This window comes from Pyrgilauda ruficollis, unplaced genomic scaffold (assembly GCF_017590135.1).
Source record: "Pyrgilauda ruficollis isolate IOZ18807 unplaced genomic scaffold, ASM1759013v1 scaffold10, whole genome shotgun sequence".
NCBI lineage: Eukaryota > Metazoa > Chordata > Aves > Passeriformes > Passeridae > Pyrgilauda > Pyrgilauda ruficollis.
The window spans coordinates 10684425-10815829 of NW_024508101.1; the positions used below are offsets into that span (position 1 = coordinate 10684425).

The 131405-nt window shown below is 53.2% G+C and overlaps 1 protein-coding gene across 3 annotated transcripts; it reads right to left on the minus strand.

The window, feature by feature from the left end:
* Nucleotides 1-3890: 3890 nt before the first annotated feature.
* PLXNA1 (plexin A1) lies at nucleotides 3891-119156 on the minus strand. 3 transcript variants are annotated; one of them, XM_041460555.1, is made up of 32 exons: nucleotides 119023-119156; nucleotides 103931-105277; nucleotides 97597-97779; nucleotides 69450-69590; nucleotides 67319-67419; nucleotides 66769-66892; nucleotides 64673-64826; nucleotides 63902-64001; nucleotides 54960-55074; nucleotides 50224-50424; nucleotides 42034-42130; nucleotides 41557-41747; nucleotides 37842-37993; nucleotides 37407-37527; nucleotides 36926-37062; nucleotides 36214-36381; nucleotides 35245-35338; nucleotides 34526-34765; nucleotides 34226-34369; nucleotides 33298-33532; nucleotides 31798-31940; nucleotides 29057-29313; nucleotides 25141-25207; nucleotides 20416-20562; nucleotides 19456-19615; nucleotides 18797-18900; nucleotides 18278-18374; nucleotides 17422-17612; nucleotides 16577-16746; nucleotides 14686-14898; nucleotides 11558-11708; nucleotides 3891-8268 (listed from the first exon to the last, which is right to left on the minus strand). In XM_041460555.1, the coding sequence occupies exons 2-32, from the start codon at nucleotides 105131-105133 to the stop codon at nucleotides 8173-8175; spliced, it is 5697 nt and encodes a 1898-aa protein (XP_041316489.1). In that variant the 5' UTR covers nucleotides 105134-105277; nucleotides 119023-119156; the 3' UTR covers nucleotides 3891-8172. The 3 variants fall into 3 exon arrangements, with proteins under 3 accessions (XP_041316489.1, XP_041316497.1, XP_041316481.1); XM_041460563.1 differs by having other exon boundaries at nucleotides 29057-29307; nucleotides 118970-119138; XM_041460547.1 differs by having other exon boundaries at nucleotides 118970-119137.
* Nucleotides 119157-131405: the final 12249 nt, after the last annotated feature.

The following is a 131405-nucleotide window of genomic DNA, read 5'->3' on the forward strand; positions in this document are numbered from 1 at the left end:
TAGCATCACCCCAGGGTTTTCCAGCCCAGAGTGACCTTACATGCCACCTGTGCCAGAAATGGGGTGGTGAACCACCAAACCATTGAGGAGCAGAGAAAGAGGCAAGATGCCTGCAGCAATGTTTCTCAGCTGACTTCACTGTATGGAAAAATTGTCCCTGACAGTCATGGCCAAGATTCCCAGTGGTCATGGTCTCCAGACTGGTCACTGCACCCCACTGCTGCCCCCTCTAAAGGGGGACCCTTTGGAAAGGGGCAGCTGGCAGTGCCCAGAGTCATGTCACCTGCCCTCTGCCCCATGGCTCTGCAGGGGAGCAGATTGCTGAGCCTGAGCTGTCAATCTGGTGCAATAAAACTTGAGACAAATCAATTCTCCCCCTTCCCCCTGTTCTAATTTCACCAGGGGAGACAGTCTTTTTCCTGAAGCAATAATTTGCCTCAGTTAAAAAAAGCCCACACAGTGGTGCACTGCTCATAGCACATTAATGTGTATCAGCCATCGCCTGCCACCTCCTAATGATCCCACCTCCAATCCGTGCCCAAAACTGTGGGCTTTTTACCACTACATTTAAAGCAAAGAACAAACATAAACCAGTTGCCTCCCAGCATGGCTGTGATTTTCATTAGTCCAGGCAGGGAGAGAAAGGGGTTGCTGCTCTGCTCAGCCCTTACTGTCTTCAAAATATATGGATTTTCTTTTTTTTTTTTTTTTCCCTTTTCCTAGCAGCTCAGAAGAAACTTAATCATCACCTCTGAGGGGGAAGAAACCCCCCATCGTATCCTTCATCTCACAGGGTCACATGATGCTGCTCTGGCCTTTCCTATGCAATATCTGAAGACAGCACATGACCTGGCACTTGCAGCCCATGCTAATGCTCTAGCTGGGTTTTCATTTCTATTCTATTCTATTAATATACATCGCTATCAATTTTATATATACATTTAGATTACAGACTATGGATTTTATGTATATATATATATATATAGAGAGAGAGAGAGAGAGAGATCTCATGTGTGAGAAATAAAGCTTCTCTTCCTTGGAAAGTGGCTGCTTGAGGATCTGCCCATACTCCCCTGAAGATGTGGCAGATCCCTTTCTTGCAGGATTACAGAGCTCAGGGGGCAATGAGGGACAGCCCAATTAGCCCAGCTAATTGCTCTCTTCATTTGTGGGTCTCTGGGCCATGGGGCAGCAGCATAAGGACCAGGACTGCCCGGGGTGATGGTGCAGGAGAGGAAGGGGAGGTGAAGGTGGCCACTGCTGGAATTTGGGGATGGTGGGCAAGGGAGCTGTTCCTGCTGAGCTTTAGGCTAAACCTGAAGAAGAGGATGAATCTATCATCATTTTTCATGACTCTGGGTTTCTGAGCACAGCAGTGGTGACACCAGAAGCAAACACACACTGGGGGACATCAGTGACAGGTAAAAGAGGTGTTGAACCCCCAAGCCAAGCACTCATTTCTTTCAGGAGCAAAGCTCATGAGGAGCTTTCACTGCCAGTGTCAGTGACGACTGACACTGGCACCACCAGAATGTGGCTGTCCATGACTGTGCCTAGGGAGATGAGTGTGTCCCTGTGCTGCAGGCTGTGGGTCCCCATGTCCCACACCCACCACAGCCCAAGGTGACACGTGGCACTGGGCACGCAGTTCTGCAGGAGCAGAGCTACCATCTGCATGTCCTGGCCCTCACTGCATGTGGAAGACAAGCAAAGGATTATACAGAGACCCAAAGGCAGGATAGCATCATCTCCCAGGGCAGGAGGACAAGGAGGTGCCCAGGGCAAGTACAAAACCACAGTGCTGGGGAGGGGATAGAGGTTTTTGTACAAAGAGCCCAAGATGAGACCTTCAGACCCCACACAGGTACCCTGGGATGTGCCACTCATCTGGAGCCCAAGTTTGGATGAGATGATGACAAGGGGGGTTTCCAAGAGCCCCAGGTCAGGCAGGGAGGCCACAAGGAGGGCTGCCTCCACCTCCAAAGCCCAGCCAGCTCCAGACACATGGAGGCTGCTGCAGATTTGCTGGATTAGCGCCGTCCCAGGCGGCAGCGGTGTATGTTATTGCTGGAAGGTTCACATTTTACCATTTAATCAAATAAAGTGCATTTGTGGACTACACAATCATTTGCAGGCCATGATAATCTTTTTCTGGTTAGCTCTGCACTAGCACTGAGGAGGCAAACAAAGACATTTGTAGCTGTCTTTGGAGGCCCTGGCTTCCTGCCAGAAGCTCTTACTCCTTGGGAAAACCAGTGCAATTTGTATTGAAGAACATCCTGGTGATGGTGAAATACTAGATATTTATTTATTTATTTACTTATTTATTAGGTCAGCCAGGAGGTTTTAAAGTTTTTGTTCCCTGGTAAAATAATAGAACAAATTTTAAAATAAAAATCCTGCTTGCAAAGGGCTCAGAGTAAAGCACCAAGGTGCAGCAAGGTCTCTTCAAGGAAACACCCTCATCTCTATGCCTTGAAAAATGCAGTGAAAGCCATTCTGTATGTTGGACTGACAACTTATGTAAATACAGTTTCTGTACCCACCACAGTGCTCACCTGTTTGACGCTCAGCAGCCACCTGCTCCCACATGGCCATGAGAATGGTGTTTGGTGCAGCACAAAATTGAGGAAGATGAGGGTCTTTTTCCCACTACCCTCAATTAAATCCTCCCAGAAACCTGACCAAAATTTGGTTCAAATGAGACTTTCTTAAGCATTTGAAAGGCTGGTAAAAGAAAACTATTTTTTTAAGACATGAAAACAGATCAAAACAATCTTTGTTTTATTGACGCTATGGCAAAAATAGGGGATGTTTAATACCTGCCGATGATGTTCTTGCTGGAGAGAAAGAAAACTGCAAGAGAAAACAAGAAAAACATCCAGTTTACACACATACTAAATGCAGAGAAAATATGTATTCAGCATCCACAGTACAATCAGCCCTGCCAGCCCAATCTTTCAGAAGACTGGCCCCAGGGCAGGAAGAGGATAAGGAAACAATAAAAAACAAAAAAGCAGCCTAATTTGTGTGACTTTGGTCTGTGTGCTGGGCTCCTGCTGACCCCACACCCCAGGGATTCACCCCCTCCTCTCCAGGAATGCCTCCCCACACCTGCCACAGCCACGACCTCGCTGAGGAAGCTCTCCCTGTGAGGAGGGTGCTGAGGTGACCAGCTGCTGCCCTGGGCTTCTCTCCTGGTGCTTCACTTTGGGACCCTGCACAGACTACAAATGCAGTTTGGAGGTACTCAGAGTTACCGGAGGACACAGCTTTAAAGACAAGGATCAGGAGCTAGAAAAGATCAGGAGCTGGAAAAGAAGATGTCCCTGCAGCGTGCAGAGCCTGCAGAGACACGACTGCAGCATCACCTCAGCACCGTGTACTTCCTCCCAAACACTTGTGCTGTCACCCTGTTATGTCCCATGGGAGGAAGGGCCAGGATGTCCGAGGGGTAGAAGTGAAGCTGTCCCAGCCCTGGTCAGTTCCTGTGGGTCCCAGGGAGTGGCAGAAGAGTCAGGCAGGTATCCACCTCTCTGTGCTTGCAGCGTGGCAGGTTCAGCTCCTCTGCGTCTGATCAGGAGCTCCGAGCAGTTTGAAAGGCAACGAGTAAAATCAAGCGGTTTAAAGCAATTTAACATGAGGCACCCAGGAAAGGGGCTGATGGGGAAGCCACCTAAATCCCCCTGTGAGCGTCTGGAGCTCCTTTGGTGAGTGTTAACAACCACACCTCAGGGCCCCCACACCCACACATGCACCGTATTGCTGGCACATCATGATGCTATTTTGCATCACATCCTCCTGGCACAGCCACGGATTTGCCCCCTGCTCCCAAAGCTGCCTGCTCCATGCACCCACATCACCCCCAAAAACACAGGCAAAACACCAGCTTTAGCAAAAATGTTTAATCTCTCCTTGATGCATGTGTTTATTTACAAGTACTAAATCTGAAGAACATTAAAATAGGAAATAGCAGGATATTTACACGATCAAAGGGCGCTTGACCAGCCACGCTGGCCTGTTGCTTCAAGTCTGAAACAATCACAGAAAGGGAATCAGGACTCCAGAGTGTGATTCTTTTTTTCCCCATTTAATTTTCTAAAACTATTAGAATTCTCTGCCTCCCGCCGGGTCCGCCTTGGGTTTCCCCCTGCTTCCTTAAAGGACAGCTTCTTGTGCGCTTTGGTCGGGAGCGGGTGAGCCTGCGGGGGTCCCCCCAGTGTCCCCCTGCTCCCCGTCCCCAGGCTGGGGCCAGCTCTGGGCGTGACACGGGGCTCCTGCTAGGGGGGACACTTCCAGGCTGGACTGCACGTTTTTTAACCCCAAACTGAAGCAAAAGGCAACGAGAGCAGGGAGGGACCCCCTTGTTTGCAGTGGTGGGGGATCAGCTTGCATGGTCCAGCTGCCTCTGGTGGGGGGCCAGAGCAGGAGTGCCCAGAAATGCAGGCTCACAACAAGGGATGCTTCTCCATCTCACCCCACTCTGGGGCATGGGCTGCACCAGCAGTAAGAGGAGGCTTGTGCATGCTTCCCAGCTTCTCCACACCTTTCCCTCTTCCGAGGCAGGATCTGACAGGGCCAGTTCTGACCCCACCAGGCTGGTCAAGGGAGGGTGGGCAGCTGCCTGGCACAATTAAGGACGCTGGGCATCATGCGAAAGGCAAAGGTAGCACCAAGAAGCGCCAGAGGCTGCGGGCAGCACTGCAGTGCCCACCTCGCTGACCAGCACCCTCCCTGTTAGGGGCAGCAAGGGGACCCCTGAGCAGTGGGGAGCCGCTGGGGTACCCTTCAGTGGAGCAAACCACAGACACCCCAAAACTCTCCAGGAGGAAGCCAATGGGAACTCATCCCAAGGATCACACTATGGGCAGTCAGCATCACCAGGGGGCTGGAAGAGCCAGGTCACAGCACAAGGGGAGCCCAGAAAGCAGAGCCACACCATGGCACTGCCAGCCTGCCCAGCATGACCTCCCCAGGAGCCTCTGTGCTGCCCAAATCCATCTCAGACCCACCACGGCCAAAAAACTCATCTGTCCCTCCAGGCTGGCTGAGGGAGCACCCACAGCATTGGTGCTGGGAAAGCTACAGGCTAATAGACCTCAGCAATTAACAGTGCTTCCAGCCCTCTGTGTCAAAAAGGAAATCTTCAGGGAGGTGTTCTTAGAAACACATCTCCATCCCCTCTCAACCATCACAAAACCCATGTGCTTGGCTGCCCCAACAGCAGCCAAAGCTCCCCAAGACACTCTTACCACTACAACAGGCAGAAGCCACTCCAGTCCTGGACAGAGACCCCAAAGCCATTGCTCCCCTTCCATCACACCCCGGTGATCACCGATGCATTGCCGCCATCCTCCGGGCGATTTCCAGCACCTCCACCAGCACCACGCAGCCAGCAATGCCACAAGGAAGAAGTTTTGCACCAAAGAGAGCTGCAGGCACCCACCACCCCATCACAGCAGCAGTGAATCCTACAAAAGGACCCCTGGAGGGTTCTGTCCCACCAGAGCACCCAGAGAGATGCTGGCAGCCAGCAGTGGCCCCAGCACAGGGCACACAGCTGTCCTTTAAGGCTCTCCAAGTACCACATTTGAGATGTGAACCTCTAAAGTCTTTCTTTTTGCTGTTTTTTTTTTTTTCTTTTGGACGAGAAAGTGGCAAATTAATTTCAAATTAAAAAAAAATTAGGTAACAGGTCTAAACAAACCTCTAATATTCAATACTCGAAGTTTCTTTGTTTTATGGGTTTTTTTCTTCTGTTTCTTAAAAAGATCAACTCAGACTAAAATCTAGCACAGTCATGCAACAGCCCACAGCTCTCAGAAATCCAGCGACAGCTCAGGGTTCATAGGTTTGGGAAACAATTATAAATTCTTTTTCAAACAGTTTTGCTGTTGTGGTTGGATTCTTTTGTCATCTTTTTTTTTTCTTTTCTTTTTTTTAATCAGCATCTTCTCTCCTTTCCCTCCTTATTAAAACAAAACAAAACCAAACAAAATTACAACATAATGAGAGATGTGCAGGCTTCAAACAGTTGTTCTGCATGGTGAGAAAGGCTTGGAAGTTCCTTCCACACCATTTGGTATCCTTTTTTAACTTTTTTTTTTTTTTTTTTGCAGTGGTTGTTTGTTTTGTTTTAACTGGCTGTGTAAATTCATCTCATTTTTATATTTGTTCAATTCTCCTTCAGTTAACTATACAGCACCCCACTGGGGCACGAGAATTAGATTGTAACCACATATATATATATACACACTTTTATTATTTTTTTTTAATTAAAAACTTCATTATTTCTCCCTCTCCCCCCCTTAACTTGCAATTTAAGGGAATGGACAGAAATCAGCTGGGCTTCTCTCCACTTGGATTTCGACAGCCATCCGCTCCTGGCAGAGTGTGGCCCCATGTGCTGTGGCCTGGGCAGTGACAGGAGCTCTCAGTACAGAAAAGGAAAGGGTTTTGCTCTTTTTCTTTTTTTTGGAAGTTTTTGGTCACCTGCTGCCATTCAGGGCAGCATTCAGCACCTTTTCATCTCTGGAAAGCACAAACCCACAAGGAACTGACATTTCCAAGGGGGAAGCTGAGGGAGAGACCTCAGGTCTCCAGCGAAGCCCTGTCAGGGCAGAGGCAGCGGAGGGGAGATGGGGCGACAGCGAGGAGAGAAAGGGGGAGAAAGAAGGAAAAGACAGAGAAAGAAAGGCCAGTCTTGGGTGGAAGGTCCTGCACATGTTTGGGCTCCCCAGGTGGAAGAGCAGGTGACAGCCCCACGGCAGCCAGAATCCCAGTCCCTGCATGGGCTGGGAACCCAGTGGGGTTTGCCAGGGGGATCCCAGTCAGGAGTGCAGAGGAGCTGCCTCCCCTTTCGCTGGGGATCTGGTCTCTTCCCCTGCATCAGCACAAAAAGATGATGGGGAAAAATAAACTTAAAGGGGCTTTGTTAAGGCGGCTCCAGTGCCAAAGAATCTGACACAAAAAGCCAGGCTGGCTCTGCATCAACCCTCCTGACAGCCCCCAAGGCCCCACAGCCATCCTCCACCCCACATCATCCCAGGACAGGCAGGAGCAGGCAGCACTGCCCAGACCACCCCACGGCCACCCAACCGGGAAAACAAGGACAAGCTCAACAAAACACCAACCATCCCTCAGCAATCACCCAGGAAAAGAAAAACCAGCCTTGGGATCTCCCTTCCTCTCTGATTTTGACCTCCAGAACCACTCAGCAGCATTAAAATAACAGCATCTATCCAGCTAACAAAACTCCCAACTTTTTTTTTTCTTCAATTTTTTTTTTTCTTCAATTTTTTTTTTTCGCACTAAACAACATTCAAATAAAACATGGCACAGGACGTATTTTAGAAATATCAAAGCTCCCTTTCCTGCCCACCCCTAAAGCCCCAACCCCAAATCTCCCCAGCATCAGTCCTTTAGCTTATCTCTTAAAATCGTTTTTGTTAGTTTGTTGCAAAAAATTCAGAATATTTTTTCCCCTCCCATTTTTTGTTATAATTTTTTCCCTTTAAATTAAAAATTTTGTTTGTCTCGTGTAAATTGTGCAAATATAGCAGTTAACACTAGTGGCAGAAGGCCAGAGAGAGAGAGAGAAGGGGGCAGAGACAGAAAAAGAGAGGAGGAGGAGGAGAGGGGGTGGACAGCTGGGGGGAAGGAAGGGAGAGCAAGTCAAGTACAGTAAAAATAGGAGCCCACCCACCCTCCCTTCACCAAAGTAACAACAACATCCAAACGCCTTCCTAGAAAGCCCCGCGGTCCCGACCCTCCTTCCGTGTGGGCTCAGGGGCTCTGCCCAGGCAAGGGCCGCCCAGCAGGTCCGTGGGGCAGGAGCCCCTTCTCCTCCGCCCGCATGGCCTCTCTGCCAGGCCCCTGCTGCATCCCGCTTGGACCGGGGGGTTTGTCTGTGGGTCAGGGAGTTCCATCGACGCTGCTGCCGTCGTCGGGGTTTGTGGTTTGTTCCGCTAAAGCGCGAGGTTTCTCCGCGTGTCCGTGGGAAGCGTGCGGAGGCGCGGCGGCTCCCGCGGGCCCGGCCGCTCCCAGCCCCAAAGTCTTGTGCCCGCGGCTGCCGCTGGCCGGTCCTTCCACCCTCCCTCCCTCTGTCCGTCCGTCCGTCTGTCCATCCATCCTGCCGCCCTGCTGCCGGACGCTGGCGCCGCCGCCGCCTTCTCAGCTGCTTAAGGCCATTGTGTCGATCGCCTGCTCCAGCTTACTCCGCAGCCGCTGCCTCCGGGCCTGCTCATCCTTCTCCAGCGCAGCTAAAATCTGGGGAGAGAGGGGAGGAGAGGCAGTGAGGAGGTGCCCTTCTACCCAAAGCGGCTCCTTGTGGCCCGCTGGCTCTTTGATGGCATCAGGACATGGGGATGTGGCCCCATGGGAAGTGTTCTTGTGCCCCAACAGGGCCAATGGAAGTTCAAGGTGAAAGACACCGCTGTGAGTGGTGCCATCCACAAACTGAGCTCACCAGGAGCCCCAAAGGGTCTGCAGTGACACCCAGGACCTGCCTGACTAACAAGGAGCCAAACTGCAATGGGAAAATGAAGAAAACACAAACAGAGGGTGAACCCCAAATCCAAGCCAACGACACCTTCCTGCCACATCTGTGACTCCAACAATCCTGTAACAACTGAGGGAAGTAGGGGTTGTGTTTCAGAAACCACAATCAAACCATGAACTGGTTCCACATGCACAAAAACACCAAATCCACAAGGCTTCAGCTGTCACTAGTATTAAAACCTGTCTCATTTCATCCCAACAGGGGTGCTGGAAGGGGACATCAGACAGACGCACCAGCAAAGCCTGGGAGCCCCCAGTCCTGTTCAAGGGGTGCACCCACAGACACCTGAGAATGACTTTCCTGCCTTGAAATCCTTTCTCTAAACAAGCTGCTGATAAGGATGACAGACTGCAGGCTGGAGGGACAGTCCCCTGCCCTGGGCTAGATGCGACCATGCCCCCAGGGCTGGGGAAGGACTAGCAGCAGCAGGAACGCAGAGCATGAGACTCAGAGTAGGGAAAAGGGAGTAACAGCGTAAAACAAAGGGGCAATTGCCCTCCCAGCAGCCAGGAGTCTCGTCTCAGTAACATCATGCCAGCAGAGTAGAAAAGCTGATTTAAAAAAACAAACCTGACAGAAATCTCATCTCCTCGGGTGAGCTAGTTGAGAGAGCAAATTTTTTGCAATTATATATCAAGGCATCCGTCAAAGGGGACTTGATTAACCATTTCATTGGCTGCATAATTGGAAACCAACTGTTGTATAATTAATAGACTTACTAGGAGGCAGGCAAAGTCCATCAGGAGCCCTACAGGTAACTTCTTAATGGGGAATCAGCTCCCTTTGATTAAGAGCTGCTGCAGTGCTGGCAAGTTGAGAGGAAGGCAGAGCATGCTGAGGAGCATCCACCACACTGCCACAACCAGCCTCTGGCCACCAAGAGACTGGGGCTCCCCCAGGCTGTTTTGGGGCAGGACCAGGCTGGCCCCTGTCTCTTGGGGCAGTAAGTGATGCCTGATGGAGTCTCCTCCCAAAACAGAAAGGAAAGCTACATCTGGGCACTGGTATCGGCTTCTGAGGAGGGGGAAAATCACCGGTATCAGCTGGACACATCTGATTTATCTCCCCTGGCAGCAACATCCCAGGGCAGCAGCTGGACTGGGAAGAACTCACAGATTCTGCCACAAACCTGCTACTGGGAGCACTCCCCCCCATCCATCTCCACAGATGCTCTCAGCCCTCATTATACACACAGAGTAAAATACCTGTAGTGACACACAGAAATCAAAACCCCACGTGCCTGAAAGGTGCCTGAGCTGGAAGCAAATGAGATTGGTCAGAGAAGTGAAGGGAAGCCTAGTCCCCCTACCTGCCTCCTCTGCCTCTCCCAACCAGACAGCAGTATATCCTGGAATGCTGAGGTGCCAAATGATTCCCAAACTGCCCTTGCCTTTATCTACTCCTCTCTTATCTCAGCTTTACGGAAACAATGCAGTCAAAGGAAACCTGTGCTGAGTGTAGAGACACCCAGGTTTGTCACCTGCTGTAAGGAGCCAGGACCACTGATTACCAAGATGCAAGTACCTAAATGAAAATTAATTATGATTTTCATTCACAGCCAATGACAGCATATTATTGCACTGAACAACAGGAAAAATTATTCTCTCCCATTTTGCATCAAAGAGGGTGCAATCGGGCTGCATATAATTGTGCTTAATGATGAAAACAAACAAAGGGAACAGCTGCGATTTATTAATCCCATTACAAATAATAAAAGAAGTTCCTGAGAGCTGTGAACACACTTGTGATGCTCAGAGAGCAGGCAACAGCAAGACACTCAACAGATGTCAGGCTGCTGTTGGCAGGCAAGAAGAGGACCTAAAGAGCAGCTCATTAGTGCCATGGGTTCATCTCACATGGTCACCTCCATGCTCTTGCCCAGGACTTGGAGGATTTATTTAAGGATTGTGGGACTTTTAGCCTGGAGGAAGTGAGCACTGGATGATGGCTCAGGGATGATAGCTGGACCACAGCAAATCTAGATCTTCCAGACTGCTCCACTTTCACTCTCATGGTAGTCACAGAACTGTGTGCAAACTGTAAAACCCCAGAACCCCTTCATGGCCAGCCCATGCATGGTGACCACCACATCATCTTCCCAAGAACCAGGAAAGCCAGGATCTCCTCTTCCCTCCTGTAAAGCACTGAGTTCCACAGGATATTGACCACCATGATCCCAGTGCTGACCTTAAACCCACAAGCCAGGTCTGCTACAACTTTCCCATGGACCCCTTAAATTCACATCTCAAAGAGGCACTGGGAGAAGTCTCTTTGGATTGCTGCATGGTACAACAGGCACCCCATTTCCTCTCCTGGCTCTGAGAGGGAAGATGTTCTGGCACTCTGTCACCTATATTAGCCACTGTTCAAATATAGTCATCAACCCCTTTATTGGGACAATAAAATCTGTATTATCATGCTATGTGAATAGACATATATTTTACTGTAGTTACATATTTTATTGCTTTAATAAGATGTAGGCTGTGGATTTGAGCAGAGTTTTGAGAAATTAATTTGTATCAACTACAACAGAGGAGTTCTTAACCATCCTTACTGACATTCACAAAACAAGCACTGGAGAGGCCACCACATCCTCTAAGATTCCTGGGGAGAGAAGCCAAACACCACCTGTACAGTTCCACAGCAATGGTACCACCATGGTGCAGGATTGATGACAGTGGATAGGGGAAGCACACTGAGATAATGCTGGGAACTCTGCAGCCTCATGGAGCTCATGTGCCAAATGCATAGAAAAATAGGTGTTTCTCACATTACTCAATGCAGAAAATATGAGGAATGAGCACTGCCCACTCCAGCTCCTGGCTTCATGCCTCCCAAACCTTTCCTTCTCCAGCAGCCCAAGCACAGACATGGAATATGTTACTATTCCACATTTCACAGTGTAGTTTTCTATAGGAAAAAGCAGGGGACTGCAGAAACAAGGACAAAAAGACTGAAGTGGCAGCTCAGGCCTGACTCTGCCTCACCACATCTTACCTCATCCTTGTACTTGGTGATGTAGGAGTAGATCTCGTGCAGGGCACTCATGCTGTTGAACTGGCTGAGGTGTAACCGTGACTGCTCCGCCAGGTACGCGCTCATGTCCTGGTCACTGATCGCTGGCATTTTAGCTATATCTGCATAATATCTGCCAGGGAGGAACAGAGGAGTGGGTCAGAAATAGGGACAGGCAGGAAGGGATGGGTCCCCGCCACGATGGTCACAGAGAACAGCCAAGGAAAGGCAAGTGAAGAGCATCTTTCCTCCAAGCAGTGACATACAATCACCCATTTTAGCACTGCTCACTAAGAGGTCTCTGAACACTCCACAGAGCAGTCAGCACTCTTAGGAATGTGGTCCTGATGGAACAGCACCCAGCTCAGTCCAATTCTGCTCACCATGCTGGGAAGCCAAGCAATCTTGCTCTAAGGCATTTTTCCATCCTCTCCTAAACTACACATTTTTTGTCCTTCCCATCCCATTGGCATCTTTTTCCACCAAACTACATGCACTAGGACCCTCCACACCTGCAGTAACACACAAGGTTTTGCTACTACTCTCCTAAGGTCACTATGCCCCTAAAGCCAACCATGTCCCTTTGCATTCAATTAAATACTTGAGTTGTGAACACATGACAAGGTGACATCCTGCCCCTGCAGCAATACACGTGCTGTGGTAGTGGAAAAACAGAATATCCAACAGGATGTTGATCACAACCCTGAGAGGACAAAGCTGCAGCATCTCATTACAGCAGGAGAGTTACACCAAGCAGACACACCAGTGGACTGACTGCTGAGGACTTTTTGGAAACGAGGGTTGTGTCCACAGGCCTCATTTTAAAAGCAACCCCACCCACAACAAACAAGCTCTGGCTGCTCCCAGGGAGCAGTATTACCAGCATTTCCACCTGGAAATACAGAGTGCCAGCCTCTCTCAGGTTTGCTCTGCTCCTCATTAGTCCCCACTTGGTAAAGTTTCTGGTACAGTGATTAGCATCACTTAGCTGAACGCTGAGATGTAACATTGCTGAAGCACTTGGGTAGGAGCAGATGGCAGCAAGACCACTTGAGAAGATGAATATGAGGATCCACTCCATCCCACTGCACTGAACTCAGCTAGTGATAAACTACTTGGGCAGTTTTTACAAAGAGGTTCATTCATACCCAGAAAATGATGCAAGAGAATTTCTGGATGCTGCCAGGAGAGCAGTGGTCTGAGGTGAGGACCTCTGACTAAACCAAGCATCTCCTACACCCCTAGAGATATCTCACACCCCAGAGTGACATCTCCTAAAGCAGCAGTTTCACGCTCCAGGTGTTATCATGACACATAGGATGGGAAGAAAACATCATTTTTTAATACAAGTGTGCATGGCTCGAATGGACCAAGATTCCAGTCACACCATCCATTTCCAGTGGACACCTCTGACCCCAGCAGTGGTCCCCTTGGGTTTCTCCAGGTTTCCCGCTTCCTAAGCCCTTCCTTGTGCTATTCCTGCCTCATATTGGCAGGATGCCCTTTTTTCAGCTGGTGCCTGAGCCACAGCAGCAGACAGACCTGCTGTTGGGACTGGCAGTCCCACTCAGCCACCCCCACACCACTCCCGTCCCTCCTCTGCAAAGCTTTGCGACTATAACTGTGCCAAAAGCCAGAAATGCTGATTATGCCACAAATCCCTGCAGCAGAGGAACAGTAGTAGACGTAGTCACCCCCTGCACAGGACATCTCTGCCCCCTGCTCATCTGCCTCTGGGACCATAGCAGAGGTAAGCAATGGCAGGAACATCTGTCACCACTGAGATCTCCCACCTCCTCCCCAGGGACGCAGAATGTCTAGACCAATGTTTAACTCTGAAATGGTTTTATACCTTTTTTTCTTCCAGGCACATACAGAGAGCTGAATATTTTTGTCATAGAGATGGCAAGGTCAGAGAAATTCACCTTATGAAGCTTGTGCTGTTCCTACGGGACCCCACTCCAAAGCCCCATCCAGTCCCCTGCAAAGAACTTCCTCCTATTACAATGCAGCTCATCTCTCATCTCAGGCATCATATTTCAGGGGCACCTTTCCTTCTGATCCAAGCCCTCCCTTCCTCGAGGGAAGACACTTGTCTTTGTACTTGCCTGCGAAACAGCATGCATTCCAATGGTGCAACAAAAATATCTGTGTCCAAGTGAGTACCCAAGGATGATTTAGGCTACACAGTTCCACCCTTACAAACAAGAGAATATGACATTTACTGTTGTCTGGACATCCTTCATTTAGCTCATTCTGTATTTGGCCAAGATGCTGAAAAAGGGCCCTCAGTTATGAAAAAAGAATAATCTTTAGCCCAGCACATCATCACCAAGGAAAAGTTGCAACAGCAACCTGAAATCTGCCATTTTTTAAGTTTCATGAAGTTCCACTTTACAAGATGGCAACATTTTAACCATAGCTCTGTTTAGAGGGCTTTGGAGGACATCTCCTAGGTTTCTCTCCCAAAAGGGTAAAGCTAAACACAGCATTATGCCTGAGTGCATCAATTTGCAATCAGTCTCATTCAAACCCTGAACCTTTAACACTACATTAATTCAGCAGGACAGAGGGACATCTCTCCTCACCTAACAGGGAAGGTGGAGGGTGTTGGAAGGTGTCAGGGCACCTGCTCCTCTCCCTCTCCTCAGCACAGAGACTGTAGCCTGAGCACTGGGAAATGATAATTTTCAAGCATTTCAGCAAAACCTGCATGTATTGTTGTGATACAAAAAAAGCACTTCTCTAGTCCAAGGCTGAGTTCTCACTGCTCTTCAAAAGCAATCAAGCGAGGTGTTAGTAATTCCCTAGTACAGACCAAGTTTTTACAACAGAAAACATCAGACAGCCTAATAGTGGAGGTTGCTTTTAGCACCCCTTAAGCAAGTCACAAACAGCTCTTTAAAACAGTCATTGCAAACTTATTCCAGGAGACAATAATGAGAAAGCATCATCCCCCAAACAAGAGGACCACTTTCTGCAAGCATTAGTACAGTCCTGCTTCAGTCAGCTACCAAGAGGAGCCCTCCAACAACCCACATCCCCACACCCATGAGCATCCACTGCATGTCCCCCAGGAGAAGCAAGGAGCTGTTGCCCAGTCTACTCACCTTTCTACCCAGCTCTTGTAGTTGGGGATGTCCTTGGCATACAGTAGTTTGTTGGAGGGAGAGTCCTTTCCTAGCTTGTGCTCAGAAGTTGAGCAGGAGTCCATGAATGTCTGAGCCACCACGGATAGGCAGGCATCAGTAATACTGTTCTTGTGAATGTCGAACACAAACTGGGGGTTCTTAATCACATTCACCCAAAAACGTAGAGGTAGACTGAGGGATGAAGGAAATAGGAGTCAGCACCTGAAGCACACCCTGCAGGGCAGCTGGAACATACATGCACATCCAGTTGTAGAGAAGGAGCTTCCCATGACCCAGAATTGGGCAGGTTGCTTTTCCCAGCATTCCAGGGATGCAAACAGCCTGGGTAAATGGCAATTCTCCCCTGCCCACCCCAAAAAAGGCTGCAGTTCTCCATGAAGAAATTCCTCAGCACTGCCAAGATCCCCAAAGGCAAACCAGGGCAGTGCAGATCTGTGGTTTCCCCAAGGATCCACTGTCACTGAAGAGACCTTGCTGAGCCCGTGGGTCAAACCAGACACGGTCCCTTTCTCTGACATTAATAATCTCTTTGAAGGTGCTGTGTGGCATTTCACACATCTCCCGTGGCAGAGGAGGGAGTTAGCTGGACTCCTCAAGGGACTCATTAGCACATTTAACACCAGAGAAAAATTTAGGTGGCCTCAGATGCTGGAAATAAAGCTCTCAGCTGTAGAGACAGCAGGTCTCCTGGCGAGCCATCGACTGGTTGTTTGCTGCATACTGACACACACGTGCCACCCTCCATGGCTCCACTTCCCAATCCTGCTGCCCCTCTCCTCTCCTAGGAGCACCTCAGAGCCTCCCCCATCAGAAATCCTCCTCACTCTGTCATCCCCCAGCACCTACTCTCAGTGAATGCTTTTATCTTAAAGAAAACACACTTTGTTCCCCAGGACTTTCCTAATGAGGGTACTGGGTGCATGTACATATTTCATTTGTGAAGGGAATGGCCTGGAGAAATTAGCTCCACATGTCGAATTAGCGCCCAGAGATAAGCACAGGCATTAGTATGCAAGAGCCTGCATGCCCAGCCCCTGAAGAGTGGGGGTTTTTTTCCTCCTTTGCCTTTCACTCCTTCTTTTAATATAGAAAGCTGAGTTATAAATCAGTTCCAAGCGCTTCCGTGCTCTCACAACTCCATTTAAAAATGTTTCTTTTCCTGCCCTGCTAATTGCAAACAGTTACTGAACTGCACAAAAGCGTTTTGGCTGCCATTTAACAAATGCCAGACACAGGGAACATACGTACCCGTCTCCAGTCACAGTAAAATCAGAGAGATGAAATCAGTGAGGCAGCAGAAATGAAAAATGCCAAAGGGGGCTAAGGAGCCAACACCTGCCGGAGCCCCAGCACGCACCCAGGAGGTGTCACAAGCTGCCCCGCCCCAGTGTTCAGCCAGCGATTAGCAGAGCAGGGGCTGGCTCTGCGGGCAGGGGCAGGGAGGATGTGCACACAGAGCTGTGCTGACTTCGTTTGGGCACGGCTGAGTGACAGCAAGGAGTGTGGAAACACCTTCAGGACAGCAGAGATGAGAATTGGGGCTGGCAGCCCTGGAGGAGCCCGGAGGATGGAGAGACCAAGGTGAGATGGGAACAGAGCCCTCAGCCACTGCAGCCATCAGGGGGAGCGTGGTGCTTGGGATCTGGGGAAGGGCTGAGGGAGCACTGCATTCCTGGGATTTTTTCTGCGAAGGAAGGCATGCAAGGGATTTACCCGCACCCGAAATACAGAGATATGGGCCTCTCTTGTCCTGGATCATTTCCAGGTTCATATTTCTGCTCCCTGTGGTAGGGCTTGGAAGCTGTGATGTTGTTAGCCCACCCCCCAGCCCACTGTCCTTCTCCATTACCAGTTACTCTTCCAGGTGTGCCTGACATCATAATCATTGATCTGATGCTTATCAGCTTGTTCATCCAGGAAATCAAACATGTATTTGATGGCGAGGGGCAGTGCACTCCCACGGTGAGCTGTGCTAAAGATGGTCTCAAACAGGTCATCCACAAATTTCTGCAGGGTGCCCTGGGGAGGAGAAACAGAAAAGGTCTGCTCAGCAACACCTTGGGCCAGCAGAGAGGTGGGTCTTTAACTAATGGTCAGCCTCTAACCAATTTCACTTCTTTTCTACACCTGAATGAGCAGCACGGTACAGTCTGTGTAACCCTGCTGGTTAGTTCTCAGTGGTTTATACTGGGAAACAGACACTGCAGTGATGAGGTATCTCCTTCACTGTATGGTCTGGCATGCTAAAAGTATACAAAGGAAAACACCATACAAAACAAAAAAGTGTTGTATGCGCTGAGGGAAGTGGAACTTGCTGCAGTGCCAAATGCCTGGCGTAATCAGCCTTCCCACATCACCAGTCCTGCAGTTTTGTCCCGAATACCAGAGGCACCTACCCCAGAGCATTTCTGCTTTGCAGACCAGCAGCTGCTCAAGGATACAGGGAACAGTAAAAACACCAAAAGGTGCAAAGAGCAAACAGGAAAATCCACTCAGGGGATATTCACTGATGGTTTCAACACACAAACCCTTCACCTCCAGCTCAGAAAAGAGACCAGATGAGGACCTCTTCCTGTGCTAGAGCAGGACGTTAACAAAAGAGCAGTGCTTACCACTTTTGGACAACCCAAATCACTACCCTTCCCCACCCAGATTTCCAAAGCCAGGCACCAGCTCTGGGTCTCTGGGCCATACCTTGGTGGCCAACAGACGGGTCAGGTAGATCTCGGAGACCATCTTGCTGCCCCGGTCGCCCTCCCGCTGGTCCATGTGGTCGTGGTTCTTCACCAGGTGCCAGAGCTTTGTGCCGCTCTCCAGGTCGGGGGTGATCATGGGCGCCCGCGAGCGCAGGCTGTCGGGGCTGCTGGCTGTCCTCAGCATGCTCTCTGCAAGCACAGGGCATGCTGCTACCCTGCCACCTCTGCCTCACCACCAGCCCCATCATCCCCCTTCCCTCCACAGGAGCTTTGGGATTCAGCCTCTGCAGCCACCAAGCACTGGGAGCTGTGCTGTGACCATCGTCACAGCCTGCTGGGCCACGTGCAAGCCTGGCTGACGTACAGGGGCGAGGACAAGCATGGAAGGAATTCTGCAGAGCCTGTCCTGCTCCCAGCACACAAGTGCCAGGATCACAGATGCTTCCTGTGCCACATTGAGCTGATCACACTATTCCCTTCCAAACCAAGGCTGAAGTACACCTGCCAGTACATTTGTGGGAGTCTTCAACTCTGCTCTTTTAAGTGCTAAGTGCCTCTGTGCTTATTTTAATTAGATTTCAGGGGAATAAAAGGGAAAGAATCCCTTAATAGCAGCCATCTAACATTTGCCTTTTTCCCTTGAGCCCAACACACTGCAAAGAAAGATGGCTCTGAGGGCACCTGCTCTCTCTCCAACACTAGAATAAGTAGCACCATGCAGGAGAGCTGGGAGTTTGGAGGATTTTGTTCACATGAGTTACAGTTATAGTCACTTGCCCTGTGACTTGATGCACATGCCCAGCCCAGTGCCACCTCCCCAGTCAGCCCAGAGGAGGATGCCCTTGTGCACTCACCATATCTGCTGAGGGACTTGGTGAAGGTGGAGGAGTTGGAGATGTTGTATGCTGAGTTCTGCTTGGGCACCAGGGCTACTGAGGAGCCATCTGTCACCTGTGGGCAGAAATGGACTGAGCAGGCTGCCACACCAGAGAGGCACAGGGGGAACAGCCCCAGCACAGGGAGAAACCAGCCCCAGAGGGATGCAGTGACACTGCCACCACCCCAGGGACATCATCTCCAGCAAAGGAGCCTGACATATCTCTGTGACAGCTGGGGGAAGGGGAAGAACAGGAACACACCAGAAAGCTCAGCATGAAAACGGCAGAGTAAGGTCAGAGTGGGAAACAGACTCCATGACCCTGGAAATACCCCATTTAAAAGGACCACAAACATGAGGCGTAGGCAGGAAAGTAACCGCAGATCTCCTGACCATGGCCCTCGAGAGCTGAGCCCAGGCCCTGACCAAGCTAAGGAGGAAGAAAAGATGCTGAAGCTCAAAGCAGCTCCTTGCTCTCCATCATGGACAGCCTTACCTGGTAGTGGGCCAGGGTGTTCAGCCTCTTCCAGTCATTGTCAATCTTTGTGGTGACATCTTCATCCTGCAGTATGATGCGGGCCATCCTGCCCTGCCGCCACTCTGTCCCCATGAGGGAGAAGGGCTCATGGTTAGTGGATAGTAGGAGCACAAAGCTAAGGCAAGGGTACAAGCACAGCTCCAAGGCACCAGCTTAAGAGGCCTCCCACCCCTCTCTGAGCCCTAGGGCTGATGGCTGTCAATGTGCTGGACAAATCCAAGTACTCAGGGAAAGACAGCACCAGTTTGACCCTGGTGACTGTTACCTTTGCTACTCTCCATTCCCCTGTTCCCCCTTAAGAACAGGACTATTAACACTGCTCTCAACTATTGCTGGCCTCCTTGGATCTCAAGACCTCAAGCCTGCAATTCAGACCCCGACCCCAGAAGACCCAAGGGGGCTCTCCTCCCCACCTCTTCCACTGGCAGGATCCACACTCCCATGTCAGGGCTCCCCACACACAGTCAGTGCCATCAGCATGGCAAAAGTGGACTGAACAAGCACAAATGTGCTTCTGTAGAATCTTTTGATTTTCCTGCCCTGCACAGATTTATCGGCACTTCTGCTCTTAGTCACATCCCTGTTCCCCACAGGGAAGTGCTTGGCCTCTCTCTTACCCAGGTCCATGTCTCCAGCTTTGGGTCTCTGGGAATAGGGCACACCCTTGTAGACAGCATCCAGCAGCTTCTCCTTCACCTGCGTGATGGTGTCGCAGTTCAGCACCTTGACAGGAATCTCTGGGGCATTCTCATTCTCAGGGTTCACACAGTTGAGGGTCTGCACAGGGTCAGAAAGGGTTGAGTGAGAGGCTGTGGCACACTGGCTGCAAAGGCAGGCCCAAGGACACAAGGCTACAGCTGTCTACAGGCTGTGTCTTCTCACCTCCTGAGCTGCTGTGGAGTTGTAGCCACATGGCACATTCCTGCTCCCCTTTCCCCACCTCTCCCTGCCACCCTCAAACCTCCAATTCTGAGAAAGAAGCACAGTGTCAGTGAAATAATCCTAGGCCAGCAAACCATGCCCAGTGCAGCAAAGCCTGTTGAGAACAAGCAATGCCCAGGCACACTCCACTCCTCATCCCTGTGGAGACTGAGCTACAGGTGAAGAACCAGCTGCAGGCTCAGCCAGGGGGAAGGGTTGGCTTATCATTTAGCTGGACAGAGGACATGGCTCAGAAGAAAGACGAGAAGTATATCTCCATCTCCTGCAGCAACCTCAAAGCTCTAACTTTGATCCCCACCAAACATGAGATCCATATAGCACAAGCTCAACAGCATCTCCCACCCAAACCTGCCATTGCCAGGGGTTTGCTTGGAAAGTTATGGAGCAGGATTCAGTTCATGTTTGGCTTCCTTGGGCCCATAGCAACAGCAGACCTTACCAAGGAAAGGCCCTGTTTCTGACCTTGTCTGAGATGGGCCCCACTCAGACAGGGTGAGAGGCACCCCAGGAATGCTGGAGAGAACAACAGACAAAACTGTCTCTAGAAGTATTTTGTGTGCCTCCAAGATCTTGTTAAATAGGACCTGGCAGTCCTGGCAAGCACCAGTACCACTGAAGCTTCTGCTTGCACTAACCAGCATTTTGTAGTCAATCTGCTGCCGGATGAGCTTGTCCTCACTGAGGGAGTAGCGAGCCTCTCCTGTGATGGCATCAATGGGTCCCTTCTCCATCTGCTGCTTGATGGCACAGTAGAGCATGAAGAGTGGTTCCCCAGCACATTCCTGTGGGACAGGGGGATGGAGGAGAGGAGAGAGAGGAGTTAGAAGGTGCCAGGCACTAGTTTTGCCTTTCAAGAACTACCACCATGTCAGAAGTCTCCTGTGATCCTGCAGCATCAATCCCCACACATGGCATTATAAAAAGTCTTCATCCCTTGCTCAAGACTGCAAGGCAGGAGGGGGGTCCATGGTAAAATTCATCCTGTGAAGGAACTCACTCTCTCCTTCCAAACCCACTGGAAGTTGTTTGTCTATCAACCTCAGATTCCCAGGGTTTCCAGACACTTCTGGGTGAATTCTGCTCATTCTGCAAGCCAAAGATGAGCTAAAAATGGTAAATTCAGGTCTACTGAAGAGCAGATTGAATCTGGGGACCTTATGTATGGGATACAGCCTCTCTTTTGAGCTGCTCCAGACAAGAGAAGCACCTGAGGACTGGAAAAGGCACACGGCAGTGGGACAGTCTGGGGGCTCTTGCCCAGATATCACATTGCAGTTCTGACATCTGCCAGGAGCCCAGTCTCACATGACAGAAGGTCAAAGGAGGTTTCTCCAAATGACAGCTGGGCACAGCCAGCCAGACCCACTGGAAAGGAAAAGCAAAGGAGCAACCCACAGACAACCCTACCCTGAGCCCCCAGCTGATGGAGGGGACCAGGCAATGAGGTTTCCTGCAGTTAAACCATTTGCCACCTACACATCTCCACTGCCAAAGCCTTGTAGTCAGAGCCAGTTTCAGCTACCAGACAGAGCCACATGAGCATCTATCTCATACATGTGAGGAAGGGAAAGGGAAACTGGACCAGACACTTCCCCCTGAAACGTGCTGGATGCTGGATTCAGAAACACTAAAGGACCTGCCAAGGTTGGAAGCACCAACCAGCTTGGGGCCAGGATTTGGCATAGCAGGACTGGGAGTGGACACCCGTTCATAACCCAGGGCCCAAACATGTCCCCTGAGCTGCATCCCAATGAGCCCTTCCAGACACGGGCACTAGCCCTAAGGGAGAAAAAAGGGAACAGAGAGGATGGAGAGAAGTCCCAGCAGATTTTACCCCACTAGCCCTCATCCCTCCCTCCCGGCCGCCTCACAAATAAATTGTACTTTGGTGCAAAGTGCGGCTGCTCTCCCTGTCACCATATGCTGTTAGCATCTCGTTAGCATCTGCGGTAATTAAAGAGACAGCTGCTAACGAGCAGGAACAGGCATACATCATCCCCAGACCTTCCGACAACATGCCTGTCTTTGAAATTATGTTTCATTTGCAAACTTGGCTTCATTAAGTCAGCTTGGAAAAGTGAGAGACCCAAGTGGGTGCTAGGCTGCATATCACTGGCTGCCTGCAAGGCGAGGTTGGCTGCAGAGTGGTGAGAGCCCCGGGGTCCCAGGGCACCCCAAGCCTACCCCTCTGGTTCTGGTGGAAGGACTTAAATTCCCTTTTTTGGTTGCTTGCAAAAACTCCTTGTGAAAATTCCAAGTCTGTGGAAGTGGTACGGATGGAGGATGGCTTGGAGCAGGACTCTTGCTTCCACCTGCCATGGTTGCTACACTCTCAGCCCACAGCTTTCACCTCTCCAGTAAGGCATGGCTGCTGCCCCCACATCTGCAGCTCTGCACCCACCTCTAAGGATTCATACCAAGAGAGGTGGGCTCTGTCTTTCCTACACTGGCTTCTCTGTTTGTTCCTAGTGTGGATCCTACCCTTAGAATGCAACACCTCGCTTCCAACCGCACCATCCCCACCGGCTCTTGAAGACCAGGGCCAAGATGCTGCTGTGGGTCACAGCTCACTGAGACAATGCAGATGAGGATGGTTTAGGGATCATCTTTGACAGAGACCAACAAAATGAACAGGGACCAAAGAAACCAGTGCTGGGCAGTTCAGCTGAGATGAACCCCATCAGGTGAAATACAGAAGAAGACCACTGAGATGTGGCCAGGTGGTCCCTCAGGTTGATGAAGGGCAGCCTGTTCCCCAGATGTGACTGTGCCCACCCTGCCAGCCCTTATGCAGTTTGCTCACTGCTGGGGACCTGACTGAGGGGAGCTCTGGGGGCTCTCCATGTGATCTGAGCTGGAGGAGGGCAGCTGCAGACACCCTGTGTATGCCCGTGTTGATATGTTGGAAGCAGGCTGAGACAAGCCAGCTAATTCCCAAACTGTCTTAGTGACTAGATCTAGCTCATCAGGCACCTAATATTGTGCATTTTTCAGCACTTGTCTCGATTTATCCATCTCCCTTTCCCTGAGGTGTCTCATTAAGAGTCTGATAAATGCTACTACAGGGTCCTCCTGAGAGCAGCAGCCCTTGCTGGCTCCCCACGCTGCTGGCCCTGGGCATGAGGGGCTGACCTGTGCCTGTCCCCATCCCTCACCCCAGTGTATCTTGCTCTGCTCAGGGCAGGTTTGCTGAAAGCTGGTCCAGAAGTTGGGCACGTTGCTGTCTGCCTCATTTACATGCACAATTACTGCAGTTTGGGGCTCTTTTCCTGCTGGCAAGCTGTCTGTCATGATACTCTCCATCTTCTCCACGGCCCTCTCCTTCTGTTGCTGCCACCTGTGATCCTCACTGTCCAGAGACAGGTGAGAACAGCCTCGTGGGTCTCCTCTGGTGGGACTGACACAGAAGAGGGCATGAGCACATCCTCAAGTCTCTTGCAGTTTAACTCAAGTGACTCAAGGAGTGGAGTTTCAACCACTTCCCAAAGAGATGAATCCCAGCGTAACAAATTTCACAGCCAGCAAGTCCACCCAGGCCCTTTGTGTATGTTTCTCTTGTAATGGTGCACCTAGATCAGACCTTTCTCTTGCTGCTACCACCCAGAGACTGGAGGTGTTTTCCCATGTCTAAGTCATGGTGTAACCAAGGAGTTTTTTATAAAGAGACATTGCCCTGGTTCCACCATCCCCACACCTCTCACCTGCTACTCCTTATCCTCAGACCTGCTGCACCACTGGTAATGTGCCCAGAAGCCTCTCTGAAGGGGGACAGGGACATTGGTGGTGCATGAGCTAATCCAAAGTAGCTTCTGAACATGGCCCAGTCCAGCCAAACACAGGTCAAGGATGTCAGGTCACATACACAATGTCCCCAAACCCTGCTGTGGGTGTTCATAGGCTGTGCACAGCACTTTGCTCAGCCAAAGCATAACCCTGCTCACTTCAAGGAGCCTTGGAGGAGTTTATCCACAAGGACAGCTACTCCTGCCTGTCCCACCAAGTTCACAGAGCCCAAAGAGCCTTCTGCCAGTGTTCTACTCAATCCCACTGGGCACTGCTGATGCAAAAGGACCCTACTGCACAACACCCTGGCACAAAGGGGCGGTGGGAGGTTTGACATCTCCCTGTGACCAGCACTGCTCTTCTCCTCTCCCACCCCTAGTAAGCAATCTCCAGCATGCTAGATAGATTTTTACAGACACAGGCTATTCCTCGACAGAGGCAAAAAGCCAAGTGCATGTAAGTGATATTATAAATCACCTCTCGTTGACGATCACTTGAGTTCTGCTGAGACTCCTGCTCGCTCTCATCTCTTGGCTGGAAATAGTTCAAACCCTCTTTATCTTAATGAGGGATGAAATCCCACAAAAACAGCAGTGTGCCACCCAGTCTCACTGCACCGACGCCAGGCAGGATCCCAAGAAACAGCCCTGCTGCCTGACAAACCAGCAGCAGGATTGCAGGCATCGTTCACCCATCGGAGTCAGCCCAAAGTTGCAGCAGGACTGAGCCTGGGGTACATGCATTGGAGCTGCTGCTGTGTAATCTGCATGGAAACTGGTGCAGCTGTAGCAGGTGGAAGCACTGGTGCTGATGGAATAAATGTTCTCAATATGGGTAGATGCACCAGTGGTAAAAACAGAGCTTACACTGTGGCGTCCTCTTCTCCTACCCCAATGAAATTGGAAACAAGTGAATAAAAGCTAAAAGGCTCTGCAGCCTCACGCAGGTGTGGTGGAGAGCTCTGTCCCTAGCTGTCAACAAGCCACTCGAGGCATCCATCCCCACCAGGGCACCTCTGTCAGGGGAAGCAGCAGCAGTAGTGGAGATGCCTGCAGGAAATAATTCCCCTACCACAGAACCTCAGTGCTGGAGAGATGAAGGAAAAGCAGCAGCATTACTCGAGGAGTGCAACTCATCAAACTACACTCAAAGAGGCAGAAACAGCCCTGATCACAGCCATGCCTACAGAAGGATCAGCTGTCAGGGTTTTTTCCTCCTGAGTTACACAAGCAAAGGCAAGAAGAGAGGAATGGGGACCACTCCAAGACTCAGCTGTGTTGCTTCAGATTTATCTTTCCTCAGGGCACCATTGTTAAAATCTCAGACCCACTATACATTAAGCAATCCCGATCTGGATTTCATTTCCAAATCTCAGCTATTTCCCAAAAAGGAAACCAGAATTTCATCTCAGAAAACCAGGATGGAAACAGAGATGTGGGAAGCAACCTCTGCTCTGGAAGGGAGCAGCAATGCTCAGGAGCATGTCAGCCTGGGCTTTGGGTAGCATGCTACCTGGCCCAGCGAGGCAGGAACCACCTCCCTCTCCACACAGGGTTGCCATCCCTTCCCAAACTCACCTTCAGAAACTTGTAGAGCAGAAAGGTGAACCAATTGGTCAGCATCTTCTCTGCCACTGACTCCGTTCTGTAGGGAAGGTAGAGAGCAAAGCCATCAGCAGAGAATATTAAAGGTCTCTGATCTCACCCATTGCCACCTCACCCTTAGACTGTAGCTAAATTATTTTTGGCTTTAAAAGGTTTCATCTGGAAAGGAGGCTCAAAGCAAGGTGCACAAGCTCTGCTGGAAAACCTGCCCATCAGCAGCATCCCAGGAGAGAAAAGTAAATTGGTCTCCAGTGTATTTGGAGAACTGCAACAAGTCAAGCTCAACCTTGTCCCACTGGGAGTCTCACCAGGGGATGAGAAGCTTTCTGCTTCTCCCTCATACCTTCTACTTCAATGAACTTTTTTTCTCCTATGATGTCCCATCGAAAGCAGGCAGCTCTCTTCACAGAAGGATTGTATGAGACACCTACACCAAGTACAATATCCCCAAACATACTTCAAGCTCCCCAGACAAAGTACAACCTAAAAGAAGGGCTGAGGATGCAAGGCAAAGACAGATCTAGCTGGAAGCTCCTTTCCCCACCTGGGAGCTGCTGTTGCTTTCTGGTCCTGCAGTGCACTCAGTACTGTCATTGCCCTGATGCAGGCCACCACTACTGGTGACATGGAACTGCCCTGCAACCCCTGAAGCAGCCCGTGATCTCTAAAGCATCAAAATCCAGGGCCCAGTAGAGCAAGAGGACATTGACCACCACCAGTCCACTGGCACATGGCCTTGGTTAAAGCCACAACCAGATTTAGGTCTGGAAACTTTGACCCAAATACATTTTTGATCAAACTTATCCTCACTACTAATTCAGCTGAAAACAAGAGGATTAAAGAAGGAGGGAGTAAGAGCAGTGGTTGGAAACTTAACCTTTTTTCCATGTACTTTTGGAACACAGACACTGTGCCAGGCTTGGAATTTAACCCTTCCATGCCTGCATGGTGAAGTTTAGGGTTGCTGTGTGTCTCCTTGGAGTGCGGTGGTGATGTAGGAGTTTGCAAGTGTACACTGCTGCACCCCCTTGCTCCAAAAGAAATTTAAAAATTGAGCTGTACCTCTCAGCTTTTGGATATGCAGTTAAAGGAAGCAGTCAAAGCTGCCTTGAGAAAACCTGTGTATTACCCCTAGTTTCCTAAAGCACACTTCAAATTCAGATGCTTCAAAGCAGCATAGCAGGGAAGGTCTCCTGGGACCTTCCCTTCTCCAGGGAGTTGCCTGTTTCTGCTGGGGACCATGCACAAAAGGGAAAGCAGGATCCTCCAGGATGGCTGTGAAATGTGTGAATAGAATAAGGGACCTTGTGGTGCTGGTACTGCAGCCAGGATGTGCCACACCAGCAGAGAGAGGGACATGGAGGGAGCTGAGGGTGGCACCAGACCCTGGTGAACCCTGCAGCCCGACAGGTGCAGCTTAACATGCCAGCCTCTGCACCACACCTTATCTCTCTGCCATAAGATTAAAACTCCCCTTAACATGCCCATTATTTTTAACATGGCCTTCACTCCTTCTAAAATCTTCAGCTTATCTACCCATTAATTATCAGATCAGCCACTTGCAAAGGCAGATGGTCCTGAAAGCACAGGCAATACTAATAACCTCAGGGACATGGCTGCATTCCTCTTGCACCAGGGAAACAAATACAAATGGTTGACTCAAGGAACAAAACCCAGAAAGAACCAAAATGTTAGAGCCACCAGAAGGAGTCCCACTGCCCAGTTCCATGCACTGCCCAACTGCAATGCCATGCCCAGCAGATGGGCCAGGAGCAGTTCCCAAAGACCAGATGGCTAAGGCAGAAAATCCACTTTCCCTGAGTTTATTCAAGCTGACTCAGTGTCATATGGTCCCTTCCAAGGTTTTCTCTTGTGCTAATGGGGTTTAGCCCTTTTTGCCCTCCCTGGAATAGCACAGCCCTCCTTAAATCATTTGAGGACAGCATTACTTGAGCCTTCAGGGAAGGGAAGGCTTTCATGCCCCCACCAGAAAAGAATAATCCACCATAGTGAACAAAAAAAGGGAGAAGGGACATGGAGAGAAAGCCAAGAAGTGGACTGCAGCTATTCAGCAGACATCCTCCCTGGCCCTAGAAAGGACCTGACAAGCCCATAATGCTTATCTGAAGTGCCACCACTCAGGCTCTGGAGGATGTTTGTCTTTATCCATGATAGAGCCAGATGCCACAGCAATGGGGGGATTATCCAACAACCAAATAAATAAGTAACAGCTCTCCCCAGTTAGATCAATGCTAATCCAGTTGCCCTGGGCAGTAAGCACACTCTCACACCCAACAGCAAGGCTAATCAAACAGATAGAGAAGCACAGCTCTCTGCACTGTGGCTTCAAGAACAGTGTCTCTTTGTTAAATATCACTCAGGAAAGCACAAGCAAGGTGCTCGCCAGGGGACTTAGCCCTGTCCTAACTGCAATGGCCCTCGAGTGCTGTGGCTGGAGACTGGCAGTCTTTGGGCACTGGTGCAGGCTGGGCTCTGCCCCCGTGCTGCTGCCATGGCTCAGTCACTGCTGCTGCCAGCCTCCTCATGATGCCTTTTATTTATATTTTATTGATTTACTTCAGGAGCTGGAAATGCATTCTAAATATTTCAGTGAAACCTGGTGTTATGGAGGAACGACTGGAAGAGAAGAGCCTAAGAATGCAGTCAGGGGACAGGGATGGGGAACAGTGACTGGCACCTCCAAGACACACCCTACTCCCAGACAGCCATCAACTGCACAACACACCCCCTCTGACACACTGCTAATGAGATGCTTTGAGACATTAAGGGTACCCTTGTAATGTGATAAATGAAGCAGAGACTGAGAAAGCAACATGTCTAATGAGATGGGCAACATGGATGTAACTGGGACCAGTCACATCTGGGTCTTCTCCAGGTGTTTCCCCACGGCCAAGCGTACAAAACCCAACAGGTTTTGTCCAGTCTGGCCATGCTATGAACATCAGTTTATCTTTGAAAGATGCCCTGGCTTTCTTGAGCCTTTCTGGTGACATGCCAGCCCCATGCCTCTCAGCCATCCTTGCATCTCTGCAAAAGGCTGGTGGCACCAGGCTGCTGGACGTGGGGATGGGGAGGCACCACATGGTGTGCAAAGGGAGGAGAATGTGCAAAGGGCCTCGAGCTGAACCAGTGGAGCTTATTAATAGTTTTTGTTCAGGACTTGGTGTATCTTTCAATATTCATCAGCCTGTGATGAAGGAGAGCTCAGAGCTATGGTTAAATATTGATGGGGCAGGCAGACTCACGGCAGGGCTTGGCAGGCTGCCTCCTGCTTGCACTTCCCCTGGCCCAGAGAGACTCCCAGCTTGCAGAGATCTGAGTGACTTTCCCAGGAAAACCCCCATGTGACTGCCAAGGCAGGTAAGCCCTGAGGAGACAGCAGGGAAGGGAGGACTCCTGCCTGCTGCCAGCCCACGGAGGCACCCACGCACCCACGAGGCAAGGCAAGAGCTGCCCTGCATGCCAAGTGATGTGGGGGACCACCTGGACACCTTCCCTTCTCCAGGTGACCTACAGCAACACACCACAGTGCCTGACACCAGCATGTACCCTACCTGCACCAGCCTAAACAGCTGGCAAGCACCTTGCTGTCTCCTTCCCAGACAGCAGGAGCCCACACAGGCCAAACTGGAGTGAGAACATCCCACAGGTGCTCCTGAGCTGCCTGGAGCCAGGTGGTCCCACATCCCTCTCATACTTGCACACAGACAAGCAAGGAAATGCTTGACCACAGACTGAGTGCTCTCACTGCCACAGCCAACACCAAGACATCACTGGTGGCATCCCCAAAGGACACCAGCTCATGTCACCATGCTCAGAAGTGCCTGGGCATTGTCCCACAGCTCCAGCCTCTCAGGGGGACACTCACCTCCGCAAAAGCAGCTTGGGGTGGTTCTTGCTCTCCAAGTTCTTCTCAATAAGGTCGGAGAGGAGCTGTTTCAGCACCCCTGTGGCATACTCCATCTCACCCTGCAGTGCTGTCATGATGAGCGAGGCCACGTTGCCGCGGTCCCGCATGGAGAAGCTCCGCTGGGCCTCCAGAGTACGGATGAAGGTCAGCAAGAAGTGCTTCTTGTTCAGGAGCTGACCAAAGAGGGTCAAGGACTTCTCCACATTAGCCTGGACCTGCAAGGATAGAGCAAAGCTGAGAGACAGGAATGATGGGGAGGGTGATGAGAAGGTGGCTGGACTGAACCGCACCCTGAATTCACTCTCAATCCCACAAAACAAAATTATGAAAAAGGGTCAAAAAGCAGCTGGACTAGGTCTGTCCCTGCTACCAAGCTTCCCCTTTGGTGATCAGTGTCAGTTCCTCCACAAGAGTTATCTAGTTTGTAAAATCCCAGCATCAGGTTAACACAGTCTCAGGGCATCAATGTAGATATATGTCTGTATAGACACACCCTTCCACACAAAGACTCTCTCCCACTTGTGTGAAGACATATAAACACACTGCCCACCCATAAACAAACACTCCTTCTCTCCCAAGCACACACAAAAATTATCATTTTCAATTTCAGCTAACAAGCAGCTCAATTCCCACCTAAGTCACTGCAACATGCACTTTGGGTATTACATAGAAAGCAAATAAAGCCAAAACCTCGAGCTCCACCAGCAGCAAACCTGCCTGGTTTGGGGGGATGGATTTCAGATAGGGAAATAATAGCAGAAATCTGTCTCTGTCCCACTGCAGACACACCCTAAAAAAAGCCCCTGTAGTCATGAGACATTTGAAGTTGTATTTCTGGCCGTATTTGGCCACATAGGACCCAGCAGGGATTGGGCTTGAATGCTTTCACACCTGCATTGCCATCAGCAGCCCAGCTCTGGCCAGCCCTGATCACATTTGTTATCAGAAACGAATATTTTTACAATACTCCATTTTCCCATTAGAAAAGATGGTTTCCTCTGAATAAAAATCTTCCTGTGATAAAACACCAGTTTTTTTCTTTAATTCCCCCCCCTCATCTTCCTGATTGGGAGAATAAGCATTAAATTTCGCTTCATGTCGGTATTTGGAGACAAAACAACACTTTTCATTTCAAAACACCAACTCAAAATGAAGAACAGAGTTTTGACACATCAAATCATTTCACTTCAATCAAAACTTTGGATTGGTGCTCTTCAGTTCAGTGAAATTCCTCGCAGTTATAACTTCACTCTCCAAAATACTATTTCCCGCTGGACAAAATCTCTGCTTCCCACCAAGTCCTTGTCAATTCAAAGCCCCCATGTTCAACTTGCTGATCATTAGCAGAAATAAATGAACAATACTGAGTTAAATATTTAATCAGGCTTAAATTCTCATAAAGCAGCCAGCCTGCCCCTAAACCCTGCAGAGGAAGGGAGCTGGTACCGGTGCTCACTGTGGATTAGCATGAGCGTGAGCAAGCTTCCTTCCGTCACTTGCAATAGCTAATGTTACACTCTGAGTAAAGAGACAAATAAAAGCAAACCTGATTAAATTATATGAAGCTTACACAACTCTAGTTGCTTTATTTAATCTCTTTTGGGGATTTTTTTTTCCCCTTCGCAAATTTAACCCCTTGCTTCCCAGGCCAGGCTGAGCTGGTGTGCTCTCTCAGGCAGGATGTTTTGAGTTAGGAGCTGGAAATGGACAAAGTCCACCCAGCCTGCCACAGCCAATGCAAAATTCCTCCTCTGATACCCTGATGGATACCCTTTCCACTTTCCCTCTTTAGGAAAAATCTTTAAGAGCAAGAGCAGAGGTGAGAGGAGAGCCAGGCATCTGCACAGACAGGAAGGGCTGTGCCCCAGGGAGACCTACACGCCTGCTTTGGCTCTGAGCATCCGGAAACCTGAGCTGGAAGGGGAAATCCATGGAAACAGGGTCCCCACCACCCTCCAGAGCTGGGATTAGGGGCTGGGGAAACAGAGCAGGCAGAAGGCCAGGGCCCACGTCGTAGCCATGCTGGCGTACAACACCGGCACGTGCACTTGCAGTTGGTAAGAGCTTGTTGTGTTGTAATTAGTGACCATGCATCTTGCACCAGGGCCAATTACTTCTCCTAAATACATTGTGAAGCCCACGTCGACATTAATTACTGTGCTGGGTCAGCAGTGAGGGGAAGCGAAGGTCACCCCCCTCCTTCCTCTTGTAATCAAGAGTGGCCTCAGCAGCCCAGCACACGAGAGGCAATTGCTATGCAATTGCATGCGCTAAATTATACAGAGGTGGGGAGGACAGGAGAAGAGAAGGAGCTGGTTTGGGGAGCAGAGGAAGGATGCCAAGGATGGGTTCTGCATGGGGAAACGGAGCCAAGCAAGCAGGCGATGTCAGACAACCCTGCTAAAAACAAGCGACCAGTCAGGCATCAAACAAACCCAATTGAATAAAGCAAGTGCTGTAGAAAATGACAGCAGCAATGATATTAATATAAATATTGATATTAATGTCAGAGAACGCAGTAACCATTTGGCAGCCAGTCCACATCCGCGCCGGCTGCCACGTGGAGAGATGCACCACGCCGGGCCAGCATCCAACCAAAGCATCTCTCCAGCCCAGGGGCACAGGGGCTCGTGCAAGGGACTGTGCAGGGGCACATCCCCAATGTGAAACACTACAGAGACAGACAGACAGACCCACACCTCCATCTCTTTCAGCACAGGGTGGTCTTCTATCCCCGGGAAGAGAACCCGCATGGCGTAGGTGCGGTAATCCAGAAAGGGGATGCCAGCCCCATCCAGGTCGTTGGTCAGCTCGTTGATGTCTGTCTGCAGCTCAGCAAAGGCTAGGGAGGGAAAATCAGAATTCAACAACACATCCTGGAGTCTCAGCACACAGCGTTGGCACTCAGCCCCTCATCACACCCCCAGCATCCCATGGGTGGACCCTCCCCAAGGCATGAATATTCTCAGCATTCCTGTTCTTGGCAAGCTGTGATTGCTGTCCCCATCTCACAGATGGAGAAATTGAGCTGCAGAGTGTGGGGATGACATCCCCGGAATAAATGAAGTGGCAGATTTGGGAACAGAACTGCCAGGTCCCAGGGGGGTCAAATTCCCCCTGCCCAGCACTTGCAGCCTCCCAGAGATGCTGGGGGCAGGGAGGAACAGCAAGGTTTGAACAAAAACAGAGCTTCTTGGGGAAAATGTTAGCCTAAATCACAAGATTGCCCTCATTTCTTTTTGACCTAAATACTACTTGAGAGAAGAGCTTGAACACACCCACCCCGGAACCTCCTGATCCCAGCAGAGGCAGCTGTGACTCCCAGGGGAACATGATCCGGGGGGGGGGGTCCTGAACCTTTAATTGCACCTACAGAGAAAAGCTGATGGGAGAAGAGTCCTGGAAATGCACCAGGGAAGGGGGTTGGGGTGGGGGAGAAAACCCTCAGAAAAATCAAATTAACAGCACTTTAAAGGGAGCTGAAAGCCAGGCAGAGGACTGCAGGCTCGTCAGCCTGATGAGAAAAAACAAACCGTCAGCTTGAAAGGCGTGCTATCTTATCTGTAACTAGTGGGACTAGAAAAGAGAAAAGGCAGGGAAGAGATTGTGCCTTTTAATTAAAAGCAGATCCTTTTATCTGCCAGCTGTGGAAGACAAGACACCATCCCCTCCACCAGCTCCCTCCCCTCTCCCTGTCACCAGTGCCATCCACAGGCATGTGGAGGCATGGGGACTTGGGGGAGCAAAGGTTTGTCTTTCTTTCCCCTTTTTATTATCTTGTTTTCAGTGCCTGCTTCATTCGCGGTGTCCGGGCTGCTTGTGGCTGTGGCTGGCAGGGTCGGGGCCTCTGGAGCCAGCTCAGGGGATAATGGGCAATTAGGTTTTATCAGCAGTATCATACAAGGAATTCTGTCCAATTTCACAGCTTCTGTCTGTCACATAATGAGAGATCCACTGCCCACTCACAGGAAGCTTTCGCTACCTTGCTTGCTCTCTTTTCTCCCACTTGGAGAAAAACTTCTTAACTGGAAAAATCCCCAAATCCCACCTAAAATGAGTTCACTTCCACTGACAAAGCAGCTCTGCCCATTCCCATTCCCTCTCTGAAAGGCAGTAAGGAAAGGGTAGGAGCACACTGAGCCTTGAAGCAGTAAGAAACACCCAAAGACCCCCATGCTGACAGCAAAGGAATCCCTCACCCTCTTTGCACTCCAGGGCTACCCGGGACTCCAGGTTGTCCATCTGCAGCTGGAGACGTTTCAGGGTCCGGTCAGCATCCCGGGACTTGCGCTTGTAGGCGATGAGGACGATGATGATGATGAGGAGGAGCAGGCCGCCGCCGCCGCCGATGCCGATGATGGCGGGCAGGGTGAGCAGGCTGTCTGAGTAGATCTGCAGCGTCCCCGGAGAGAACTCAAACCCTCCAGCCTTGATCTGCACCACAGCAGGGGAAAAAAATGGACCTGCTGTCAGGGACTATGTGCCACAGGTAGCCCTCCCTGTGTGCCCCTGGGAACTGGGGCGTGACTCCCAGCCCAGGGCATGAATGATGTGCGCAAATGCAGGAATGGCAGGGGCTGGTCTGGAGCAGTTCGAGGCACTTCAATGGCATGCAGCACACACACTGCCAGTGCACATGGAGCAGGCACAGAGTTTGATGTCTCATTCAAACATTACAGTAACAGATGGGATGTAAAGCAAGTTTCCCCATGGATGAGGAGCCTGGGGAGGACTGTGCTGGGTCCCTTTTAACATGGCAGAGTCCTGGAGCGTGAGCACTGCTGTACTACAATCCCACAAACAACGGACCCTGCCTCGTGGCATGTGCCAGCACTGAGGGGGAGAGGTGGGAATGCCCCCTGCCTTGCATCCAGCGACAGCCAGGGCACAGTAACACCAAGCTGAGTGTGGGGGAGGGTGACAAAGTGTATGGTCTTACCAAACATGTAATTAGGAAGAGGGATGCCTGGGGAGCAGGAAGAGGACTCTTGTGGAATGCTCTTGCACATACACCTATTATCCAGTCCTCATTCAAGGATGAGCATACAGCAGGGCTGGTGCTGGGATAAAGACTGACATTCTGAGACACGAGGCACAAGGAGCAAAGGCACCAGAGCCAGCACTTACTGTGACTTTGTGCTGGCCAGTGAGGTTGGGGGACTCGCAGAGGAGCTGTGTCTCAGAGACCGTGAGGGTGCAGGGAGTGTCTCCGATCAGCACCGTGTAGTTGAGGCGGGAGTTACCGGCAGCTGGTGGGAGCAGGTTCCTGCCCTTTGAGGGAACAAGAAATGAGACTGTCAGTTCTCATGCAGTGGGGAATGTTTAAAAAAACCCGACACACGGCAAAATCTTTGCTCCAGGAGAGACAAAATGCCACCTCCACAGAGGGACATGTCCCTACTCTGCCCCCAGGCACAGACTCTTTACCTTGAGGATGAGGGGAGAGCTGGGCTTCAGCTCCAGCATCCCTGTGGGGCTGAGTGGCTCAAAGACAGGGTCTGGGTAGTAGACAAAATTGGTGGTGTTGATGATCAGCAGGGCCTGGACGTTATCCATGACAAAGCCGATCTCATCTGGGCGGTCGCCGAGCTCCGGAGGGCTCCGCACGGGGTTGTCAATGGAGGGAGCGTAGCACACCATGGTGGTGTCATTGTAGACAGTGCAGTTCTGCAGGAGGCACAGAACGAGGTCAGATCCACTCCCAACAAGGTGGGCAGGATCAGACCCCACAAGGATCTCCTTAAAGCAGCAGCTTTGGACACAAAGTTTAGATTTGGAATCTCCTGCTCTGTTCTATCAACAGGTATCACATCCCACCCCAGGGCAGAGACAGACTCCTGTCTGCAATGGATGTGCAAGGGGTGACAAGCAAGCTGCAGATGGGCTCTTACTGTCAATATCCTATAGATGTCCAACAAACCTCCCACCAGTTTTGAATGCTGAGATCTCAACCCTCTCCTGAAAGCACCTGGCTGGAGGCTCTGCAGAGACATTGGTGCCTCTCTTTGGGGCAGGAGCCCCTGGACCTCAGCCTCTGCAGACCATGACACCTGAAGGGCAAAGGGTGCACTTTCTGCCCTGCATTGCACACAGACAACATCCCTCCTTTTTGTGCTCTGCCCCCAGCCCCAGCCAGCACCACTTACATTCTCCCTTTCAGAGCTGCAGTACTTGGCCCGGATCCTGGGCTCTTTGATGGTGGCCAGGTTGGTGCCAGTCACAGTCAGCAATGTCCCACCACTAGAGACATGGAGACAGTGGGTTAGGAAAGGCAGCTTGGCACTGGATCCCCAGTTCTAGGAAGGAAGCAGCCATCATCTCTAACCAGATGCCCATCTGTCCCAGCCTGGGTGAGGCACCATGCCCCAGGTATCTCTTATCCCACCCATATGTTTCATGATTGGCAGGACCTGGCATGCACCAATGTCAAATCATTTCAGCTGACCCAAGGGCCAACTAGAGATATAAAACCTGGTAATTAACACTGACATCCCACTCTGTGTGCAAGTTTAGGGTCTGAAGATGGCTCCCAAGCTAAAGTCAACTAAGCATTCACAACAGGAAAGCATCCCAAGAAGTACAAGCTCCTCTCTGCCACCCTTTCTCTACCACAGAGGCTGTGGGTGACAGGAGAGGCTGAATACTGCCAGGTTTTCTCCATGTCTTGGTGTTAAAAGCCCCATGGTCCTGGAGACCTTGGCCATGCCTCTGGGGAGCTTGCTCCTCATCAACAGCCTGGGGAAGGTTTCCCTTGGCACTAGCTCTTAATGGATTCCTTCGCCTCCTCTCCAGCCAATTCAAGCCTTTTAGAAAAATATGTAAACATTTCAAAAAATCCCCCGATGGGAAATATTTTAATTTTATTTGCCGCCACCAAATGTCAAGCTGAAATTAAGCAGATCCAAAGCACTCTCTGCTCTTGCCCCCTGCCAGGCTGAGCACTGTAGGCCAGGAGTTAGCAGGGCCCTGGTGCCAAGCCATTGCTCACACTCCTCTTGCCACATCTCTGGAGTGCAGCCTGGCTGTTATCACAGCACTGAGATGTGCCCATCAGGAGCGGGAAATCCGTATGGGAAAAAGCTCCCCATGCATCCTACAAGCTCCTTGCAATTCACCTGTTGATGCTCCACTCAGGATCAATCTTCTGGATGGTGGGGTCCTCTGTGTAGTTGTACTTCACCTCTGGGTTGCTCAGCTCTGCTCGGTTGATGTTGATGAGGATGGGGGAGCCGCCAGGAGTGTGCCCTGGGGGAGTCCTGCACCGAATCTCACGGGCGCTTCTCCTGGGGCAGAAACACACAACCTGTCAGTGCCTAGGCAGGAGGGAGGCCAGGGCAGCCAGGGAGCCCCCTGCCCCAGCCCCTCTCCCCTTCTGGAACAGCTGGGGAGTGAAGAGAGAAAAGAGGAAAAAAAGAAAAAACAAAAACCCAAGAAATTAAACAAAAGGCAGCCGGGAAAGACTGAGCAGCTCCTGAGCGTTCCCATCGTGCGGCGGCTGCAAACAGCAGCGATTAGGGCTGATAACCAGTAATTACCGCAGGAAAATATTTAAAGAGCCGCTCCATTATCATCCCTAATCTAAAAATTATCCACTTCATGCCTCAGGGCTTTGTGCTTTTAGAGAAAAATCTCTGTTCTTAGGGCTCTTCCTGCAGCCTCTGACATACAGAGATTTTAAGAGGAGACACCTTTGGCCACCCAGGGGGTTTGGCTCCCATGGTCTCTCCTGGCTTCCTGGCCCAGGCCTCTGGCTGCTGCTCTGTCTGGGGGTCCCACTGCCTTGAAGGTGCCTGTTGCCCACCCTCCACCACCCTCTGTGCCCCTCACCATGAAAAAGCACAGGGCCGTCCCCCGATGGTCACGGAGACGTTGCTGCCAGCATTGAGGTGGGTGCCTTCGATGGCGATCCAGGTGCCACCAGAGAGAGGGCCCCGGGCTGGGACAACACGGGAGAAAGTGGGCGTCTGTCAAAGGAAAAGGGCATCCCTGGAGTCAGAAAGGCTGGGAACTGAAACCCACATCCCCAAGCAGTTTCAGCCAGGTGACAGGGCCACAGAGGAGAGGGACCTGTGAGACAGCAGCTGACAAAGTACTAAAGCCTGGCAGTGCCAGCAGGACAGCGGGGAGGCAGAGCAGTGGCAGCCTTGGAGAAATTCAATCATCATGACTAAGTGCCTGGCCAGAGAACCCCCACCTCCCCCTCAGGAAAATGATGGCAAATTTTCCAAGTCAGCCAGAAAACCACTCAAAACCACCCAGCATCACCTCCCTTTCGAGGTGACAGACCTGTCCCCGGCCCAGGGCTTACCACAAAGGTGAAGGTCTTGGGGGATATGGCACGGTAGCTGGGCGTGCAGTCACGGATGCACACTTCTACCCGTGCCTCGTGCACCTTGCTTAGGCTGGCATCTCCGATTTCACACACAATCCTAAGAGATGAGAGTAAGAAACTCTCAGTGTCCTGGCACCAAGACACTCCCTGTGCAAAGCAAAGGTCTCAGGTGCTAGCAGATCCATGAGAAACCAAGGTGGTGGCAGTTGATGATGCCAGCCCTCAGAGAAGCTTCCCAAAAGCCTTTGAGCTCTTCCCAGAGTAACCATAACTATGAGGTACTTCCCTCCCAGTTCAGCCCAGTCAGATCTATGTCTTTTGCAGCCATGGGCAGCATTTGAACGCCATCACTGCTGTCCCTAATCCTCCTGAGGTGACTTGGAGCACACTCACCCCTCGCCAGGCACTTACTGCTCGGCGCTGATGTACTCGCTCTCGATGGGGATGCACATCACTTTGCCCACTCGGACACCCCAGCGAACATCTTCAAACTTCAGGCCCAGGTTCTCGCCAGTGATGGTCAGACGGGTCCCTCCTTGTCTGGGGCCAGTCTCAGGGAACAACTAGGAGAGAGCATGGTCTGTCACCAGGATGCAGAGCTGCAGGGACACCTCACTCAGGCAGCCTGCAGCCCAGGCAACTGCAGGATGTGTGTTACAAGCAGCAAGGAGCAGAGAGGTGATGAGAAATGCCAGAACATCTGTAAGCTGCCCACAGAGCAGGAAAGACCTGCCCAGTGACAGCTGTATCCACAAAATCTCCCCAGGAACAAGCCATGAGACATGAGATGTGTCCAAGCAGAGGGCTGGGATAGGGACACCCTCCTGCAGGCACAACCATCTCCTAGGTGACAAGAACACGAGTTGAAGGAGACAGGTAGCATCAGCCATGGCTCCAGATGAACCGGCAAGGAAGCCCCTGGATGTGCCTGGCTTTTGGCCAGGTCCCAAGTGCCCAGGGATGAGATTCCCATGTCCAAGATGTCCTCAAAGGAGAAAGCATCTCCAACAGGTCCCTGCAGAGGTGAAATGGCAGGCAGGGGGAAATGCATTTCTCTTCACCAGCAAACCCTTTGCTGAGGCCAGTAGGGAAGGGAGGGGACCTCAGCACAGCACCACGCCTCATTTACCAGGATGATGCCCAATAAAGCAGACAGGTGTGGCCTGACAGACAGTGGCAGAATGAGGGATGAACAGAGGTGTGGGCCCTGTTCCAAGGTATGTGGGGATGCTGCCTCTAACCAGGCAATTACGGGCAGTTTTACATCAGTGATTGCTGGCCCCGAGGTCAAGCGCCCACCTGCATTACTAACTGGGATGAATGGCAGAGCTGCATGCCCTGAGTGGGTCTGGGGACACAGCTGGGTCCCCAGTGACATGAAGACACAGCAGAGGAGAAGGCAGCTGCAGGCAGCAGGAGAGGGAGAGGGGAATGCAGGGTGGGTCAGTCCAGGAAGAAATCACACCCTGACCCAGGGGAAGGGATGGTCCTGTGGCAGGTGCTGGCCTCCTCTGCTCTCCTGGCTGAGAGCAGCCTCTCCTCCTCTCTAGCACAGGCAGGCACCTCTGCTTGCACTAAGCCCAGTGCAGGACAGGTTCAAGCCATGACTGAGCACGTGTAAGCTCTCTCCATTCTTGGCAAAACTGGGCAGCTGTAGCCCTGGGGCCTGAGCCAGATGGATCCTCCTCCTCCTCCTTGTGAAGGGCTCATTCCTGAACATCATCTCCACAGCAACAAAAAGCAGATGAGCTGAGGGTGGGAAACATGCAGCAGTGGACACTGTCCACATCATCAACCCTGATGGACTACATGGAGCCAGAGGCTGTTTCCACAACAGCCACTGCCTTTGGGTTAACTTCTGCCCTCTGGATTCACACTGGGCTGGTGACCTTCAGCAACACAAACTCAGACAGGAGCACCCAGTCCACTTCCACACAGGCATCCTGCAGGACATGTCCCAGGCCAGCATCAGAGCTGGGACTGGTGCCTGAACCCTGGGTCATGTCGAGGCAGTCACAGCTCCCTATTTACACAGCAACAAAACCCTCTGGGGCTGTGGGGAACCACTGTTTACCTAAACCTAGTTCAGCCCCTGCCCAAGCCTGGGATTGGAGCTTATTCTATCAGCTGCAGCCAGCAGCAGGTTGGGTCTTCCCCTTAAGGAAAGCCCTGGCAGGGCGGCTGGCGAGAAGCGGCTGTTTGTTTGGTGTTTCTAAACGAGTGTTAAAAGCTGCTCCGGCGTGTTCCAGTCCTCCTCCTCCGCAGCAAAGCTGACAAGGGCCACGTGTTCGGGGAGGAAGGAGCCCGGGAACGAAATGACATCGTGTGCCGCCCAGCACAGGGAGGTCACAGCTAAACAAGGTGTGTGGGAGGGGGGAGCTGCCAAGGAGAGCAATAGCTGCTCAACCCCCCCTTCCCCTCTCCACCTCCGGACCCCTGGCCCCAACTAACAATGCTGCGTTTCTCCTAATTGGTTTCATAGGGTCCTTTTACATCAACAAGCAAACAGCTCCAGCGGGTACAAGCTGGCTTGCTCTCAGCTCCTGTGGCCACAGCTCAGCCAGGAGGTGCAGAGGCCAAGGGGTACCCCCTTCCCAAGGGAAAGGATGTCACCCTGAGGGTCACAGTGAGCGCTAGGCAAGACACCACAGAGGTTTGGAAGGGGCTTGTCCCCACCACTGAACAATGGGGAAATGATTCAAGGGTGAAGAATCATGGTCATCTCCCAGCTCAGCCCCACTACCCATGAAGACACCTGCACTCTGGTGAGCTGGCCAGGAAGGAGGCTCCACCTCATGAAACCACTGTAGGAGACTCTTCTTCCTCATCAGCCTGCGCTGCCCTCTCTGCACTAGGCTTTTCTCTGGATCACTTGCAAGCATGTCCACAGCCCAGATGTGGGACTGGGGTAGTGGGAGGCAGCAGGCAGGCTACAGGAGCAGCATCACACCAACAGCTACTGCACATCCACACCGACTGCCTCCTCCCAGGGCACTGATGCAGAGCAGTGCCAAGGTCAAGCCCACCTGCTAACAGATCTGTTCCTGCTACACCTGCAATTACTGTAAAATCTCATAATGACTCAGGGTGGGAGAGGTGTTAACCATCAGCTCTGGACCAACTGCTGTGACCAATGCTGGGCACCATCAGCTGCTGGGAAGCTGCTGTGAGTGGTGTGTGTGTAAATGCCTGCAGCCCTGCTCACCTGAGCACAAGAGGACCAGGGCACAGCCTACAGCGAGGCCACCCTGGCCATGACCTGCCCCACAGCATTCTCCACTCCCATCATCCCTAGGGGTCCCGATTTGGGAAGCTCAGCCTGAGCACAGTGGGAAGCTGACAGGGAGCCCTGCAGCTCTGCACACAACAGCAAACTTCCATGTAGGGATGCAGGCTCTGAGGCTCAATCCCACTTTTTCAGGAATGGATCCCTTCTCCTGCCAGCACTCCACCAGCCCCAGGCAAGTACTCCTTGCAGGCAGGGATGTGCCCAGCAGGGCTGTTCCCCTCTCTCTCCACATGGCTGCCACCCAGCACACTGCAGGGCCCATCCGTGTGAGAGGCAGGCAACATGCACTGGGAAAAGCCAAGACTCTCATTTCCAGCCTCCATCAGATAAGGCACTGAAACCCAAACAGAGCAGATCCTGTGCTAAGACTCCAGTAATTAACACCTTCGAGGCCCAGCCAGCCGTGGGTTAGCAGAAGGTATCCAGCTGAAATACCCACCAGTCCCTCCTTGTGAACCTGGATCCCAGCCCAACAGGCATGTGAATATTAATATACACAATCTTAAAAGCAAAGGTCATAAAAGCTGTCAGGGAAATGGGATGATGATGATGAACTACTGGCCCCAGTACACATGGCAACACAAGAAACAACCTGGAGCTTCCCTGGATCCCTCAGTCGTGTAGGAAGGGTTGGAATTTTGGAAATGAGCCAGAAAGCCCAGCGCACAGGGGTGGTGGAGAGAGGATATTAACCTTGGAAATGAAAGTGGTGACAAAAAACACTCAATTACTAAACACTGAGTAGATCTGGCTGCTGTGAGCTGCCCGTGGAGAGCCCCATCCCCATCTCCATCCCCATCCCGCATCACGGTCGCTCGGCACACGTGTCCCACGTACCTTGGTGATCTTGGGGTCGGTGCAGCGGCTGTTGCCGCTGCTGGCGTGCATCCAGCTGTTCTCGTAGGCCAGGCAGTGCTGGCGCAGGGAGCAGCGCCGCTCCGACACGCACCAGCCGCACTCGAAGCGCGGGTCGGCCTTGAGGCACAGCCCGCAGCTCTCCCGCAGCGCCGAGCACTTGTACAGGTGGGCTGCGAGGGCAGGAGGAGGGCAGGGTCAGCACAGCCCTCCAACTCATGGGAAAAGGGTTTGGGGGAAAAAGGCATCTTCCCACCAACTCCCAGTGGGACAAATCCCCACAGTCAGGAGCCAGCAGCACCCTGGACTCAACACCAAAGTAGAGTGCTTCCCAAAGCTTCTTGGAAAAAGCCTCTTGTTTAGAAACCCACCAAAGTGTGGTGCAAACTATGGTCAGAGCCAGGGTGGGCTGTAGGCTGAGGGGGCACTGGGCCAGGTCCCATCCCATCCCTCACTCACCCTGGATGTTCTGGGGGTTGTCAATGACAAAGTTCCCATTCCAGACCACGGACAAGTTGACGGGCAGGTCACTGATGTCATTCCCTTCGTAGAAATACTGCAGGAGGAAACAGAAGGAGGCAGAGACTGTTAATTATTGAGACAAATGTCCTAGTGGTGAGGGGCAGAGAGAGACATACAATCCCATTACATGGATGTCTGCCATCAGCCCAGAGGAGAGGGATGGGGTCCTGGCTAGGACTTGCTGGCTAGGGACAAACAGGTCTGACAGTCACTCGTCAAAGCATCAGTCACAGCACATGAAACCAGTGGGCTGGACTGACAAAAAAAGATAAAGCAGCAAAACAGAAGGTTTGTAAATAGACCCAAAGCCATCAACTCAAAGGTCTGAAGTTGCTGCTCCTGGAAAAGGAAGAAACAGATGGTGCCTCTGCAGCACAGATGTACTTCTCCCCACAAGGCTCCCGAGCCCTTCCCCATGCCCTACCCACTCCAGGGATGCTCAGTTGGATATCTGGGATTATGGCCATCGCTAGTGAAGCTTGGGGAGGACAGGTTGGGCACATCACAGGAGTGGATTCAGTAGAGTCACCCTCGACAGCCAGTGGGAGGATGCCCTTCACAGTCCCCTCCAGCACCATCACCCACAACAAAATGACAAAGCTGTGGCTACATGGCTGTGGGTGGGACAGAGCTGAGGACCACTCCAGTGCCATATCAACCTTCAGAAAGATCTCAGGAGAGAGCACTCCTCCCCTCCACACCACACCCAGATGCCCCACTCCCTGCTCCACACTGCACTTGGACATCAGCTGCTCTCCATTTCAGGACTGGAACCACCACCCTGAGTTTCCATGTAGGAAGGTGACACCAGGGAATTCTACCCCCCCAGCTTCAGGGGACCCAAAACTCAGGCCCTTGGACCTGCTGCTGTCCAGACAAATCCACCTCAATTTCTCCTTCCAGCCTGGCCAGCGCTTTCTACCCACCCAGACCCCTCTCCCCTGCCTCAACATCTGAGTCCCAGCCCCAGCAGCACCATCAGTATTCCCTGCAAAGCCCCTGCATGCAGACAGAGAGGTTTAATCGATACGGAGGCAGGAAGGCATTTGGAACCATCCCTGACAGCTAATGACCTCCTTCGGCAAGAGATTCCCCGCTCCTCGCCTGAGAAAATGACAGGCGTGTCAGGAGAGATTAAATGAATGATTCATGGCTTGCTGGAGTTTGTTAGGGAGCGGTGGCTGCACTGGCAGTGGCTCACCCACAGCCCTGCCACCACCTCCAGCCAGTCCCAGTGTCACCTTTCACAGCCCCAGGCTGTACCAAGAGGAGGTGGCCTCAGCATCTCCTCCAGCACGGCCTCAGCTGCTGCCCCACACAGGACCCTCTGCAGTGGCTCTGTTCTACTCGACCCCTCCACAAGGGGTGGCCCATGAAGGAGGCCAGTTGGAAAACAACACTTCAGTCTTCTCACCTGACCATTGAAGCTGGTCCCTTCTGTGCTGAGTCTCTCCCAGACAGGGAGCATCACCAGCCCAGCATCAGACATGGCACCAAAATGGGGTTCATGCCCAGTGTGAGACCTGGCTACGGCAACACATCCCTCCCTCAGTGCTACAGGGTGCCAATGATAGTCATGCCTGGTCCTCCATTACCGCTTTTTCTTGGTGATCCCTTGTCCACGAGCCACCCCACCCAAATGCAAGGTGGAGGACCCCAAATGCAGCCCTCCCCAGGGCAACTGCACACAGCAGTTGTCAGACATAACACAGCCAGCTGCAAATCCAAGAGCTCCACCACCATCTCCTGTCTACAGGCAGAGCCCCATCACCCCCAACAGAACCCCCTGGACATGGCACCTCTTGTCGTGTTTGTTCAGACAACTTTCACCACACCGCCACCATGCACCATCCACCACCAGAGCCTCTCAGCAACGTTCCTGTTACCAGGCCTGGAAAGATGAAGGCAGAACTTGGCTAGGAGTCCAGATCTGTTCACCTTGCCCTATCCTACTCCCACCCAAGGACATCCTCAACAGAGCCACAACAAGGAGCTGGCCAGACCCACAGCAGTGGGCAGAGCCCATTCCCTGGCAGCAGGAGGGAGCACATGCTGGGGAGGGTGGTGGCAGCGCCGGAGCAGAATTTAGCTGTGACGAGCCACGTGGCAGCATAAGTGAAATTGGCATTTTCAATTTGTACTCTGACATGTCTCATTTGGGGCCCTGGCATCTCGGGAAGGCATCCAGCCTGCAGCTGTCCAAAACATTTATTTGCATCTCTCTGCCCCGGCTGCTTTTGGAAATTAGTTCTTCTGGGAGGTGGGTTGGAGGAAGAAGAATAGGGGGAGAGGGAGGGAGAACATTAACTCTTCATGCACCAGTCCTGAGAAAGCAAGAGGCAAACTGCATGAGAGACTGTCTCACTGTGGGAAAGGACAGTACTGAGGATGCTGACTTTGCTGTGGCAGGGAGCTGGAGCAGGGAGCAGCAGGAGCACAGGACTGTGTGAAGGGAAGTGGCAGACCAGGAGTCATTGCCTCAGCTGGTGTTCAAAGTGTGGGATCACTAAGGGAACATGAATATCAATGAAAAATGTGTCCTCTGCATCTTCATGACTGCCAGCAGCCTCTAACCTGCCCTGCAGAGACAGCAGTGGGTCTGTGGCTTGGATATTGTTCCTGGTCCCTGTGGAACACTGGAGCTGGAGTCAGGACTTGGCTGTGCAAAGGCAGGAGCTGCAGCTGAAGGGGCTCTGGGCTTGGCCTCCTGGGACTTGGAGATCCATCATACCTAATTTCCAAAGCATCTCATATTTTGAAAGGTGTTTCCAAAAGGCCTCTCCACAACAGCCCTTGCCATACTGTCAGCACAAAAGTGGCCTCTCCACCTACTGGCACAGCCACAGGCAGGGAGGCAGCAGCATCCAAGTAAAGCAGCAGCCACCTTCCAGCCCTGAAGGCCCCACAACTGATGGGAATCAGGCAGGGGGTGCTTACCAATCTGTCCATCCTATGGGAACCAAAAAAGAGCTCACAGACAGCCAACAGGTTCCATCACTACAGCTTCTCCCTGTTTGGAGCTAACACGGTGTTAAACAGCCATTAAACATTTAGCTGTTATTAACCTCCCAGTTAATCAATCCCAGTGGCTGGCAGCAGACTGGGGTGAGCAGCAGGAGAGCAGGGCAGGATGGGTGCGAGTGGGGGGATGCACCTACCCAGGCAGTGCTGCTGTCAGACCATCTTTCACTCTAAAAAGGTGCCCAGGACCCCCAGCTGTGCCAAAGGATGATTTGGCTTGGAAACTGCTGAGGACAAGCTATGGGAAAGGGATGTTTGCTCTGTGAGCAAAATGCAACAGGCACAGCCTGAGAGCAAACCAACAGTGCCCAAAAGTGATGTGTTCTGATGCAGCACAGCCCACAGAAGGGGATGGGAGAAAAGATGCCATCAAGTGAGTCAGCAACTGAGATGAGAACTGCCTGGCTCCTCACCTAACCCAGCCAGTCTCCCTGTCCCTCCCTGAAGAGCTTACAAGGCGAATGTGGAAGAGAGGACAGAGGATGTTTCAGCCCCACCCACCTGGATAGTGGTTTTCCCAGCAAGGTCTCCTTCTGCTGAGATGAAGTTAAGGCAAGAGAACTCCTCTCTAAGCCTTCCTCAAGGCTCTTTACCCAAAACTTATCCCAGACATCTTCCCAAATAACAACCACCGACCTCACATTCTTTTCACATCTGATTCTCTCATCCACCCTGCCCCCATGCAGGGAATGCCACCACCCCTGCACACAATAAGGGCTGTGGCTGTCACCTGCCATGGAAGCCCCACTTTTATTCTAGGAAGCCCACTACTCACTCACCCACCAGCTAGCAGCAACAGGCACTGAGAGCTACCCAGCTTCCCTTGGGATGAGAGATTCAGCACGCTGAGAAGGTGCCTCCAGGGAACCACACAGGAGACACAGCTGCAGCTAGCAGGAAACACCCCAAATCTGTGGGCAGATCGCACTGAGATGCACTTCAGGACACTCCTGCAAATGCCATGCCAACTGGACGAGGCACTAGCCCTTCCCATGCCAGAGGAGGCAGGGCAGCCTCACAGCCATCACACCCTTTCCACAGGGCATCCATCCCACTTCAGCCACAACCTGCCCAACCCATCCCTGGGCAAGGCAGCAGAGGGGCTGCTCCTCTGCAAGCAAACCCACGCATCCAAATTTCCTGTGCAGCCCCCCTCACTCCCACATGCACCATCCCCCTGGGCTGCATTTCTGGAGGAGCGCTTGGGCTGCAGCTGTGTCCTATTTTTCTGTAGTTGATGACCTCAACTCCTTCCCTGCACTACAGGGACGGCAGTAATGTACATCGCGTCTCGCCAGGGCTCAACTGCAATTCATCATTATTTTATCTGCTGGAATTTAATTGGATCCTATCAAACTCTCCTGATACTCCCTTTTCACTTTAAACACTGCTGCAGGAAAGATAAATGTAGGCACCGCTAGGATGGAGAGTGTGGCTTTGTTGGAGAACAGAGCTGGGGCTGTGGGCTCCAATCCTGCTTCCCTCTCCATGGCTGGTTAATTAGAGATACATATAGTGGAGGTGTGCAGTGCTCAGAACAGGGCATGTGTGTATGATTTATGTTCCTCTATAAATATACCCTGGGCCGAGTAAAACACCGTCATCTGCACAACAGCACAACTTGACAGAAACGCTCAGCCTCTGATTCTGCATCTCCTTTTTCTCTTTTCACATGGATCTCCTCCTTTTTTCCCCAATCACACACAAGCTTCTTCACCTGGATTCCTCTTGCTTCAAATCTAACACGGTATGACAACCCGAGACCCTGGGAATATGTCAGAGCAACACCCAGGTTCTACAGCAACAAAAAACACCCAGAAAACATAAATCTGAGAGGTCTTACTTCACTCCCCAGCATCCACACTTGGGGCTGGGCTTCAGCATCCATGCTGGGGTGCCACACATGTACCCACCCTGCCAGCCCAGCTTGCTCTGAACCCATTTTGTCCCAGCAATAATGCTCACTCCAGGGTGAACATCCCAACCCAAGTCGAGCCACAGGGCAGGAACTCCACAGCCACAGCAGAAACAGTGGGCAAGGTGGGCTCTCCATGCCAGGGGCACTGGTGAGAAAGGAACCAAAAGGGAGCCAGGGAGGTGGCACAGCTGCCTCTCACCACGTGGGGCTTTGGTTAAAAAGAAAGGGAAATAACTGAGGCATGATGCTTAATTTAAAGTGCTGAGACAACAAGCTCATGAAAAGAGATCAGGGGTTCTTCCTATTTATACATTTAAAGGGAAACAGCATCTATGGGGCTATTTCAGCCTTAAGAGGGACATTTTAGAGAGAAAAAGCCAAAGCCTTGACAGTGAGAAACACCTGTAGCCATTTTGCAAAGGCCAATACCAAATCAGATCAAGTCCAATGTTAGAGGCATTAGTGCAGATTCGGGACTGTGGCACTTTTCAACTGCAAAACTGTTTCATTTTTGCAGTAATCAGGACGAACTCTGTGGAGGGATGTCAGATGGGAAAGAATAGGCAAAGGCAAGGATATTTGAAGAATGAATCTCAGTGGCATCAACCTTATGCTTTAAGACAGGTGACCGTTTCTCCATCCTCTGCTGCAAAAAGCAAGGCTGGAAACGTCTGCCTCCGGAAGATTAAAAGCAATCAATTCGCAAAAATTAGTTTATTGGCAAAGATCTTCATTTTCTTAGTTAGGCTTGTCTTTCCTTTTTCCATCTTTACAATACATATGGAAAACCATTAGGGTTGCTTTCCTCTTGAAGAGCAGAAAAAGACCAAAGTGAGAAGGCAGAAAATGTTCTTTCGGCTTGGTTTATGGCCTGGGATGCTGGGGAATACCAGAGCTGGTCTCCCTTGAGTTTGCCAAAGATCTATTGGGTGTTTCAAACCATGTTTATAGTCAACACTCAGACCTTAGTGAATGGACTGCTGAATATTTAACCAAGATGTCCTTTCTTCAAAGTGTTAACAAGTCATTGGAGTTTGACAAGCACTAAAACAAAAGACAAAGAGTTTTAAGGGGTTTGACTTATTATGCCTTTCATTCACCAGTGATTCAGGAAAGCATTCCTTATTCCACAGAGTATTTAACCTCTTGTTTAGATCCCACTGAACTCCTGAAAACACTGCGTGCTTAAATGCCTTTTGGCATCCATCCTTCACTTGTTGGCTGGGAAGATGTCATCCTTTTCCTATTTCTCCACTTGCCAGTGTTCTCCACACCAAAATCCTAACCCGAAGGATGAAGTGCAATGGAAGAAGCCGTTGGGCCATGGCTGGGAGAGCCTGAAGCACTATCAAGCAGCCAGATGGACTGCAAAAAGGCATGAAGGAGACAAACACCACACAAGTGTGAATCTGAATCCCCCACACCATAATGCAGCCTGGCTCATTGCCCTCAAACATTAAAGCAGGCGAGCAGACCCTGAAAGCAAAGCAGCTTCTTTCAAGTCAAAACTCTGTTTTTCTCTTTGTGAAGCCACTCTGCACCCAAAAGCCACATCTCCTGCCCCAGAGTGCAGCCCATGCAGCTGCTGCTACCTGTCCCCCATGCACTTCACAACACCACACACATGCCCTTCTGACAATTTGTGCTGTTTTCACAGCGTCACTGACAATTTCCAGGTCAAACATCCACCACTGTCAGCCCAGGAAAAGGTGCTGGTTACAGCTGTCCTATCCCTCTGGAGAAGAGCTGCAGAGGCCATGCAATCCTGGCAGCCACAGCATCCCTTGGGAAACACAGGGAATGCATTGTGCTTCAGACTCTCCCCCCTGCTTGACAAGTTGAAACATAGTGGGGAGAAATGAGTCCACATCATTCAGAGCCTCTCTGCAAGCTCCACCTCTGTTATGTAAAGGCTCCCCTCTGGCACAGGCACCTCTCCCCAACACCCCCAGGAGCCATCAGGCTGCTGCTGTCAGCACTGTGCAGCCACAGCACTTCCCTACAGGGAGCATCCTGCAGCACACGTGTCCCAGACTGCTTTGGAACAAACTCAGCCAAACGCCACACTACAGAGCTGGGCAGGAGACAGCTGCCAGCTCCAGGCAGAGCAGAGCTGGCAGGAGGCTGGACTGGCTGCACAGCATCCCCCCAGCACTGCTGCCCAGGGCAGCAGGCAATGGCTCAGGATGCTCCTCCTGTCCAAAGGCTCTGCAGCCCTGGGATCACTGGAGGAGGGAGGGAGCCAGTGCTCATCTTCAGTGGTTTCTAAATGTCACTTGTGCCACCAAAGAGAGCAGGGATCAGCACTGGTGTTAGGCTGCAAATGAGCTTTCACAGTAGGAGAGATGAAAAACAAATTTTAAAAGGATTAAATGGGAGAGCAAAGGGAGGGGCTGGCTGCATCTGGATGAGGGCAGGTTGGTGTAGAGCACAGCAGGCCGCTGAGGAGCTGAGCAATGGCAGCTCCCAGTGGGGCTATTAGCACCCAGAGTGGCTTTGTTCATGGGCCTAGTGCTCAGTGAGAGGCACACACACAGCTCACCCAGGGCTAGACCCGCTCCCACTTAGGGCATAAGGTGCCTGGAGAGGGCAGAGAAGGCATAAGATGCCTGTAGGAGAGAGCTGAAGTGACAGGGGGCAAAGACACAGAGGCAGGGAGTGATGCAGGGAGCATGGGATGGAGGCAGGCAGGCAGGGGAAGGAGGCAGCTGCTGGTCAGATCAGGGATGGAGTCAGGGATGGACAGAGGCTGCAGGGGAGGAGGGGAAGCGCTTGCAGGGCTGGCAGGCACAGCTGCATGTGGAGGGCTCCATGTGTGCAATGGGACACAGAGGTGTTACCTCCTTCCCGCCTGTAAAATGGGACAGCTTGGTGTCAGGGGGGCTCCAGCACATCCGGGCCCTGCTGGCTCCAGTCCAGGCAACTTTCTTCAGCTTTGCAAACCCAATTTCCTTGTAAGTGCTCCCTAAATCCTGGTGGCTTCAGCATTGATCCTATCTGGAACAACCCCAAGCAGCCTCCCAATGCACCTGGAGGTAGTGGCAGGGAGCCTGCCTCACACCCCACAAGCAACACAAACCCTGTTACCTGCCACGAGAAAACAAAACTGCCCATGCAGCGAGCTGGGGTGGTCCTGGGGCAGGCAGGAAGGAGCAGCCCACAGCCAGGAGAGCTCCTGGCACACTCACCGAGGTGTTCTGGCACTGGATGCTGGTGCTGTTGAAGCGCAGGGCGGTGACGCGGGTGGTGCTGCCGGGGATGTGGAAGATGCACTCGTAGTTGCGCTGCCCTGACTGCGGCTGGGGCAGGTTCTTGGCCGTCAGGGTGATGGGCTTCACCACACCCACGGGGATGTAGATCTGGGTGGAAGGCAGGATCTGAGGGCAGTCCTGCAAGGGGAGCAAGAAGCAGATGATGAGACAGGAACACTCCCCCAGCACCCCTGTGACCCCCTCCTGGCTGGCAGGCTTGGCAAACACCACCCTGAGCACATGCTTGAGAAAATTCTCATGTGCAGCAACCCCAAACCAGCATCCTACACCTGCTCTGCCCAAAGCCCTGAAGACAGGAAAGAAGAGCACAAAGGAACCTGGTGGCGGGGCAGGAGAGTGTTTTCTACAGCTCAGGTTGATTTAGATGGGAGGTGGGGAGAGGATCCATCTCTGGAATCTGTAACCTGCCACTGCAACAGCAACACGTGTTTGGGCCAACTGGTAACAATATGGACTTCAATACCATAATTTCAGCCAGAAGGTTTCAGAGTCAATGCCCACTGGATTGTGCATTGTCAAGCTACCTGCTCAGCCCTCCTGCTTCCCTTACAGCCTCCATCCCCCTTCCTTCATAAGCAGACAGAAAAGCCTTTTCCCTCTTTGATACAGCAATGCACCCTTACAGTATGGCAGAGAACCTGCTTTGCAGCAAATTTTGCTGCTGGTGCTTCTATCTGCACCAGGTTGAAGCAGTGTCACTCCACCCAGCCCGGCTGCAGGCTGCCCTGCACTCAGTGACTCCAGCCAGGGGATGCTGCTGAGTCTGAGCTGGAGAGGAAAGCACCTCCCTGCCAGCCCCTGGGGAAGGAGACATTGGGAGGGCAAAGCACTCCACTTTTAATAGCCACGGGCTCCCAGCTGCTCCAGGGGAGCTGGTGGCTCTTGTGTGCAAAGCACAGGGGAGCAGGAGGGAGCAAAAATAAATGAGCTCAGGCAGCAAAACAGCTCTGCAGCCCTGGCGGGTAACACTTCTGCAACAACAGCCTGATGCAATCCCACACCGACTTTGCCGAGCTGGGCAGAGGTCTCACACCTACAGCAGCTACTCCTGAGAGTGTTGGCTTGAAATAGCATCAATGCGAGCTGCTTTAGAAACAGAAATGCAGTGGATGCAGCCACTCCACTGCTCTCACAAAGCTTCCAATGGCCACAGTGCGGCTGCAGGGGCAGCTCTGTCCCCAAGGCCAGCAGCAGCCATGTGTGACCAAGGCTGCCCAGCTGCCTCCTGCCATCCTGCAGCAAGCCAGGCTGAACCTTGCAACGTGCCAGGCTTTATCTCTGCTGGTATGATTAATTAACTTTCAAACAATGCAGAGAAAAGAAAAAGAAATTGTTTCATTTAGCAAATCTTGACAGAAAAACCCAACTACTTTTACTCTTTGGGTTTTCTGTTCTTCACAAGTCTGTGTTCCCCAAAAGCACAGTTTTTAAGGGGAGAAACTACTTATCTCCAAAACACATTAAACAAAATAAAAGCTGAGAGGAACAGTAGTGTTAGCCCCAAACCAGAGATGGCAACAGGGCTGGGGCAGTCTGGGGATGCTGGGCACTGCTCTGTCACCTCCCTGCTCCATATCACAGCTGCCACTCTGCAAAGTGGGGCTTCAGTTTCCCCCCACTTCCAGAATCAGCTCAACTCACAGTGAGGAGACACCTCATTCCTGTTACCATTTCCATGGAGTGTCCCCATGACTGCATGGTGGTTTTCCCCACCAGTTCCCAGCTTGGAAGTGCTGTCAGAGGACGCAGCCCCTGCCTGCTTGATCTCCTCCACATTGCAGGGGGACCCATGGGTGGCACGAGCCTTCCCCAAGGGGCACACTCACACTTGGCAAGTATTAACTCCTGGCTCACTCTCCAACACTCCTATCTTCTCCTTTTTCAGTAATTATTGCTGCAGCCCAGCTGGGGTGGTGGGTAAGTCCATGCCCCCCAGGCTGGGCTCACCATGGCTGTTTGCAGGCATGCCCAGGGAGCACAGCAGGCACGGGTGTCCTTCTCCCCACACAGGCAGGGGGGCTCATTCTGCTCATTTTCTGTTTGAGCCGAATCCCCCCATGATGTCACACGCTCCACATCTGCCAGCAGAAGTGTCTCATCCAGCAAAAATGTCAGCCTGTGCCCAAACAGGAAGCACCTGGTGCTGGTGGGCGCCCAGGGTGCCCGGAGGGGTGGGGGTACAAGGACAACTCATTTCCCCTACGCGTAAGTCCAAGCGCTGACACAACTTGGTCTGGCATTGCCCAGCACTTCCATCCCTTGGGAGCCCTGCACAGCCCACAGAGCTCTGTGTCCTGCCAAAAATAGCCCCCCCCCAGCAGAGCCCCAGGCCCCAGGAGGAGGCAGCTATGAAGGCATGGGATAAGCAGAAAGGCAAAGCCCCAACTCACACAAATTCCCAAACATCACACAACTCAGATTTTCTCCATTGAAACCATTTTTCTATCTGGATGAGAACATGACGTGGATGTCCAGGTTTGTCTGGAGAGGTGAGAGCTTTAGAATCACACTGCAAATGCTGCCATTTGGGTTTCTCTGGCAGCTCCCAGCTCCAGCTGCAAGGCTGTGCATCAGCAGAGATAGGATGAAGGCAGTCTGGGACTGGGCCTGGCCCCAGCTTTGAGGTTCCTTCACAAAGGTCTCAGCCATTCCCATTGATGGGGAATGAAGAACAAACACAAGCTAAACTACCTAATCTGAGCCAACAGACTTGTTCCCCACAGTCCAGGAGCTTTTCACCCTCCACAGCAGCTCTGCATCAGCAGGGGCTGTCTCAGAAGAGCAGCAGGGACGGGATGCTCCAATGTCCATCACTGACCACCCTTTGGCCACCACTGCACACCATGAGTGGAAAAAAATGAACAGCAGCCTGTGCTGCTTCATCACCTCTTCCCCAGCCCTGCACCCCCCAGCCAAGCCACAGAGGAGGGCAATCTCCAGAGCCCAGGCTTTAAAGCTACCACAGCCAGAGGACAGGGACATCCTGACTGCTGTCACCCTTTCCAGGCACATTTATGTGAGTGGTGGCTCCTACCCTTGCCCATTCCAGCCCTGCCACCCCCAGAAATCCAGACAAGCATTCCTGGCATGCCCAGGACAGAGTGCCCTGGATCACTCTGTTTTCCTACAAAACAACCACTTTCCCACCCAGGAAATTGTGGTGAACTGCCTGTGGGAAGGAGCAGAGACAGTCACCCTCTGTCCCTGCATTTCCTGACCAGTGCCCACCACACTCCAGCCAACACAGACAGATCAAATCCTGCTTAAAATAACCTTCTGCAGAGAGGTTGGGGCTGGATGTCTACCATTAACTTGTCTGGTGGTGCCATGGGACTGGCACCGAGCCCCCCCACCCACCACACCACCCCAGGGATGGGGACAGGATGTCTCATCCCAGCCTGGTCACAGAGCCCACAGCTGCAGCTGCTCTGAGGGTGCCTCACCATCCCTGCTGGGAACTGCTGAGGCCACACCAATGTGCAAACAGGCTGAGCCAGGCGATCCAAACCTCAAACCAGGCACTGGTCCCAGCGTGGCCAAAAGGTCTGCTGGGGGACACCCTGTTCACACTGGGGAGTGACACAAGTTCCTGACAGCCAGTCCGTGGGACAGCTGCACCCATCCCAAGGGCACCACCACTGTGGGGTACAGCCAGATGCTTTGAGGTTCACCTGGAGGGAGGGGGGCAGATCCCATGGCCTCAGAGAGGGGAATGGGCAGATGAGAACTGCTGTGTTCCAGAGGTCTGGACACCACGTGTTGCATTTGCAGAAGCAATGCCAGGGCTGGCTGGAAGCATGACCTCAGGGGCAGGCTTCTGGGATGCCTGAGATAGGCAGATTGCTCACTGGATTTCTTCACAGCACAAGCAAGGAGAAAACAGCTTTTTCCAACTTTCTCAGGTCAGTAAATTCCCCTGGAGGCAGCAGGACCCTTCCCAATGGGGCCATGTACAGTCAGTGGGAAACCCAGACAAGTTAACTGGAGCCCCCTTCCAGAACAGGGACACAGTTTCCTTCCCATAACTCTCCCTTCAGGATCCAAATCAGCATTTACTGCAGAGCCAGCAGTGGCTTGCCAGACCTCCATACCCATGCCAAGCAGCCACCACAGGCTGGGGACAGCAGGATGTCCTGCAAACACCCTGCTGATGGCAGCTTTCCCAGTGGGTGGCACGGATGCTGCACAGGATGAACCCCCACAAAAGAACATGTTCCTTAGCAAAGCAGTTGAGATGAAGAAGGCATGAGGTGCAGCAAAACAGTTTGTTTTACAGATTTCAACCTTCCCCTCTCCAAAAACAAGTTGTTCTGAAACGACAGTTCGAGCTTGCTCCCTTCACAAACATCAAAGGAAAATGCTTTAGCATCTCTGCCTTTGTTTTTCCTTTCATTCAGCCTAAAGTGCTCCGGGCTTCAGCCGACTTCCCAAGCTGCCTCTCCTCAGCCACACAGCCTCTCCCCACCAGCAAGCACCCAGTTCCAGCAGCATTTCCCTTTCCTCCCTCACTGCTCCTCGGGTAGTCCCAGCACCCCAGGAGAGGCAGTGGGAATGGTTTCTGAAGAAGTTTGCCTTCCTCTAACCCCTTTCCCAGAGGGCAGGGGACCCTGACAGGACCAGAACAGCCAAGGAGAGCAGTTTCACAGCCTTACCTCAGAGAGCTTGACACGTCCCTCCAGGAAAGAGCAGTCAGCAGCGTTGTGGGTGCAGATGTGGCGGTACTTGCACCAGTGGCAGGGGAAGGAGCCGTTCACGCAGGACAGGCAGCTGCACAGGGAGAGAAGTGGGCAGTGTTAGGGCAGCATCAAGGCAGAGTCCACAGGGACATTTTCTGGGATGCTTCAGCAGGACAGTATGCCTAGGTGATGCTGTACCTCGGGGTGGAAAGGATCCCTTATCCATGGGGCACAGGCCATGCACTGGGAGGGAGATGCCTGCACGACCTGAGCCCTCAGGCTTTGCCCATGGCAGGGTGGGGGGATATGATCTTTCAGGCACTGCAGGATTTGTGTCCCAGCTGAAGAGGCCACGTTCCCTCTTCCTCTTGGCAGGTTGACCCTGACTGCCCCACTCCAGCAGGGGCTGAGCTCCAGACTTTGGGAGCTTTATTTGGGTTCACTGAAAGGCGATTTTAGCAAGAGGCAGCAGAACAAGGGCTCTGCACCACAGGGGAACAGGGGAGAAAGGGCCAGATTAATGCATACTCATTGAGAGGAAAATTATAACTGGCGAAAGGTTGGGTCAGATTAACATTTCAGGACTGTAGGGCCTTTCAGGCACTCACAATAGGTTGTGTGTGACCCCCTCCCTCAGCCCCCTCAGCTCCAGCCCTCCCCAGCCGCGCGTGCGTTGTGCCTGTGGTTTCCACCCCTCCTCAGCCCAGACACTTCCATCTCCCCCCACAGCCTCCTCTCAGGGCTCTTTGTGCACAGGAACCACTCCTGTTCCCCTCTCCCCATCTTTTCTGGGGGGGTGTTCAGGACCCAAGGATGCTAGGAGCCCCATACTCTGCTTTCCAATCCTCTTAGCAATGAAACCAGCCCCAGGGATCTGATGGCTCTCCCCAAAGCAGGAGGGGACACACAGAGTCCCACAGCCATTCACAGGAGTGGCACCTCGACAACCTGGTTAGCTTCCCTTGCTAACCCTCTCCCAGGCATCCCTTTTGCATCCCACAGCTGGAGGGAGGCTTTTGGGGGTTTCACCCCTGTGAGGAGGGAAGGGGCTGAGCCCTCCCTGCCATGCTGTCTGGGGGGACAGAGCAGACAGGTCCCACATTTAGTACACAAGCCTTCACAGGGTGGGTCTGCACCAGCCATGTCTGTGCAGCCCAAGCTGTTCTCCCAAGGAGGAGATGGGAGAGCTGCTGAGGCATAGGCTAAAAGGCAGTACAAATAATCAGCCTGGCTTAAAAAAAAAAAAAAAAAAAGGAAAAAAGAAGAAGAAAATAAAAAAGCAGCAGCACTAGTTTTCACCCTAGAAGGCTCATACCTGCTCCTCACTGATCTGAGCATCAAAAAGATCAGGCCCAAAGCAATTATATTTAAACAAAGACTGGCTTTTTCCCTGAACACAGCTCTGGCAGGAGGCAGGCAGCCCTGCCCAGCCCAATCCTCCTCCTAATCACAGCTACCTCTCTGCCTCTACCCCTGGGAAACGACAGGAAAGCACAGCATCACCCTGTGAGGCAGCAGAAAGACAATCTTCTGGAGAAGATATCCTTGGTGGCAGAGCCTGGCATGCCAAATCCCTCACCCTCCAGCAGAATTGTCACTCTGGAGGTGTGGGGACCTGAGGGGGCCACAGGGTGAGGGCAGCCCAGGGTGCAAAGACACACCCAAGGCCTTGCAGGAGCAGGTCTCCCTGGCTGCCCTGGGGTTTCACACACCATTACATATACAGCAAGAGCTTCCCAAATCCATGCGCACACACTAAGGAAATATTTAATTAAGCTGCTTGCAAAGGGGGCTGGAAGTCATTTCCATGTTTCGCTCACATTTTCACTTCCAAATGAACAGCCCTTTTAGCTTTACCCACAAATATGCTAATTGAGATGCTCCTTATGCAAATATATGCAATTTTATTTCAGCTGCAGAGATTCAACTTAAAAGCAGAGCCCCAGCCTCCTATCTCTGGTTGCTTTGATGGAGGGAGGTGCAGAGGGTGGGGGAAATAGGGAACACAAACAAAGGCAAAGGACAGGCCTGCCGTCCTGCTAAGGGTTCAAGCAGGACCAGTGGACAGATAAATCCAGGATATGGAGGGACAGGACAGAGAAAATACAGATTAATCCTCATGGGAGTAGCTCAGCCCCAGAGAGGTCACATAAGAGAGAAGCACAAGCAGCCACAAGCCAACTATCAAGCTGCAGCACAGCCTCCCATGAATCGCCCCCACCATCCTCCAAAGAAGAAATTTTCCAGTCACCAGGTCCTTCAGGGTCTGCAAAAAGACTCCCCAGTCCTTTCCACCACCACACAAGGCATCTCAAAGCAGCTAGGTGAAGTTCCTGATGCAGCCCTGCCCCGGGCACCCCAGCCCCAACAGCTGCAGCTCCACTTGCAATTCTTCAGGGTCAAAGCCAAATCTTGGCTATTTCAACACCCTCCTCATCTGAGGGTCTCCTTTGCCATTTAATTATTGCAGGTCCCAGCTAGTCTCCACTTGTCAAAGGATCTCGGGTTATCCTCCACCTACACACTGAGGTGCATGGTTTCCACTTCCTAATCTGGCCCTCCCAGTTGCTTCTAACCTAACTGAGCCATTCCTAAAGCCCCATCCTCAGTGATGGTTTCCACACTCTCCCTTCTACCAAGGTTCTCCTTCTGCCATAAGAACATCAAATGCCACTGTGAGAGCACTCCCCACACACACCTTGCTCTGCAGCATTTCTGCTGCACTTAGAGCCAGTCCAGGTCAAAGTGTGAGTAAGTCAGCACCTGGGTGCCAGTAACGTGGTGAAACACTGTTCACAGCCTGCCTCGGTCCTGCTGGCCTCAGCACGGCTGTTTGACCACCACAGCTGCCCAAAGGCCAGGACAGGAGCTGAGGCAGGGATCCCTGGCTGCTGGTCAGGCTGGGCAGCACGGCTGGGGCTGTGTCCCAGTGTGTCCATGCCACTGCTGTCTGCTCCTGGCACGGGAGCAGGCTGCTCGGCAGCACGATGCCATCTGTGCCGTCTCTCTCCTTCCCACGGTCAGGCACTCTTCCCTCATCACTTCTTGCCTAAGAGGCTTTCATCACTCCTGGTAATTAGAGGGAGGCTCTCCTTCATGTGTTGAAGTGTTCCGCCTCCCCAAAGCGTGCCAGGAGAGCAAGAAGCCCAGTGAGGCAGGGAGCAGAGGGTGGGGGTGCACACTGATATGGACCCACAGCTTGTTCCCCATCTGCCTCCTCCCCAGCCCTGCCAGGGGCCGGTGGAGATGAAGCCCAGGCAAGGCAGGAAAAGGGGGCCAGACCCATTGGCAGTGCCCTCCTTGCCTCCTGATGACCTCGTGACAGAGGCATGGCACCACCCTCAGAACAGCATTTCAGGGTCACTCTGTGCCAATTGCCCCATCCCAGAACAAATCCAGGCTCACTGCTGGCCTGAAACCTCCCCCAGCCAGGGCAGGCATCCTTGCAGGCAACAAAGCAGCTCTGCTCAACTTTGAGTGCCCCAGGGTCAAAGCCAGAGCCTCTCCACGCTTGCCCACATCTCACCCCACAGCTGGGCCAAAAGCTCCCCTCCACTTCCATAAATGATCCCAAACTTGGTAATGTCATGCTAGGGAAAGGGCTGCAGAGAAGCAGAGCTGCAGACAGGGCAGAAGGACAGCAAAGAGCAGGGTGGGTACAGAGCCAAAAGCATCACTGCAGGATGAGCCCAGACCCAGGGGTAGCTTCAGGTACTGACTCCTCCCTGAGTGTGCAGGCACCTTCAGTGACCACAGAGAGGTTCCAGCTGTCTCCATGCATGACCCAAAGCAAAGCTGTAGCTGATGGGAAGTGCGGAGAGCCAACAGTGCTGGATCTAGACTCCTCACTCACTCTCCTTCCTGCACTGCCAGCCCCAGGCATGCCACGGTGCCACGTGCCCAAAGGAGCCCAGAGCTCTTCATCACACTGAACAGCGGGGGCAGAAAACAAAACCAGCATCCACAGGAGTGAGATAAGCCTGAGCAGCAAACACGACGGGACAGGAGGTGTGAGCACTGCAGGCACACACACAGACACCGAGGCTATTTCTATGGCACAGCATGTCCCTGAAGGAAGGAAGGACATGGAGTGAAGGGCAGGGAGGAGGAACAGGGGGAAGTTGAATGGCACCAAGAGCAGAGCAGGGGAGGTCCATTAAGAAGGGAAATTATAAACACAGTGTTGATGAAAACAGCATCTGTACAGGCACAGCACAGCCGCCTGCGAGCCCCCTGACTGTTCCTCAGATCTCCTCTTGGCAGGAGGATGCATCCTCAGTGAATACTCAGCTCCAGCACAGCCTGCATCTGGAGCAGCAGCTGTCAGGGCTGAGGGGCTGAACTGCAGTGCTTTGGGCTTCACATCCATCTCTCTACCCTAGGGAGAAGGGGAAATCCTGAAGAGCAGTGGAACCAGAGGCTCAGTGTCCCCCCAGCCCTACACAGACCAACAGGCAGCTTCCTCACTGGTGCCCAGGAAAGGCATGGGGTGGGAGTCAGCTCTGGCCTCCCTCCAGCCCTGCCCATCTCAATCCATTGCTGCCCTTCCTTTCACACCAACCCAATTCTTTTCCATCCCTGCCAGCTTTTGCCAAGGTCCTTACTCACAGGGTGGTCCAGAGCATCCACCATCACACCAGAGGATGCAGAATCATGCCCTGGGTTTTAAGATAATTCTCTTGAAAGACACTCAGCTGCCTCCCCTTACTGACCAGGCTGTACCAGCCCTCCTCATTCACAACACACATGATGTAAACCAGGTTATCCTGAGCTGTCTCTGGGGCCATCCTACAGGATTTTCCACCTGCCCCAGCTCAGGAACACACAGGGATCTGTTACCACCACACCACTCAGCCACAAAAACTCAGATACACTCACTCAACTGCTTGCAGCCGTCTGTCCATGCCTTTGAAAAGAAAGCATCTGTAAGCAACTGGGAGCAAGCAGCAGTGGGCCAACAGAGAAGCAGCCACTCCATGTGTGGGCAGAAAGAAAGGCTGCAGAGAGGAGCCCAGTGGCACAAGGGTGCCTTGGCCACCAGAACAGCCCAGCCCTGCCTCACCAGCACAACCCTGCTGCTCCCAGCCCTTGGGACATGCATTAAAATCCCATTTACTTAATGGAGGCTTACAGGGAAAGCCTGACCTGTGGGATAGAGACACAGCAGAGTCACATCTCTCCAGCCTGGAGGAGTTAGAGCCATTTGGCATGTCTGTCCTTGCCCTAGCATCAGAGAAATTCAGCACCCTGCAGCTGATGGGACATGGGTGTCACTGCTGTCACTACACTGAGGCACAACCACAAGGCTGGTAGTATCATGGCCACCTCTTGGACTGGAGACAGTTTCCAGCATGCTTGCATTCCCTCTTGGAATCAGACGTGCTGATATGATTTTCCCCCTTTCCCTGTGCCACACCTGGATTTTTGCTTCCACATTGCAGTGGCAGGACGTGCTGGTGATGAGCTGAGCACGTTGGTGCTTGAAAAACCAGCAGCTCTGCAAAACCTGCCCACAGAACTGAAGGAAGTACCAAAGACTCTCATCTTCTTCCCCATCCCACTCCACTTGCCAGCTCCCTTCCCATAGCCACACATTCCAAAAAGCCAAACCACAACAGGATTTATGAAACAGAGTTTCCAGAGGAGAAATCCAGCAAGGAAACATGGAAACAGCGGGAAGAAATAAATACATCTTACTATTCCCTGGAATTGCTCACTAGCTTTCTGTGAGGATTCCCTACTCCCCCACCTCGCCGGCAAGCTCTGCCAGAGGCAGGCAGGGAGCCTGGTGTTACATCTTTATCTTAAAAGGGGACTCATTTCCCCACAAATGCTTTGAAGAAGGCGTTTAGCTCTGACAAAGAGGACCTCAACATCTGCCTGTGCACGCGCCGGACTCGGCTGATTCATTACACGATCAAAGGCGCCGAGCGCCTTTAAATGCCTGCACTTGATCGGGGTCCCATCAGAAACCCCAGGGGAACCCAGCCCGTCCCTGCCATGGGTGTTTTCATCTCATTCCCCACTGCAGGAACCAGAGCCTGTCCCCAGGAGCTGCAGACCAGGCTGTGGGCAGCCCTGCTCCCCTGCTGCGGGCTGGCAGGGACCCTCAGCCACCCACATCCCCCTCTGCAAGAGCCCCAGTTCCCTGCATCAAGCCCTTGGTTTCCACTCCCCTGTTAAATCCACATTCCACAGCTCAGCCAGAAGCATCCCCTGCCCAATGCCCAAGCCTTTAGGAGCAGGGTGCCCAAAAGACACCACTGCCTGAAAACATACGACAGAGCCCCTCAGGAGCCCTAAGTACATAAAGCTGGAACTTCCAGAAGCTTCCCAGGTAACTCCTGCAAAGGAATGAAGCCCCAGAGAGGATGCAAATTCCAGACCAGGGCTCCCAGGGACCCTGGACAAAGTATCCCAGGAGCCACTGATGCTGGTCTGTGATAGGAACAGTTCCATCACACAGGCATAAAGCCCTGCATTAACAGATGGGACAGCTTTGGAGCTCTACCTGGAAGGCACCCCCTCTGCTCAGAGCATCACAGCCAAACACACAGGCAGCCAACCCCCTCTGTACCCTCCTCTCCTGTAGAAGTGATCAGATGCATCTTCCCTTCTGCAACCCCTCCCTTGACCAGGCAGGTTCCAGCAGCCCTTGAAAATGCACGGGAAGAAGACCTGCCAAGGTGGTGGGAAATAAGAGAGCCAGGATGCTCACACAGCAGCAGGACCAGCCCCACAGCCCACATTTTGCTGATGCCTTTCCAGATGTCTGCTGAAAATAAGAAGGGTCAGACTCTCCCTGGTGCACATGGTGGTGCTGCACTGGCTTCCCTTGGAGCTACCCCAGCTGACATCAGCAAAGAGCTGCCTCACTAGCCTCCCATCTCTTCACAACCATCTGAAAAATCTCACTCAAACACTTTGTCCTCAGCTGAGAAATTATTTGACATGCATAACTCTGCCTTCCAACCTAAACAAAGCCATCCAAACATAAAAAGAAAACATAACGCACAATGATCAGAGATCTCCACAGGAAAAACATTAGCCTCGTGGAAAAGCACATTGTTCCTAATACAGAATTTATCAGGCTGACGTATAGATTTTCCTCCACAAAATATGAAACCTGGATCTGAAAGGCTATTAACTCCAGAGAGATCCATTAAAGACGCCTGTCTGCAAATGGTATTTAAAAGTATTGCATCATCCCAGGAGGTATTGTCATGCTCTTTGGCTACAATTCGACTGCAGGTCACATAGTTAAAACTACCTCCAAACCCTAAAACTCTTGACGTCAAAAAAAATAATAATGTTCACCAGCTCAGAACATGGACTTTTCTATCAGCTTCAACTGGAGCCATAAATATTAATGCATCCATAATTAGCCTTTTTAAATAATGCATCCAAAATTAAACATCAACGCAGTAATAAATCAGTCAGGCTCTTTGTTGTAGGTTTGTTTCAGGGGGGGTAGGGGTTTTTTCCCCTCCTGTGTCAGGCACATAAAATAAAATGTCAATTCCCTCATCACCTCTTCCCACCAGACCACTGATTGGACCAAATCTGATGCCATTTGTACTTAAAAGTCATCTTTCTTTCATTTACTAAAATAAAAGTCATATCTGCTTTTTGATTTGCAAAATTCTGACATGCAGCCAGCCCGAGCCAAAGCTGAGCTAATGTTATTGAAACCACAGGATGTGAAGGGAGACAAAGCTCATCTCAGAGTCAAGGTGAGGGAGAAAGTCAAGTTTGCAAAGTCTCTCTTCCCTCACCAGCACAGTGCTCCCAGGAGGAGCCCTGTTCCCTGTGCAAAGAGCAGGAGGGAAGGAATCCCTGTGATGCAGAAACTCTGCAGGGGCTCTCCTCTGACACATCCCTCCTGGAGCTCACTCTGGGTGGGTTCCCAGCCAGGGCACCTGCATCTCACCTGCTCTTCCCTGATCAAAGTGGAAACTCTGAACAGGCTTTGGAGGAGTGAACTCCAGCAGAGCCCCCAAGCCAGGCTCAACACTTTGCAAAAAGATATCCAAAAGAGATCACTTGGCATTTGTTTGTCTATAATTACTGATCAGCCAGAGCTCCACCATCCATGGCAGATTTCTGGCAGAGAAATTAAATCTCTTGCATTCTTGAGCTCCAAATTCTTTGCCCAAACACACCTCAGCATGAGCTCTGACGGTCCTAGAGCACAGCCATCCCCCGCTGTTCAAGAACACTGTCTGCAGCTCCTCAGCAGGAGCTGTGGTTTGAGACTTTAGACACCTTGCTTAGACAGCACATCAATAATCCACACCTCCTCTATTTTATCAAACGCATATCTCAAGCTGTCTAAAAACCCTTACAGGAGTAGATTTCACAGCAGCCTGACAAGAAAGCAAATTCACAATTACTTCCAGTTAGGAAATTCTTGGGTAAACGCCCCAGGACATGTGGCATGTTCCATCCCATGTTGCTGTAACTTTCCAGCTCCCTCTCCAGCAAGCCTGGAAAGCAGGTACCGTGGCAGGAAAGTACAGGCTTCTCCTCTTGCATTGCCAAGCCACTCCTATTAACTGTTTCCAGGAATAACAAGACACTTGGCGTTCCCAGTCACATGGATTGATTTCTACAGTCTGCAGTGCAGTAAACTCGTTTTTTCTTCCAAAGTTTTGCCAAACCCAAAGCTCTGTTCTTACATGAGGTTCTCTCCTGACACTACATGTTCCCACACACCCAAACCAACTGTGGGTGCTCTGGTCACTGTCCCAGCCTACACAGGCAAAAGAAGGAGGTTTCTCACTGTAAATACCACTGTACTCAACTGCCCTTTCCTTTTGCAACATCAGCACCCACAAAGCTGAGAACTCTCTCTCCCAGTCTCACACCATCCCACCAATCTGTTCCTGGAGCCCTCCCACAAAGTCCAGGCCACTTACGACTGATGGACGCTGCAGTTGTAGAAAACAAAATCCACGGAGGCAAATTTCTTCCCCGTCTCCTTGGATTTCAGGTAGAGCTTCACCACTCGCTTGTCCCCTGCAAGAGACCCAGGCAAAAAAAGACATCAGAAAGGACACAGTGCATGGCCCAGTATTCAGTGCAAGGCTTGTGATGAGCTGGAGGGAGCTGGGCATCACCACTCAGTCCAGTTAATTAACAAAATCCTCCAAGCGTGGCAATAAAATGAGTGTTCATCCACCCCCATTCAGACACCTAAGGGGCCAGCAGAGCCCAAGTGCAGCTCTGAGCCCCTACAGCTAAACACAACCTGCTGGCATGGTGACTGGGGCCTTAGGTTATACTGGGTGTGCTGAAAGAGTGTTTAATCGTTTTGGGGTCAGAAGAATGTCCTAGACCCCATGGCCACATCTACCCAGGAATGGTTCACAGATGGAAATAGGGCCAGGGTGACCAGGAGTGGTCAGCAAGTAAAATCACAAAGTGGTTTGGGTTGGAAGGGACCTTAAGTTCCAAGCTCATTGCCTCAGGCTGCATCCAAGTGTGCCCATGGCTTGGAGGAGACTAAAGAACCAGCCTCCCATGAGCAGCAAGTCCTTCTCCTCCTACATCCCGAGAACCCAAGTGGGGTTCAGATCCCGAGACTGGGATCACTGTCACGGGAGGACTGTCCTCCTCCACCTCTGCCTGTGGGGTAATACATGGGACATTTGTCTCGGGCTTTCTTCCACTCTGGGGCACAAGCTCACCGCGGCCCCTGGTGATGGGGATGACATCCTTGGCAGAGGGAGAGCTGCAGTAGATCTTCCCATCCTCTATGCGGCTCTCTGACTCGGTGAAGTCTTCAAAGGAGCAGTTGACTCCTGCTGAGAGGTCTGGGACATTCCAGGCCTGCAGGACCAGCTAGGGAGGAGAGGCAAGAGCATCAGCACAGAGAACTAGGAAAATAGGCTCCTCTGTGTCTGCTGTGTGTAAGTCTAGGCAACAGAGAAGACCACGGGGTGCAATCCCTCCTCTGCCACCCACACATGGCGAGGAGACCTGCTCTGGGCTTTTGCAAGGGAGCCCCATCCATGCACCTCCCTGTTCAAGCAAGGAGCTCAGGTTTAAATGGATTGAGAGCTGGAATGACTCACAGCCTCTGTCCTCTGCCCTTGACACACCACAAGCCATTATGCCTCAGCTCTCTACAGAGAACAAGAACAGCATCGGGGCTGAAGTATGTTGCACAGAAAGGCAGAAAGGCACCCACTCCAGCAGAGGCAAGGAGGGGAAGATTCCACCTCTTCCTTCACAAAGTCATCCCCAGGGTCAGCAGTTCTCACTTTACAAAACGCTTGCCTTATTTCTAATTTGAATTTTTCACAGCTTCCAGCCATTAGTTCTTGTTATGCTTTTCCTTGATAGATTAAAAAGCCCTTTAGTCCCTGATATTTGCTCCTTGTAAAGGCACTTATACTCTGTAATCAAGTCACCTCTTAATCTTCTTTTTGATAAGCTAAGCAGATTGAGCTCTGGAAGTCTCTCACTGCAAGGCATTTTCTCCAGCCTTCATCTCATTTACATGATGTTTACGGGAGTTTTTCAGTCCCTCCCTTTGAAAGCTGCACTCCAGCCCAAGCAGAGCATCCCTGTGCCATCCACCCCAGATCTCTGTGCAGCATCCTGCCATCAGTATGGAGATAATTACCCCAGGAGTGAAAACACTGCCCAGCTCCTGGCTCCACCCCAGGAGCATCAAGAGTCCACAGGTCCCATCTGCAGCCATATCACATTTATCTCCACATTACCAAAGAGCATTTACCCCTGCAGAAGTGCTTTCCAAACTGTTTCCATCCAGTGACAATTCCCCTCTGATGAGAACTTTTTGAGATCTGTCACGGAGCCAGTTCTTAATCCACTTAACACGTGCTTTATCAATATTGTATAATGCTAATTTTTAATCAGAATGTTGTGTTGTACCAAGTCAAAAGCCTTGTAGGAGACTAAAGACATCACATCCCCACAGTCCCTCTTCTAATTCAAGTCATAAATTCATCAAAGACCAAAATGGGGTTTGTCAGACACAAACCCACGTTGACTGGCATAAATTATATTCCCATCCCTAAATCATTATCAGGTGTATTTTGAACCTGTTCTTTTTCCTTTCTTCTTCTAATTCTGAAGTAAAACAAAGCAGTCTTTGGCTATTTGGTCCTTTATGTATCTCAGAAAAAAAATGAGCACCTTTTCTGTTTCTGGGGCTTTTCTCAACATTCAGTTATTTATTACAAAGGCATATTATTACATACATCCCCAGGCCACAGAACTCCTTGGCCAACTTCTTTAGGATTCCTGAGTGCCAGATATCTAGACCTTGCAGTTTATTACTAGTATATGCTGTTTCTTATTCTCTTCATGGTGCTAATGGCCTGAAAAATACTTCAGGGAAGTGCCTCATCCTTTCTGCCTGCACAGAGAGAGAGCAGCAAGTTGAGCATCAAAGTCTCATCCCAAAATATCTACTGCAGGCTGGAGTAAGAGACAGGCTATTGAACTAGAGCTCGATTGCTGGCCTATGAATGGCATTTCTGATGGTCATGCTTCATTATGGAGAAATATTTATTGCTCAGTTATGTCATTTCTGAATAATCATCACCTGGTTTGCTATCTCCATCAATATGGAGCCAACGGCCTGCCCTCATCCACGCCTTGCACTTTGCTCTGCTTTGTCTCAGATCTCTCTTCCCCTTTTTCTCTATTCACCATACAGTCATCAGTTATTTTTAATTGCCTCCTCCGCAGCCTTTGCCTCCAGAGGGTCAGGAGGCGGCAGGGAGGAGCCTGAGGGAGCAGAGGTGCTTACCGGGACCTCGGACATGGTGACGGAGATGTTGCTGGGCTGCACGGTCAGCTGGACGCACTGCCGCAGCTCCGAGGCGAAGCGCTGCGGCTCGTCCGCCCGCTCGCACCGGTCCTTGCGGGAGCAGCTGCGGGGGGAGGAAAGAACCACGGTGAGGAGGAGAATCCCCTGGGCTCCTGCAGGGCTTTGGGCTGGCACCATGGCAAACAGACCCTTTGGCACGGAAATGATGGCCAGGTAGGGACCGAGGCCCATGCCGGAGCTCTGCTCTCCCCTGAGACTTCAGGAGTATTTTATATTCAGTTTTTATTATTGGCACGAGAATGCTACACCCAGGAGCCCATGGCAGCAGCTTCACCATGCATGGAGGCTCCTAAGCACAGCCTGGGCATCACAGGAGGGGATGACTGACACCTTGGACCATTCCATCTCACAGCATTTTGGAGCCAAAGTCCAGGAGGGATGTCCCCAAGGATACCAGCAGTGGGGATGGACACATTTTGTCAGCTGTAGGTCACTGGCACAGCTGCAGGGACAATCCTGCTGTACTCACATGTTGTGGAGGACACACCAGCCGCAGTGGGGGTCCCGGGAGCCCAGGCACAGCTCACAGCTCTCGTACTGCTCACAGCTCTCCACCGGCACACGCGTCACCTGCAGGAGCAGGCACGGAGTGAAGGGGGTCAGGCTGCTCTGCCCACACCTTGAGGTGGCAGAGACAGACCCAGCACAGGCTCACCCTGAGCTGGTAGTGGGGAGGCAGGAGAGGCTGAGCCCCTCGCCATTGCCCACTCCTCTCTCAGGCCCAGGCAGCACATTTGCAGGCAACACTCCCACCCCAGAGAACTTTTACTCCAAAAAAGTTCCTTTAATTGTTGCACCTTAGCAGTAGTTTAGAGGGGGCTGGGCAAACTCAGCTCCACATGGGCTCCCAGTGCCAGCCAGGCACCCCATGGCTGCTGCAGCCCTGCTCTGAAAGGGTTACCAGTCCTTTATTAATTGCTCCTCCAGATTTGATTAAAATCCCCTCATTCTCCAAGCCCTTCGAGCTCTGTTACAACTGTTCATTTAATTACTTTCCACCAGCACTCTGATAACACCGAGCGTACTAGGGAAGAGAGTGGGCTTTATTAAGGAGAGGGGAGGAGAAGAAGGAGGACAGGGAGGGGGTGCAAAGAGGGGGTTCTTGCTTGCCTGCCACAAGGAATCTGCAGCACCAAGCAGCTGCCCATTCCTGCCATGCTTGTGCCTCAGTTTCCCCACTGCTCCCATGGGGCAGCATTCACTCATTAATTAAAATTTGCAAACTTCTCTACTGAAGGCTAAACCTGGGGTGTTCTCCCTCCAAACAGCACAGCAAAGCACAGGCTCAGCATGATGTCTACAGGGCTGGGATTTGCTGGCCAACCAGTCCCCCGAGGGTGGTGAGGACACCTGTAATGTTCCCATTTGTTTGTCCCTGACATCGCTTTAGGCAGGTGGTGGCAGAGGGTACCCCCCTGGCAGACCCTGCACAGACAAGTGTCAGGTCCCAGAAACTGTGGTGGTCCCTGGAGGAGATCCCCTGTCCAGGACAATGCAACTGCCCCCTTGGCATCCACTTCTCCAACATCTGCCCTGCAGAGGGGAAGCTCAGCTGAGCAAGCCCTGGGACAGAAACAGCCAGGGAGGGAAACACAGCCCAGGACAGCTGCATGGAAGAGCCCAAAATCAGGTTCTGCCCCACCTGGAAAGCTGCATGTTTCCTGCAGCGGAGCAGAAACCAGAAACAGCCACTGGGAGGAGGGAGAAAAGAACTGTGCTGTCCCCTCAGGACTGTCTAGACAAACCTACATTCCTGCTCACTCGTCCTTTCCCCTCCCAAGCCCTCGGGCTGGTGGCCAGCAGACTGTGAGGCTCCCAGCTCTGCTTGCAGTCCCAGTCACACACACACACACCCCTGGCCGGGCAGAGGAGCAGAAGTGCTGGGAGACACAGGCACAGCACACCCCAGCACGGCCACCCTGTGTCACACAGGCATGGTGTGCTGACACCAGGTGCACAGAGTGTCACCACCATGACAGGAACCCGCTTCACTCCTTCCAGTTCAGCCCATGGGTGGATGAACTCACACCAGCAGCCCTCCCACAGGTCCTGGGGACACTAAGACAACCAAAACTTCCTACAATGTGCCCAGACCATGCTGCCAGGATGACAGCACCAGATCCAGATTCGGTCTGTACCTCCAGTTAGCTCAGCAGAAGCACAAGGGGTGCACACCAGCAGTCTGGGGGTGCACCAGCCTTATGTCCCCTCTGCTCTGTCATACAAAAGCAGCTGCTCCAGAGGACAAAAAGTTGTTTGGAACAAGGAGCTCCCGCTGACCTGCAAAACCCTTGCTCAGGAGGGGACGGCCAAAACAGGGAGGAGATTTATGGCCAGCCACTCACAGCAAGGAAGGGTCAGGAAGCCCTTGGTCCCCAGGGACCATGGGAATTTCAAGCAGCTGCTGCTAACAATTAAAGCCTCGGGACAGTGTTTCTGCAGGGAGGAGCTGCCCCAGGGTCCCTAGGCAGCTCCAGTCCCAGGAAGCAAAGGGCAGCCCCCCCAAGAGAGCTGCCCAAAAGGCTCCCCAACACACAGCACTGTAGACTTGGGCTGCCAAGTCAGGAGAGCAGGGGACTGCTGCTGACTCCCCCCCTTACCTGTTTCTCCGTCATGGCATAGATGTGCTGACGGTCAGGGCTCAGCACCAGGTCTCGCAGGATGGAGCTGCCTTCGTGGGCCACAACATTCTCATATTGCAGAGCTTGGTGCTTCCTCTCAGCTGGCAAGTCCACGAGGATCTGTGGGGAGAGCAAGGGGGCATGAGCATGATCCCCCACACATCTCAGCCCACACCCAGGATGTGGGATACAGAATGTGCCCCGTTAGGGACACCACCCCTCCAACCCACACCAGTGTGGAGACTCCCCAGCCCCTGCAGCACAGCAAAGAATCAGCTGCTCTGCAAGCATCCCAACCTTTTCCAGAAGACCAAACTGCAATGCCTCCCTTGCTTTACCACATTTGACTGGTGCATTTGCACCACATTCATGCTGATGGCATTCATCTCTCTCCAGGGAGGGAGGACACATCCCTGGCTCTCACATTGCACACCACTATGTGCTGCTGCCCAGCCCCAAAACCCCTCCAAGTTGTAGCATGGAACAGATGAGTCCCCATCTTGCAGCAAAGCATCAAATCCCATCTTGGCCCAGGTGCTGAGAGCAGCTCAGCTCACACCCCGAGCCCGGCCAGGCAGGAACGCTGCGGCGCAGGCTCGGCTCCCGCCCACCCATCCATCAGAAGAAACACTTGGACTCGTGACCGGGGAAGTCAAGAGGGTCTCAAGGAAGTTGGAGGTCAACAGAGGTTCAGAGAGCGCCTTTGTTCCCTGAGCAGGAGCACGGTGAAGGCTTTAATCTCCTTGCAGCTCACAATTACCTTAAAGCTCTTCCTAAGCACGCTGGTTCCCGATGATCAGCACATCAGGAGGCACGGTGAGGCTGCAGGCACACACCACGCTGGGCTAAACTCAGCTCTGCCACTTGGCACACCCTGACTGGCACCTCCACCAGCCAGAAGTACTTTGTGCTCACCCCATTACTCGTGATACCCCCAAATTCAGGCTGACCATGGCATGGGGCAGCGTCAGAGAAATGCTCAGAGGGTGGGATGGGATGGGATGGGAGCCACACCAGCCATACATTCTGCAAAAATCCCAACAGCAGACAGCGAAGCATCATGCCCACCAAGATGGAGCAAACTCTGCCTGTGATTATCTCCACGCTGCTGCTGGCACACACAGAGACCTGGTCCAGCATCCCCATTTGCAGGACTCAGGATCCCCCCACAAGAGAGGGGCAAATTGGCTGCTCGGAAGCATCCCCCCTCAAATGCATCCCACAACCCTGCCCTGATTATCACACCCACTCCCACAGCCCAGCACATCCATGACCACCCCTTGTGTCCCACGGCGGCCACCTCAGCAGCCTGGCCACCTCGCCCGCTCCTGCAGTAAATTGCTGCCAGCATTTGCACAGTTCCCAATCAGGAGGATAGGGGCTGGGAAAGCAGGATCCCGGTGTGCAGCTGATTAGCATGGAAATGTATGCGGCTCACAAACAAACCGGGGCCCGTTTAATTAGAGCGGCGCCTTTGATTCACTGCCAGCCTCCTGCATGCACCAGCCCCGGATTATTTTTAGGCAGTTTTACAAAACAAATGTATTTAATTAAGAAAGAGACCCCTGAGCAACCAGAGAGAGATGAGTCCTGCATAGCAGTGAGCAAAGGGGCTGCCCCGTCCCCAGGGATGTGACAACTGGGCTTGCAGGGCCAGGCTAACTCTTGGGAGCTCACAGCACAGCCAAAAACCCCCTGTACCGCCTTCCACAGGACTGAAGAGCCTTCACCATAACCCAAAATTGTCCTGGTATTCCCCCCCACCTTCTCAGCATCCTTTGCTAGACCCCTGCACAGACTCTGCTCCCAATCAGCCTCACACTTGGTACCACTGTATGCTGGGAACCCCAGAGGTGCTAAAGCCTCTGCCTGCCTTTCTGGCAGGGGTATCTTTCTGCCCAGGTCCAGGACCACGTTTGCTCCTCCTCCAAACAGATCAGAGGAGGCCAAGCCCCAGACAGCCATAGTACAGGGCCATGTGGCACCCCTGCCCAGCAGTGTCCCTTGCTCAGTGGTACCCAGCATCACCCCCAAGCACAACCCTGCCCCCCCACATCTCCTCAGAGTTGCTCCCCTCCCAGCTCTCAGTTTCTCCCCTACAAAGTCCTTCCCAAGCCAGCTCTCTGGAGGAGTGTAACAGGGAGCACCTCTTCCACTGCCCAGCAAGGCACCATCTCCCCACCTCACTATGGCAAGGTGACAAACACACCTTTCCAACCCTTTTATGGGCCGCAGTTGCGGCACAGAATAATCGATACAGTTTTACCCTGGTTCTAAAATAGATCTATGGCTGCATGTCGCGCTGGCAGTAATTTTTAACTAGCGGGGTAATTTCCCCATTACATTATTGCACTGTGCAGTGCTGGGAAAGAGAAAGAGATGTATTAAAAAAACAACAGACATGAAGCACTTCCAGTTAATTTGAGGCTCCAGGAAGAACCTAAAAATACTCTCAGTAGTCAAACGGGGCTGGAACCCAGCCTGACACACGTCAGGATGTTCTGGTGGGGCCATGCACACACAAGAACCCTTCTCTCTAGCAGCTTTTCCCCTGCTGAGGATAACCTGTAGGTGTGTTTGGGAATCAGGAAAATGAAATTTGGAAGAGTTGGTAATCAAGATGTTTTCTGCTTGGCCAAAGTGTAGGGCAGAGAGAGAGACTATGACTTAGCTCATGGTAGGAAAATGCATCCTAACACTCCTCTCCAGCATGAGGAGATCAGAATCACAGAAAGGTTTGGGTGGAAGGAGCTTATAGTTCATCTAGTTCTAACACCTCTGTTCCAACTCCCTGGTTCCATTATACCATGTTGCTCAAAGCCCCATCCAACCTGGCTTGAACATTCCTGGGGATCCACATCTTCCACATCCACAACTTCCACGAGCAACCTGTGTGAGTAGATAGGTCCCCCATGCCAAGCAGGACCCAACTCCCCAAAGAACCCACTCCTGAGCAACCTGTGTGAGCAGATAGACCCCAGACTCCCCCATGCCAAGCAGGACCCAACTCCCCAAAGAACCCACTCCTGTGCAGACAGAGGTGGAAATCCAGCACCAGGGCCTTTCCAGCAGGGTTAGCCCAACATGAACCTACCCATCCTGGACAGAAGGATAAGGATGGGCTCTTTGGACTATAGCATGGTAGAGAAGCACAAGGAATGCACTAGGAATACACAAGGAATGCAAAAGGAGCCTCCCATCTCTTACAGACACTGGAAGGGGCTGCTTTCCTCCCCCTCCTTGCACCCAGGGTAGCTGGGAGCAGGGAAAGGGGGAGAGGATGCAGTTTAATCAGAACAGACCCCCTCAGAAACACTCTCCTTCCTGCCCACCCTGGCTGCCTTCCCACCCAGGGGAAAAGACATTTACCATAAATAAATAAATAAATAAACATATTAACCTTTCTCCTCATCCTGACGCTGATATAATTACCCAATACTAATAATTACTCACACTAATTTCTTGCTCAGGATTCCTGCCCTCACTCCTGGCTGCCTCGGGCTGGCTTCAGGCAGCAGCTCGGTGGTGATGCCTCCTCCCAGGAGCTGCAGGAGCCCCAAGGGGCAGCCAGCTCCTGGGGCTGTACTGAGGCACAGGAGCAGGAGTGAGGGTCTTGAAGGGCTGCTGCAGTTTTAAGCACATGGGGAGAGCCAGAGGCATGAAATTATAAACTCCCTTCTTGGGTGAATCATCCCAAAGCAAGCCCAGGGGCTGCTCTGCCAGAAACCCAGGTGCACACCCTCCCCACTCAAACAACGAGCCCACCCCCATGGGGCCAGCACCCAGCATAGCTTCACTCCAAGAGGGGTTTAAGACCTGCACCCCCAGAAGCTGAGAACCCTGTCAAAGGAAGGGTAAGGGAAAGGATGGGATGCAACACCCCAACCCCTGGCAACCCCGGTGTAATGAGTGACTGCACACTGCACACCCCAGCTGGGCAAATGCAAAGTCCTCTCCCAAGAGACCCAGAGACAGTTCCTGGGGATGGCTTTGTCTTGGCTGGAGAAAGGAGCTGCCATCCCGTACAAGGCCTTGCGGGAGGCAAGCATGTCACCTTGCTAAGAAACAGCTCCTTCCATGGCAGCACACTTCTCCTCCAGGCAAGGTGCCCTTCAGGCTTGTCCAGGTGAGGAGTCACTTCCCCACTGCCACAACCACTGCTGATCAGCCAGCCACCAGGAGAAACATCTCCCAACATCCTCCCAGCACCAGCAAGGGGCACGAGGCAGAGAGAAGCCAGTTTTAGGAAAGACAGGCAATGAGAGGAAGGCGGGGCAGCAGCCATGACCTGGCACCCACCCAGCGCTGGCAGCAGGTCCAGAGGAGGACAGGGCTTTACAGCTCGGTCTGGGCCAGGGACACCAGGTGGAGAGGGAGGAAGCACAGCTGGACAGGGAAGGCAGCTGCAGACATGCCAAGGCTGCTTTTGGATTTAACACATGCCAGCAGAGGTCTGTGCGGGGTCTGGGAGGTGTTTGGGTGGGCCACTGGCTCCTCACAGGACCAAACCCACATTTTTGGGGACCCATGGAGAAGGTCCCCAAGAGACCCGATCTCACAGGGGACACCCCTAAGCCCAGCACCAGGAAGAGGGGGCTCTGCCCTGCCCCACTGCCAGTCTTCCCATGCACCCTCCCACCCCAGCCTTACATCTCCCCACCTCCAGGCTCTCCAGGCTCCATCCCGGGTCCCCAGCGTCCCCCGCAGACCCCTCCTCCGGGCAGGAGAAGTGCTCAGTCAGGCTTTGTACTCTTATCTGCGCAGGGCTGTGATTAATTCGCAGCGGCTGGCAGCAGCTACAAGAGGAGGGCGCTTTTGCCCGCCTGCCACACTTCAAAGGCAGGGACTTATCTGCCTGAAACACACTCGGCAGCCTTTTCACGGGGACCCTTTCCAGTTCCACGGGGCTCGCACGGTACTGACAGGCAACGCAAAAGAAAGGCTTATTTATGGGAGTGCATTTCAAAGCCTCCCCGCTTCCCTCTCAACACACGCTGAGGGAAGCACAGAGTTCCCCAGCCCCAACGATCTCCACTGGGGACAGAGATTAAACAGGCAGGGACAAGACACGGCTGTGAGGAGAGGATGCTGGAAGGAGGACCCTGCCCTACCTGTGCCCATGTCCTGGTCCCCTCCTGCCCTGTCACCTTACCAGTGAGCGGCTCTGTAGCACATGGCTGAGCTGGGAGGAGGAAGATGCTTTGTCATGGGTGGAGGGCAGAGTGCAGCCCCAGCAGTGAAACCTTCCCCTCCCAAGGCCATTGGTGCTCACAGCTCAGGCACCATGGAAGCCCCAGGCCCCCACACCCAAATCAGCAGGTGCAAATGTCCCCTCCCTGAGAGCAGGGCCGTGAACACCCCCAGCATTCTGCTTTGATTTTGGCACCATCCACCCAAAAGGCACAGAATAAGCCAAATATAACCAGAAGAGTAGGTCATGGCAGAGCTGCCCCTGCAAGCCATGGGGCCACCTCCCAGAGGCAACAGAGGGCAAATGCAGCCTGGCCACACCGGGGCAGAAGTGACAGCTGCTGCATAGTGTCACACAACACCACGCTGACAAGCCTACAGCAGGAAAAGGCACAGCCCATGTCCGGCCAGGGGGGCTCGTGGGGAAAGGGATGGCCTTGGGGGGTCAGCCTGCAAAGCCCCTCTTAGCACATGGCCTGGGTTCACCCCAAGGCAGTAAGAATATGGGGACAGGGACACCAGCTGCCCCTCCACATGCCTTTCCCCAGGACAAGCAGCTGCCATGCACACACCCTTCTCCAGTTTCCTAAGGAAGGGAAAGGGTTTAAATTAAATTTCTGGATCAGCTGCTCCAAGGAGACGCACTCTCTTTTTCCCTTCACCCAGAAAGGTGCAGCAAAAGGCAGGGACAGGAGCAGCTGCAGGGCCATGGGATCATCTAATCCCATGGACACAGCCTTGGGAGCTGGGTACTGCTGGAGAGGGGGACACTGGCATGCTGGGGGTCAAGAGCAGGGAGGTCAAGGCAGTGGCTCCTGCTCCCTCCCACTGTATTTCAGGTTACCAAACTTTGGTGTCCAGGGTGGTGAGGATTTGCCTGTGGCTTTGCTCAGATAACCAGGAAATTGCCATTAGGAGTGCCCCAACCCCACTTTACCAGGGCTACCCCTACGGGTGCTCTGTGCCACGGGGCAGGAGCCAGACAGCAGTGGAAGGGTGCAGACAGCCAGCAGCAGGGCCACGGGCAGGGCTGTGGGGATGCATCTCGCAGGGGCTTGTCCCAGGGCTGATGACAGGATGGGCCCCACAGAAACATCCCAGCTATGCAGGGCAGGCTGGCAGCCGACACCCCGGCTCCCCCCAGCCCCCACTGCCCCCCCAGCCGGCTGCCAGCCCCTTCCCTGCCATCCCAGCAGCTGCCTGCACAGGAATGCACCCGGATCAGACACACGCCTCCCGCCAGACAGGCAGGCAGCTGCTCGGAGCTGGCAGAGCTGGGTTCTGTCCTCTCCACCTCCCCTGCAAGAGAAGGCGTCACTGATCGCTCACACAGTGCTGGGATGCTCCTGCCTCATCACTAACCTGCCGAGGAGCAAGGTAAGCTGCCTGATTGCGTTCAGTGAAACCCATTCACTTGATAAAGATGAGTACAAGCCAGGCTTTTGTCCTGTGTCCAGCACCACCCTGAGTTGGAGAATATTGGATTTGAATCATATTGGAGAATATGGGACTTTAATCATATCGGTACAATAAAGCAAAAAACAAGGAGATACTTAATCTAAATCAATGCTCAAATGCTCAGCAACAAATCCAGCACCTCACCAACACTGGCAGATGTGACACAGGTTCACCAGCTGGCTTCAAAGCCGATGTGTCACCCCAGGCAGGATCCTGAGTTCAGCCATGTGGGGTGGGGACAGACACGCTCACTGCACCTCTCTGGGAGGAGGGGTGGGACCTGAGTGAAGCACTGGGGCTTGCCATAGGAAAGAGAAGAGAGAAGGAAGCAGGGCAGCAACCCTGCCCAGCAGGCCCCCAAAGCACAGCAACACCTTCCCCAGAACTTCCCAACCGCCTTTTCCTTTCATTTAAACTCATTTCCATCTTTTCCTCTTGTTCAGCCACCCACACAAGTGGTGCTCCACCATGCTCAGTGGGCTCAGCAGAGCCAGTTACACCAGCACCGGCCCACGCGGCACAGCACAGGACTGACCAGCTCCGTGCTCACCGTCTGCAAACCCTCCCAAAATCTCTCCTGACCAGGTCTGCCAGCATTGCTCCATCAGCAGGATGGGAAGTACAGCCCAACACACTGCTCCAGCAATTCTGACAGAATTAAGACAATGTCAGAAAAATCCTTCCCATCTCTCTGTACCAAAACTGAACTGCTGGAAAGAGGGAGAAGTGCCAGGATAATGCACAGGGGAAGCACCTTTGGCAGAGTCAAACCCAGGTGCAGGAGGGACTGATGGATGGTGAAGTCACAATGAAGTGGCAGGAGGAATTACAGGCTCCCACTGGGAGCCACACAATGTGTGATGGGTTAAGGAAATTGCCCCACTTTCATCCCAAATAAAGCCCTAGGTCCCATCCCCATCCCCGCCAGCCCCACGGCAGCTCTGGCAGTCTTGAGCCATTGATTTCTCAGCTTTGCCCTTCAAAACCCTCTTGGCTCAGAGCCCAGTTCATATTGTCTAGTCACTCAGGAGCAAAATATCTCTATTATTATTGCAATTATTTCCTAATCAGCATCACTCAGGGCTGAGGCCATCACAGGGGGCCCCCAACAAGCAAATCAATGGGCAGGCACTGCCCTGGGGCTTCCAGGGACCAGGCAGGAGGCACTGGCAGCTGTTGAGTGGCACAAGGGAAGGGGGATGGGGGACCCCAGGGACCCCTCCATGTGATGCTATGACCTGGCAAGGTGGCACTCTTTGCTGACCCTGGGCCAAGCAACAGTGATGCAACTCAACCTCTGCACAGAGCATTCTGCAGCCACCAGCCCTGCTCTGCCCCTGAGGCTAAAGAGAACTGACAGGAATTCCAGGGTGTCCCTGGGGGCAGCATGGCAGCTGCCAGGGCATCAGTTCTCTGGGGAGGGAGTCTCAGAGGGTCTCAAAACTATGCCTCCAGCCACACAGTGCCTGTGCCCATTCCAGCAAAAATATCCTGTGAAACCCCAGCACCACATCTCACCAAAGAAATGTCCCTTGCAAGGGAGAGGAGCACAGGCAGGTAAGACAATCCTGCTTTTTCTCAAGCCTTGGGAAGAAAGGAGGGAGCTCTGGAGGTAGGAAAGCCCAGTAACAGATGGAGAAGGAATTTTAGCCTTGCAAAATGGAAGGTAAGGGCAGGAAGAGCACAAAGCAAAATGCAACAGATCTCTCTCTGCATCCCACTGTTCTTCTCCGTGTAAAAATAAAGCCGTGGGTGACAGCAGTGAAGGGCAGAGCACATCACAGAAATACTGGATTATTTTTTCTCCTGTTCATTAATTACTGAAGGCATCCCAAGAGTCCCAGCAGGCCCCAGGCATGAAAGGCATGAATGAAGCCATGGCAATGTGTCACCCTCCCAGCTCCCACAGGACTCAGACCAGCTGGGGGCAAGTTAATACCTAAACCTCCCAGAGAAGGCCCTGGGGAGAAAGTTCTCACCTGAAGGATACAAAACTGAGTCTTCAAGACAAAAGCCATGTCTTCCACTGCCAAGGCACTGGCTCCTCCAGAGATCACATGGGGACCAGCCCAAACCCTTGGCTCCTGGTTCCCCTTGACACACAGCCCATCACAGCAAGCAGAGCAGACCCAGAGCCACCAGCCCCAGCCTCTCCATAGCTTAGAATTTGCTATTTATTCTGTAAATCCAAATTATTTGCCTCTTAATGATGCTGCTCAGCTCAACAGGGCAGCATAAACCTTTTTTCCTGATCTTCCCTCAGCTTCTGCTCAGATATGCAACCAGACCAAGATAACCCAACACAAATGCCAAAGGCTTGTCCCACCATCCTCACCATCCTGCCCACTTGGGACATGGAGCAATGATCAGGAAACGTCTTTGCCTGTGGCCAGGGGCTCAAAGCCTTGCTGCCTGAGAACAGCAATGGGGACCACCCCATTTCCAGGGAAAAAAGGCAGGGAGGGGGTAACAGGCCTTCACCAGGGACATGTCAGGGAGGAAGTATCAGCTCCCAGGGCTGCAGCACAGCTGGAGATCAGCTGGATCCCTCCTCCCCTCTCGGCTCCAGGAAAATAGCCGTTTCCTTCCTGGTCCCTAAACAACACAGCAGCGAGAGAGGAGCTGCCTGAGGACTAGCAGGGGCTTTGGCCTTGCAAACAGAGGAGCCAGTGGCAGGAAAAGCCCACAGAGTGGAGGCTGTAGAGGGGCATACCCCAAGGGGGGCTCTGTTTCAGGTTCCTCCCCCTGCTCAGCTCCCCTCCCACCCTGACCCCTGTTTCAGTGGGGCTGCCTGCGCAGGCACAATGGCTCATGTCCGGATTTACCCACCCATCAGACTCCAGTACCTTCTGCACCCCCCTCTCAGCCTCCCACTCATTCAGCTCCAACCACATAAGTGCACCAGCCACTATTTCCATGGCATGAGAGCCAAAAGCCATTTCCTGCAGCAGGGGGACTATAATAGGAACAAAATCCACTGCACATTCACCTCCACACAGGGAGAAGGACAACACTGATGGCACAGCAGGCTCAGCTTCACCCATTTAACACTAGCTTTGATCCCTTCCTACCCATCAGTCCTCTTTTTACTGCAGCTCTGGGCTGTTCTGGTGTTTTATCTCCGTGGACAAATCACACCAGACTGCCCGGGAGGAGCTGATAAGCAATAAACAATCAGGGTCTAAATATCGCAGGGCACAGTGACATTAAATATTAAGAGCCAGCACAGGCAGTACAACTGGGCATGCAGAGTCTCTTACAGATTCAATGACAAAATCATACATTACCTGATGGACTCAATGGGAATGAAACCCATGTCATCAGGAGAAGACAGAAAGTTACAGCCACACCTTTTCTTAACCTTTTCTGATCAACAGCTCCACTATCAACATGCCACGATCAAACTCCAGGTCCTGCCTTTCCTCATAAAGCAGTCCCTGCTCCAAACACAAAACACTTTCAAGATTAGAGAAGAAATCCTCCAACATTCCATGGCCAGTGATCCTGGTGATAACAGCCAGCTAAGCCTGGCTTCACACTGAGCACACCAGAGTGCCTGCAAATATTTTGCTTGAAATAGATTTAGACCCTCTCACTCACTCCAGCTTGAGCTCTTGATGCTAAATTCTCTGATCTCCCTTTTTGTTCACATTTTAAAATTTCATTCCCATACTCTAAACTTCTGGCCCTCCTACACCATTTCTAATGCAGAGAACCACATCCCTGGCTATACATTTCCAAAAAGCCAAGGGAAAGCTATGGGGCCATGGCTCCTCACCATGCAGAACGCAGAGCAAAGAAAACCACTTGTCTGCAGTGGGCTCCCTGCTCAAAACCAGGATGGAAATCAGACCCTTCAGTCTGTGCATCAGAGCAATTTTGAAGGAGAGACTGAGAAGATTTAAATATAGAGATTGCTTTCCCTAAGGATGCTGCTCAAGATATTTAAGAGCTCAGGTTTTCCACAGCGTGGATTTCCTTTGAAACCAATGCAGAACTCCCTGCCCTGCTTCTGCAGGCAGCAATCCCTTCTGCAGGCTCCTGGGGAGCATAGGGTCCTGTTGGCCACCACAGAGCCCATCACTGACCACGGGGTGGTGCAGCCTTATTTTACCCAGGGCGATAAAATGGGGTGTAGAGGGCCTGGAGCCCACCCTGAGCTTTCCAGGTGTGATAGCACTCGGCCACAAATCATTGTGACCTCAGCTCCTGCAGGTCCATTCAATGGGAAATGAAGAGCCTGGCTGTCTCTTTAACAAGTTTCTCCTGGGAATGCAGGGCTGCTCTCTGAAAGCCCAGCTTCTGCTAAGACCAGACCAAACCACATGCCACATTCAAAACTAAGGTCTCAGAAGATCTTCAAGGAACACCTACCACCCTCTCCAGCATTCCCAGCGCTTACAGGGGATGTCAAGTGGAGCTCCCACCAGGACTTGCCAGCACCTTGGCCATGGAGCATTCCCACACAGGAATGCAGCTGACACTTGGCAGCCTGGAGAGAGCTGGGTGGGGTCAAGAACAGCTGGACCTTACCAGTCTGGTGCTGGAGGGAACAGAGGTGGGGACAGGCAGAAGCATAAACAGCTTTATCCCAAGATGCAACCCTGGCAGACACCCATCACATGCCTGAATATCTGTAAAGGGAGGCCAAGGGGTGGGAAATGATGTTAATTAAAGTTTTAATTACTGTAACCAAACGAGTAGTATAATTACTTTATTCTCACAGAGACTTCAAACTGATTAAGGACCACGTGCACAATCTTCGGGTTGATGCGGTTTTTAATTAAACGTGCCATTGAAGATGGTGAGGGGTGGGCAGGACGATGGCTCAGCCCTTCCTGGACCTCCAGGGACCTCACGTGAGGAGGGAGCCCAGGCTGGCAGAGACATGTGGCTCAGCAGCAGCCAGTGCCAAAGGCAGCTGCTCTGGGAAGACTGAAGCTGCGGGGTGCACACTGCTGTCTTGCAGGAATAGCTCCTCTCCTATACATCAGCTCTCAGCTTCACATTCCCCCAAAACATCTACCTTTACAAACATTTCCAAAACAGCCCCACATGGGCACTGAAAATATTAATAAACTGGTGCTGCCAACTGGAGGGAATGATTAAAAAACAATTTTGCAAAGGTATCCTTTTCAAATAATAATAATACTAAAAGACAAAGCAGTAGAAATTAAATTCCCAGTCCCCTACCTCAAATAAATAGTATCAGAATTTGAAATGAGACATAATTACCCCGGCAAGGTTAAAGCCGCTAATGCACACGGAATACAGAATCACCATCCATCATAATCATATCTCATATCGCAGCCATTATTTATAATTAGGAGGCACAGTTTAAAAAACACATAAAGACGCCCATGCAATGCAGTAATTCTTCTGTTATTGCTCCTGGAGGGCCAATCCTGCTCCGATTTGTGGAGTCCAGGATCAAGCAAAACTAATTCCCTAAAAGTCATTCCCAAAAATCTCCTCTCATGGAAGGGGAACCCACCTCAGCCCTTCCACAAGCTATGCTGGCAGCAGTAGGGCACATCCAGGCTGCACTGGGTTCCTCCCAGCCATTTCAAACCCAAGTGAGCTCACAAAGCACTCAGACATGAATTTACAATTTTTTTCCCCCAAATGTCAGTGCAGGAAGAGTGGAGCTGAGCAGACAGTAGAGCCACAGCCTGGCTCAGCAAGGCAGGGACAAGCATGCCTGGTGGGCTTTGCCTGGGCTTTCTCCTCAGCTGCGTGGTTGAGGGTTTTTACCTATTTTCAAAACCACAGAACGAGTTCTAGCAAGAGCTGGGAAAACCAAAAGCCAACCCCAGAGCTGCTGAAAGCTGCCCTCCTTTGAAGCGTGGGCTTTGCAGTCTGCCCCCGTGCCCCAGTGAAATATTAACAAGCTTCCGGTGAAGCAGGAGGAAATTACGCTTAATATATTCTGGGGAAGTCCGCAGACAGCAGTGCCTAAGCAGCAGAGCCTGGCTCTAGAGGGACCTGCCTCCAAATCCCCTCTCCTGCCAGCAAGGAGGAGCAGGCAGTCTGCAGCCCTGCAGGGACGTGCAGCAGCTCCTTCGCACACACAGGCGCTGAGCAAAGCCTTACACAGAAAAGCACAAAGCCCTGGCTCAGAAAAGCACAAACCCAGGGCCAGGGTGGGGTATGCAGCTGGTTCTGAGCCCCAGGAGAAGTGAATTTACACTGGGAGAAGTGGATTTATACCCTTTGATGACAAAATAGAAAGCAGCAGTGCTTGGAGATGGTGTCCTGGGGACATAGAGCCGTGATGGCAGAGGTGACAGCAAAAGCCCGGGTATAAGGCCACAAGAATGAAAGATGCATGAACATATATGTGTAAATCCAAGGTGCAGTGTGCTTGTGGATGGAAAAGCAAGCTGGGATAAGGACAGGGAAGAGCTGAGGTACAAGTCTCAGGCTCAAGCAGCCCCAAGAAGGAGCTCAACCCTCAGCAAGCCAAAGCCAGCTCGCCCCACCAGTCTCATGACTCTTACTCACAGCAGAGCTGCACTTTCTCAGAAGTTTCATTAAGCTGTAAAATAAGAAAAAAATAAAAAGGAAGGAAAAAAAAAAAAAAAGGCCAGCTTGCAGATGCACATACAAACACACACACACCCTCTCAGAACCCAGGAAACACTTTTCAAATTAAAGTTGCCATAAAGAGAGCAAAACCTCAGCAAAGTTTTCAGCCCAGGTCCCATTACTGGGGGTGCTGTGCTCCTGCAGCACAAGAGAATAACAGGCACAGGGAATAGTTGGAAGGAGGGCACCACCAGAAAGAGGGGTTCTGGGCAGAGCAGCACCACCCCACTGCCACCATGAAATGGGGGGAATAAGCCTTTTTGGGGTTCAGACACTGTGCCCACCTGGCCATCAGCTCTCTGGGGCAGGTTGTCTTCTTGCATGGTGAGTACCAGCCTATGCACCTCATCATGAGTGAGGACTGACCTCCAAGGCTGCACACAGGCGATGTGGGGCTCCTCTTGGGCCTGCCTTGAGCATTCTCCAGCTCCTCCTCTATTTCAGACATTCAGTGTACCACCCAGCACACCCAGGACCTGCAGGAATCTGTAAGTTTTGGGGGAAGACCACTTTGGAATGCCAGAGAGGAGATACTCCCCACAAGAGTAGAGGAATACCGCAAAATCGAAGGGGAGTGGGTCATCCCCCTGCAGCCAGTGCTTCCCTGAGCCCTGGAATGGTCACCAGCAGATCACCAGGCTCTGTCTGACATCCTTCAGCCATTTCAGCCCCCACAGCACACACCAGAAGGACTTTTAACATCAGCGGAGGCTGAGTTTACCACAAGCAAAAGAAACAGAGAGAGGAGGAGGTGCTTTGCAGGCTCGGGCAGAGGATAACTATTTGCCCGTCCAAGTGCTGAAAACTAATCCCCCTCTCCCCCTTTTTATCCCATTGAAAACTTGACAGAACCTCCTAGCGCTTTGCAGTTGAAATTGGCAGGTCTTAAATTAATTGACTGCAATTTTACACAACAACATGTTTAGCTGTGAGCTGGCCCGCAGCCCGCTTGGCTCGCCACCGCTCCCCAGACACTTTTCAAGCAACCTCCAAAACTTCATAACACATCGAAGGCAAGGCGAGCAGGCTGCCAACGTGACCCTCTCCCTGCCAAAAGCCAGCCCTGCCTCCCCTCGCCCCCACCCCGACCCTGCTCCAGCTCCTCCGGTGTTTTCCCCCACTCTCGTTAATGGCTCATTAAATTATTCTTGTCATCTCTGAGGATTTTTGCTCCTCCAAATGCTGAGGAGCACGGGGCGGGCTGGGTTACAGGCCCGCTGCTTTACCATGGAAACGGCAGCCATGGGACCAATGCACGCAACAGGAGTGAGAAAAGTCAGGGTGTTTTTTTTATTTCAATCCACCCTGACGCATTCCTGTTCTCCTTCTGCTTAATACCCCAAAGGACAAAACCCAAAGCTAAAGATGGTGGTGAAGTGGGAGGTTTGTGATGTCCCCATCCAGGACCGAGTACTTGGGGTAATGCAAAAATACACAACCCCAGCACCCCGGAACAAGAAGAGCCTGCAACCCACCTCCCACCCACCCAAAAAACCACCTTGCTCCTCTCAGGAGAGCTTCTGGGGGGGCACCATGCCTCATGTGCAGCCTGCCTGCAACCAAGCCCCCAGAATTGAGGGCTGGTCCTGGCTTGAGGTCTCCAAGCCTTTCTGCCGGCTCCCACGAGACGCTGCTGCTGCTGCTGCCTCGGCCAAGCGCCCCAGTGATGAGTCAGCCCCAGCTCCCAGCCCAGTGCAATCCCATCCCCAGTGCCGGGCGCCTTTCCAGGGCACATCCACAGCATGAAAGGCGCGCTCTGGCCGCACTGCCGGGTCGAGAGCCGGAGGAGGAGAGGGGAGGATTGCTCCGGCTCTGCCGAGGACTCGGGTCGAGCAGCTGATGCTCTGCGAAAGCCAAACTGGGGGTGGGTTGTTTGTGTGATTTCATTGCTTGAACAAACAGAAACATCCTGTATGTGATTAAGAGCCTTTATGAAAAACACACCAGCACTGAACCCCACAGCTGGGACCAAAGGTATGGCTGTGGCTGGAAGGCAGCACGCAGCAGGGTTCAGCTTGTCCGGGGTGAGCAGAGCTCCCTGGCAGGTTCACACAGCCACAGCACCCCAGGGAAGTTTCAGAGCATGCACATAAACAGACATCCCCACTAGGAAATCACCTCCCCCATAAAATGTCAGTTTTGCCATGCCAACTCCCCAAGCTCCAGGGAGCAAGAGGCACAGCAGGGTTACTAACAGCCCACAAGCCGCAGGCGATGGCTGCTCCGGGAGAGGCAGCCAAGGCTCTAACATCACTCCGAAGCTTTCATTCTTTCCTTTATCACCTTCTGCCCCAGGATATCAAAGTACTCCACACATCTCAGGATTGCTCCTCCTTTTGGCTGCAGGCATCACCACCCACGGCTGGCACAGATAAGAACTGGGAAATGCAGGCAGCAGAAAGGAACTGACCACGATCCACCACCAGCTCCCTTCCCCCCGCTCCGCCCCAAAAAAGGGAGAACTCCAGCTCCTGCCAAAAACCAGGACTTGCCTGGACTTGTGCAGCCATCACCTCCACAGCCTCTGCCCTCCACTCCAACAGAGCTGCCTCGAGGGAGCCACGCCAGGAAAACACATGCTTTTGTTTAAGGAGCACAGGCTGAGCAGGAAAAAAAGCACTTAAAAGTTACACACTCACACACCAAAAAAAAAAAAAAAAAAAAAAAAAGAAAATTGAAGTTTTGTAGTTGTTTCTCTTTGGCAAGGTTCAAAATAGGGTATGGCTTTTGTTTTGCTGGGAGGCTTTAAAAAAAAGTGTATTTTATCCAAACCATCCTTGAAACATTCTTGACATTTATTACCAGAAACTTTTCCTCCAATTAATTGCCTCTATACAACTATCATTTTCCTGATGAAAAACAACACCAGAAACTCGCAAGCTATTTAAAAAACGTTCACTCTCTCTGTTTCTCCCTGGTCTCGAGTACAAACAGAATTTGGGAGGTCAGAGGGCTCAAAAACAACAGTTTTGACTTAACAGCGTTGACCAGTGCGAGCTGCCACCCATGGCAGGGACACTGAGGGCAAGACTTGGAGCTCAGTAGATGCTGCAAAAATACCTCTAGTTCCTCAGGTATGAGGTGTCACCTCTGGCTCAACTCAGAAATGCACAGTGGGCCAAGTCTCAGCCGAAAAATCATGTACTTGGAGATTTGGGCTGGTTTTCTAGCCAAGGCTTTCACAGCACAGTGGTGAGGGTGCTCACAAGCGTGACAGCACATGGAAGGGGAACCAAAGCCAAGAAGAGATGAGTGGGATTCTTCCATCCCAGGAGGGAGGCATCAACAGCCATCCAGGCAGATAAGGTCTTGGAGAGTACCAGAGCTGTTGGATGCTCTTTATCACCTTCATTTCCAAAATAAAGCCCAGTCTCTTTTCAGTATCCCAGATGAGCAGGCAATGGGGAAGGACAACCTCAACTGCATGAGGTCTGGAAGGATGAGGCTGCAGAAGGGAAGGCAGGTTGTGATGCTGGACTCCAGGAAGGGTGGGACACAGATGGGCCCCATCTCTGGCTAAAGAGCAGGGGGACATGCTCAAGGCACACCAAGCAGCACATCCAGCAGGGACCACAGGTGGTGGGTGCCAACCCAGGCTGGGCCAATCCGGCCACAGCCTCCAGCCAGAAATGCTGATGCTGCCATACAACCAAGTTACCACAATTTAAGGAGCACACCTGCAGATGGGCAGCAGCATCACATCACCACACGGCATGTCTGTAGCCACCAACATGAACCACACTTTGAAGCCTGAGCAAGCACATTTACCCTCTCCCCATTCCCTGCTCCTCCATCTCCATGCCAAAGGCAGCGATTTTTTGCCCTCTTTTAAAATAAGAAGCCACTGGAGGAAGAAGCCACAGCTCACACATCCTGCATCGAAGCTGACTCATCCCCCTGGGAGAGCCCAGGAATCTCATTCCCAGGTTACGTGCTCCAGCCACAGGCTCACACTTTCCCACCAGCAGATTGGAGGAGGGAAGGAGAGGCAGGAAGGAAACCCCCAGCTGAGACAGGGAGTGTTTATCTCACCTACTGGAAACACATCTTTAATTTTGAGCATTGAGCATAAAAACAAGATCCCTTGAGGCTCATAAACATACCAGAAAGAGAAGGAGAGCAACACAGAGTAATCCTGGAGAAATAAAGGGAGAATTGAGTTTGGATCCCATCCCTCCCATAGGGTGGGGATCAGCTGGCAGGAGCCATGCATGCAAGGTGCAGTTTTCAAGGATTTGGGTCTTTTTAAAGGACTGTGCTTAGTTTTTGCCTAAACCATGACAAGCCTCACCCTCCCCCAGGATACCAGGGCTGGTGGCAGTAAGCCCAACCCGATCCAGTGTTTCCATCCAGGGGGCAGAGGCTGCTCCCCTCCCTCTGCCAAGGAAGCTGCCAGTACTAGATGCCTCCAAGGTCCCCATCCCAACGTCCTCACCAGGGATGCTGAGCATTTCTGTGTGGCTGTCACCAAGACACCCACTTTCCTTAAATAATTACAGATGCAGTCACCCTGGCCAAGACACAAACCTATTTCTGGAAACTTTCAAAGAAAAATAAATACATATGTAGAAAGAGACAGACACACATGCATGCACACATCAAACTGCATCATATTTTCCTCCATTAATTTTTTCAGTTGCATTCTGCTCAACAACTACCAATTAATTTTTGACCACTGTCAACAGAAAGCAAAAAGTCAGGGGAACCAGAGAACAGCCAGGCACTGACCCAGCCTCCAAGATCAGCAGGACTGCAAACTGCCCTACAGACCTCAAGCTTGCCCACAAGGACCTCTGCTGAGCCCAAAATCCATCCTCAGAAGGATTTGGCTGTCTTTCAGTAAAAATTTAGTTTTAAGTCCTGTTTGGGAGGAGCACCAGCAGTGACAAGAGTTTGGTGGAGCTCAGGTTTTGATTGGGGTTGCTGCTGGGAGGATGCAAGAGGGACTGGAAGGACTGCAGGTGAGAAAAGCCCTGCTGGATACATATGGATACTGTGTCCTTCAAGGTGGGAAACAGGACACGGGGTCCTCCAAGGAAGTGACATGGGTGTGTCTCCAGCTCCCTCCTCCCTGAGCTCCACTGAAGAACACTCCACCAAAATCTCATGTACATTTAACATTGTCCCTTCACCTGTCACTAGTCCAGCTCTCGCTCCCACAGCTCCAGAGGTCCATCATATCCAGCAAGGATTACAAATTGTCCTTAGAAAGGCAAGGAAACCCCTTACCTTGGGAACTGCCTGCCCATGGAGCAGCGTTACCAGCATTAAGCCTCCAGCTATAGCAGCACCAGGTATGCTCTGTGGATGCCGGCACATAATTAAGATCTACAGGGCTCTGTCAATCAAGGGAAGGAAGAAACAGCAGGGAACCCTCTCCTGGGACACAGCAGAAGCCCACACGTTGCTGGTGCCAGGATGCCCAAGGGATGCTGGTGGGATGGCACAAATCCAATCCACCACTGGAGCAAACAGCCAGTCTCTCCACCCTCCAAACTGCCTCTTCTCACCTGCTTTTATGAACTGTAAACCTCCTAAAGCCAAGCCCCTGCTCTCCCAGCGCAGCATAATTCCTAATTCTTGTTCCAAAGGGAACAGCCTCTTAACAGCCCATGGGATATGCAACCCAGGGTGGCCCTGGAGGGAAGAGGCAGCACTGCATGCATGGGAGATGGGGTGCTGCAGGGTTTGAGGTTTCGATCTGGGCCACTAAGGAGGTGGCGGAGGGGGTAAAAACGTTTCCAGGGCTCCAGACACAGGGAGGAAAAGTCCAAGGAAAGCAGAGGCTGCTTTCCTTGAGGAGAGGACAAGTCCCCTCCTGCTCCAAAACATTCTCATCAACCCCTCCCTTCAGGCCAAACCACGGAGCCTGAACCCACCAGCTCCCAGCCCACACTGCAGCAGCATCAGGGAGCAGCATGGGAAAGCTGCACCACAGGAGCACACACAGCCTGGAGAGCAGCGGGACAACCCCCCTCTTTCACCCCGCAGCACCAACCTTTCCCAGCCTATTCCCAAAGAGGGAGTGCCCAGCAGGGTGGAGCAGCATCCCCACTACTCCAGAGCCACGCACAGCCACACTAGTGCACAAATTGCTTCATTAAATGTCATCGCATTAAGCCAGTTTCATGAATTTAACATTGTCCCCGGACTATTGTTTGCCTGAAAATTAAATTATGGCAACATTTGTTGTTTCAACGAGTCTGTCTGTCAGGGGCAGGGCTGGAGGAGGAGATGCAGGCACAGGCAGGGGATTCAACTTCAGCAGTCGGGCTCCTGTGGACATGTGGCTCCAGTGAAGATGGACAACACAGCGACAGCTTCCTTCGTGGGGGTGAGAGAAGGGAAGAATCAAGCCCACATGTTGTTCCAACAAAAGCCAACCGTGCCAGATGTGGAGACATGAGCCAAGCTGCCTGGAAAGGGAAACTATCTTTGTTTTGGTGCAAATAAAGGCTCTGATCAGCCCCAGCAGCCACTGGCCAGCACAGAAAAGCATCACCCCATATCTCTCAAGGCACCATGGACCCTGGCCACCTCCACAAAAGGAGCTCAGGTTGGCAGTCCAGGGCTTTTTGATCTTTCCAGATTACAAAGCTTTGCCGCATACAGGAACACTCTGAGAAATTTCTCATTTATTCTTCCTTTTCCCTAGAGCAGCTCCTCTCTGCAGTATCAGAAACAAAGGTGACAACCTTTCGCTTTGTAAAGAAAACCACCAAATGAAGTGGACTATAAATAGCACCCAAAACTGACCTGCATCCCCAGCCAAGGGGAATGAAATGAAGACAAGTGAACGAACAGCTTCAAGGTCAGAGAGACTTTTTTATTTCCCCTTCATTCAAGGACTGGTAATTTTTATCCACGCAGGAGAGCAATCCAAAATACATCATTAGGGTTGTAGCTAATAAAAACCACGCCGGCTTTTTTCAGCCCAGAGTTGTTTCCTTTGCCCATACACGGATTATGGTGGGAGGAAGCTGCTTCCCCCAGCACCTGCCCTACCAGCAGAACCCCTCCTTGCATTCCAGGGCTAAGCATCCCGGTCATGCCAGATCTGTCCCAGCACAGAGCTACCAAACGATGCTGCCCTCAAGATCACAAAGCGTGGACAAATTAAAGCACTATCACATTATCCTGCCTTTCTCTGCCAGACTGTAGGGATGCTCCCCACTACTTCAGCCCATTCTCCGTCTGCAGAGAGCTGGCTTGTCACACAGCACTGCCTCTCTTCCTTCTCTCCAGCTGCTAAATGGCATTAAAAGAACTAAGCATCCATTAAATAAAACTTTCCCACTTGCTTCCCATGTAGACAATTGCTCTCACTGCCATGGGGAGATTTCGTGCTGGCAGCTGGTCCACGGGTACACAAAGAGCAGGGAGGTGCCAGGATCAGCTCTGGTAGCACAGGTCATCCAGGGAAAGAACCAGAGAGAAACAGGGACGTTGTCCCAGGGGTCTGCACCCTCACCACTACCCAGCACCCACCCCAGCTCCTCTGTTCCTACTTCACCCCACAATGCCAACCCCATGGGGCACCTTTCTGCTGCCTTCCCCATCAGCACCAGCCTGCCATTAGCATCCTTTCTCCTGTTCCACTTCAGGAAAGCCTGTAATTAATTAACCAGGGCAGGGGACAAGAGACCCAACAGCAGCTCTTCCAAGCAGCCTGGGACTGACACCTTCCCCACCTGGACTTGGAGACAAATGACCACCCATGTATCAAAGTCTCAGAGATGGATTACAGGATCCAGCAGCCACTAAGGGGCAGCTGGAGTCCACATCCTGCATCCCCAAGTGCCATACCACACCTCCACCTTGCTCTCGATCTATGATGGATTTTCCTCCCAGCCCAGGAGGGAAAAGCAGGGAGGTCAGCTCATGGGGATGTCTGACCTTCCCTGCAGTCATGTCTCTACCTGGGACAGGGCTGGAACACGCAGAGACCCAGACAACACTGGAGCTGCCTGAGTTCCTGCTAAGCACACATCCTCCCTCCTCCAGCAGGCCAGGGGCTGAGGGCAAATTCCTCAGGCACCATTAAATCTGGGTTAATGGGCCTGCACAAAGTCGAAGCAGACACCAGCACTGCCCCTTCACACCAGGCACAGTCCCTGCCTCCCAAACCTCTGCCTTCCTGATGAGCCAAGCCATCCTCCCTTGCTGCCTTTGGTGGGAGGTAGGGGCCATTCTCCCACCTGAAAAGCCAAAATTAGTCAGTGTTTGTGAAAGTTAGCCAGTGAATAGGCACAATGGCTCCAACAGGAGGGATCCAACAGAGCTGGGCCCTCCCAGCTCATTTCCATTTTAATGGGGTGGCTTTTCCCCCTGCCCTGTCCCACTGGGGCCACCACGGAGGTCCCCAGCAGGAGGCACAGTCGTGCTCCCGCTCTTCCCAGCAGAATAGAGGTCACAGACAGGGGCCACAGCCCTGCGTTCAGCAGCAGAGAGGTGCAGAAGAAAATGCTCAGCAGCTTCACGCTTCAGCAACCAAACCAACCAGCTAGGAAGGAAAACCCACTGCTCACTGCTGGCACTGCATGCTCCCAGCCAGACAACACACCCTTCTTCCTAATAACAGTGCCCAATGAGTGTGACCCGAACATTTATGGGGGCTCAGCATCCCCATCAATGACCCCAAAGATCACTCATGTGCCTTGTTCTCCCAGCACTGCAAAGCCATGGCCACCAATGCCTCACACAGCCCTGCAACAACAGAGGCAGAACCAGCGAGGCACACAGTCACAAATCCCCACAGGCTCTTGCTTTTTCCTTTCCCAGCCTTATTTCCACAATACTTCCAGAGTGGCAGCCCCTGCCAGGGCACAGGATGGTCTGCAGGGACCAGCTGTGAAGGTGATGCTGCCATGTTTGGCTGGCACCTGCCAGCTCCTGAGCATACCCAGCAGGGCAGCACCGACTCGTCCCGAGGGGCTGCCAAGCAGCGTTTTGCCCCCAAACCCCTTCACAGAGCGATTACAGAAGCCAGGTTTACACCTGGTAGCCCTTTGGAAGACACAGGGTCTTTGTGGTCCACCTCCATCCCTGAACCTTCTCCGGCTCTCACAAAGCACTGCTGCCCAAAAGTCACCTTGCCTGACGCGGGTGAAGCCCAGCAGCCACCGGCTCCGGAGCAGGCTGATGGATGGGGGCGAGGCACTCGGCTCCTGCGGGCGCCCGGCGCCAGGCAGAGGCGAGACGTGCACCGTCAGCGCTTTCGGCAGCGAAGGTTGCAGGAGGGCTGGCTGCTGCTGCTGCTGCCTCCCGGCTGGCCACAAGCCAGGCTCCCAGGCCTCGCTCACCTGCCGGCTTTGCACTGAAAGCAGAGCAGATGGGGGGAAAGAAGAGAGAGAGTTGTGGCTTGTGAGTCAAAAAGCCTGGGGGCATGGAGGGTGGGGGGAGCAGACTTCGAGGGCAGTGAGTCCCCTGACATCTCCTCTCCTTTCCCAAGGCTGTATGAGGATGCCGGAGCATCCCTTGGAGTGCCAGGAGCCTGGAAATGTTCATCCCCATCCACCCTGCACGAGGCAGGAGCAGGAACCCCAGCGGCATTCCCCTCCAGGAGTCACCCCAGGACGAAGCTGGCAGCTGCCTGGAGCCACGGCCTCGCCGCCCCGTCAGATCCCAGAGGCCAGCGGTTCACGATGAATTTCTAATTGTTTCCTCCAACAATGAGACATCCTGTTCAGAGCCGGGCGGCGCAACAAAGCCCAGCGCCGGCGAGCGGGGCCCCTTCCTGCTGAGCAGCAATGGGGCGATGCCGAGCGCTCCCTGCCACGAGCAAGGGGACGGGAAGGCTCCGCCGCCCCCTCCCCACCACCCCATCCACTTAACACGCCTGCTCTCCAGCCTCCACCTTGATTAAAACAGCTTAACGACTCCAGCGAGAGCTCTCGAGGGGGCGGGGAGCCGCCAAGAGGTATTTGATGGATTCACTTTGGCAACCGTCGGCTACCTTGTCATGCCAATAAAATTATTGCCATTGATTGGGGAGAGGCGTGGGCGCATGCTCCGAGGAGCGCATCTCCCTCACGGGGCTGAGCACCGGCGCCCACGGGGGCTGCAAGCGTGTGGGGAGGGGGCTGTGGGTCTCCAGAGGGTGGGGACGGAGCAGGAGAGGGCAGAGGGAAGAGGCAGGAGGAACAAAAGGCCCTTGTGCTGGGCAGCCAGCTGGGAAGAGGCAGCAGCACGAGCAGGAGAGCATTTCCAGGGGCTGCGCAGGGGGCGATGCCTGGGCAGTCCTCAAGGGTCACCGGCTGACACCGCCAGGGCCAGGGCAGGGTTCAAGCCCCAAATCTGTCCTGTGTCCCCCCACACACACCCCAAAAGAAAAGCCAGGCAAGGCACAGGCAGTAAGTAGGGTAGCCAGCCGCAGGGTCACGAGGCGGGCCAAGCCTTCCCGCGCACTCCGGGCCGGATTTCACGCGCGAGACACAAAGGGCCCCTTTTCAGCCAGAGCTGCTTACCCTGAGCACTCAGCAGAGGGTGATGCGAAAGGATCTGTGGGGACAGGGACGGGGTGGGCAGGGAGCCTGATGGCTTCTTCTCCCAGCTCACGTGGACCGTGATCAGGTCATGCATCACACCCAGGACACCAACACACGGGGGCTTTTGTGATAGAAGGGAGCCAGCAGGCAACAGGGAAATCCCAAAAAGGCCCTGCTCAGCAACTCCCTCTCCCCACAGCACCTATTTTCTGTCCAGACACACCAAGGGTTGTGAACACACTGAAGCATCCTTAATCCAAAGCTTTTAGAGAACTCAAGGGGCTTTAGAGAACTCCATAGGCTGCCAAATTTGCTCTCCCAAAGCACCATCATCTCCCCGCCCACAGGACAGGGAGCTGCAGGGGAGACCCTCAACCATCTACAGACCAGGAGAGGAGCACCATGTCCAGCTGGTAGGGATGGGGATAACCCACTTAGTGTGAAGAGTTTGTTATTAGTAGTGTTATTAGTATTATTATTATCAAAGAAGTGAAATCAAAGCAGCCAGATATAGGCCCAGTTCAGCTGTGCTTTCTGTGGGAGAGAATAAACAAGCCGTGGCAAGCACAAGCCCCAGGGGGGGAGCAGATTCCCAAGGGAGACACGATGTGTTCATGCCCAAGGCCAGCCAGTTCCAGGACAGAACAGGAGCTACAGGGATTGCAGTGGTGATGGGGGAGAGAGATATTCCTCAAAAAATGAGAGCTCAGCTGGCTGGCTGTGAGGGATGTGCAGTCCAGTGCTATCGTGGCTGGGATGCACTGGCTGCACTGTCCAGTAACCACACCTGCCTTAGGGATCTCCAGTGCCTGGATCCCCACTGGTGCTGGGTATCCCCTGTAGGGCTGTGGCAGGAGGCACAGCTCACAGCCTCCCTGCTCCACAGCAGCCAGGGACAGCCACTGGCTGCGCTGAGAGAGGAACTCAGCTCATGCCCCCAAAAATAACCAGGCAGCACCCAAAACTGGGTCAACCCACGAGGGCTACACTGAACTCAGCAGAGCCCCAGGGCAGTGCCGTGTTTGCATAACGAGGAGCAGATGGCAGTGAAGGAGGGCAGCCGGGTCTGTACTGCACCTCCCAGAATGTCCCACTGCTCCAGCTTCCAGCCCAGCACGGTGCAGTTACTGCAAGGGGGTTGCACCATCTTCAGCACACCCTCTTCACTATCACCCTTCTTCCCTCTCTCCATACAACACCTCAAGCACACCCAAAATCAAGTCTTTGGCATACACAACTCAAGAGCTGACATGGGTGCAGTGTCAAACATGCCTTTCCAGCACAGGACTGAGCACTCCCATTGCAATCAAACACACAGCTTCCTATCCACCCAAAAAATAGAAAACACAACCTGGGAAAATTATAACTGCCCAATAAAAGCACTGCCAATTGAGGACAGGTGGTTTCCAGGAAAAACCCAAGCATTAGGATGCAAGCCTCATTTCCTTTTCAAAAACATCCCTTGATATTTCTGCTGCAGCATGCTCATAGCTCACGTCCCCATGTCACTTCCCCATCCACAGCATTGTCAGACTATAGGGTGCAAGGCCCGGTCCCTGCCGTGCCAGCTCAGGAGTACAGAGGAAATGGTTCAGTGCCAGCTCCAGCAGTATTGGAACCCATCCCTGCATTGTTCACCTGGGCATGGCTGGAATTCCCCGAGTGCCCCAGTCCCATGACTGCTGGCACAGAGGACAGCGAGCACGTGGGACCAAGGGCTTTCCAAGCCTGACCTCTCCACATAACTTGGGATCAGCCAAAGATAACTGCCTGCCTGGTAATGCTGCAGGACAAGCTGAGACTGAGCTGCCACGGGTTCTGCTGCTGCAAGTCGCTCAGCACCCCAGGGGTTGTGATCTCCATCCCCCTGGTGCCTCCACATCCCAGCCCACAGCCCCTGTCCCACAGACAGTTTTGCAAATCTGACATTGCCTGCAAGATCCTTCCAGCCCCCCCAGAGTTGGGGTCCCCCTGCAGCTGTGGTGGCAGCAGGTGCTGCCCAGCACCCTGCTCTCCCGATGGCAACTGTTGGTGGCAGGGCTGGGGAGAGGCTGCAGGGCAGCCACAGGCTCGCGTGGCGTTTTGGGGGAGACAAAGGGAGGCTCTGTCTGCACGCAACAGCCTGGACAAATGCTGGGCATGGGAGCTGCCATCCAAGGAAAAGCCAGACGCGGCAGTGACTCTGGCCTGACCTCACCCGGCCCAGATGGCGAGATCAGTGCCCCTCAGCAGAGCAGCATCCATTACAGGGCTCCTGGGGGTGGGGAGGGAGGCCCCCAGCTGTCGGTGCAGCCCTTCCTCTCCCAGAGGAGATGCCAGGGCTTCTGGAAAGGGCAGGGGGGACAGCAGGCTGCACCAAGCCTAGTGTGGGTGTTTGCCAAGGGGACGGTGGGAAACACCAACAGCTTAAAAGCAGAGGGATTACAACCACTGCTGAAGGTTGCACCCTCCCACACACATCCTCTCTGCCTGGAGGAGCCACCTTGGCTACACTCTGCTGAACCCCTGCCAGGTATTGCATCCGCTGGCCGGGGACACACTGGTTCCATCAAAGACAGGTCAGCAGCCCCTCCTCGCCCTCCCCTGCCTCAGCCCTGGCAGCCAGGCAGCAGGATCAGGTAGCTGCTGAGGCAGCGCTTTGCCGGGCAGCCAGGCAGCCCCTGCCGCAGGAGGGCTGGGCTGCCCCCTTCAAGGTCACTGCAGGGACAAGGAGAGCACCTCGTGGTGCAGGGCTTGGAGCCTGCAAAGTGCTCCCATGCTGCCATTAGAGAGCTCTGCAACACCAGGGCATCGGGGGGCTCTAGGCAGGATAAGCCTATAAAACCTACCCAGCATTCCAGCACTGAGACAGGATGAGACCCATCTCTTGAGTCTCATCAGCTCCATGTCCTCATGCCCTGCAGGGCCAGAGAGCCTCACCAGCTCTTTAGGGCACCAAGTTCAGAACTAGGAAAAACAAAGCTTAAGAAAGCCCTGCAGGGAGGGAGGAAGGACACCCAAACCACACCTGGGCATCAAGTGCTAGCTGCAGTCATGGCTGCAGCATGCAGCCCACACACCAACCAGGCACCTACGCTAGTTGACCCTTTCCAAATGGCTCTGAAGGTGCAAAGACCAGGGAAAAACTGAAAAAAAAAAGCAGTTAGAAGAAAAATCCAATTTGCCATCTAAAAACCAACCACCAGCCCCTCTAGGTAACTGAGGAACTAGAGGTGTAATACTGTCCCTGTGGCTTTTTGAACCCTCCTCCCACATGCTCCTCCCTTCCCATCACCATCTAAAAGCTCCCATCTGGAGCCCAGCAGCAGGAGAAGCCTGCAGCAACATGATACCAGTCCCTCTGAATCCCTTATTGATCCAGAAGGGAGGATGAGCTGCCTCCATCCCGACAGCCCTGCTGCCGCTGTGCACCCTCCAAAGACTGCAGAAAGACAAGTAGAAGGTGTGGAGCTAGAGAGGACCCCACCATCATGCCCCAAACCCCAGTGTGTGCTGGCCATGCCCCAAAAACTCTGCTAATAGGCAGGAGCATAGGCAGGTCTGTCAGGGGTCATGGGAGAACAGGAGCAGAGCAAGAAGGACATATGGCAACTACACAACAGCATCCTGCTCCAGATTCCGGCCAGGGAAACCACCCTGCCTTCTGCAGGGCACCCTGGCTGCACAGGCCAGGAGATGTAGCAAAAATGCAGAATGCTGTGCCCAAAACAGAGTGCTGAAGCACCTTATAAGTCACGGAGACATGGGCCAAACCCCCAGCCAAGATCTGGTCCATAGCAGGGACCCTACCAGGACCTCCACATGGCCTCTCCCCGGCTGAGGATGTGTTAATGGAAGATATGTTTACACAGGGCATGTACAGCTGTAATTATAGGCATGATGTTATGATAACAGGAAATCCGTGCCCTGTGGAGATGCAGGCAGAGAAAGGCACGCATGGAGCTATTTGCTAATTGCCACCAACAAGCAGCCTTTTGTGAGGCAGGGTACAGGAAGTGCAGGCTCCCCCTCACCAGGCTGGAGCCATCAGCACCCACCTCTGCCCACCCTGCCCAGGTCAATGACCAGAGGCCAGATGGACAGAGGATCCAGATAGACAGAGCCTGCCTCGTGGCAGCTCCAGGGCAAGCCCACCTGTCCCCGAGACATGACAGGATGGACTCTGAACAACCATCAGCAAGGACTCACCTTCCTTATGTCATAACCCTTCCAAAGGGCAGAGTGTTTGCAAGTTCAGTTGGCAGAGAGAAGCAAGGGGAAATTGCCCCTCACTGGCCCTTTGCACATTACCCCAAATATATCAAGGCACTCTATTATGGAGGCCCAGCCCAACCAGTACCCCACAAAAGGCCAGTCAGGCAAAGGTCATCCCTCCCCATCAGCGTCACCGAGGGCTTTCCTACCTTCTTGATCCTCCCGCTCCGCGTGCCCGCAAAGACGACGGTTTGTCCTCTGTAGTCATAGGCAGCCACCGAGGTCATCCCGTCCTCCTTATCCACAAACAGCGGGGTCCCCTCGATGGTGACAGTCCCTCCCAGTGGCTGGTTAAAATCCTGGCCACAGAAATTGTCGTCGATCTGCAGCGGCTGTTGGAAGAAAGCAGAGGAGAGATGAGCTTTTTGCCAATGCCTCGACACGCTGGACCACACAGATGGCAATCAGTCATCTACCTTCACCCCACAGCTACAGCACCTTTGGCAGCCTCCTACTGCAGCCATCGCACCTCACCAGCCAAGGGAAGGCATGAGTTGTCATTTCCCTAACATTCCCTGCACACTGATGTAAGGCACTAGGACAGATGCACTGCATGCAGGTCCTCTCTACATTTGAACAGGCTCTGCAGACCAAGGCTCTCTGTCCTCTGCATCCTACAGAGCAGCAATTACAAAGAGCAGGAGCCAGTGGAGCATCCCTGCTCCCCCCTCCATCCCTTCCAGTGCCATCTCAGACACGTGGGATGCCAGCACAAGCTCCCCAGCACACACACATTCCTCTCCTCCTCCTCATCCCAGCACTAGCTTCAAAAAAAAAAAAAAAAAAAAAAAAACAGCTTGAAAGCAAGGCAGGAGGGGCTGAATTCTGCACCCCAGCCTTCCCCCAAAGAAAAAACACTTCCCAGACAAGGCCATACCAAGGCAAACAAGTCAGGACTCCTGGAAGAGCTTCACTTCACATAGCAAAGCCTCCAGCAAACACACTACCCACCTGCCAGCCCTGTTCCTCCTCCCGCAGGAACGTCTTTGGGAAATCCCCACATTTTTTCCATGCTGCCTTGCCCCAGACAAGGCGCCTGGCTCAGCCAGCCGCCTCCTCAGTTCAGCTCGAGCCCACAGGTCTGGGAGAAGCTTTTGCAAGCTTTCCCTCTGCCTGGAAAAAGGCAGAAGCAGGGCTGCACTGGCCTCTGCCCACTCTCATGGCCAGGACAGCAGGGACTTCCTTCAAGGACTGTACAATGATGGGCAAGGCAAAGACAAAGGGATGCCCTCTGTGAAAGCTGACACGCAGACAGGGGAGTGGAACCAATACCAGATCCACAGCATTCATCCCTACCTCGAGCATCCTCACCCTGACCTGCTGAGCAGAACAACAGACCCTGGCCACAGCTGTCTGGCCTGGGGGGCACATGGGCCTCCCAGTGTTCCCACATGAGGCAACAGCCTCACGTGGTCACACAGCACCAGCAAAATCCCCACTCTGTCCCAGGCAGCGAAGGGCTTTGCCAAATCCCCAAGGGTGGCAGCGAGCCTGGATGCAGGAGGGTAAAGTGGCAAGGCAGGCACGGCTGACAGGGAGACAGCCTGCTCCGGTCACGGGATTCTTCCGCTTCACAAGGCTCCTTATATAATTTTGAATTTAAAGGGGAGAGAGGTTTTTTGGCAAGCAGCAGGCTCCAAATGCATGCCAGTCCCCAAGGGGTTTTAAATCCATACCGCATGTGCACAGAGCATATGGGAAAATGCCGAGCTCCCAAGCTCCACGTACGCAAGGGCAGTACAGAGCTCTGTAATTCCCACTCATCACTACCTGGGAAGCGAGGATCAGCCCAGACCAGCTCCCATGTGGAGGGGAGAAAACACACCACTTTTCTATGCCCCAGCACAATACACTTGCAGTTTCAATGGCATCAGCCTCCCACAGCCATGGCAAGGCTGCTCACCCTCCTCACTGTGCCACCACTCCAGCTCCAGGGCCAGTGGTGCCAATCCCTGCAGTTCCTGCAGGTCCCAATCCCTGCAGTTCCTGCAGCAGGAACTCAATGCTGTGCCAGCCTTCCAAAAGGGAAGGACCAGTCACACTCAGCCCACCAGGCACTCTGGGGATGCTGGGCTGCCCCCTCAGTTACTCTAACTTCTGGTTTTGGGTGTTGAGTTAATGTACAAAGATCAACTCCCTTCCCCGCCTGACTGTTGCTCATTCTTCCCTGAACTAGGGGAACTCTTACAGCCAGTCATAACAGACGTGGGGATCCCCAAAACAGGAACATGGGGCACTGCACGTCTCTGCAACCGCAAGGAAAAGAGGCAAGGGAAATCACCTCTCCACTCATCCTCTGAATGCCAGCCTTGCCCTCTCCTATCCATTGGCTAACACACATACTAAGCATCCTCCTCTGCATTATGAGACTAGGAATTTTAAAACAGCAGATCCTAGAAAATTATCTTCCTAATCACAGAGTGAGATGAGAGCAATGCTCCAGCTGATACACAGCTTCCATCCAAATAACTGGGATTTCTCAGCTGCTTTGCTGGGGAAAAGATTCTGTCCCCCACAGCCCAAATAAACCCCAGTACCTTCCACCCAGCCATCTGCAGCAGCAGAAGGGTTCAGGGCAATGCCACAAAGGTATTCAAGCCCTGGCACCCCAGGGTGCAGGTTCTGCTCTCTCTGAGCTCAATCTGCAGCTTCCCCAACGCCACGGCTGCTGAATATGCAAGAGGGGAGATGTTTATGGTGTTTACTGCTCTCTGCTTTGTCTCAACATACTCTCTGGGAAATGACAAATACAGCTGCGCTCTGGGACCGAGGAACTCCCGCCGCCGCCATGCCGACACCACCTCGATAAATAATTACGCCGACAATTAGCTCATTAACAGCAAACTGCCTCATTAGGGAAGCGCAGGCGGCACAGAGGTCGGGCCAAGGGCGGCAGTGCCGGGGTTATGGAACCCACCGACATCCCTGGTGGATGCAGGGAGAGGCAAGGCAGAGGGGCAGAGGGCAGGATGGACAGAGGGGACAGCTGTGCCCCAGCCGGTGCTGGCAGGGACAGACACACACCACGGCCTGTGGGGACCAGTGACCTTGCAGCGTTTGAGCCTGCGGATGCTGGGATCAGCAGGAGACACTGGGATCTGCAGGAGACACTGGGATCTGCCCACTCTCACATTTGCATGGGTTTTTGCAGGGACCACAGCCCTGAGCCTATTGCAAGGGGGACTGCAGTGTTTCTTTTGGGGGTTTGGGCCTTTTTTTAAAATTATTTTTATGTTTTGCTTTTCCTTCCATGCTTTTCTTTGGCACCCCTCTCAGTTGCCCCTGGCTCAGACACCCCAGGGCAGCTATCTGCACAGAACAGCAGTCTTCTCTCTGCCAGCACTATTTTTTCCTCCCCAAAACAGGGTCAGGAAATTCGGATTTCCTGGGGAAAGGGACCTGAAGGACAGGGAAAGCAGGCCCACAGCACCAAGCGAGCAGGAGCGGGTGTCTCCTGATATGCCTTGTCTCATTGCCTCTCTTCAAGCCCACTTACGAAAGCAATGAGGGAGCAGACAGCACGACAAGGCTCGCATCACTCAGCATTATTAATTAGCCAGTAATTCGCCAGTTAACACCATTATAGGCTCACCCCATTCCCCCTGTACACCTCCAGGGGCTGTGATGGAGCATGTGGAGGGATGCAAAGAGCCAGGGAGGAGGTTACAGGAGGCTGGTACAAAGTGCCAGACTGGGGTGCCAGGCTTTTTGTGCATTAATTGCTGCTCAGGAATAATCCGAGTGTGGTACAGTTTGTTACCACCTGCATGAGTCTGGCTGCCCCGGAAAGGATTTGGCTTATCCTGGCCCACTTTCAGCCAGTTTGTCACCAGCCATTGTCCTGTGCCAGCAAGCTGGGCAGCAAGCCTTACTGAGGAGTCAAAACTCATTTTCTCCCTGGGGTAGCCCAGGGAAAGCTGATGCCACATCCTGCTGGCTCCAGGCACTGGCTCTGCCCACACTGCCAGCCCAGGAGTCAAGGGCTCCAGGAACTCTAAACTCCCTGCTGCAACACTCCAGCTCCAGCCCAGTGCCCTTTCCCAGCCCTGCTACACCAGTCCTTGTTCCTCCCAGTCTGGGGACAGGAGCACTGGGCAGATGTGCTGAGCACATCTGGCCCCAGGCACAAAGACATCCCAGCCCTGTGCTGCACAGGGAAAGAAAAGAGCCTGGCTACACAACACCAAACCCCTCTCAGCAAAACCTGGGAGCAGCAACGCCTCTGGAGAGGGTCAGGGGCAATTTAGGCAGTGGGGCTGACACAGGGAAATGGCCTGGGTGCTTCCACAAGGTACCTCTGCTGCATTTGGAAGTCCGTGCTCAGGTCTGAGTGTGCCAGTGTGAGGAGTCTCCCTACAGAGCCAGCTCCTTTTCCCTTCTCACTTCCAGATCACTGGATCCCAGAAGGAGGGAGAGAGAAATGGGAAGCAGGAATTCACTCCACTCACCAGCACTGGAGAGGAATCACTAACATCTCCTGAGCTATCTGCCAAGCCTGGTAGCCTCTCCTCCCAGCTCCAGCACCGGCTCTGGAGAATCAAAGCTACCCTGCAGCACTGGAGATGAGTACCCACTGGCCCTGCAAAGCTTGAGGTCTGGGAGTGCAGTGCTGACAAAACCTCCTCCAGCATGGACCAGCCTCAGCCCTTCACTGCCATGAAGGAGAACAGCAAGAGAGCTCCTTGCACATTTCCACACAGATGGGGTATAAATCCCAAGCAACTACTGACTTGAGTAATTACATTTTGCCTCCTTATAAATTAAAAAAACCAGCATGTCATTTATTTTCTGGCCAGTCCTCACCACCAAGAGAGGGTGACCCACCATGACTGCCATGACCCGCCCCAGATGTGGGTTTATTTTTTGGGGGGGCACAGAAATTCCTGCCAAAAAGAGGCTACATACTTCCAGTGGTCTAGTTTGGCCTGTGTTCAACACAGCAAGGAGCTGAGAGTTTGACTTATGATCCATTCATGTCCTGCCCCACTCTGCCTGGCAGTTGGAGAAGGACTGGGACAGAAAACACCACCTGGTTCCCATGGAGGAGGGTGTCACCCCCCAACCCAACTCATACAAAAGCAGGAGCCTCTCCATCACGGCACACATCCTTCCACCCCACAAGAGCCACATCTGCAGGACCCAGAGAGTACCCTGAGATCCACTTACTGGCCACCAGGTAGCAATCCTAGGACCATCAGAGCTTAAAACCACCCCTGGAGGGCAGGGGGCAGAGCAGCCTCCTCAGCCCCGGGGGACGTGGCGCTGCTGGGGCGGTGGGAGAGGCGAGCGGGAGCGCGGGAGGCAGCGCTGAGCAGCTCCACCACCAGAGCCAGCAGCTGCACGGCCCAACAGGCAGCCGTGTAACGATTTCATCATTTTCCAGCAAAATTGAATTAGTTCAAAGCCAAAATCTGATTTGCGAGCCCAGCGCTCTTGACAGCAAACCCTTTACTTTGTCAGGCAGCTGTTAGCTGTCTCCTTCAGCGCAGCGGCGAGGACGGTGGGAGAGAGGGCAGGGCTGCTCCACAGGGACCCCCCTGCCTACCTGCCTGCACCCAAAGCTCTGCTTGAGCAGGGCTGGGGGCTTGCTGATGGGTGCTGAACACCAACAAGCTGGATTTGGGGGAGGTGGGTGATAGCAGGTGGGTCAGAACCTCCACCAGACCCTCCCAAACACACACACCAGCAGCCCAAGCCTGCCCCAGCTCCTTATCTGACCCTACCCAGCTTATGACCTCTCCATCACCTGTAGCCTCCAGCAACTACTAGTGGTTTGTAACATTGTCCAGAAAAGAATGCAGTAACAGTAACAGTTCAAAGAGAAAACAAACCCCAAGAGCCAAGCTGGGAGGTCCCCTGCCCACCAGGACTCAGAGGTCCCACACTGAGCAGCTGAGACACCAGCAGGGAGCAGAGGCACTCAGGTTAGAATCAGGCAGGAAAACACCTCTCTGGGGACAGAGGGGAGTGCTCCCTCAGTTGGGAATCACTGTTCCAGGATAGCAGCATTCACCTCGCACCTCTGGATGACAGGTGGCACTGGTCACTCCCAAAAGCCACCTCACTGACAGTGCCTTGTGCCCTCCCAGCACCCCATGGAGAGGATGTGGTCCCTCCATGCTGAACATGACCAACTTCTTCTGGGAACACCAGCCACCCCAGCTCCCTCCATCAGGTCAGTGCTCCCTGTCCTGCACATCCTGCTGCTTCCAACTTCTGCTTGGCCACCGCCAAGCCCCAGGTGACACAACACCCACAAAACCACACATGCCATCTGCAAGGGACTCCACAGCAGAGCTGCAGCAGATGCCCTGAGGCCTGAGCATACCATACCATACCACCCTCCCAGCCCCAACTCACTGACACTGCCCATATCCACAGGGAAAACACAGCTCAGGTCAAAACACTGGGGAAGGTCCAGCTAGAGAACACCACTAGCAACCAGAAACAGTCTGGCTTGAGTAAAGACAGGTGGGAACTCACCGAGTTGATGCAGCCCAGCTCCTTATTCAAGAGCCAGGGCAGTGAGAGTTTTCCTTCCCCTCTGTAGCATGACTGGATACGCTCCTTGATCTTATCCTTGATCTTCTTCAACGTGAAGAGGCAGAGCACAGACTCCTTGGGAGGCTTAACCCTATTTTTCTGGCCCTGGGAGAAGATGGTGAAGAGGATATCCTCCTGCTCTGAGATGCCCAAGTACTTGGCCAAAGCCTTGCCAGGCTTGGTCAGGTAGGCGTCCTGGATCAGCCGGTACTCGATGCCGTCCTGCACGCAGCCAATGGGGAATTCCACATAGGAGTAGAACTTGGGGTCATCCACACAAAGGCGGACAATCTTGGAGGTGAAAAACTGCTCCCCAGTGGAGTCAGGAGAGGTCAGCTGGGTGTCCAGCTGCAGGGTCAGGTAGTAAACAAACTGCTCACTGCTGAAGCTGTAGATGTAGTAGATGTCAAAGGTGGGGAACTTGGAGAGTGTATCCGAGGGGATTTTGAGCTGCGAGGAGACAAACTCATCCTGGTAGACAAAGCCAAACATCTCTGCGTTCTCCTCGTTGGCCATCAGCTTGCGGCTGGAGAGAGTGGGGAAGTACTCTGACTTCCCATCAATGGGCGTCCCAATGAAGAGCTTGTTCTGCCCATTCAGCACCTCGATGATGACACCAGACATGGTGCCTGACTCGTTGACACTGGAGAGGTAGTGCTCCTTGCGGTGGTGGGGCTCACCCAACTTGAAGAGGTCGTCCAGCCGCAGGAACTGGCAAATCCCCTGGGAGGCACTGCCGCAGGCAATCAGCCGATTCCCCGAGTAGTCCACCAGCAGCAGTTTGTTCACGTTGTTGGTCGTAACCAGCCCATGTGGGCAGGATTGGACACTGGGCGGAGGGTAACACTTCTCATTGTCCTCCACGGGCCCCGTCACGTGGGTCCGCAGGAGTGTGAGGTTATTGGAGAGCTTGTAGATCCGATTGACAGCCCCCACGTAGACCTCCCCAGTTTTGTTATGGACCACCAAGTGTGTCAAGCTCCAGTCTGTAACCGGGAAAGTCCTAAAGGGAGATTTGGGGCTGCCTTCCGCCAGCGGTAGCCAGGTGCTCCCCAAGAGCAGCAAGGTCCAAATGTGGATGGACAAGTGGTGCTTGAGCCAAAGGAGCCACATTGCAGCAGCCTCACATCCAGCCAAGGCCATGCCCAAACCCAGCCACAAAATAAATAGAAACAAACCCAAACTAAAGGGATGGGGGAGGGAGGAGGAGCTAATGGGAAACACTCTCCTCTGCTTCCTCTGCACTCAGCATTCAAGGCATCGTGGGCGTGGCCAGTCCAGTCAACCCTAGAGGGAGAAAGACAAGAAAAGTACGGTTAGGAGGCTTTCCTGCAATCCCAAGCTTGTTCTACCCCACCCAGAAGACTCTGCTGCTTCACATTTTGCTAGCAGGCAGAAGAGACCCTGACCTGCTGTCCCAGTCCCACTCCACGGCGATGCTGGGAAAGGATGCAAAATCCCAGTTAGCAGGAAGCACAGCCCAAGCCCCTACACAGAGAAGGATCTCAAAAGCACCTTTTAAAGGAGTTGAGAGAGCCAAGAGCCCTGGCATGTTGCCCACTTTCCTGCCACCTGCCTGCCAGGAGAGTCATGGGCAGGAGGGGTTGGAGGGAGCACACGGGCATGGCAAGGACAAGCCTGTCCTTCTGGCATTTCTATGCATTAGAAAACACAGGTTCAGACATGAGACAGTTGGTTTGAGAGGCTCCAGAGGGACAAGGGGGCACAGGCAGGGGGGATGGAATGTTCTGCCTGCTGCTGTGCCACAGCTGGGGCTCACCAACAGGGAGCAGCAAAGCAGTGGGGAACCAGCCAAATACCCCACACCAGGGTGACCTTGGCATCCCGGCAGCAGGGAGGAGATGGCCACAGGGACCAATGCACAGCTCTGCTCTCTGTGTCAGTTCAGCAGCCTCTCCATTACACCCCATCCCTGTCTTCTCCATCCACCCTCCCCACACAGGCACAAGCACCCCTAGACTAACCTGGGCTTGTGTGAACCCCCCTGCCAGCACACAGCCCATCCCACCATCACAATCCATCCACCCAGGTGGGACCAAGGTCCATGGATGGGGCACCAGCCCAGTTTCCCAGCCAGTGCAGATAAGCCACTCCAGAAGGGAGAGGAGAAGGAGAGCCTCTCCCTCTCCCCTTATCATCCATCTCTGACTCAGGGCAGGATAACCTCCAAGAGGATCCCCAGCAGGGAGTGGCACAGGTAGGAAATATGGCCTGCGGTGACTGGCAGCTCTGCCAGATCCCAGCCCTGGCAAGGCAGGGTGTCAGAGGGCAGCCAGTTTTCATATCAGCAGGGCTGAATATTGCCCCAGCCTCAGCATTCTGTCCTTGGCAGGGCTGTGGGACCCATCAGCTGGGCCACATGCAAACCTTGGGGGGCTGCATCCAAACGGAGCCAGCACTGAGCCATACAGCTACCCCAAAATCCCATACAGCATCCTTCACTTCTGCTGCTCCCCTCCCAAGCCACAGAGCCAGACTGGGAGAGATCTATGGAAAGGGAGAAACTTCTTTCCCCGTTCTTCAACTCCCAGCCTACACAAGACTCCTCTCTCCTTTTTCAGGGCAAGCTCAGCCCTGGCCACCCCTGCAGCCCTGCCAGCTCCCCTGAGCCCCAGATATGCTGGGCAAAGCTTCTGCACCACTTCCAAACCCTCTCTGCAGATCTGGCTCTGCCCACAATGCTCCTCACCCTGCTGTCTTCGACTTCCCAACACATCCACCTCCAAGGCAACAGTCTCAAGGGACATTTGGACAACAGCACACGAGCAGCACTGAGACCAAATCCAGATGCCACAAAGCTCCATGGGTGTGGAGACAACCAAAGCACCACCCTGGAAACCATCCCCGTGGTCCTAAGCACCATTCCTACCACTTTTTCCAACACGGAGAGCCTACCAGCAAAGAATAAGTAGTGACAACACTGTCAGGGCAAGGGCACTCCCAGAAGACACACTGCTCAGAATCTTCATTTTTCTGAGCTTGTTGGTAAGAGAACAAAAAGCACCCCAGATCAGAGTTATTAGCCCCAAACCACATTGATGTGGGACCGAGTGGCACTGTCAGCACAAACCCACTGGTTGCCCCAGAAAGCCACAGACCAGCTGCAGGCATTGGGGTTTCCTGAAGGAAACCAGAGAGTGGTTTCCCACCCCAAGAAACTGGCACAGCTGTCACCAAGACACTGCTCCCATGAGCAGCACAGTGGCTGCCTGGCAAGGAGACCAGCACCAACACCAAATTCATGAGTCAGTGACGTGCCAAGGAGAGAAGCAATGGGGAAGATGGGAAAGGTGACAGTGGGAGATTGGTGCAGCGTGGGGATGCCAACCAGAGCATCTCCTGCCAGGATGAGAGAGCACGACAGGGAACTTGCTTTCTTGGTGCATTTCTATGATTCATTGCTTCTATTTCAGGAAGTGGGTGAGAGAACTAGAGGTCGAGCTGCTGCCACAAACCAGGGCTAGAAAGCCCAACAGGAGATTCCCAAATTAACGTAGGGAACTGCAAATCAGAAGTTGGAACGAGAGCAAAGTGAGGCAGAGCTGGGGCAAGCTGAGAGATGACACTCTGCAGAGCTCCTCAGAGATTTCTGCTCCTAAATATACTGCAGCAGCAACATCTCGTCCTAGTGACCTGACACCAGTGGTGGTTTTGTCCAGTCCTGCTCAAAACCATCAGCAACTATTAATAAAAATAAAACAGCACAAATGGTTAGTTTGTCTGCTTTCTTTGGGATTCAGTGATATGGGTTCCTGAACTTTGAACTAAAGCAGGGCTCAAGCCCACCACGGTGCAGGCAGCCCTGCACTGCAGCATGGGTGCCAGCACAGCCCCTGCTCCCTGCCTGTGGGAGCAGCAGCCAAAGGGCATTTCCCTGCTGTCACACAGCCTCCAAGTGCCACAGAGAGGTCACAGTGCAGCTAAGGCAGGGCAGCTCCTCCACTGGCACACTCTTTAAACCACAGGGCACCCAAACCCCCCTGGGGCTGCATTCAAGTGGCACCTCACCCTGGGGTCACCCAGTCCAGGGCCACCATACAACTGCCACCACCAGGAAGCACCACAAACACATCCAGTGCAGTCCACAGGCATAGAAAACCCTGGGCAGACATCCTGGAGCCAAGCCCTGCCCTGAAACAGGCAGCAATAAAATAATTCACCCCAGCCCAGTTGCATGCATGCCAGCTGGGAGAGTAGGACCACAAATGCAGGTAGCCGTGCTGCTGTGCAGCAAGTGATGCAGCACAGAGCATCTGCAGCACTGAGCATCCCCAGGGCTCACCCCACAGAGGGGCCACACCACCAGCCAGACAATACCACAGGCTTGTGTTTTGATTTCCATGTACTAACACACACACATATATACACACACATATATTTATAGAAGGAAACCAGCCATCGGAAACAAAGCCAGCACAAGAGCCAAATCCACCCCAGTCCCCTTCATCCCCCACTGGAAAGGACATTTGCTCACAGTTTCACCTCAAAGTGGCCACACTGAGATGGTTGCAGCCACTGCAAAACTTGGATGGGGGTTACCCAGCCCAGCAGGGCCAACACTCACACATCCCAGCTTCCCCCAATGAGCCTTTCAGCAGCAAGCAATGGACGTGCCCCAGAGATGCCAGTGCCCCCCTTCCTGGCTGCTGGAGAGGTGGCAAGGGGCAGCAGCACTCATCCCCCGAGCTGAGCGCTCCCTGGTCCTGCAGTATGCTGAAAAACCTGTGCTTGGGATCGGAGATCACACTTTGGGAAAACAATCATCACTTTGGGAAAACAATCATCACTTTTGATAGCACAAAGCAAGAGTACTGGGATGGAAAAACTAACCTTAAAAGGCAAAGACTGGACAGAGAGTTAAGGACCACCTCTCCACTCATCCAGGCAGCAAGTCCCAGAGTCAGCACTAGCCTACAAAGCAGCAGCTCTCATGGGAGCACCCACAGACAGGGTTTAAACATGCAGACAAGCACAGAGGTGCATATCTGGCACTCACAGACCCACCTGCCATCCCTGCTTTTCCATCAACATGACCCCAGCAGGTTCACTCCCAGCAAAACACCCCAAGAGCTTTACAGCCTTGCACTTTAGCAAGGGAGGTTCGAGGAGAGAAGGTGTGGGATTGAAAACCCCCACATAACTGACCCACAAAAGGGGAAATGGCATCTAAAGGGCCTTTACCTGTAGTCCCTCCAAGTCACTTGCTGCTCTCAGCAATAAGAAACAGTCAAGAAGGGACCAGCTACAAGCTGCCAGTAATTAGCAAAGGGGAGAGAGGGGAGATTATCCAGGGGAGAAAAAAGCCTTCAGGCCACAGGAGAGGCAGCCTCACCCTAGAGCTGGTGTATTTTTAGGTTCATCTGCCTGGGAAAAGCCTTGCAATGAGGAAAGCCTGGTGGTGGTACAAATTCGAGCTGCACTACATATGCAATTGCTGCAGCAGGGCTAAACTTTAACTCCTTCTTTCACTGCAGTCATTGAAAACTATTTGGCTGAGGTCCCTACCTAGCCAGTGAGTTAAATCATTATCCTTATCCCTAGCTCAAACCACACCCTGATGAAATCAATGGCAGGCTCTGAAGCTGCCCTAGTCTCCGTTACTATCACCCAATCAAGAATATATTCAGTATCTTCAGTTTCTTCCCAGGCTCCTGCTTCCTCCCAGGAAGGGGCTGAGGACTCCATCCTACCATCCACCCCAGCTTCCACTCCTGCCCTGCAAGAATCTTCTGGGCAAAAAATTCAGTCTCTTTTGCTCTAAGAAACATGACAAGGAGAAGCAGCCATCTACTGCCCAAGGGCTCATGAAGCTTGACCCTCAGCAAAAAGGAGCATAAAAGAACAAGCAGTGAGGAAATTAAATAGCATTTCTCAAGTGCACAATTCCCCTTCTCTGGTCCTCTGCAAGAAGTCATGTCACGCCAAGAACAGCTTGAACTCAGAACAGCTCTGGAGCCACTACGTGCACTCACCACCAAGAGACTGCAGGCTGCTCTGCAGAGAGCCCTTCCAAGAAGGGCTCACAGGCATTTCCGAGATGGAAACCCAGGCTCCCGCAACCACAGCGTCCCAAGGCAAGGAGGCACAGGAGGACAGCCTCAGCAGCCCTTCCAGGAAACCAGGCATGGACTGAGACCTTACACGTTTCCCAAATCCATACACCAGAAGTGAGAGATGGTGGCTGTCCTTTGCCTTATTCCCACAACTCACCTGGGTATCACAGTCCATACAGGACCCCACAAGGGCTGCTGAGAGGTTTTCTGTTTGCAGCCCACGTGCTGGATCTGGGCTTCCCAGAAGTAAAGTTCCCCCCACCTTCCCTTGTGCTCCCTGCAGCTGGGAGGAGAACACAGACCTGGATTGACTGATGCCTGGAATGGAGAGCAGTGCACACCCCGTGGGTAATCATCCACACAGGACACAGCCTGCTGCTTCCCATCCTCCTTCAGGAAGTTTGTCCATCAGCATACACAGAGCACAACACCTCCAACCCCTCTGTGCCTCTCATCATGCACAGACTCCAACCCAAGGCACCAGGACACCAACCATGGGACTGTGTCTTCCTACTATCAACACCCAGGTCAACTCAAGGCTTCAAACCCCAGCCTGATGTGAATTTTGTCACCTCAATTAGGATCAATTAATAACATCTTGCCCCCTTCTTAAGAACAAAGTAGTACAGACCAAGTTCCCTGAAGGCCACCTCCCCCTTTGGTTGTGGCCCACACACTCCCAGACTGTGATTCTCACAACACATCAGTCCACTGCCCCACATAAATGTTCCAAAAACCAGCTCTGCTGGCAGAGGTCACCTTGGTCCAGCTGGACCTGCAGAAACCCAGGTCACCCACAAGCAAGGTCTCTCAACAGCAGGAAGTCCAACGAGAGATCCTCTGGCCATCAGCATCCTTCCCTTGTCTGATCTCATTCCCTGGGGAATAACACATCACTCCTCACTCCCCAGCCTGCTGCTCCACATCCCTCACTGGGACAGGGCAGCCACAAACACAAGCCATGATCTTACTCTCCCCAGATCAATGCCCCTCTTCCAGCCCAGCTCTCCAAGCTGCATTTTCACCTCTCTGTCACAAGTGCTTCCCCCAAATCCCAAAGAGAATCTGGAGAGATCCTTCTTTGCAATGGAGCACTGCCACAGGAGGATTCCTGGTTGCTGGATCCCCCTACTCCACCAAAGTGAGGTCATTCTGGGGTTGGTTTAATCCCAGCTAAACTGAAATTCCCATGCTTCTGCCTGGCCCCTTGCTGACACCAGCACTTGTGCTGTCCTGTGGCGAGCCAAGCACAACTGCCATCACATTAGTTCTGATTAAAACAACCACAAAACTTCTCCAAACAAGCTTTCCCAAGCCATGTGTGCTTCTCCTTCCCTCTATTATCCTCCCATCCTTCCCCCTCTGCTGTTTCAGTTATGCTGCCCCAAGAACCACAGCTGGAAACAGTTCAGCTCCTGGCTCTGCTTCCCCTGTGGAGTTTCCAGATCAGCACAGCCCCATGTTTTATTTTCCCAAGGTGAAGCTGACCCAGGAGAAGTGAGACATCCAGAGAGAGAGCAGACCCTCACCTGGCAATGGGACAGGCAGAGACAGGAAGAGGAAAAGCCCAGAAGTCCCTTCACAGCAATTCCACCACAGGGAAAACTGTTCTTAGAGTCCAAAAGAAGTTTCATTCACAGCACCACGGGCAAAGAGCATCTGATATTAACAGGGAGGTGCCACAGAAGCCCAGAATTCCCCTCACAGCAATTCACCACAGGGAAAACTATTCTGAGAGTCCAAAAGAAGCTTCAAACACAGCACCATGGGCAAAGAGCATCTGATATTAACAGGGAGGTGCCACAGCAGTGGCTGTGCCCACAATCTGCTTCCCCATGGGCAGTGCCAACACAACACACCACACCCCAATTTCCACAGCAAGGGGGTCTCACCCACAGGACCTGGGCAAAGCACACTTCAAAGCATGGGTGCAGCCATGAGCTGCTGGCTGGGAGGGAGAGCAGAGCAAGGCTTCTCCTCTTCCTGCAGATCCCAGCTGCAGCCCCAAGCCATGTTAGACACAGGCATCACCCTGCTACTATGGCCTGATGCCACGCACGAGGAGCTGACATTCCAACAGGCATCAGCATCATGGACCGGCTCCTTCAGCACAAAACCGAGAGGAGGCAGCTGCTCGCCTGTGCTGGGAGGGCTGTCCAAGCACCTCTGCCAAAAACACACTTTCTGCTAATGAAGGTGGCTGGACGGCAGCTCCAGCAAATGCCACCACCCCCACGGAAGGCCAGGGAGCCTTACAAGGCACAGCCAGTGGGCCAAGAGGTCCTGCTGTGCTGGGAGCTGGCGCACTCCCCTGGCACCGTCGCATCCCTCCCTCCCAGCCCTCTCCCACGCAGGGGCCGTGCAGAACGGGACCTCTCCCGTGTGTGCCAGTGCCCCACGGGCATCTCGGCCGTGCTGATAAGGAATAACAGCGGGAGCCCTGGAAGCCAGGCTGCTGTCAGCGTCATGGGGCTCGGCAGCGGCTCTCCTTCGGAAACGGCGCTGCTTTCCTGCCTTCCTCCTCCCCCATTTCTTCCCGATGACATCAGCCTGAAAAACAGGTTCTTGACTTCAGCAGGGCTCATCGGGCCGATTCTGGTCCCGGCAGAGAGGGCAGAGGCCCCCCTTGACTCCAGAAAGGAAGCAGCCATCCAGGAGCCGGACACGGAGATAAGCAGCAGCGGGCAGGCAGGGACCCTGCCAGCATGCCAACACTTGTAGGAATAAAAACCATGGAGAAGCAGATGGGGGTGGAGGGAATGCGACGCTAGGGAACAGATAGAAATGTTTTACAGAGGCCGTGGCAGCTGTAAGTGGGGCTCACACCCCGGCTCTGACACTGCTCTGCTACGGGGCAGCCAGATCTACCCAGTGCAAACGTCAAATCCCAGGGCAGACTCCCATCGCACTCCAGCTCCCAGAACCCAACAGCAAGTCCTCAGGCTGGCCAAAATGACAATGCAGGACTTAACACTATCCAGCAAAGCCTTCCGAGGGCCACAAAGCTGGACACAGACCAACAGGGAACACGATCCTGCGAAATATCCTGCCCACCAGCCAAGCTCCAAGATTATTTTTAAACTCCTCCTAAAATATTTTTGGGTTTTCCTCTTCCCCTGTTGAAACTAACAGTCTGAACAGGAAGAGCGAAGCAACCGCCCGTACACAAAGCCCGGCCGCATGCACAAAGCAAACAACTTACTGCCATTATAATTACCTGCGATGTTATCGGCAGCTCTGACGGGGTCGGCATTCGCAGGAGGAAATGTGGTTTTTACATCGTGCCACTTGAAACCAGTGTGACCCATCCTTCCTCCCCCCTGCCCCTCAGCAGCACCCGCTCATTCCAGCGCCCTGCTAGAGTGGAGGAACAGCCCGTGGATGTGGGGCCACACACACAGGAAATTTCTCCCCCTAATACAGGAATTTGCGTCTTCTCTTGCCAGGAATTTAGTTCTGTGAGAGAGCCTGAATATTTTGACAGACTAAAAGTTGTTTAACTAAACACATAAAGCGAAGGGACTCACAGGGCTCCTACAATGACACCAAGACCTGCCTGGATGGGGAGGTGGATCTGCAAAGGATCGGGCCCTCGAACTGACACTACCCCAGAGGTGCTCAGAGCATCCAAGTGTCCCAATAATTTTGGGAAACCATCCCTGCTCTCAATCCCTCACATGCCAGACTGCATCTCTGCTCCTCCATACTCCCAAGAAAACATGAAGAGTCACTCAACATTTATCAGTTCAAAACACATGTGCAATTAGCAGGATTTTTTTTTCCTCCCTCCAGTATAATTATACATGTTTTAATGCAATTACCACCCCTGTATTTTGTACATTAAACAGTAGGCAACCCAAGGAAGAGAGACACTTTTATTTTTCTTGGCTTTGCCTTCCTGAAAATAATACTATGTTGCAAAATAACTCCGGAAGAAGGGCTTATCTTTACCAGAAAGAGAGGGAGAGAAGAAAAAAAAACGGCAAGAGGGAAGGAGAAATCTCACAAAGAGAAAGCAGAGATTGCAGTGTCCCTCTCCCTCCATCCCTACACATACCTGTACCTGGAAACCGTCCCTGATACCACGGTCAGGACTCAGGAGCAGCCTCAGCCCTTCGCCATCGCGACAGAAAGGAAAACTGAATCAAGAGAATGGTCCTGTTACTCAAGCTGGGGTCATTAGCCGGATTAAAGCTCCCGAGCTCCGGCCAGCAGCACGGAGAGCAAAGTGCAGCTAAACTGCCCAAATTGGATTACCAGCGCTGCCGGGTCTCTGTGCCAATGTGGCTGGCAGATTGCGGGATGCTCGGGATGAGGAGGTGGGCAGCGAGCCCCAGGGCTGATCTGCAGGCTGCTGGTGGGGAGGAGGAGAGATGAGGAAGAGATGGTCCCTGCACAGCATGTCCCCCAGAGCCACACAGCCTGTCTCTGGCACCCCTGGCATGTTCTCACCTTAGGCACTTTCTCCAGCAAAATCCCTCACAATCTCAGCTCAAGGAGCAAAGAGGATATCGCACCCTGGCTGCACCAGGCCCTGAGCTGACCCCAGCAATAAAAACTCTCTGTGCTTCAGGCAACTCACGAGGGTCTCTGGCCCCAGGCACAGACCAGCACAGCTGGGCACAGGCCAGGGGTGGATTTGGCTCTCATTACACCAAGACACCATGAGACAGAGGAATCACCCAAAACAGTCCATCTTGCACCATGCAAGGCAAATTCAGAGAAGAAAGGAGCAAAAGTGTTTATGGAATGCGAGCCTGATGACCTGTATGTGGAGTTTTCTTCCAGACTCATCTCGGCACACCAGCAACAAAGAGGAGGTGTGCCAAGCCTTGGCTAAAGGGAAAACAAACTTTGAGATCTTTTTCATTCAGGTTTTTTAATGGAAGCTTCCACCTGGAACAAGGGCTGGAGGCAGCCACAGAGTGCTCAGGGAAGCAAGACAAACAGGGACACCTTCCTGTGTCTGGCCACGCTCTGACAAATCCATGGGAAGGTGTGGGCTTGATACACCACAAGGCGAGTGCAGGGCAGAAGAGCCAGGACTGCCCATGCCTGGCACTGAAACCATCAGAACTTATTTATTGTCTGCAGCTTTTCTCCTCCAGGATGCACAAGATGTTTGTGACTTCCAAGAGTAGCAGGCAGACCATGCTGGGGTATCTACACGGCTGCACCCTGGGGAAGGCTAAGGGGGGCATGGATGAGGCTGTGGGTCAGGGACAGTGTCAGAGCACACACATTCTCACCAAGTACCACATATCTGTGGTGGGATGTTCCCCAGAGCACTGCATGGATCACTTCCCAGGTACAGCCAGAGAAGAAGCTGATTGTCTCCATTCTAAAGCCAAACCAGCCACCTCGCCAGGGGATGGTGGCAAACACTTGCTCCTCCTCATTTTGCATGAAGCCATGGCACTCAGCACCTTGCTGGGAAAAGGGGCCCCAATCCAAACTCAGGAAAGTTAAGGAGTCATGGTACATGCTGAACCAAGCTCCACATCACTCATAATTCCTGGCCTTTGGGCCTTCCTCTACACACATGCTACATCACCAAGCCATTCACTGGTCAAACCCTGGCCAGGAACCCTGTACTCACTAGTTTCTTCCACATAGCACACAAACTTGAAGGAGACATTAATGGATCAGAGACAACAACAATCTAAGTTCTCAATACATGCATTCCACCAGTTCAGATCAATGAAAAACTCCAGCTTGCAGGCAGTGAGGATGGCATTATGGGCATTGGGGTGATCCATGCCCACCCTCCTGTCACTGCACAGAGACATGGCAGCACCTCTGCCGTCCTGGCTCTTTCAAGGCTCTCCTTCCATTGAGCCAGAGGTGCCAAAAACCACGACTGTCTCCTCATTGAAGACACAAATGACCAAGGCACCAGAACACCCTACAGAAAGGCAATTACAACAAAGCCCAGAGGGACTCAGCAGAAGCCCGAGACGGGTAATGCTCCCCGGTTTGCAGGAGCCGCTGTCGGCAGCACGGCAGCGCCGGTCTCCGCTGCTCGGGAGCTGCCGGCTCAGGGCTGGTCCGGCTCTCGCGGCAGAGCGCTGCAGCCAGCAGCGAGGCAGGCAGCAACAAAGGCCCCGACCCACACTCAGCCCGGAGAATAAACACATCCGAGCCTCCTTCATTAACTCCGATCTCAGGGCCAGATCCTCCGCTTTGTTCGGCAGAAGTCAAACGCAGCGAGCCCACGGAAATGAGCGGCCCGGCGTGACACGGGCACGCAGGGAGCAGGGCAGGGGCCAGCCCCGGCTGCCGCCGCCATGGAGGAGGGGAGCAGCCCTGGCAGCACGCAGCAGCGCCGCTTTATTACCCTCTGCATTTCGGCTGCGCAAAGCCCCGCTGAAGCACGGCCCTCGGCCCCGTCTGCAGCGGAGTTCGGAGGAGTTTGTTTATCTCTCGCAGGGCACTGCCTCGCTCGGGGAAAGGGCTTTGTGTGACGGAGCACAAGGGCTCTGCTCCGCAGCTCCGTGCACAGCCCGAGCGCGCACGAAGGCAGATGCCTGCGCTCTGCTCCAAATCTGATGCTTCTGTTTAAAAAAAAATACGCCAAGAGGGGAAAACTCTCCCCGACGCCTCTATCGCCGTGCTAACAAAAGCAACGTCTCCAAAACTTTAATCTTCAGGGTAGCAGCTGCAGAAAGCCCAGCCACCCAAGGGAGCAGAAGCCAGCCAGCCCCCGGCGCTGCCTCCCCGCAGCCCCTCGTGAGCAGCGAGCGCATCCAGGCTCGTCTCTCTCAGAGAGCGGCACCGGCAGCCAAAGCCACAGGCGGATGGGGAGCACCAGATCACACGCATGATCGGGTATTTTGAATCCAAACTTCCTTACCAGCCTTCCTTACAGCACCGTGTCGCCACACCGCTGCCGGCACCGGCATCCACCGGCACCAGCAGATCACTCGGCGGCGAGCGGGAAGAAGAAAAAAACCTTCCCTCCTTGCAGCCACTTAAGAAATTATCCATGCATCCTCCCAGAGGCATCTGCCTCACTGCTTTTCCTCGGCTTCTCCACCTTTCCGCCCTGTTCGGTCACCAGTGTCTTAAGAGAGAGACATCGAGTCACTCATTTTACCCACTGAGTATTTACAAAAGACCCTGGGATTGTTCAGGAAGCAATTAGCCGCTGTTCAGAGGAAAATGGTGTTTTCAAATGGATAACCTTTGATGTAGTCAATAGCCTCAGCTCCTCTTTTTTTTTTTTTCCTCCTTTCTTTTTAATTCTTGCAACCGCACACGAAAGAAAATAAAAATTAAAAAATTTAAAAAATAAATCCAGCAAAAGGCTGATAATCCCCCCCGACACAGCTCTCGTTCAGCAAAAAAGGATTTTCTCGCAAGCTGGAGGAAAAGCAGCTCCGGGAGGCGGCTCATCCGCCCAACTTTTCTCCCCTCCGTGTCCCGGAGCATACGAGAAGGATCATGAATATTCATTCCCCCCGTTAGCAGGTTCTGCTTTTGTTTTGTCCTCCCCAAGCAGGAGCCAGGGGGGAGCTAACAAGTGAGGTTAATGCCCGTCTTTTCTCTCCCATCCGTCTCCTCTTTAACCAGTGACCTTCATGTTAAGCCCTGTTTACACACCAGCCCCCCTCCCCTGGCTCCCCCTACCCCGGCGCTCGGCCAGAGGCAGAAGGAAGAATCTTCCCCTAAGGAAGACAAGGGAGGAGAAGGCGATTGCGGGATTCCGGGATTTATTTCAGCATGCCACAGAGATTTTGCAAATCCCTCCCCGATCGCACTCCGGAGCTGCCGTGTGCGTTCGCTGGGCAGGAATGGGAAGGGGCTGAGGGACACGGAGCGCGCAGCCGGCTTTATTCGCCACCTTCCACGTTCACAGCGGCGGCGGGAGGCGCGCACCGGCGCAGCCCCGCACACAGGTACCGCAGCCTCCCACGCCTCGCTCGGAGGTGCCCGGCGCTGCGCTGCCAAACTACAGCGCGATCACAATAGTAACAATCATAGCGAGGGCGACGGCAGCCATCTCACCCTATCCCATCCCATCCCATCCCATCCCATCCCATCCCATCGGGCGCCTACTGCACCTCCCCGCCGGCGGCTGGGGAACGGGGAGCGCGGAGGGAACGGCGGCGCTGTGGGCTCCAGGACGAGCCCAGCCCGGATGCCGCTCACCGCGCCCCGGCGGGATGCGGGGATGTAAAGCAGCGAGAATACGTGAATGGATACGGGATAGCACAATGCGGGGATGGCAGCGGGGATACGGGGCAGAGCGGACACGGCGATGACAGCGAGGATGTGGGGCAGCACGATGCGGGGATGGCAGCGGGGTTGCAGGGCAGGGCAGATGCGTGATCCAAGGCGGAGAGCACGGAAGGGTCGAGCCCGGTTCACGTCCCCAGCAGCGCCGGACCCGGCTGGGCAGCGAACGCCGCCGAGAGCCGGGGCGGGAGGGTGCAGCGGGGAGGGAGGGGAGCAGGGAGGCGGCCGAGCCCCGCCGCTACAGCGGGTAGGGAGGCACCGCTGGCACCGGCTCCCCGCGGGAGCGCCCCGGCCCGAGCAGCTCCGAGATGGGAGGCGGCCCTCAGCCCGTCCAGCCCGTACCTGCCCGGTCCCCGGCACACACCGCTGCGAGACCCACGCGGGGCGTGCGGCGGATAAAGAAAGAGGCTCAGTCCCGGCGCGGTTTTGTCCCCCCGCGGGAGGCGGCTCCCGGAGCCGCGGGGCGCAATGCGGGCTGGTCCCGGCGGCAGCAGCGCGGCGCCGGCCCTGCCCGGCCCAGCCCTGCCCGGCCGCCGCGGCCCCTCCGCGCCCCCCGACGGGGCCGCCGTGCCCTGCCCGGGCCAGCCCCGCGCCGTCGCCGCGCTGGCAATAAAGCCAAATTTTTTAGGGGAGCAATAAAGCCAAATCCGCATTATTTTTAACGAACCGACCGATCGGGCTCATCGCGCCGCGCCCGAAAGTTGCAGCCGGGTTACTCACGGCTCCGGTCCCCGCTCGCCTCCGCCGTGCCAGCCATAATTGCATTCCACACCGAGCCGCCCGCCGGGCCGCCGCCGCCTTCTCCGCCGCCACTGCCTCCTTCTCCTCCGTCCCCTCCTCCTCCTCCTCCTCCTGGGGGCGGGGAGAGGTGAGAGGGGCGGGGAGATGTGGGCGGGGCGTGGAGAGGTGGGCGGGGCCTCCCCGCCCGCCCTTAAAGGGGCGATGCCGCGAGGAGACGGACGGACGGACGGACGGACAGCGGCCCCCGGGCGGAGGCGATCGCGGGGGCTGCGGGGCAAGGAGCGTCCCGCACCCCCCCAGCGGCCCTGCCCGCCGCTCTCCTGCACCCCACGGCAGGACTGCGTTCTCCAGGGCTGTCCATTCAGCCCCTTCCCACTGGCATCGCATCCACTCCGCCGAAAATTAAAATTACAAAAGGGGAGAGAAATAATAAAATATATCAATAGCAGGTCTGAGTGGTTGTTTGTATTTTTTAAGCACGCTCAGTATTATCCACTGCCATAACCTTCCCCTGCTTTTCCCTCTCACCCTGGCAGTCAGAGTCCCTTCCCAGACACAGCAGTGCCGCCGTGGCACCCTGCCTCTGCCCTGTCCTGTTTGGTTAGGCCCCAGTGAGATGCTCCATCACCTCTCCAAAGAAGGTATCTCTGTAAAAATCAGCAGGAATAAATACAGTGTTTGTCATTGGGACCTCCACAGATTTCAGGAGACCTTTGAGATGGAAAGGACAGGAGTGGATCCTTCCAGACCTCCCCATTAGGAGATGGAGCTGTAAATGGTTCTGGTCCACTGGACCCCACCGTTTGCTGCAGGACAGGGGCAGTCGGTGCAAGGTGGCTTGTTCAGACGGGTTTTCCTGGCTGCAGGTTTTCCAGCCAGACCTTTAGCCCCACCAGATCTCAGCACAGGGACACTCTGTCCTTTTGACACTTTGTCCCCTGCACGCCGTGGCAGTCTGGGAGCTGCCCCATCTGGAGGAAGCTGTGTGCTCACCATGTGCAGGCACACGTGTGGGCGTCCCCTGCAAGATCCCAGGAGATGTGTGTGTGCCCACACACCCACAGCAGCTCCTGCCCCCTCTGACAGGAGGAACTGAGTTCCAGGGCTGTGGAGAGCAGCACAGGGCACTTTGGGGGAGGATATGAGAGGAGAGCACAAGGCACAGGTGAGTCTCAAGTACCAGAACAGAGAAGAAAATGGACTTTCAGAGGGTCCAGTGAGAATAGAGGCAAAAAATGGAGGAGAAAAAGGGTGACTTGGTTGAGTTCAACAGCAGAGCTGCACTCCCCTCAGCACCCTCCGCATCTCAATGCTCACACCTCACTCGGAGCCCACCTGAGAGCAGAGATGATGACCCTGCCACTCGGACAACAAGGTTTTCTTCTCATTTATCTCCTCATCCAGCCCTCACCAGCATCCAGGAGGCCAGAGGAGCTGAGAGCAGCCCCGTTCCCCCAGGGCACAGCAGCAGTGGCTGCCATTCTCCCACCTCTTGTTTGTGCAGGGACACACACGGGGCCCAGACTTAAAACCTTTCCAGACAGAGGAGACATCATCCAGCTCTGCCGGCAGGGAAGTGGCTGGGATTTGGATGGCTTCCCCCAGACTGAAAGAAACACTTCTCCTTTTGTTTTTTTTTTATCCCCTTCCTCCAAGAGACTAAATTTAGTGAATACCTTTCACATTAAAAACTTGTCAGGTATTCACATCCAAAGAGGCTGCTGCTCCTGTCTCTCAGGGGAGTTACCGAGACAGCAAAACCTCTTAAACGAATAAAAAAGAAGGGAGAGATATTCAGGCAATCTCCCAGTGCTGCTTTTAAATCCACCCTCTCCCAGGGCCGGTGCCGGGGCACCTTGGTCCCACGGCTGCCATCTCCTGCCAGAGAGGCAAAAAGAGAGGGATGGATTGTCCTCCCGGAGCAGGACCGAGTGACGCAGCAGCGCTGACCCCGGGCCGGTGCGACCATCCCCGTGTGCCCCTGGGACGGGAAACCGGAGCGATTTATTCTTGTTGCAAGATGTATTTGTGCACATACAGCCAGCGACAAGGGGAACCAAGGTGGTGGAGCTGAGAGAACAACGGGCACCGGGCTGAGAGTGCTGGGGGGCCCAGCCCTGGGAGAAGGGAATAAAAAAAACAGAAAGGAAATCCAGGAACCACCCGTGCCCGTGCCCAGCAAGGGTCAGGAGGGAGCTGGCAGGGGAGATCCCTCGTTTTGTGTCAGTGGGAATCAGCCTCGGGCTCGCAGAGCTCCCAGGGTAGCTCCTGTGGCTCGCTGGGGGTGCCCGGGGGCAGCGGGACACGCTTGTCACTCACACGGCTTCCCCGAGCCCGGGCACCTCACCCCCGCAGAGAGCCTCTCGTTATCTCGGGAAGCTTGGCTTTTTATCCTGCCTCCCGGGGGCCGCTTGTTCATCCTCACCCCCTGTTCATCCTCACCCCCCTGCTCACCCTCACCCCCCTGCTCATCCTCACTCCCCTGCTCATCCTCACCCCCTGCTCATCCTCACCCCTGCAGCCCCCGCGGGCTGGCAGCCCGGCCGTGCCCCGAGGAACCGGCTGGAGTGGCACCTCAAAGGCACTCCCGGCTCCGCAGGGCCTGGCAGGGACCCTGAGGCTGAGGATGGCTCCGGGGGCAGCTGGACCCAGACCCAGCAGTGGGGGTGGGTGAGGGGCTCTCATTGCCCTAAACGCCGCCTCGGTGCTTTACACCCAGCTTCGAGCAGAATTACATCGAGACACAAACTGCTCTTGGGGTGTTTGGGGCACTTTGTCTGCCTTAGCAGAGAGAATGAGGGGCATCTTGTTCTCGAAAAGCAGCCTGGCAACTGCTTTGTCAAAACCAGAAACCAACTGGGAGAGGATTAAGTCACTGGAGAGAGCCCAAAGAGATGGGGAGTTTCTTCTCTCTGCTCTCCCAGTCTGAGTAGTGAGGCACCAAAAATAATCAGGAAAATTCACAACTTTTCTTCTGTTTGCAGTTTTTGATTGCTAAAAGATTCTGCTAAAAGGCAGAGTTCTGCACAGTGCAGGAGTCAAGACCGTGTCACTTCCCTTGGTTATCACCCACAGGTGGAAAAATTTTCAGAAAATGAACCCCCATGAACCTGCAACCCCAGTTCAAAGGCCCTGCACTGAACACACAGGGATGAGAGAAACCCAGTGGCCTCAGCCCAAAGGTTTTTAGGCTGTGAAATCTGACTGGCCCAGAGAACAGTCTGGAATCCAAATGTGGGATTCCAGATTTGGGGACCTTCACAGCCAAACTCTGCAGCTCTGCTCTGCCCAAATGGTCCCAGGCTATCCCCCTATGGGCACGGGCACCAGGAGGGTTCCACTCTGCCCAGATGGCAGCAATGAGGTTTTTTCCCTCCTCCCATCCTCACAGATATCTTTGCTAATCCAGCCTCAGGAGCAGAAAGGCTGAGCAGCCAGGCTGGGGAGCAGCACTGGGTCTGACCAGAGGGTCTGTCAAAGTTTTCCAGGAGGCATCAGCAGCTCTTTAAGCTCCTTGACAGCCAGGATAACAAACTGTGTCTGTGGACCTCTGGGGATCCAGGGAGGGATTGAGATGGGTAATGAATAGAGCTGTTTTTCATGGGATTGCAGCTACATGAAGGGCAGTGGGCAAAAGGTGCTGGAGAGGCACACGGGGCAGGGACAAGGGTGGCACAGGGGCTGGCACCAGGGTGGCAGCATTCCTTCACTCCTGGCTCTGCCTGGAAAAGAAGGCACTTTGCTGTTTGCCAGAACAGCTTTCATCCTCTCCCTGCTGCTACAGGACCCCTCTGGATCACGGTGTCCACAAAGAGGCAAACAGCCCCTTCGTCCAGCCCACCATGCTCATGTTCCTGGGAATTTGTGGCAGAGGCCTTGCCAGGCTGGCAGCACCACTGGTCATTTCAGTAAGAAGAGGATCTTCTTGGAGGGGTCAGGAGAAAGACAAATCTGGGAATATCCTCATTTTCTCAGCCTGTCACTGGCAGTGATGCACGCCTTGATTTGGGAAGAGCTTTGATGGGATGGGAGCTGGGAGCTGTGGGTGTGGGAGAGGCTCTGGGAGCCCCTGCCAGGTCTGTGACAGGAGATTGGTCTGGACATCAGTGCCAGCACGTGGGAGCCAGGGAAGGACACACAGACAGTGTGGGAAGACAGACACCCAGTGGGATGGCTCGCTCTGCTCTCCTCAAAGCTGAGCCCCAGCTCCCAAAAGACCCGCCCGTCCCGAGGACTGCGCATCCACCAGCTGACAAATGCATGCACCACCCACCCCCGGGGGCCAGGGAGGTCCTGCAGAGATCCCCTCTGGCCATACCTGCTCCGGCTGAGCTCCTTCCCAGCTCCCTCAGCCCTCAGCCCTGTGACTCATGACGGTCCTTAATTAGCAGGATGCCTGATGCAGACACCTGTCAACTCCTCCGAGACAACCAGCATTTCACGTTAGCTGCCCCGGGGCTGTTCGGCAGGAACAGCTCGCTCTCCTATTGATATTCCTTCATCTCAGCCTATTTTCCAAGCCGTCAAGCTGCCATCTCAACCCTCCCAGGCCTGGCAGTGCTGGGGAAAGCAGCCTCGTGTCCGTCAGCTCCCAGACTTTGATCCCACCTCAGCAGCCCCTCAGGAGTGCTGGAACCACTTTGTGCTTCCTCTGGCAGCCCGACATCCCTGCACAAGGGGCACCAAGTGCAGACTTTGAGTCAGGGTGATGTTGAAGACAGGGAAAAAGTCACTGTCTCATTCCCCAGGTCCACAAATTCTCCAAGATGAACTACCATGGGCTCCTCCCCTGCTCTGCCACAGCCTGCTGTGCTGCTGTTTATTCCCACCTGCTCCATACCCTCCCCTGCCAGGGTCAGCTGAGGACCTTTTCCAGGGAGCAGATTCACCTCCTTCCTCACTCTCAGGATCATGTGTCACTGTCCACTTCCCAAAGGCTTTCTGGTCCTCCACCAGTGCAGGGAGCAGAGATTCTGAGCTGAGCATGTGTGAGCACAAGGGAGGGCTGCAGCAGCCTTAGAACATCCGCCCTGCACTTCATCCATGGGGAGAAGGCAGAAAATGGCACTGTCAAGACTGGATGGTGCATCAGTCAGACAAAACTTCAGGCTGTAGCCCCCTCCACTCCTAGGTGCCAGGGTCCATTTCTAGGATGGCTCTTTTCCCCATGACTCAAGTCATGGAAAGATCAACACCAAATCCTCTGGTGGCTCAAAAATTCACCTCTGTCACATGGAACAAGTGGGTGGCCATAAGACATCAAGGAGTCCCTTCCCTTTCTCGAGTACCCATGTAAAATTAAAATGGACAAGGAAGCAGCTGCTGTAAATAATGCATTCATGGTGCACTACACAGCTTCGGGAGCACATATTCATTGTCTAGTCTTATTTAAAGAAACCCAGCCCTTCCTGAGTCATTAAAAATGTATCCTGGTTTCAGCTTCATCCCATATACGCTCACCACTGTGAAGCAGGTGGTTCAGTGGCTATTTTGATGCCTTCCCTCTCTCAGCTGGGTCTGGGCAGCCCCATGCTGTTACAAGTGAGGCCTCTGGGTCATATGAAAAATTCACGCGCTTGGCATCAGGCGTTTTCCATCCCTGGGCTCTTGCTCCTCCCTCACACCTGGGCCCACAGACCCACTCTGTGCCACTGCCTCCCAGACACCAGCAGCATCCTCTGAGCTGATAAAGGATGCTCTGAGAACTGCTAAGCCCTGGTCTGGCCACTGCATCCATCCCACTGCCTTCCTCCCACCTCCCTCTTGCCAGTCTTAGCTCTCCACCACAATTCCCCTTGCTCATACCCTCAGCTCCTCCTCACAAGTAGCTGCCCCTACCCCTGACAGGACAGACAGACGGCCTGGGGTGCTCTCACTGGACCAAAGGCAGAGCCACCAAACCGCACTCAGCCCATCTCCCTGTGGGAGGGAGCTGGTGGTGGGTGCATGACCACAGCACAGCCTGGGGCACAGGCATTATTCACAGCTTGTGGCATCCTCCTTGTCTGGGGAGTGCTGAAAGCAATCCCCAGGGTGGGATAAGCTGGCAGCATGGCTGGGGCACCCACCCGTGTGCACACAGCCAGTGCCTGCCCAGGCACCCCCCTGGATCCTCTGCATCTCCCCCGGCATGGAAGAGCTCCTCCAGAGACTCTGCAGGAAAACCTGGGAGATAACATGTGCTGCGACATCAGCAATTAAGGAACATTAATTATAATAATAATAATTATCACAAAATAGCATTTTTATGGCACAATATTATGCTGAAAGATTTACAACATACCGAATCATGAAATTCGTAATTAAAGTTATTTTAGTTTCTAATTTTGCTTTAATTCTATTCCAATAAAAGATAGGATAAATATACCTTAAAAAAAGCTGCAGAAACCATTACTTAGGAAAATTTCTCTATACAGGGATGTTATACTGCAGCACAGAGATCCCTTGAGGATCATCATGAACCTTGGTGAGGAAGAAATGCTCAGGCCTGTGAAATACCAAGCACCATGAGCCTCACCCCAGGCAGCAGGACACTGCAGCCTGAGGGAACCTGTGTTCTCTTGGCTTGAACTTCCTGGCTATGCACCCTCCTGAGGGGGGGTCTGTATCCATTGTGTTCCTTCTGCTTCTGGGGTGGGAGGAACTGGAGGTGCCTCCAAGGCAGCCAGAGGAAGAGCTGAGCTGGGTTTGCTCCTGGCATCACTGCCAGAGGAATCCTGGCATCACTGCTATGAGGTAATGGTGCTGGGATGGAGCAGGGATTTTCACTCTGGCTCTGACTTCAGCCTGTGCACCTGTAACAGTGGTAGGAGACAGGGCACAAAGAAAGGACCCAAATCCCAGAATTCCATGGAAAAATTATTATTGACTAAAGTGTTTTTTACTGAATTGAAACCCAGCCTGCAATCGTTCTGATGAAAGTTCTTCACCACTGTAAGAAAAGGGTCGGGGGAGGGAAGAGAAAGAGGGAAATTTCTTCTAGACATGGTCAAAGGTCTACGTCTTGGAAGAAAGATTACCATTGTAAAAGGATTTTTCAGTTCCTGTTTGTGAACAAACCCTATAACATTAACCAAGTCAAAATCAGAATACAAAACCTGATGCTTACCACAGCTGCCCATTCTGACTGCCCCCTACTTTGCAGCACAGGAATCCTGAGTAACAATTGTATCACCCCACTCCAAGATGCTTCTTAGAATCGCAGGTTCTGCACCCAAACAATCGAGTCCAGGCTCTGCTTTGCTGAACCCACACTGTTGTAAGCCTGCTGGACCTGCACCACCAGCTGGACTCACGTGGGTCCAGCCATCCCCCCTTGTGCCTCTCTGCATTAGGAGCCCTGGGGTCACCATCACCCCAGGGAGTCAGACCCACCCACCTGGGAGCTGCACCCCACTTTCCCTGACAACACCAAATGGCACAGCAGGAGGGGAGGGAAATGCATGAGCTGATGGGCTTGGGAGACCATTTACCTCCAACACCATCCCCATGCACAAGGCAGCCCTGGCTGTGCCCTGGAAAAAGCCATCATGGGGTACCACAGGCACCACATCCAGCCCTCAAGAGCCAGCACAGAGCAGCTGGCACTGTCCCACAGTGGTTATACTCATTTGCCTGAAAGCCAGAGCATGTGCCACATCCCCTTGCCCACAATGCCATCCCCACTTGCTGCTTTAAGGAGCCCCCTCCTCCTGACCCAGCTGTGGTCTGATGCTGGGGCAGCTCCTCACAGGGATGGAGCAGCCACAGGGCAGCGAGCGACTTTCCAGCCCCTGCCCAAAGCAGTCAGCACGGCCCACTGCCTCCTACCCAGCCTGAGCCCCGCTCCCCCAGGAGCCCCCCTGGGACTTAACTCCTCCATAATTAATTTGAGTGCCTCTGTGCTGCCCACTGGGCCTCCCAGCACAGATTACTCACCTCGCTGCGGACGCGGGGAACATTAAGAACGCGTCCGGAAGATGAGAGGTCTTGGCTCCCTGACAGCCCCTAACTGATGGCTGGTTTGGGAGGCAGCTGAGGCAACACCAGCTCTCAGAAGAGCAGCAGGTCTGCCAGAGGGTGATCCCAGCACCCACATTTCCACATGGCCGGGAGGGAGACTCCCCAAAAGCTGAGCAGGAATGGTGGGGTGTGCATCTGAGGGCAGGGTGAAGGCTTTAACTAGAAGAGATGCCTGTGTTGCCAGTAAGGTCTTTAATTGATTCTGGGAGAGTGATTTCTAAATTACATCCTGACGTGTACACTGCAATCGATAAATGCATTAAGGAAGGAGCCTGCCTGCCCTGGGTTGTGCTGTTCCAAGCCATTCCCACAGCCCAGACCCTGCTCCCTGCCCCTCTGGCTGCAGAGGAACCCCTGTGAGCAGCAGGGCTGGGTGCTGCAGCACTGGGATGCCCCACAGAGCATCCCTCCCCAAGCAGGTTCCCCCACACCTGGGAAGGATGCAGGCATCCCAAAACACTGACTTTTCCAAGGATTAGTGCCATGGTTTGGCAGCAGAGACAGAATGCTGTACCAGGACGGGGCTTCCACTGCAGCCTTGAGCGCCTGCTCTTACCCTGCTCTCCATCTCCTGGATACTTCTTACAAACTAATTTGATCTGGAAAACGAAGAGTGAGGCAGAGTGGTCCTTTCCATAAGGATGTGTCAAAAATCCTGAAGAGCTTGGCTGCCTGCCTAGTTTAAGATGACAGGTTTAGGAAGGGGTTTAACATCTTTAGGAAGGGTTTAGTGATTTGAAGAAGCTGCCTGGAAGTTCCTGTTCTGCCTGCACAAACCCCTGGCACATCCCTGCTGCCTGAAGAGAGAGATGGAAGCTAGGAAAACAAAAGCAAATACAAACACTTCAGCCTATTTATTAAAAAAGTTTACAAAATGATGAGTGAAAGACAGCTAATGATGCATCGTATAGTTAGTGCCAGGGAAAACATTCCAAATTAAAGTCCTCAAATATGAAAAGAATCAACATTTAATAAGACAGTTAATGTATGTTATTTAAATGTCACTTCATTATTAAAAGTGTATATTTTTTAGGTTTAATAACCATGTAATTGAGGCATCTTTTCTATAGTTAAGCCTTGGCAAATATGTTTTTCATAATTAGCCAGTATTTATTTAACATGCAATAACCATCCCATTAAATTTAATGACTTCAATTAATAGGTACAAAGGGGCCTTTTTTAATGTCAATATGTATTCCTAAAGCCACTTCCCGATGCAGTGCCATGAGGAAGCTCAGCCAGCCGGGGGTGAGCAGGGAGGGCAGGCCCCTGAGCCAAGCCAGGGCTCTGCTGCTGCCTCATTGCAGGAATGGGGAGGGGGTGCTGCCTGTCCCAGCCGGGGCCTGGGGGGCACAAAGAAGGGGATGCCAGCAGAAACCCTGAGGGGACACAGCCCATCCTTGCTGGCACTCCTCACCCCACAAGCCCTGCTGCTGGCAGTGAGGCTGAAGGGCAATATCTTGGGGCAGTGAGGCAGCAGAGGCTCAGCCTGACACAGCCACAGCTGAGCCTTGTAGCCCACATTAGAGAACAGCCCAGGGTAAATTAACTCCTTTAACGAACCATCCAGTACAGAGTTATTAACTGGCTCATAATAAAGCCCGGCACAACACTGTGCCTGCTGCAATCCCACTGGGCTGTAGAACCCCACTCCATCAGAAAGGAAAGCTCCATCCTGCAGACATGAACCACCTCTAGGGTCCACACACCTCCCTGGCCCTTGGCTGGGGCTTTGCTGTCACCTCCCAAGATCCCTGCACCCCTGTGAGCTCTCCCACCTCCCTCAACCCTGGCAGGACCTCCAGATGCCTCTTCCCCATCATTTTGACCCCTGCTTTCCCCATGAACCTCAGCCCACATGCCAGGGACTTGGATTTGTCTGAGGGCAAAAGCACCTGAGGCATAGAGGAGGAGAAGCAAACTCATGAACACAGAGGCAACCCCTTGAAAAGAAAATCACTGCTTGTGAGAAGCAGCACACCAGAAACACATCACCTCCTGCTGTCAAAGGTGCTGGAGTGTCAAAGGTGCTCTGTCAAAGGTGCTGGAGTACAGAGCCATGGCAGCCAGTCCCAGGGCAGCCAGCAAGTGAGGTGCTCCCCCAGGGACCCCAAAATGCCAGTGGCCAAGGCCAGCAGCCAGCATGGCCCCCTGGCTTGCCCTGGGTGCACATGGGGGAACCCTTGTACTCCCCTGCGCCTGGTGGACGCCTCACCTGGGGAAGTGATGCCAGCTGCAGGCACCAGGACTGGTCACATCCTCCTGGCTTGCAAATCATTGAGATGATGTTGGAAGTGCTTATAGCAGCCAGGGGACTCTGAGGAGGTGGTTGCAAGCTCCACTTTTCTTTTCCAGGTGTTTTGGGCCAGGACAAGGCTTAAGCAACACTAAATCCTTGAAGGCAAAAGATTATAGATTGGGTTATACCTCTGGCTGTGCTGACCTAGTCTCAGCATGACTTGGATCACCCTAGGACAGAGATTCAGCTCTAGAAGAACCAGCATCTTCAAAAATATCCAGCACATGGCCCTGGGGCTTTTCTTATACCTCCCTCTTCCATCCTTTTCCATCAGGACATGACAGGGGCTGTGGGGCAGCCACCATCTCACTGCCTCAGTGTCCCTGGCACCTCCTTCCCCAGCTAAAACCCTCTGAGGCCATTTGCAAGGAATGGTCAAAACACAGCAAGGCTCGAGCAGATTGGGGAAGCATATGTCTCCACACATATCCCAGGGCATGGAGAGAGATGCCAGCAGCACTTCCAGCCTCCACTGGGCAACACACCGGCTGCCGGCGCTCGGCTGCCCCGTGTGCAGCGAGGCAGCAAGATTCAGCAGTGATCACTGAATCCCAATTAATTGTGGTATCGGTATTTAAGGGAGCCCATTGTGACAAGGCTGCCACGAGCTGGCTGCAGCCATCTGCTCCCCTGGCCTGGGGACCCTGATGCCTGTGGGGGATGGACCAGCGATGTCTGAATGCCACCCTCTCCTCCCTGCAGCTTGGCTGGGTAGCCTGGCCAGGATGGTTTGCAGTGCCCATGGGGTTATTTAGAGCCTCAAATCAGGCACAGGTTCCCATCGGCGCTGCTGCCAACCTGTGAGCAGCTGCCTGCACCGATGTGGCCATAAATTACCCGAGGAGCCATCGGGGACCCGCACCCGAGGGCAGGCGGCAGCGCCGCAGCCCCGCACGGGAGCCCGGAGCAGGCGATCAATCCTCGTTAGCAGCTGACGGGGAGACGGGGAGATGGGGAGATGGGGAGATGGGGAGATGGGGAGATGGGCTTGCTGGGCGAGTGGCACGGCGTGGCCGCTCCTGCAGCGGGGCTCTCTCCCCCTTTGTACCCCTCCTTCCCCAGTGCCTCCTCTCTGTGCAACTCCTCCTTCGCCTGTCCCACCTCCTCCCCTCTTCTATTACGGGTTATCCTTGTTTCCTCCTGCCCCTCTCCACGCTTTCCTTCCACCTGCCGGGCCAGCACAGCGCTCCAAAACTGCTCCGTGGCACCGCTCCCATCCCCAAAGCCGGGGCCAGGCTGGTCCCTGCCTGCCACACTGGGCTCCCAGCAGAGCCCGTGCGATGGCCACTGGACTCATGCATCCTGTGCCACAGTCTCAGGGACCAACCTTTCCAGGCAGTAAGATAAAGCCGTGACAAACCACACGGGCGGGCTCAGGGCGCAGACCCATGCTGCTCGGGGACACGAGGCTTGCTGGGCATGGGCAGAGTGCAGCCCAGCCAGGACAGCCCAGCATGCCGAGAAGGGACGTGTCATCCCCAGTGTGACATCCCTGAAGCAAGCAAATGCCGCTTCTCACACAGCAGATGGCAAATCCTACAGCAGGGAGGGGAAGAGGGGTGCCCATTAGCACCCCCAGCTATCGCCTTAACTCTGCATCTCCCTTCTCAGGGCTGGGAGCCAGCACCAGGCTCCTAGGCTCTCCCCTCCACCACTCTCTTCCTGTCAGCTCCAGACATCCCCAAGGACACCCCACACAACTGGGCACCAACTTCTGACATATGTCCCCAGCCCTCTGCACCCAGGTCCATCAGTCATTGCTCCAAGAGGAACCACGAAACTGCAGCAAAAAAGGACCCTGATTTTAAAGAAAATAACAATTCTAGAATAAATAAATAAATAACAAGCCCAAGCACAAGTCTGCTTTTAAATTCAAATGTGCAATATGGCCCAGAGCCTCAGAGCCAGAAGGAAACTACAGATTTGGGCAAGGAAACAGAGAATATTTCACTTCAGCTCAGTCCAAGCCGTCATGATTTACCCAGCAGTGAGAGAGGTGGGGAGAATGCTGCTCCCTGAGGGCTCTGCAGCTTCAGCATTCACCCCCATGTTCTCCAACTCC

What these genes read in the sequence shown, in the direction of transcription:
- PLXNA1 (XM_041460555.1), bottom strand. Translation starts at nt 105,133, where the DNA reads ATGGCCTTGGCTGGATGTGAGGCTGCTGCAATGTGGCTCCTTTGGCTC. An exon ending in AACTGCAGCGTCCATCAGTC is followed by an intron (nt 55,075 to 63,901) that starts GTAAGTGGCCTG and finishes CTCCCTGTGCAG; the next exon opens with CTGCCTGTCCTGCGTGAACG. An exon ending in CCGACCCCAAGATCACCAAG is followed by an intron (nt 37,994 to 41,556) that starts GTACGTGGGACA and finishes GCTCTCTCCTAG; the next exon opens with TTGTTCCCTGAGACTGGCCC.